The sequence below is a fragment of the Xiphias gladius genome, chromosome 1, assembly GCF_016859285.1.
Source record: "Xiphias gladius isolate SHS-SW01 ecotype Sanya breed wild chromosome 1, ASM1685928v1, whole genome shotgun sequence".
Lineage (NCBI taxonomy): Eukaryota > Metazoa > Chordata > Actinopteri > Istiophoriformes > Xiphiidae > Xiphias > Xiphias gladius.
The window spans coordinates 17944571-18074045 of NC_053400.1; the positions used below are offsets into that span (position 1 = coordinate 17944571).

Here is a 129475-nt window from a genome sequence, read left to right on the forward strand (position 1 = left end):
AAGTACCAGTACCTCAATATTTTACTTAAGTACAGTACTGGAATAAATGTACTTAGTTATTTTCCACTACTGCTGGTGGGAAGTTACACAAGAGAGAATGAAAACACAGAATAAAAATTCTGAGACCCTTAAGACATGATTAACCATTTTTGTTAGAACTCACAGGATTGAAATAGAGCATCTCTGCTCTACTATCAATGAGAGCTGGATTTAAGATTATTTTTAGTAAGTTGGTTATAAGATGTTTTTAGGGGAATTTTATTTTGAAGATGTGTAGAGTCATGTTTTTTTTTTTAAACAGGCCCCTTAGGGGACTAGGAAAGCTCTACGGAGTTTACAGTATTCAAATCAAATCCAACGACATACTGTATATATCACAATTGATATTAAAGCGACTGGAGTTTTAAAGGTCATGTGTGACTTTGAAAAAAAATTAAATGTGCTTTGCAAATGGTAAGAGAGACAGATGTCCCCACACTCTCTGTGGTACATTATTCCTAAAGGGCAGCCACTCTCCAGTCTCCTCCAACATTCAGCTCACTCTCAACAACAAACCAACTGTTTGACTCAGCCTGTGACAGTGTCCATTAAAGTGTGCTGTGAAGAAAACTGCAACACAGACGTTTCCTGCAGATTGATTGTAGTGTAGATCACTTACATCACACACACGGGGAGTGGAGTTAATACTGCAAACTGCGTTTTTTACCAATACCCAACAAAGACGGCAGTAGCAAAGCTCTCTGTTGGAGGGAACACCCCTTTAAGAACAGGGCTAATTCGCTCTTTGGGAATGTTAGACCTCCACACTCTTCATTTAGCTTAGCTGGGTTCAAGTGCTCTGTTGCCTTGGCATGCCCAGGTCTGAACCTCTAACTGTATCGAGTATTAGAAATTTTCCTCTATTTTCCGGTGTTGTGCACTTTCAGGCCTCAAGACCGCAGGGCGCACTAACATGACATGTCGGGATGGAGTGAAAGTAAAACAATATGCTTCTTTATCCTCCCAAAATAAGAAGCTGTAGGCTCCATATTATGGTGCAGGGAAAACCGCCAAAATTCAGACTACTGAGAAACCGGAGGAGCCCGTGTCCATCTCGAGGGTGGCAATTTATTAGCATATTGCAGTTAATATCTACTGTAGAGTAAAACACCTTGACTCGGTTGACAGCATAGCTTCATCCTGAAAAACTATCACCTTACCCAGTCTTAAAAAACAGACCTTTGACACAGCAGAGACTTTCTCTTTTCAGGATAGGCATTGCTCACACCCCAGTTAGAGTATCTCCCATCTATAACTGTGACCAGGCATTTATGCACACAAACACACACGTACATATACAATAACCGTTAGCGTTAGCGACTTTGTGTAGTAATTTCAAAACACCAATGTCAAAGAATCTTATGCAGACATATATAAAATACACAAGCTTGAATATTTAAATAAATGTTGACACAACTCCATGAGACACACGCACAAGTTGTAACATTAGTTTTCTTCAAATCACAAGAATCTTACATTAGTAAAAATTTAAAACTAGCCAGCTCCACTGCACATAGTGCTACTGTAATTTAAGGAAATCGAAAATTAGCTGCAATACTTTACTTTTATTTATTACCATGATTTATCATTTTTAATTTACAGAAATCACCAGACACAGGACACAGAGTCAGTTACAATTTAGACAAGACCATCTCAGCATTACATGGTATCTGCTGTCTACATGGATACACTGGCTTCACTGCACAATATATTAACTCCTAACTTATTAACAGAAATGCATTTAGTCTACCATTTACTTCATCTGTTTTCTTCCCCTGACACATTCATTTATTTACTGAGAGCCCCTGTGTTAATTATAGATACATAACACCTTTGTGCATTTAAAGACACAGTAAAGATTTTAACATCTTAACAAATTAGGATGTTGTGCTTAGATCAAAAAAGGACAAAAAAAAAAAAAACATCTTACGGACCCTGCTACCAAAAATTTGTTAATGTTTTTTGTCGGGAGGTTTTTTGTTTTGATTGTGAACACTGTAGTCATCACTATGATGCTGTAATTAGATGGAGAGAGAAGAAAAATGGGCGAATGAAGCCCAATTGCACCTGACAGGGAGAATAAATTTATTATGCCGTTGTTCTGCTCTTTTCTATTCTTCATTGCTTTTCATTATCTTTTTTATCCCATGTGAATGTGGTAAAAAGGATGCATTCTTTGTCTAGCTGTACATTATTTACATTGAAGTTCAAATTCTGCTGATCTGTTTAATCAATGAATAAATAAAAAATTGGTTAAAGTAGATAAACTATGACAACAATTTTAGTCAGCATGCAATTGAATGTGTTATTTTGTCATTATAGCTTATTTGCATAACATTTGTCTCTAAATAAAACACAATCAACTATGCAGTAGAACAATTCTGTTAAAACATTTAAAAACCATAGTGGACAGGATCAACACTAGTTCCCTTACAGTATCACAAATAGGATTTAAGTTATCTTGATCTGCTGCACTCATACACAAACAAAGTGTCAGGGGTCTCTCCTTTACCTGAGCTCATTGCCACTGAAGCAATTATCCCAAAGAGTTCGGCCCAGAGGTCAAAGATCTTCTGTCACCACTTCAATAAAGCGGAGTGATGGATGCATGTTATCTACATCATGATGCTCACTGCCTGCTGGTTATAACCTTGTTGCATAGAAAAAAGGTCATACACATACATGCACACAACCATGTCATATATACAGTACAGTGTTAGACACTCGCAGTCAAAGCAGTGACACATCCTTTTTCTTATTTGGTATGGATAAAAACACAGACAGTCATAACACTGCAAGTAATCTGCAAATTTAATACATTTTTAACACAAAAGGTATGCAGATTACAATCAGTGTGACACTGACGGAAACCACACACACACACACACACACACAAACACACACACAGAGAGAGAGAGAGAGAGAGAGAGAGAAATAACAGCCATCCATTTTCATTCAGGCCTTTTGCTGATGCTCTTATCAGGAACAATTAAACGTTTAAAAGGGATGTCTCCTCAAATTGCCATTTCATTAATTAGCACGGAAGGAAGTAATCAGTAGGCAGTAATCTTTCAATAACAAAGCGGCTACAGGGGACAGCATAATAATGAGGACTGGAAATTAGTTTTCAGAGGCAGAGAAAAATGAAAAGATAATCTAATGCATGGAATGATGGATGATTTTGACAATGCTAGCAGCGTCACACTTGAGATGGCAATGCCAGTCAGTTCATCGATCCACCACTTTGGTCTAGACCGAAACACCGAAACAAATATTACGTAGAATGCCATGAAGTCTGGGACATATTCATGTTTCCTGCAGGGTGAAGTGTAATAACTAGTTTATCCTCTAGTGCCATTATCAAGTCAAGATTTCAGTTTGTTTTCTGCCATTCTTTGATGTATGATCAAATGCCCGCAAAACTAGTGGCATTGCCATCAGTCTCAGCTGTTACAAACTTTTGCCAAAGGCTGCACAATAAGCAAATGTTCTCATGCTAACATGCTAAACAAACTAACGTTAGCATTTAGCTCAAAGAACCACCGTGCATGAGTGTAGCTTCGCAGAGCTGCTAGCATGGCTGGGGACTCTTCTTTTTGTTTTGTTCTTTTTTGGTATGAATTGACATGAAACATTGACTTTGTGAACTCATAACTGTGACAGGTGGGCCATTCTGCCATTTTTGGAGGCAGGAAAGTCTGAAGTGGGTTAAACAGACAGAGGACTGGAGTGCCAGGCTCTTGATAGCTGTATGCTAGTTGTGTTTCCCAGGATGGCTGAGACGCCTTTGCAAGCCTGTGGGCCAGTTTACAGTGCGTGTGATTTTCAGTGATTTCTCTTCCCATGCATTTAGTGGATTTAGTCAGTTGGCCAGCAGGTTGAGATATAATCCTATAGGCTAAACACAAGTAGAGTATCACAGTTTGAGGTTTTCCCTTAAGGACATTAATGCTGCATGAGATGAAAAAAACCTATTACATAACTGAAAAGTTGATAAGGAGTCGCTGCGTTTTCTAGATGGTCTATTTTTGAATGAAGTTCTGATTCACTCTGTGTGTGTTCAGACAGATAAGTACAGTATGCAAGCCTCCTATATTTCTGTGAAGTTAGCATGGCTAAGGCACAGATATACGACGCCCAGTGTCTGGACTTACTTTAAATCACTATTCACTCATACACTAACACACACGTGTGAGCAGGAAGTGTACCATAACTCCTTTAAGCTTGAAGTCAATAAACAATAAACAGCGATATTCAGCAGTCCTCAGCCATCACTCTGTGCTCAGTGAAAGCTGAAGATTAAATATCGCTCATATGACTCTGGCGAGGTGAAGGTCAGTGGAAAAATAAGACCAGAAAATGCAGAGAAAGGATAAATATCATGTGCTTAAAAGAAAAAACAAATCTCATTTTATAGATGTAGACATGTATTTCAAGGACAATGAATCCATCTCTGTATATTAAAAAGTATATAGTCTTTCTTAGTTCACTTAGACGTGGTATTGTCATTTCACAATGATCAATTGGACCATAATAGCCATGATAAGAGCTGTTTTTTATCTTATCTGTGTTGCCAATATGCAGTTCCAAACATATATGAATGGGTAACTATGTACATAAACAAATAAATAATTCCTTGGTGGTGCAATACTGCCCCCTGGCAGTGCTTTGCATGCACAAATGAAGACTCAAACAGCCAATATATAGTGTAGGTATATTATTTGTAAAGCAAACAAAATAATCCAATAAAATCCGTACATTCGAACATAAATATTTTTCTTTTCCTATACACACTTAACAATTAAATATATATGGCAGTTTTTATGTGATTTAATATAATTGTCAATTAAAAATCCATTCAAATTCCAATATTTATGCATCACAAAAATGAAAATATTACAGTCTCACATAGTAAATATATTTCATATCCAAGCCACAGGCGACTGAATAAAGGTCACATGTTCACGTAAAAACCACCTTCACAAATGCAACATTCAGTTGTGCAAAAGGAGATGAACGTCACAGTGAAGCAGCTGCTGCAGATAGAGGTGATAATGGTGGTCAAATTTAGAATTTGTGAAAAAGCTCCATGACAGCGATGGTTGTACTCTGTCCAAAGATGAAGGCTCCAACTACAATGGTTATGACCCCCCAGACTGTTAAAATCAACCTGCAATGAAGAAAAAAAAAATAAAATAAATCAGGGCATCAGGGACATTAAAAAAGAAAGATCAGTACAGAGGACTTGCAACCGCAATAACATAAATAACATCATCATTACTCATTCATAGATCATTCATCGTTCTTTCCTTAATCCAAAAATACTCTTGTTTCAGGACAATGGATCAAATCTACTCTGGAAATTAATGCCCAGGGTTGCCTTGAGCTTTTTCCTGATGGACAAGTCATTTGATCTCTGCAAAATATGTTACCCTTTCCAATTAGCTTTTCTCTGTTAGCTTGTTGGTTTAATTAAAAAAAAAAAAAAAAATTATTAACATAATAACACTATTTTATTGGTTCTTAACAGTTTCCTAATAATCTCCTAGGAATGTTCCTCGACAGAAAATATTTCCTTGAAAGGAAATCTTCATTTAAACCAAAGTTAATAGTCATTAATAGTCATTATATGAAACTCAGCTGCTGTGAACTGACTTAACTGACTGTCTAGGTTACACTGGCAGTTAATTTGATATTAACTAGTTAGAAGTGCGCCAGTTGTACAATGTCTCTATTTTCCTCATAATTATTAACAATTTACATTGTTCTTTTCAGAAAATGTCTTGGAAATGTTTAGGAAATAAAACAGAAATGACAGACCTGTAAAATTAATCGTTGCCAAAAAAAACCCACAATCCTAATTTCCTGCACACATGATCCTGTAGAGCACACACTTACCTGATTCTTGGAGTCACACTTTCTGTTTGCATTGTGAACACTAAGCAAAGACCTGCAATGAGCGAACACACACACAACAAATTTCAAACCAGTCAGATCATCAATCAAACTTTATTTGTTTAGCACCTTACATACAGGTTAGTCCAATTTAGTACTGAAACGATTCATTGATTCATTGATTAATCGAATAAAAAATAAAAAAAATAAAAATAAAAATTCCTCCACTTCTTAATGTTAATATTTTCTGTTTTTTCTTAGTCTTCTGTGACAAGAAACTAAACTTTGGACTGTCAGTTGGACAAAACAAGTAATTTGAGCCTGTGATAGAATTTTTTTTCTATTTGCTGACAGGCTGTAAAGCAAAGGATTCATCAATCCATTAAGGAAATAATTGGTAGATTAATTGATACTGAAAATACTAATTTATTGCAATCCTAATGCAATTCAAATGCCCTACTGATGAATGACAAGCTCATAGTAAGACAGTACCAATATAAACCATGTATAAATACATATCCATGTCAATACAAATGTAATTATGTCATTACAAACACAGATACACACACATATTAAAAAGTTAAGGTTGTTTTCATACCAGGAAAGATAAAGATGAAGAAGGCACTGATTCCTCCGATGACACTGATGACCTCTCCCATGTCGGGGACAAACATGGCAATGAGAAGAGTAATGGTGATCCAGATCACAGTGAGAACGACTCTGCAGCGACTCTCAAACGAGTGAGTGACGATTCCCCGGCGACGCCTTTGAACTCGTAACATCAGGTTTAGGATGACTGATCTGAGAGAAAACACGTTAAAAGACCAACATAAACTCACCGATTATATGCATAACACAACAGCTCTGGTGTCACTTACCTCCCCAGGAGAAGAATGATAGGATAGATGGTGATAATTGAAATTCCAAAAAGTAGTCTGGAAATTATCATGACCACATCATTTCCCGGATAAGACATCAGAATATCTGAGGCGACAGCTCGTCCAAACGTCATGAAGCCGTACACACCTGGAGACGGAGAGAGTGGCTATGAAAAGCAGCTCTCGGGTGAACCCATACTGAACTGAAGTTTACGTTTTTCAGAGGCCAACTCACCGGTTAGCGTGTAGATGAGCAAACAGAAGAACATGGAGACCACAGAGATGACCACCCAGTGGGAGAGCTTCTGGTTCTCCATGCTGCTATAGATAGCTATACAGGCTTCATGGCACTGCAAACACACACGGACACACTGATGAGAGTGTTTTGTTTTGGGGGGGACTTTCTACTTTTCATACCTAGCCAGAGTCAGACAAACTCATTGATGCCTTTCTTGTGAGTATGTTGAGCAGTGAGCTTAGACTACCAGGTCAAACCTCAACCAGTCATAATCTGACAGGAACACTGGGAAGCGAGCAGGGAGCAGTCAGACAAAAGCACTACATAAAAGTTAAAAACTATTTCCATGTGCTCCACATGCTTGTTTAGAAGTCTGATATTGCATTTTTCTTATTTGAGCAATATTAACTCCATATTAAAATCACTTCAACATCAGCCATGTTGTGTATTTAACGTCTTATATGATCCCACCTGGAAGCCAAAGCAGATGGTTGGCACGACACTGAACATCGACGCCCAGGAACTTATACTGAAAAACACAGAACACACACAGACGGTTACTGATGCACATAAAATGAGGCGTATGCATGCATCCTTCAAAAACCAGCGTGACTGACCCTTGGCTGTGCTCTGGAGTTATTACGACTGCATGGCTCTCCATCAGGTAATATTTGACAATCACTGCCACGCAAAGATATGTAGCAGCCAGAGTCCCCAACACACTGACAGGAGGAGGAAACAGTTAAGTCGCAGCAAAATTTACAGTCAGCTGGAAGTCATTCTGACTACAGGCAAGTGTTGTGTACCTTGTGTACTTCTGGATACCGATTTCTTTTGGGATGGACAGTGGTAGGATGATGACGAGGCACATGATGAAGAGGGCAAATCGTTGGTCAGTGTACCAGTGATACGGCATTTCTCCCTCACTCGACCCAGTCACTGACTCATATAAAGAAATACACACTGGAGAGACAAAAGCAGAGTCAGGTTGTTCCCTCCTCTGGACCGACCATCCCCACTGTCACTATTTCTGTCTCAGCCCTGTTTATTTTAGCCCCTGTCTCCTCACCTGCTCCCATTCTCAGTCACCTGAGCTTCCCTTTCACACACCTGTTCCCAGTTTTCTCATTATCCCAGCCAGTACTTAAACCACCCATTTCCACCAACTCTTTGTCAGATTGCCTGTCTATAGCCCAGCGACCTGTGTGTAGTAACCTGGTTTCTGTACTTGCCTGCGTGCTCGTCCATCCATCTGTCTTTAAGCCAGGGTTTTCTCCAGTTCACCCATTAATGTTCCTTCACTGAGCCTGCCTACGTGTGTGTCTGTGCTTGTGTCCTTCCTGCCTGTGCTGCTACCACCAGCTCCATAACAATCTCACTAAGTGCTCCATCTGCAGTGTGCTCTGTGCACAATTTCTGATCAAATGTTTTTGTTTTGTTTTGTTTTTTTGGGGGGGGGGTGAAAATCCAATCAAATGCTCTGTTTAAAACTAGAACAGACCAAAAAAACTAAAGGGATCTGAAGGGTTCCAATGGACAAAACGACATGGGACAGATGAAAAACGGTTGCATTGCTGCTCCCAGTCACATGTTTATCCTAATACTAGCTAGAATGAAAATTAAAGTGCGGATGCTTTGTGGTCTAACAGAGATTTATTTTTTGATATGGGAAATGGCTGCTAAACTGATCATAAACTCGATCAAGTACCTTGATATCATGAAAACACTCACTGTAGAAACCAGTGCCGAGTGCAAACAGAGCAGGGCTTTATGATGATTAACAGATGGTATTGTGATGGGAGCCTGGTACTCTATCATGTGTATCTCTAACAGGAACACTAAGGCCCAGTCAAGCACTGTATTTGTATTTTGGAATTTTTGTAAATGTTTATGTAGATGTTACGTGTTATGTTCTGCTAACATATTAGTTCATAAATCAGTTTATTTATATTAGTGAATTATTAGCAGATTTTGCTAAAAAAATTATGGTTGTATTTCGTATTATTATACAGCAACCCTGTCTCCTAGAAACTAAATTTATATGCAGCTAAACTGCATCAGCAAATACGTTTTGTAGAAAATGTCGCAAATTGGTTGATACTGAAAGTAGCAGTAAAATTTTTCACAGACAACTTATTAGTTTTCTACCAAAACATCCGATCTTTCAGTTCAATATCCATTTGTAGTGACTACAGCATAATCAAACTTATTTAATACAGAAAAGTTCAGAGTGACTTCACACTCCACATGTTTATTTACATTTAACCAAAACCACAATCTTTCCCTGACGTTAACCAAAGCACTTTTGGTGAACAAAAGCACTTTGGAATCACAGATACAGATACAGATACTAATACTTTTTAATATTGCATTATTAGACAGTTAATTGTATGAATTTGCAGACAAGATCACGATCACTGTGTGTATGCACACAACAGCAGCAGAGAAGCAAATAGTGCATGCACTAATAAGTGTTCATGTGCCCAAAATGGGATCTATCTGAAATGGATCCATCTTTTTGTTATCAATCCTACTGATATAAGTATCGATACTCAAGATTTAGTATCAGTAGTATTGATACTGTAGGTTTTGAGTCGCAATTTGATACGGAATGAAGAATAAACAGAATTCTGAGACGAAAAGCACATACCACACACTCACAGGAGGAGGAAAGAGTTTGATCACCACACCAATATTGAAACTTTTTGCAGAGACAGACGTATTTAATAGAAGTAGCATGTAAACTATAAGCATGAACAATATGGTCTGGTTCAAGCAATAACAGACGCTATGTCAATAAAATAACATCATTCATGGTTGTTCTGGTTCTTACATTTCTCCAGCTGGTCCTGCACCACCACCAGGAAGGCAACACATATCATGAAGAGGTTGAAGCAGAAACAGACCTCGCAGAGTTGACCCACGGCTTGTCCACACACCTCTCTCACGACATCCTGATAGGTTTTCTGTCTGCTGACAGACGACGCGTAGCCCAGGATGACCAAACCACTGATGAGGAATACCAGGGATACCTGCCGCGGTACCCAGGAGAGGGGCTCAACTTTAATCCTCATTCACAGACTGGGCTGATATTGGCACACAGATTATTAGACAATGGGGCCCCGGGCGCAGTAATGTAAAAGGCCCCCACCCCTTCGTCCTCCTTGCGGGAGTGGGGGCCTTTTTTGAGCGCCATTTTGGCAGGGAAAACACAAAAATTACAAATAAATATTTGCTCAGACTTGTTATTGGTCGATATCCGATAGAATAAGATTTGAATTGGGATCAAGAGCCAAAAAAAGTGATGGACACATTGAGCTCTCTGACTTTCCAAAAAAGAACCTTCACTTCAAACAGAGGCTCCTGTTTAGGGGCCCCAGGACCTCTTGGGCCCCTGGGCCCATTCTTGGAAAGCCCACGTGGTTATCCATCCATTAGACACACTCACACAAACACACACACACACACACACACAAACACACACAAACACACACACAAACACACACACACACACACACACACACACACACACACACACACACACACACACACACATTTTTTATGACAGTCAGTAGGTGTAGTCCAATGACAGTTCAGGTCCTCACTTAAAAGGGAAGCTTCATTAGAGCTCACCTGTGAAAAAAGATGAGCCCCTTTCACACCAAGGAGAGACAGAGGGGTGCTGAGTCTATAATGTGCATACACAAAACTAACCACAAAAAAAACCCTGAATAGCCACATATTTAAAATTACAATCAACAAAACTAACAACTGCACTTAAAATTTCCCAATTGTTCAATGAAAGTATTAGGAATGTATCCATGCAGGGCCTTGTAGCTGTACAACGTACTGACACTTGAGATATTCTTGCAGGTGTCCGATCCTGTACTCACCATCTCCACAGTGATGGCAGTGGACACTCCCCCCGCCTTCTGGAAAGCCCAGGGGAAGTTGAGCAGCCCGGCTCCCAGCGCCGACTTCAGCATGATGAACACGGCGCCGAACGAGCCGAGACGCGGAGGATCCGCGTGAGACGCAGACCGGGCCAGCAGGCTGATGCTCTCCCGGGCCAGTTCCTCCATGGTCCTGAACCAGCTCCAAAGACTCACAAGACCGGATCTAGAGGCTTTAACGGCTACTTCTGTAGGAAGATTTTGTGTGCAACTAACTTTTCCAAAGCAGTCCGGGTGTTTGGTTCATTCCGCTGCCTTTCGAGTAAACCTGGTGAGTGGTAAACCATGCCAATATATAGACCTCCACCCACGACTCACGTGGTCTGATAGAACTTTTTGACTATTAAACATTTCACTCTGAGGTGAAAAATTTGACACTAAAGTGAGTATGTGTGCTTGCGCCCGCTCCCCCTCCTCCCCTTTATGTCTGTCTCTCTGATATACAGCACAGAAGAAGTAGCACTGCTTAACCTCCGAGATAACATGTTATATATTATATCAGCTATTATAAGATAAAGAGTGCATTTTCCAGGAAAGGGCTCTCCACTGAAGAAATAAACCATCGGAGTGCATAACTAAGTAATAGTACGAAAAATGTACACATGCACCACATATGTCCAGAAACCTGGATTTACCTGCCAGGGGTCTCTATGCCGCTGGGCCCCCTGTTTCTCCAGTCTGAGGCCAGCTTCCCTCTGAAAATAAGCAAGTGAGTTTTATCTATTTCAGGCGGTTTGTCTGAGATTTTGGCCTGTAATTCACAGTATCTTTTGGTACGTTTGCATCTGGAGGCTGTGTGTGTGCAGCATGAGCGTTTGAAGTGACCAGTTTTATGACTGAAAATGTTGTTGGATGTTACATATCATCCTTAGATATAATACCACAGGAGAATAACTGCAGAGACAAAAGGTAAGGTAAGATTTATCTGGAATAACGTCAGGTGTAATAACAAACATGAAGCCTAAAATAAAATAATAATAGTAATACAATGAATGATAATAAAGTTGGTTAAGGTAATTGTATTTACAGCCTAAACTTAATAGGCATACATTTGGTTTACAATCTGAACAGCATAAAAAACACTCTGTCCTAAGATAAGGAAAAACTCCCTTTAATTGAACGCTAGTAGACTCAGTTGTCCTGCTCCTAAATCACAAGACAGATTGAATTACGTCATGGTTTACTTTTCATTGATTTATTATATATTTCATACTTATTTCATGAATTTACAGAATCTCACTTGAAGAGTTGGTGTGCAGTGCAGTTTATAGGATCATCACATTTCTTTATTTTCTGTTAAAATAAAGTCCTGGTCCTATGCACTGGATAGTAAAATCTACCACTCATGGAATTCATAATCCCAGTCATATTTTATGCTACACACCATCTGTTAAAGAGCAGAGAGCGCTACTGAAATTCCCATAAATGCTGCTCTTCATCTGACTCAATTGCAGAGAGGACGAGGTATCTTTGTTAAGAAAAAACAAAAACAAACCTGTGCTGTATCTTGAACCTTTCAACAGCTGGATGCAGAATGTGAGGGCTTTGGAGCACCTTAAAAAGATTCCCTGGTGATGTTGAAGATTTTCTCGAGTGAAATGCAGGACAAAGAGAGATTAGAGGGAGCCAAGGTGTTCCGGGGACAGTTGAAAGACTTAGTAGCTGATCCTCCAGGCATTTACTGTTTTCAGAAATATCTCAGGATTTCACTTTTTTTTTTTTTTAAGTGAAGAAAAAGGCCTTATCAATTCCTGATGAAGTTACTTCAGTCAAACTGCAGAGTAAGAACAAGATGATGATCATCATGTCATTACATTACAAAATTATGTTGATGTTATGGACCATTAAAAAAAGATGTAAAGAGAGCAAGACTGGGCAATTTTTAATGAAATGTACATACATTGGTTTTTTTCTTCTGGCCGACATAATACGTCATGTTTTTAAAAAAAAAAGATGATGTTTACGCTTGTACACAAGCACACTGCCTTCAGATTCCTACTCAAACTACATTAACACCTTTATGATTTTTTTTTCAGATTTCATACTTAAAAACCATTCCTGGCCAATAGAAACATGAAAGCTCTGACTGAGGCTCAGTCAGCAACAGATTTGAATCCCTCCCTCTGTGTCTGTGGTGACCTGCCATGTTTTGTGCCGACTGTCCATGTATTGAAAATCAGTCGTAACGGCCAAATCAAGGTTATAATCTGGATTTTAAACATGTAGTCTCTTAGCTAAAAAGCAGACAGCCAGAGACTTTTTGACATGCAGTCTTATTGATTTAAACTCAAAACAAGAGTAAGATGCCATGGTCTTTGCAAACTGCAAGTGGAATCAACTTTATAAGCCTAAAGCTGGGAAGTGTATGAAACGGCACTATTCAAATCAGCCGTTAAACCTGTGAGGTTTTAGTTACAGAGTCTGCATGGTGTTGACATGGTATTTAATCAGATTAACACATGAATATAAAGCAGCATGTCCACCTGAGGTTTCAGTGACGGCTGCAATAACTTCTTAAATTCAGCGTGCTGCAGTAATGAAGTTATCACCTCTGACCTTTAGCTGTCACACCCGCTCATATCGTGTTCAAGTCATGCTCCGTGACACGCCACACAACCAATCACCATCGTTCACTTTCCGCTCACAGTTTTTATCCTCCACACTCTGGGGGCACTGAAACGGTTTTGAAGGATTTTGAGGTGCAACCTGCTACACTGTGGATGAATAAAGTCAGATGAGATTAATCTACTCATGATTCTGCTGTTATGAAACAGTTTAAGAGTATTAAGATTACACACACACACACACACACACACACACACACACTCACACACACACAGACAGACACACACACACACACACACACACACACAAACACATGCACAAAACTGATACACACAATTTCAAGAAAAGCAATAGTTGTGATTTAAGGGAAAAAACTCTTTTTTTGTGTCAGCACAACTTTAATTTAAGTTTTTGTTGGTTCAAAAATCAGAGTGAAACAAAGAGGCATGAACCACTCCATAGTGCTGTGAAAAATATTAGAATAATGCAAATAAACCAAAAACAAAACCAGAAAAAAACCAGTAAATACATTGGTAAACCAGTGAGTAAAATGCAGGGTGCGAATGCATGACAGAACTCACTCAGTAAGAAAAGTTATACAACATTAAATAACATTACGGCAACTGTAATGTTACGAGGATGAAATTTGGGAAACGCTTGTCCTTCTTCACACCACTGACCTATGTACTTGGCATGTACTTGTTATACTTTATACTTTGAATACTTTTTAGTACTTTGTTATTATTTATTGTATTATTTTGTCCTATGTGTTTTATTGAGAAGTGCGCGCTCTGCTATGTATTCGTTTTAATTGCCCCACAGGGGATACATAAAGTTATTAAACTGGTTAAAGTGGAACTTTACTGTAACCAGCAGTTCATAGTAGAAAAAGCATCATACAGTATAACTGCTTAAAGAGGACGGGAAAACCACTGAAAGGAGTCACATGAGATGACACGGTTTCAAACAAGTGATAAAATTTATTTCTTTAACAAGCATGCACACACTGCAAAGAATCCTTCCACAGAAATCTGATTTTCTGACATTACACCAGTCGTACAGGGTGGTGAATTAAACTTTCTGCACAAAAACGTTGTTTTTCCCCCTGTGATAATGCTCTCCTCTGGGTCATACCTGATTAGATCACAAACAGATCTGAACACCTGGCATCAAAAAATTCCCCCAATTCTCTCTTGGCCTTAAAAATCGCCTGGTAATACTGATATTCTGCAGTAATAATACAAATTGAAGTGTGTACTATAAATATTAGCTTATTGGGAAGATTTTTCTTTCAGCTAAAATATCTCAGTAATAGGAGGGTCTTCGTCTTCTTCCCTCCCTGGATTAAACTGTTTGTTACTCCAGCCTAAAATGGTATGACCAAGCAATAGTACATGATGTGAATTTAATTTAACAGTTGAACTGGAAATGTGAAATCCCCATATCTAAGAAAGAGATGCATTAGAGCAGAAAGCAGAATGGATAATGTAAATATTTATGTCAGAATTAGAGCAACGTCTTTGTCCTCTCTGAGGGCAATGCATGTAAAATCATACCACCGAACCAAGTACTTCATTATGTTCCAGTTTCTGAAGTCCTGATTTAAGGATTGATATGTAATCATGATGAGTGTGTCTTGTGAAGAGAGTTTACCCTCGTGTCTTCGGATCGTGGGGGGTGAAGGACTCTCATGACCAGCTGTCATCACATGGACTGATCAGCTAACTAACCAACTAACTCCTGTGCAGAGCTAGTAGCGTGCTGCATATGGGGAAAAACAGTGTGCTGAGGGTGGGGCTGTGCTTGTATGTTTGCCCCTTCAGTGTTTCCTGGTTGGTCTGGTCGGAGGTGGGGGGGCTCTGGGGTGCAGGCACGGCGCTGGGTGCGAGGGTGGTGCGGCTGGCACACATGTCGTAGAGGTTTCCAGAAAACTTCGTCTTCCTGGACTCTTGTCTGAGAGACTCCCAGACAGCTGCTGCCTCTCCAGGACAGCCGGCCAGAGCTGAGTTTGCACAAACGTGGAACGCATTCCAGGACCTTCGAGGAGCCAGGACAGGAAGAGATGTCAGCGTTAAGCGTAAAATGCAATGACTGTAATGCGTCTAACACCAGGAAAGTGTGTGGAAATTGAAGTACAATAATACAGCAATGAAATTACATATGGTGAACTGCTGAGCAGAGGTTGAAGAGTAATTAACACTCTCCAAAAAATCTCCACATCCAGTGGTTTAACCCTTCATGTTGCTACAGTGATGTACTGTAGGACCCCGTGACAGCACTGTCAGGTGTGGTAACAGGTGCAGCAGAGCACACCTCTGACCAGGTCCAACAGAAACAGACTTGAGAGAGGGCAGTGAAACAATACAGTGTCAAATTACTCTTTAAGGTTAAAATCTTTAACTTTTTTGCCTGTGTATATCTGACAACACCTGTTGTTACTGCTGATAATGTTTTAAAAGTACAGGTTCTAGGAAACATGCTGCAGCTACTCTGGCAGAAATGCATCATGTTTTTTTTTCTGGTTTTTTTTGGTGGAGAAGATGTTTTCTCTGCAGAGAGCTGCCTGCTGTATCTCGAAATGAAGCTGATGAGACCGAAGAGTCTGGACCTAAAACCATAACATTGCAGGCCACAAAGCCAAACCCGACTGGACATCTCAAAGGAACTTGCGGGTGATAATTCTCTGTTGGGTCATCACAAGTTCACATCCAGTGTGAATATAACAAGTCTAAGAGTTTACAGCCATGCAGGAGCTCTGTGAGGTTAGGCTAAATACTAACATGTTCACAATGACAATGCTAACATGCTGATGTTTAGCAGGTATAACATTTTCACCATCCTTAGTTTAGTGTGTTAACATGCTAACATTTGCTAATTAAAGAAATCAGGAAGTACAGCTGAGGTTGATGGGAATGTGATTAGTTTTGCAGGTGTGTAGTCACGAGAGTTTCAACACAATCTATCCACTAAAAGCCAAAAATGTCCGACTCATGGTGGCACTACATGAAAAGTCAGAATGAAGTCAGAATGAGTAGGAGGACCAACCTCCGGGGACCATGAATGTCTGTACAAAATTTCATGGCACTCCATCTAGTAGCTGTTGAGATATTTCAGTCTGGACCAAAGTGGTGGACCGACAAACAGACCGACTGGGACTGGCACTGATATTGCCACACCACTAGCGATGCTAATACAGACATTAACATGAAACAAGAGCAGCTTTAAGGATTACAACTTTAACAATTTGAAACAAGTTGTATCAGGACAGACAAGGTGCAACTGGATGGTTACCACGCTGACAGGCAGTCAAACACACATACACACACACACACCTGCATATTGCATCGATGTCCTGTGTGCTCTGCTCTTTTTGTGTTTCCACCAAACTGTCCCCAAGTGTGAGTAAACACTGAGCAAAACTCTTGTAGATGGAACCACAGGAAACAGGAATTGCAGCTCCGAAACACACAGGGACCAAGCCTGGTGGGGCGGAAAGGAGAAGAGAAAAGTATATTTGAACTCTATATTAAGATAGTTTCATCAGAAATGGTAAAGAAGTGAATGTTTATATAGGGACATTGTAAACACAGTATGTGTGCATTTACAAACTGAAAAGAAAATCACTCCATTCTTGTAGATACTTTTATAGCGACATGATCCATCCAGTGCACAGATGGATCAAAAAAAATACAGAAATATGTTGTACTCCATTCATCTGGAGGGATTATATATCCTGCAAAGCCAAACTCAGTGTACGACCACAAAACCACGTGTGAGCTGTCTGGGTGCACTAATCAGCTCATACATTACACAGGACACTGGAATTGGTTCTGAGTTTTCACAAAAAAGTTCCTGAAAAGTTGTGACACAAATTTTGACTGGAATATTTAAAAACTGATTTGGAACAGAGGACTTCCGGTGAAAGTAAATTTGTACACAAGGGTATGTATGAGTGAGATTTCTTCCTGGGCATTGGACCCATGCAGATGCTTTGTTGTTGTCTTGGAAGACATCTCTGGACGAATCCAGATGTCGGCAGCCCTGGGTGTGCTGCTCCAGAGTCAAAAGTGCACTATATGGCCAAAGTATGTGGAAACTTGAACATTACACCCATATGTGATCGTTGAACACCTCAGTCCATGGACATTATTCTGCAGCTACAACAGCTTCCACTCTTCTGGTTTCAGGCCTCAGGCTTGCCTACTTTTATGCGTCTGTACTGTCTCATGACTGGTAATGTATTGTTCGTCCTACTGGCATTTTTTTCATTATGATATTTCTATCTGTAAAACATATGGTAATTCTGATTGTAAAAAAAACCTTGAAAGTGATAGATTGCCCAATTCACACCCAAATACATGATGCTGTACACCCAACTGCTTGCACACGTACACGCACACAAACACACAGAAAGAGAGAGAGAGAGAGAGAGAGAGAGAGAGACAATCAGAACATGAGGGGACAGTGAGCATTTCATTAAGGTAAGTGCATTTGTAAAACCTTTGTCTCCGCAGTTTCAGAATAAGCTGAATGAAATATCCTTGACCAGTCGTGTTAACTACCTTGGTCTTTTTCTGACAAACCAGCTGAAATTCCTCTTATCAACCAGGCTTTCTACCTGAAGTCAAATTGGAGAAAAGACATTTGCATGTACAGAAACAGACACGTGAAGAAAAAACTAGTAAAACCAGCAATGGTGTTCAAAATGAGACAGGCAAAGCTAACTCAGCACTACCAAACTTTTTCCTCTCTCCCACACACACTCAGACAACAACTGGAGAGTAAAAAGACATCCTCACCCAGGCAGAGAGCGATAGGCAGCAGCATAGTCACAGTGCCCGGGTGGGACTTCATAGTTTGGCTCAGCGAAAGTCCCTTGGAGCTGGGTCCTTCCTCTGATCCAGAGGCTCTGATGTGAAGCTCCAGCTGGCTGTGAATCCAAAGAGTGGAAATTTGCTGCTTTAAAATGTGATGTGTCCTGCCATCCGCTGGGAATTCATCAGATTGCAAAAGTACAGCTATGCACAGAGGCACAACCCGGCTGGATTAACAGTGAAAGGGAGCGATGCATTGCGGAGAGTAAGAGGATGTGTGTGTATATGTGTGTGTGTGTGTGTGCATGTGTGAGTATGTGGATACATGTGCACAGGGGAGGGGCACAAGGCGAGAGCCATGGAGAGCTTGGAGACAGCAGACCAATGACAACATCACAACACAGCACACTGGATTAGAGCGTTTTCATTTCCGGTCTTCAATATTTAGAGCATTTATTTGAAAACCAAATAAAATACATATAATATGATGGAGATTGCGCACTCAACACACTCAGACACCATCTCTGACTAGTTCACACACATCTGCATGCTGCAAACACTTGGTTTTACTACTGAACAAGGAGTTTTCCACAAATGATGCTAGAAGGAAACATCAGGGGTGTCAGGAGGATTCTTTTTCATGTGGACAGATGGATGACGTCCCAGTGAGGATAAGACAAGCCAGCCCACTTGGGAGTCCAACCTAGATGCAGGGCACCCTCTTGAGAATAGTAGCGACCCATGTGAGAATCATCTACAGCTACTGTATGTGGGTCATGAGGGGAGATTCACTGTGACTGTGATGTGTAAAAACAGTCTTAACTAGAGACTAGAGAGAGAGAGACAGAGAATTTAAAAAAATGCATGCATGGACTGTAAACCATCTCATTTATTCCCAACTTTCCTTACTTGAGAACCTGTCTTGCATCCCTGTTCTCTCCCTCTCAGCGTCCAAATCCCCTGCTACAACCCCCCCCTTCCCCAGATGGCTCACATTCCATGCATTAGTATAAGTCCTGGTTCACATCTGTATACTGACACAGGAGGAATGGTAACCCTATTGTTAATCTGCAGCTTAAAACAACCATTAACTGCAGAATAAGCTGTCTGTCTGAAGCTGCTGCCACGAATCAATACATCATGGGAGCTACTCTGGCAGCATTTCCAACCCTGAGTCTCCCTTAAAACATCTGTATTAGCTCAGCAGATGTGGGTTGGGTTTTTTTTGTTTGTTTGTTTTGTTTTGTTTTGTTTTGTTTGTGGATGTAAGACGTTTCCAAAATGTTGTGGAGGCTGTTACAGCAGCATAATAATCAATAATGTATGGCTTTAATGTTCAAGTGTCCACATACTTTTCACAAGGTACTGTATATCATCTTGCTATTGAAATGTCTTTTTCACTCTGAATCAGATTGTTTTTTCAACCCTCTGTTGTCAGGTGTGTGTCAGAGACTCCTCCTGCTCAGAACCTCGCCATACAGATGTGTCAAGTGCCACACTAATCGTTCTCCTCCCAGCAACATTCCTGCTGACCAGGGGTTGTCTTACCTGCTGGTTTTGTTGCGCTAGAAGCTCAAAGTAGGACCTGTCCTGACCCTTGAGTGCTCTAGTGAACCCCAGATTTTGTTTAACCCAGACGTATGACTTTCCCACTGTTGTCTGATAGTTCCACTCAGATTTTCCTACACCACAGTGCATTTTTTCTGCTCAAAAAAAGTGGTATAATCTGTGGAAACATTCTTATATAGACAGTTTATTCTAGATCTATTAATTCCAAATCTAGTTGTAGGGACATAGAGGGTATATCAAGGCCACACCAAAAAGCCATCTGTGGACTATGAAAATACCCCGTGTGTGTTTGGTAGGTGTCTGTAAATGCCCTCATCTACAACAAAGATGTTCAGCCTGAGTCACAGTGGCCCCAATGGATTTCTAATAGTAACAAATTTTAATGGCCAAAAAAAATGTTGCCTAATCACAAGCGGCTGTACAATAACTCTGCCTCAATAAAATACAAACACTGCAACTGGCAAAGATTTAGATTTAAATCAGCAAATACAGTATTTGATCAAATAATATGTAAGACCCAACCCCAAAGCAATCTGAAAGCTTAATTCGTTTTAGTGTAACATATATTAATCAGGACAGACACATCAGCTCTTTAAATGCGTCAGAACCTGATATTCTGCATGCCTCAAAAATACATCAAGCTGAGCCATATTTACAATTATAGCAATGCAGACATAAATGATTCACACAACAGCAAACTCTTTGGAAAGCTGATGCTTCCATTCAGAACCTACGAACTGTTATACGTGTAACGAGAAATTAAAATTTGTACAATTATTATGATCCTTACATCTCTGAGAAAAAAAAAAAATCAAGAACACAAAAAACAAGTTCTATGACGGACTGACAGTCTGATGATTTCCACAGCAGAAAATTATCTGAAGACTCACCGCTTTGGACAATAACAGCTGTACTCTCAGCTGTACGTCAAAGTCCATTCCTGCCCTAGAGTAATACACACCCACTAAGGGCTTTTGGTGGACAGCTTAACAGACGGATATCTTAAATTGCAAAAGGCACGTGAAGTTTGTCACATATTCTATTTCAAGAAAAATCTTTAGTGTTCCTTGTTTAATATTTTCAAAACATAAGGACCAAGATAAACCCAAAAGTGTAATTTTCAGTCAGAATATTTTGTTATCAAAATACAATGAATAACTACAAAATGCACTCAGTAGAGCTCATACCACCGCCAAGGCAAAATATTGAGGAAAATGTCAAAAAAAATGCCCTCTCTCAAAATGTTATGGAAAGTCATAAAAAAAAATTCCTGGAACTTCACCAAAATGTAACGGATTCTTCCCTGGCCCATTCCCCATCCCTCAACCAAGTTGGCTGCAAATTGGTTCAGTACTTTTTGCATAATCCTGCTAACAAATAAACAAACAAACAAACAAACAAACAGACAGACAGACGGACACTGGTGACAACAGTGTCCTCCTTGGTGGAAGTTAGGATGAGACAATCTGACATGAGAAGCTGTCGTTTGGCCAGAATGTAAAGACGGCCGTGGTAAATGGCAGCAACCACAGAAAAGGAAGACAGAGTTGTGCAAGTTTGATTGACAGCGCTGGATTACGGCATTATGCAACACTGTGGGGAGTAAAAAAAAAAAAAAAAAATCCTGATGAGATTAGGATCTGGATCCTCGCTCTCTCCACTGCTCTCTATCCATCCATTCATCCACTTCTCCCTCTTTCTCTGCTTCATGTAACAAATTATCACGATTGGTGTTTAAAATTACAGGTTTTAAGTTTGGTTTGAGGAACTGCATTACAGGTTTAGATTCACATTGTGACACTCAACATTTCAGTGCTTTAATATGAGCAACCATTCAACAAATAATGATCAAAGCTGCCAACACACTCACACACACACACACACACACACACACACACACACACACACACACACACACACAGATACAGTACATGTAGACAGGAGCTAAAGCTTCCGCTCTTCAAGTTTTTATCCCACCGCCATCTAGAGGGTGAAAATCATGGTGCAACATCGGACCGTGCACTCTGCCGATCACAACACACATTTTACCACTTGTTGTTTGTACTGTGACTTAAATACCTCATGCTGCACTGTATGGAGACAAACACTGAAACCAGGGAGCTGAAATGACTGGAAGTTCATCAGCAGAGGATGAATCCGGTTTTTTTTTGACACACAGTTAATTATCTTAAGTGATTGATGAATTAAAAACACCAAATCACTTGCTGGTTTCCCGAATATGACAATTTAATGCTTTAAAAACCACAGCGTATCGTGTGTTCATCAAGACAACCAACCTGAACACATAGTTTTTTCCTATGGAAAAATGGCTACTTTTTTCAATTATTTTTGTACATTATATGGCCTAAATGATTGATCAATTAATCTGACAGAGTAATCACTGCATAAATTCATAATTAAGCTAACCCTAAATAACAGTCCTCCCTGAAACCTAAACAGAGATCTCTGGGCTTCATTACTTTTGAGACATTTGTGTTGTTTCTCACCAAACTCCAAATACAACAATTTTTTTCAAAAATAATTCAAAAGAAACAGATAAAATGACGGGTTGTACACTTCATCTTTTCTAAGTTTTTATGGCGACATCTTGTTCAGAGTGCTCTCACTGTAGTAGAATATGATAGGTTATGCTTTAAGCACCAAACATCACTTAACAGGTGTATAAAACTGCAAATCAATATCATGTTATAATAGATTTGATGTTTGAGTTCATGTTTTGTGCCAATCAAAAGTCTTCATGACTGAGAATTTAATATGTTACAAATTTTATTACTTTTCCACAATTCAACACAGCTGAAAAAAATCCTCCTGGTACTTGACAATAGAGCTTACTGGAGCCACTGGAGATTCAAATTTTTACCTCATCTTTCCTAAAAAGAGCCCAAACAAAAGCCCTCACTGCAGCCCAGTGAGTTTTCACCCCAGTTGGATGAGCCCAACCTCCCTTAACTCAAAGGTAAAAACTATTTTTCAGAAAAAAAATACTACAGGATCTTCTGACCCACAGTCTGTTTCTGTTTTGTTACTGTGACACTGGACAGGTCAGGACAAATTTGTTGACTTGAGGAATTACTCAGCGTGAATCGGCGCTATTTCAAAATGAAATTTACTTCAAAATGACAGCAGAGCATAGCTGTGAGAGCAAGTTCAAAAATCTGAAATGTGTGTAACATCCTGTGCATGAAACATGAACAGGACGGAGAGATGCAGCCACTAACTTTCTTTGTGAGAGAAAAACAATCTGACCATAAACAGGCACATAAAATGAACGAATCACACAGAAACAAGCAGGCGCTGTTTCATAAACCCACCTCAGACATACATGTTCTAGTTGCATAAAGTATCTTGCGAAAAGGGTTTTCTATGTACTTCTCTTATGATTTCCTTAAGGAAAAGGAAAACAGTAAAATGTAACATAATGCATATCTTCAAGAAACATCCTTTAATGAGATTTCATCTTCTGAGTGCCCTGTCAAGTTATAAGGATTTTTTTCTTTAAGGAAGTCCCTTTTCTGTCGCACAAATGTCTTTAGCAACAAAAAAAAAAAGAGGAAAACAACTTAAAGTACCTGTGAAGGCAACTCAGATCAGGTCATGGTAGAGTTTTATGTCACAGATTAACACCATAAGTGTACCAATAATAGTGTTTTTGGTTACAAAAAATCCTATGGGTACTTCAGTGTGGTGTACTTTACATTAGCTCTGCAATCTACTGTGAGAGATTTCTTGCACCAACCTCCTAATTTCAGTTCAAAAATAAGGAAATAAAAACTTTGTCGGAGAAATCTTAAGGAGGAAAACTTTATATGCAACTAGGTAGCTTTCAGCATCTTCCCCTCAGTCCGGTTATAAATATGTAAGCCCGCCTAACTTGTCTGTGCAGACTACGAGTCCCGTCTGAATAAATGAAATATGTATTATTGACCTTGGATGGGCTGCAGACCAGTAGTGGACTGTGCATGTTTGCATGTTGATTAGCAACGAGGTTATTACTATCAGCTACATAAACTAGGCAGCCAACTTTTTCTTTTTTTTTCTTTTTTCTTTTTCTTTTTTAACATCAGGCCTACGAAAAATCAGCTCTACTCGTTTAAAATAAATTGTCATCGCTCGTAGTTTTATACAAAATAGGGCTGGATATGCTGTCTTCAAACCCCTCGGTGTCATCTCCGTTAGTCTAAGTCTCTGTAGCGGGTCGTCTCCGGTGATGTCCACCCATCAGATTTTCTTCCGGACGCTGAAAGCCACCGAGTTCCCGTACAGCAGCCGGTCCCGCTCCCGCACCTCCTCCTGCAGCTTGGCCTCGGCAACCCGCAGCTGGCGGATGGTTGCCTTCATCTCCTTCATCTTCACCTCCATCAGTGCGATGATGTCCCGCTGCTCGTTCAGTTTCCGCAGCAGCTCGGCCGACGTGGTACCGGTGGTCAGCGAGTACGAATGGTCCAGCGGGCTGCTGGTCACACTGACGTACTGCACGGGCAGCTGGTGCAAGGCGGACGTGGTTTCGACCGACGAGTCGTCGGCGGTGAGCTCGTCCGCACTGCCGACGGGCGCGGTGTAACAAGTCCCCTCTGACTGGGCGGGCAGCCGCGCCGTGCCCAGGTACTCTCCGTTTTGGCCTATCTGAACCACGGTGATGCTGTCGTCGCTCGCCTCCCCACCAGCATTGCCCTCGGCTCCTTCCGCCGTGCTGCCCAGGACGCTGGTGATGACAATCCCGGAGGTCGCTGCGGCGGCGGGGGCAGGAACCCCCGCAGACACTTTCCTGCCTCTGCCCCGCCGACTCCTGCGCTCATTCACGCCCCGCAGAGGGAAAAGGGACGGCACACGGATGCTGTAGGTTTTCCTCCCGCCGGCGAAATGCACGCTGCAGACCCGGTGCCCCGTGGTGGGCTGGAAGGTGCTGAAGCAACCGCTGACCCCAGCCCGGGAGATGTTCCTTAGCCACAGCTCCCTCAGCGCGGTGTCCTTAGGAAACGTGTAGAAGCGCAGGTCCCGGTCCCGGTGCGAGTTGTTGTAGCAGCCAGGTACACAGCAGGTGAACCCGGGCATGTTTGCCTCAGCGCCGAGGGTAAAGACACGGTCTCGGGGTGAAGCTTGTAATATTTTGTTGTTGTTTCTTTATTCTGTGCGTTGTTATCAAGCCCCGCGGCCTGCAAGCGGAACTACACGTCCCACAACGCTAACAACTTCCTGTTTATTTTTCACCAAAAACTGAGCCGATGCTCTCCGTACGACGACTGAATCCACCCGAACTTATCCGGACTCGGAGCACACACAGTGTGTACTTGTGCTGAATTTGCGGCTGGTATTTTATTTTCGTTGGTAAATGTGTGGTTTTGTTCTTCGCTGTGTTATCGGGCCAACCGTCTTCCACTGAGAACTAAAAGTACCATGAGTCCTTGCGCTTCCTGTCCAGGTCCGCCAGCGCTCTAGCGCCCCTGCTGGTCAGGGGGTGGAAACACACCTGAGCGCAGAGAGGTGCATTGTTTACAAATCATTCTGTTTAGTCATAGTCAGCGGTGGAGGAAGTATTCTGATCCTTTACTCAAGTAAAGCTACCAGTGCCACAACGTAATAACACCATGAAAAAATAATTTAAGGAAAGGCATATAAGTACAACCTGGAACATCTACTTAAAGTATTAAGAGTAAAAGTACTCCATGCAGTAAAATATCCCTTGTGACTGATACAGTGATATATATTTCATATCATTACATTGACAAACAATGACACACAAAGCATGTTTTGTACAACCAATAATCCAAACCTTAAAATTAATAAAAAAAATTTAAAAAAAACATTGAATGTTTTCATTCTGCTTGAAGATTACTCAAACCATTTCCAACATAGCTGCAAATTAATTTTCTGTCAATCAACTAATCGACTTTTCATGTATATGTGTATATATTTTTAATACAGTAGATTATTTCATAACAAAGCCTTTCATATGTTTTGTGTGCAAAAATCTTAATATGTAAAATAACTAGTAACTACAGCTGTCAAATAAATGTAGTGGAATAAAAACTACAATATATTCCTCTAAATTGTTGTGGAGTGGAAGTATAACGTAACATGAAAAGAAACTACTCAATTAAAGTACAAGTACCTTGAGTTTGTACTTAAGTACAGTACCTGAGTAAATGTTCTTAGTTACATTGCACTACTGGTTATAATACAAGCACACATAAAATAATGTCAGCATTTTGAAAAACAATACCTTCATACATAATGCAGACTATTTAAAAAAAAAAAAACATGCTTTTCAGTTATCTGTTTACATTCATGCAGATATTATTTTCCATGCATATTAGAACTGGATGGTCCAAGGCCCCGTGCAGGAGTTTTCAGTTACAACGGCTAATTAAAACTCTAGGATAAACTTTGTCATTTTTTTCCCAACATATGTACTGGTGGTGAAGCAAAGCAGTGTTATAGTGTTTGTTATATTTTTATTGTTTCACATCAAGCATCCATGGAAGGTGAAACTCCACGTGTCCATATTAAATGTGACAGAATTTCAGAGGTTTGAAAGGAAATATTAAGTGTTGTTTAATTTGAATACAGTCCAATTTTGAACCTGTTTCCTGCCACAGCTTTGCCAATCTTGCCATCTGAAACAGCACAGTGTACAGCCTTGTGGTAGTAACCTTTATCACCCACCTGATGGCCTTATAGCATTCTCTTGTGTACTTGCTTTTGTGGTCGCAACCACAGGGACATAACAGCTCCAGATCTCCCCGTGGAGGATGAAATGGTTTGGCTGTTGAATTTCATCCATGAAGTTGGATGGTTGCGGATTGCTCTGCATTCCTGTCATCTTTCCTATGATCCCCATTCAACCATTACTCAGACACTTTTGGATATTATCTATTGATCTACATGTCAGACCCTTCTCTGTAAACTAGCAGACACATCTGTAGCTTGAATTGCAAGATACAGCCAGACTGAAACTTCTTACCTTAAATTTGTAAAATTTTAAGTCAGGTAGACTACACAGGAAGAATTGTCTCTATATCTTGGTTGAAAACATGGACTGTTTTGGTAACAGAATAGGATAACACTATATTGATATTAATATAATATTAATGCTGTAATTATGTCATTATCTATGACTATACAGGTTCTCTGGGTCATTTGTGTGTCTATGTGTGCGTGTGTGTGTGTGTGTGTATGTGTGTTTGAGTCACTGTCATTGTAGATTTTGGTCATGTAACTTATATTTTCTCTTGTTTTGATGTTATACATTCTGGTCAAAAATAACAACATATAGAAGAAAGTTAACTTGCATAAATATGCTGAACCAAAAAAAGAAAAAAAAACTGTCTACATAAAGTTACTTTTCAAAGGAGGTCTATGCTTTGTAAAAGCCAGGCAAGTGTACTGAGTCATGGGAAAACACGTGCTCCACGATTGTCCCTGCTCCAGGAGCACCCCTATATTCCTGGATGGGTTTATGGGACCACCGGACTGAAAGGTACCCAAAATGACAACAAATGCTGTGTTGTTTTGTGTCACTTTATGATTGTTTTGCAGCTCTGTGGTCATTTTGCATATGTTCTTAGAAGTTGTTTTCAACCCTATGTGTTATGTGTTATGTTTTGTGTCTCTTTGAGACCATTTTGCGTCAATTTGTGGTCGTTTTGTGTCTCTATTTGATCATTTTTCGTCTGTAGTCATTTTGAGTTTCTTTGTGGTTCCTTGCCTACCTTTGTGGTCGTTTTGTGTATTTTAACTTTGTTCTATGACTTTCAACCAAAAAACATTAACAGTCACTGCTAGTGATTGAATCTGTTACCTGCAAAATAATACGTTTCGCATGATCAACCTTACGTATTTTTGGTGTTTAGAGGCCACATTTTCGAGACTAGCTCGTGTCGCCTATGTGTCCCGTACTGAATTCTCCGCTGGTGACCCATCTCCAGCGCCTTGTAGTATCTCCGGCTCCCCCCACAGTCCTGCCGTTGCTGCCGAAGTTACCATTAGCAACTGGGCAGCGCCCGGCTCAACACTCACCGCAGCTGCTGATGTCCTGGTCAATACAGTAGGTAGATAACCTTACATTTCACCACGGATTGTCATTTTAGCGCTTTTAAAGACGGTCGGACACATTAACTTCAGATATTAACTCTGTAAGGTACGTACGTTTGTCGCGAGTTTTTTAACTGGCTTTGCGGCTGTCTGGCCGGCTAGCTGAACGTGCTAGCTAACGTTATCAATAACCTGAGTTTCGAGCAGCTGAGAAGAGCTAGCTTAGTGTGTGGGAGCCTTAGCTATCCGGAGTACATAACCAACACAGGCCTTTGTTGGGTAAAGAGGGGCCACTTTCTCCCAGGTTTGTGTTACCGTAATAATTTACGCCAATGCCCAACTATTATTGATCTCAACAGCGACAATTTGGTGTGGCTGGGCTTTGTTATCAGACCAGCCGACAGCAGTACAGCACGGCAAGGTCACTTTTCAGTGATGTGTGTGTGTGTGAGAGAGAGACAGAGAGTGAGAGAGAGAGAGGTGTCAGTTGCTGCCAGCCTGGTAAATGTATGTTTGTTTGACTACGGTGTTTTAACCCTGGCTACATAGGTAATGCAGGTGCACAGGCACACACACGCCTCTATCAGTCTGTTGTACAGTCATGGCTACAGGGAGACAAGTGAGGCACAGAGTCAGCTCCTGCCAGCCACTACTCCAACATTAACATCAGCTCTTCTCACATAAATACATGTTTATAATATTGTAATTATTTGCCCGACCTCATTAGTGCTCAGCAAAGAAAGCGCAGCTTATATTAGCTTTCAGCTACAAGGACTTCTCAAAAAAACAAATAATACTGTGTAAAGCTGAAACGATTAATCGTTTCATCTTTTCAACGATATCGATTAATTGGCTGATTGTTTTTTTCAGTTGATAAATTAATGGTTTTGTCCATAAAATGCCAGAAAGTAGTGGAAAATACCAGTTCTAATTTCTCATAGACTAATGTGACATCTTCAAATGTCTTGTTTTTTTCAATTGACAATCCAAAACCCAAAGATATTCAGTTTGCTATCATGTATGACAAAGAAAAGGATCAAATCCTCACATTTGAGAAGCTAGAAACAGCAAATATGACATTTTGCTTTAAAAATGACTTAAAATGATTATTTGATTATCAAAATAGTTGCTGATTAGTTTTCTTACTACTGGCTAATCAATTAATGAGCTAATTGTTGCAGCTCTAATACTGTGGGCAGGTGCTCCCACCACACAAGCCAACTGTAGTCAAACGACAATTACATGGATGACTGAAATCCACACAGCAGTTACAGGTCAATAGAGTTAGATTAAAAAAAAAACATCAAAGGTAAGTGGATAGTTGGGAGGGCCTCAGGCGAGCTGAGCTGCACAGTATTTCATATTTAAGTTAGTGAACAAGTAGCACTGGGTCAAGAATGAACATTATGTAATGTAATTATATAAATTGTTGATAAAATCACTGTTACAAAAATGCCACTAAATTAGTGTTTAACCAGGTTAAGGTCATACACATAGAGAGATAAATTACACTTGCTACAGAGGTAAAGATGACGTTTACTTTTGTTGGGTGTGGAAAATCTGAGGAATGGCATGTTAACTATGTAGCAGGACACAGTGTAAGTGGCTGTCAGAGACTGCTGATAAGAAGAACTGGTCCAAACTTCCAGCAGACATGTTTGTCCTGTTTGTCGGTACAGTCACTAGGAGTTGGGAGACAAATCATTAATATAGATCTTGAGCCATGAGACAAGTTAGTGTCTGTAACTTGCTTGTTATGTCTTATCCTGGTCATAAGTCAAACATTACAATAAAGAGCGTAAAATGATTTTGTGAAGTAATTTCAGAAATATGCATTTTGAAAGCTGCACTATTGTAACCCAGATTATTGTTGCATTAATGCATTAAACTGCAATTTTGTCAATGTCACCCAGCTTTAATAGTCTGTTCATTTATTTTTACAGGTAAACTCTTCCAAATTTTCAGACATAAGTAAAGGCCTTGACAGACAAGCAGATCATAGGCTTTTGGGATGTCAGTTAGGCTGGCCATGGTTCACACGTAAGGTCACAGTGAGTGGCACTGCCATGTTGCCAGGAGTTGGGGTGTTTGGCACAGGGAGCACAGCCCGGGTGCTGGTCCCGTTGTTGAAAGCTGAAGGCTTTGAGGTTCATGCACTCTGGGGTCGAAGCGAGGAGGAAGCATGCTGCTTGGCAAAGGAGCTTGGCATCCCATTTCACACCAGCCGATCTGATGACGTCCTGCTGCACCAAGATGTCGATCTTGTTTGCATCTATATTCCACCCTCAATGACGAGGCAGATTGCTGTCAAAGCGCTGGGTAAGAGGTCATAAATAAAAATACACTGTTACTAAAATTTTTCTCTTTTCCAGGCTGCCCTGTCCAAAAACCTTGAGATTTTGAGTGTTTAAATGCACATTTAAACTTGAAATTTTTACCGAGCCAAAAATAATGTAGCCAGTCCATCACAAGCTATAAAACATTAAAACAAACAGCATTGCAAAAAAAAAAGAGAGAGAGAAAATATTATTAATGGATATTAAGTAATAAACAGCAGATTTTTTTCCTTTACAAAACAGAATGCAGAATTGGGTGTATGTGAATGATGACACTCAAATAAGTTTAGTTTTCTTCCTAAACATCAGGTCCAGGTCTTATATTCCAGTTTCCACTGGCATAAATTGTATGAGCATCTGTGAACCTGACCCAGCTGGGTGTGGTAGGTCATCTTTGTAACATCTGAATTTTTTGACTGTGACGACAGTACTCCCCAAAGGATGCATATACTGAAAATGACTGGATTCTTCTGTAACATATTTCTTAGGGTTTATTCTTTAGATGTGATTAATGGTGATCATAGCCATGACCATGGGGAATGTATTTATCTGGGGGGGAACCAAAGCAAAACTTACAGACAAAAACTCGGAATTTGCCACATCTCACATGTGTCAGCAACACACTGAAGCAAACATAATCAACATGCTGTCGTATCAGAGGAGAGTAGATCTATTAAGTTAACTTACTGTATCTGATGGAATTCCTGAGTGTTGACTTCAGCTTCCTGTTTTACTTGCAACTTCCTGAGTGTGTCCCCACCAAAGGACATATCCACGCCACTAATTCCAAAGGGTACTGAATGCTGCCGATCTCCATGTATAAAAAATACACACACAGTCTGCTATCGCATGTGGTTACAGGAGAATATTGACTTTTTGTTTATGAATAACAAACCTAGTGAACTTGATTGTAATGCCATCTAAGGCCATCAGCTCCATTGTGTGCCTGAGCACTGAGACAGTTCACACCACGCCTTCAAATCATATGTAATGTACTATAACTTAAAAAACGAAACAGTATACACCCAGTTGACATTTTAAAGGTACAAATAGCTAAAACAAATGCATTTCAATACAACAGCCGTGCAATACACTCTACCTTTTTTGTTGAAACTGTTTTAGGTAGGTGTTGAATCAGTGCTATGGTCAATTTCAAGGGTGCAAGTTTGTACTGAAAGCTGTTTCTAAAATTTAGTCTACTCTCAGTAATATAAACTGGTGTACCAACTGAGTATATGTCAAGCCGAAATTGTGTGTAAAACTTAATAACTAAAGGCAGATAAAGAATCATAGTGAAGACGATGTTCGCCACCTTTACCTGCAACATAAAAGAATAATTAAAAGAAGAAAAACAATTGTTTAACAAACAAAAATCAGGAAATGGTTTTATGTGGGAGTTTGAATCCCAAATTTAAAATTGCAGTAGTTTCATTGTCTTTACCTCAAATATCACTGAATTCAGTCGTATCTGAATAATAACCCCATATTTCTCTCTCTCTCTGCAGGTATAGGTAAGAATGTTGTGTGTGAGAAAGCTGCAACTGCTGTGGATTCATTCAAGATGGTGACTGCAGCCAGATACTACCCCCAGCTGCTCAGCATTATGGGTAATACCCTGCGCTTCCTGCCGGCTTTTGTTGCAATGCGCCAGCTGCTGGTGGAGGGATATGTTGGCGAAATGCAGGTGTGCGATGTCCGAGTCTACGGCCCAAGCCTCCTGGACCAGTCGTACGGCTGGACCTGTGAGGAGCTGATGGGAGGAGGTGGTCTACACACTGTCGGCTCTGCCATCATCGACCTTCTGAGTTACCTGACTGGTGCTCGAGCCCATCGTGTACATGGCTTACTGCGGACCTTTGTGCAACAAAACGGTTTGATCCGAGGCATCCGCCGCGTCACCAGCGACGACTTTTGTTTTTTCCAAATGTTGATGGGGGGAACTGGGTCTAGCTCTGGTGGTGTGTGTTGCACTGTGACCCTGAACTTCAACATGCCAGGGTCATTTGTGCACGAGGTCATGGTAGTTGGATCCACTGGACGGCTGGTTGCCAGAGGGACAGAACTGTATGGGCAACGCAATGGGAGTAAAGGTGAGGAGCTGTTGCTAGGCGACAGTGGATGGGTGGGACCAGAGGTGAAAGAGATGCCCTTGCCTCACCTGCGGGGGCTGAGCTCCATGGTAAAGGCACTGAGACAGTCTTTTCAGGCTCACGAGGAGCGTAGGTCATGGGCACGAGGACCAGTTGCCATGGCACCAACATTTGAGGATGGCCTGTATGTGCAGACGGTGGTCGAGGCGGTGAAACGGTCCAGCTGTAGTGGAGAATGGGAGTGTGTTGAGATCATGAGCCAGGAGCCAGATCCGAATCACAACCTGTGTGAGGCTCTGCAGAGAAATAAGAACTAAATATATTTATACACCCAGTGCAACTACTACATGTCTGACAAAACTGGGCTCTGAATGTTGCTCCTTTACTTCAGCTGCTTTGGCAGTTTTCATTACACATGACTACTCTGCATTTTCACATTCTTTCACATTTTGAACAGAATATTTTATTTTAGAGAATATAACTGTGTTGTGGATGTTTGTACCATCACAGTTGTTTGTACACTAAATTGTCATCCACAGCTCCATTATTCCGATTCTCCACAGAAAATATTATAAAAGCGCTATATTAAGTTTAAGTGTGCCAGTATCTGCCATGCCAAAAAGTAGACGCAGTCCCTATTCTCACTGAAGCTGAAAGTCATGGAGTCGTGACTGCAAAGTGTCACCTGTTATTAAGACACCACACCTACGTCAAATATTGGCTGAGAGCAAAACTGCTTAGGACTCAAATCAACAAGTGAATGTCTGACCACAGCCTCTTTTTCCACTTCGAGGAGTTTGCCTGGATACATTAATGTCAAAAGCAAAATGCATAAAGTCCAAATAAGTACCTTATCCTTGCAGTTGGACGACAAGAACACACGTGTTCCTCAAGTATGCCGGATTATTTTTTTAATATTTCCCTTTTTTTTCTCTGAGTTTTTAGGTTTACATTATCAGAGCAGCGGCTGAAGTGTTTGCAAGAGTTGGATGTTACCATACTCCATGAAATGGTGGACTAGGCATCGGCACTGTCAATCCCAAAACGTCCACAAGCATATACAGAATGTTTGGGTTCAGCACAGTTTGTCCAAGCTGTTAATTCGGACATTGTGAGGTTAAAATCTTACAGTAGGTTTACAGTCCAACTAAGATAACATTTGGATCTCTATTGTATATAACATTTATATATTTATGAATAATTTGGTTTTAATGTATTCCCAACACCAATAGCACCTTGATCTGAATGGAAGTGTTTACCTCAGACATAAATGTGATTATCAAAGCATGTTAAAGATTTGTATAACAAAATACTTTCACTTGTTGCAGTGTGATGATTCTGTCTGAATTTGAATGATTCTCCAGTGGAGATCAACCTCTGTACAATTCAGAATAAGAATAATGGAGCTGTGTATATTTTTTTTTCCTAAATGTGTGATGATAAGCATAAATTTAGATTGTTGAAAAGATTGCAAGAGGGGCTAGTAGGTTTTTTATGTTATGGCTTGCCGTGGCAAACAGAAGATACCAGGGATTGAGTAAAATAAGCTATATAGAGAACAGAATAATAAAAAGTCTGATTTGTAGCATTGACCCTCAAAATGCCCATATCTTAAAGTGGTACTTCATTATAAATTGATCTTTTGAGTATCACTCACACCCTATAAGCTAGAAAAGAGGCTATAAAAAATTTGTAGTTTCCTACTTGTTAAACTAGATTTCAGTAGTGACATGTTTTCATGGTATCAAAACCATCTAAACCCCTCAAACCACACCTGTCTCATCTCAGTATTTTCAGTCATAATTTCATCAAAATACCACTTCCAAATAAATACATTACTTCAAGAAGCTTCAAGGAGAGTGATAGTGCAACAAAGATTCCTTGTGTCCTAGTAATATTTTGGTTCGATGTTTACTGTTTGGAACAAACAGAACATATGTAAGGACAGGGTTCGGAATGACCCCACCACCACCAGAGGGTTTAATAGGATTGTTTGGTCCATGTTTTCCACTGTCAAAGCTTGTCATCAATGGTCAACTATTTAACCACTGAAACTGACTGTGAAAGAGGAAACTACCAACTTTCAACAGCTCCCTGTCAAGCTTACACAGAGGACAGATTATAGGTGGAGTAACACGTTAAATCTTTTTACATTAGCAGAAACAGGCTTGTCCTAGAAAGAGACCTTTTATTGATAAACTGTCAAAGTTTTAGATTCAAAGACTGAGTTTAAACTGTGTGTAAAAACTTCGTTTACATGTGTTAACCATTGAAGTAATTTTATATGTTTTTACATGATTTTGTTTCATGCAATCCATGCATTAAAAAGTTATTACAGATGTTTGAATCCAGAGGTCGGGGCCATCACCCTTACACCAGTCATCCTGAAACCTTGCTGATCCTTTCATTGAGTAGAACCACTGGATTTGATGTGCGTGAGAGTAGAAATGTGTGCCTCTGAAGCGTTCAGACAAAGAGGCAGAAGTGTTAAACAGTTTACGGTTGATGTAGTCACTCGCTGCATCTAAGTTCTGCTGAATATCCTAAAAAGAAAGATGGGGTGTACTGGTTTGATTTGATTGGTCTGCCCCCTTCTTAGAACCACGCAGGATTTGCAAATAAGGACACATACACGTTACACGCTTACCTCACGCTATCCCAACAGTGCTTTACAAAAACCTTAAATCAAGTTTACATTAAGTGTCTCTAACACATTTGCCTGCAGGATGCTCCATAACCCACCACTATTAAAATACATTCCAACCAATTTTTCACCGTCTCGTCAACACATGTTCTTGTTTTGTTTTTTTGCACTGATAACTGATAAAATGCCACCTATTTAAAATGCAGTGTAATGCTTGTACCAGACAGTTCACTGCAAAAATGAATTTAACATTTGTCTGTTTAAGGAAGACTTTTTGTATTTATTTATGTCTTGGTGTGGAAAAAGTTTCCCTGCATTCATTCTGTTCAGTGTTTGTGTTTTCAGCCTGTGAATTTCTGTTTAAAGCTGTAATATTTATCATCTTTAGCTTTAGTGTTGTTTTAATTGATAAATAAGGCTTTTTGAGCACAATGTGTTGCATTTAAGTCGGGAAACTGTACTGTTAATCTGCCTGACAGATATTTCCTTTAATAAATACAGTTGTCTTCATCTGGTGTCTTTGCTCAGTCCTTGGTTTATTAATTCTTTTTAAAAAAAAAGTTCCAGTGTCTTTTGATAAGATATACAGTTCTTTACTGAGATGACGATCCAACCAATAACTGTTCACAACATTTTTAAATTTTTAACATAATCCAGTATTTTGTAAATCAAATATTTTGGCCCAGGGCAGTTGTGTTCTAGACAGAGATAGTAGCATGCTAATCTTCACGTATAGTCAGACTGAAGAACCACTTTTAAGTATCATGCAGTATGTTGCATCCTGTCTCCTCCCTCGTCTCCGTATAATCACTTTATCTCAACGGAAGCATTATGCTGCATTCATGTGGGAGTTACTGAATGACCAAATGCTGTTTGCTGGAAAGTATTGTTATGGTTTGATTGACTAACATTAGCCTTGTCTGAGAACTTTCTACATTTGCAGAAGCAAATAAGGATGATACACTCAGTTGGTGTTTTTTTTTACGTACATCTAACTGAAAAATAATTGTTTTAGCGAGGTGTTGATTCAACTTTATGTCATGTTCAATTTTCCAGTATCGACTTTAGAATATAACCTTGTAAAATCTGTTATCTACCATCCTTAAAGAATAATATTAAAGGTGTCCATTTTTTATTTCCACAGGAGGTTACCAAAAGCACGACAAATTACACGCTTCCAAATTATAAATTTGAATCAACATCTCTCTAAAACAAGTTCTACAAAAACTGAACATTGAACCATCACGAAGAGAAGATTTATTGCAGAACTGTTGTATTAGACTACATTAGTTTTAGGTAGGTGTACCCAATAAACTGACAGCTGAGTGTATACTGTTTGGGTTTGAAATTATAACAGAAAAAAAGGAAAACACATACATGATCGAGGTTATAATTTTTAAGTTTCATATTCATAAATCTTTTCTGCTTTACATAAAAAAGGGGGCATCACTTAGACTTATGAAATCTTGCACCAATAAGAGGGCTGTAAAAACTTTAAATGAGTGTATTGTGTTTAATGTGTTTACTTAACTTTATTCTGTTGTTTTATTTCTTTATTTTTATTTTTTTTTCCTCTTCTATTTCCTTCATATACATTCATACACTCAATAAAGTGAAGAAATAAAATAAAATTTAAAAAAAATAAAAAGCAGAAAGGGTGAGAAAAGGGACGTCAGACAGCCCGGATATGACGTTTGCGGTAGCAAACATAGCTCGGCTAACTTAGCGCAGCAGCTAACACCGCTTATACTACTGTTACCATTAATTAAAAACTGATTCTGTAGAAAACTCAGAGCAGTGGAAAGTACACGGCCTCTTCATCTAACTTAGAGCTACCAAGCTGAGTATAAGCAGGACGTGATTTGGAACACATTGGCGAGCTAATGTTGTGTGTTGACAAACCGGAGCCAGCCAGAGAGATGACCCGTAAAAGAAGTGTGGTTTGGGGCTTTTTTAAAACCGTGGACTCAGAGTCGGTCCAGTGTCTGCTCTGCAGGGGCTACCAGTCCAGACAGGTTCAAGGCAGCACCACGGCCATGCTGAGACATCTGCGTGTCAAACACCCCAAAGAGGTCGCCAAGAAATGTAAAGGACGGGCGCCTCAAACTGTCTCCAGAAACGGCCATCAAGACGTGGACACGGACAGTGAACAGTTCTGCTCCGGTACGATTCACTAAATCATCAGTGGGTAGTTGACTGAAGCACTGAGTTCCTGGCATCCGCAGATGAAACCATTAGTTAATTAATCCAGTAGTCGATCGACAGAAAATTAATTGGCAACTATTTTGATGATGATTTTAGTCGTTTTTTTAAAGCAAAAAATGTCAAATATTTGCTGGTACCAGCTTCTCAAATGTGAGGCTTTGGTGCTTTTCTAGTCATACGTGATAGTAAACTGAATATCTTTGGGTTCTGGACCGTTGGTCAGACAAGGAAAGACATCTGAAGACGTCGCCTTGGGAAATTTTTCACTACTACTTATATTTTATAGACAAAACTAATAAACGATCAATTGAGAAAACAATCAGCAAATTAATTGATAATGAAAATAATCGTTAGTTGCAGCCCCAGAATTAGCTCAATGCAGAGCTGAAACAATTTATCTATCCACAGAAAATTGATCAACTATTTTGATAATCAATTTGAAGTTTAAGTAATTTTTCTAGCAAAATGCCAATTTGGTTCCAGCTTCTTAAATATGAGGGATTTCTGATTTTCTGTGTTTTTATATCATTGCAAAGTGAATAAATATGTGGTTTGGACACTGAAAGATATTTGAAGATGTCAACTTGGGACTTTGGAAATTGTGACTGGCGCTCCTCATTATGTTCAGACAATTTAAGGACCACGCCATTAATTGAGAAATGTATCGGCAGATTACTGAGTAATGGAAAATAATTGTTAGTTGCACAAAAACACAGCAGTTATTTACACCTGTGCTTTTATCTAAAAATGTCTTCCGTGGAAAAGCCCTGTTGACTTCAACTTTTAAACCCCCTTCAGTCAGTGTGACTGAAGAAAAGCAACCTGCTTTGTCTCTACACTCAACAGTCTCTCACCTACACCAAGAACAGATTAAAATGTGAATGAGATGTGCCATAATGTTTTTTTTTTTTTTTTCTACATTTAAGGCTTTATGTGTAGTGTAACAAGCTGTTATAGAATATTGCTTTACTGGCATTATTGCTCCAAAGTGGAGTTAAATTAATGATGATCAGAGTTTCATAAATTCGTAGGTATTATTTTAAATGTCTGTCCATTGAGGACAGCAGTCTAAACGCTTTAGGTCACAGTCAGCTTTTCAGCCTGATTGTCGTCTTTCTATCACATCTGAAATAATAAGAATCCAGTAAAACAGCAGGAAAATTAATCACCAACAATTTTGGTAACAGATTAACTGTTCCAGTCATTTACCAAGCAAAAATGGCAAGTATATTTGTTTTTCAAATTTAAGGCTTTGCTGCTTTTCTCTGTTTGACGGAATTATAATCTGGGTTTAGGACTGTTGGTCAGACAAGACAAACAACTTGAAAGTATCACATTGGAATTCAGGAACTTTGGTATTTTGAGTGTTTTCTGACATTTTACACACTTTAAAAAAAAAAAATCCACATATTAATCAATAATGAATTGTTACTTGCAGCTGTAATTATAACTTTATTTTCTTCTTATTTAGTGGAAGTGGCACTGGAGGACGGAGACTCTGACAACCATACTACCATGAATGAATCTGATATTAGTTGTGCTATTAATGGCATCCTAGAAGCTGCACAAGGAGGTTCAGCAGAACAAACACCGCTTGGAGAGGCGAGTGATGACCTCCCTGTAAGACGTAGCCGGCACAAACGGAGCTTAATTTGGAGGCACTACGAGCATTTGGACAGTTTGAATGCTGCTCGTTGTCGCATCTGCATGAAGAAGTTACAGTGCTTTGAAGGTGGCGGCACCAGCAACTTGCGTCGGCACATGTCAAAGAGACACCCGGAGGTGTTTTCTAGGCTCGTGGCCGGCGGGCTTAACCCACCTCCACCGAACTCATCACAGGGCTCAAATGCTAATGGTGACACATCGACCTCTCCAGAAACTGCTGGGGCAACAGAGCAGAGAAAGTTTTCAGGTAAGCTTTCGTAGCTCACTAGTGTTTTAGTTTGTAAATAATTCTTTTCAAAGTCATCTTCTCAAACAATGCTCTCTGATAATACTGTCATGGCAAATGCATGAATCTCACCTACTTGTAATCACATAATTAATTTATAATTGATATATAGACAGGTGAAAAATTAAAGGAAAAACCAACACAAAGTGTCTCAGTAAGGTGTTGGGCCACTGTGTGCTGCCAAACAGCTTCAATGCTCCTTGGCATTGATTCTACAAGTCTGTGGAACTCTGCTGGAGGGATGGAAACCATTCCTGCAAAAGATATTCCCTCATTTGGTGTTTTGATGATGATGGTGGTGGAGAGAGCTGTCTAACACGTTGGTCCAAAATCTCCCATAGGTGTTCAACTGGGTTGACATCTGGTGACTGCGAAGGCCATAGCATATGATTCATATCATTTTCATACTCATCAAACCATTCAGTGACCCCTTTTGCCCTATGGAGGGGGGCATTGTCATCCCGGAAGAGGCCACTCCCAGCAGGATATGAATGTTTCATCACAGGATAAAGGTGATCACTCAGAACAACTTTGTATTGATTTGCAGTGACCCCTTCCTATAAGGGGACAAGTGGACCCAAACGATGCCAGCAAAATGGCTCCCACAGCATAACAGAGCCACCAAATGTCCTCACTATAGGGGTCAAGCATTCAGGCCTGTACCGTTTACTTGGTGTATGCCACACATGAATTTGCCAATTTGTCAAGGATATGGTGAGGGATTACTCATCTGACCATATCGCTATTTTCCACATCTCCTTAGACCAGTGTCTATGGTTTTTGCACCACTGAACTCTTAAATCTGCATTCATTTTTGTAATGAGGGATTTATGGGCTGTACCACTACTATAATATCCCTCTCTATGTAATTGTCAGCGGAATGTTCTTGCCTACACAGACTGATCACGTCCTGCATTGACATTCAGTCACATTCACAGCCACAGTCTGCCGCTTTTCCTTTCATATCGCACTAATCCACGTGCATGAAGGTCATCAAATATGTGCTGTCAACCACGATTTCCGACCCTATTTACTGACTTCTTTCCCGTAGATCTAAATGCTGATGTCACTTCAGTCACTCATCCTATTGAAGCACTAGCCAGAATCCACTGGACCTGCCCAGCGTTTTTATACAGGACACAGAGCATGATTGGATGTTAATTACGAAATTGTACCATGCAGTGCTCCTATCTGGAAGCATTTGCATTCATTATGTTTCTCCAATCATTTATTAAGGTTTTTCCTTTAATTTGTCACCCATCTGTATATTATATTATAATTCACATCACTTTTAAAACACTGTGCTGATAAAAACACAACTTTCAATACAGCGAGATGACTGCCAGTTTTGACTGCCAATGTTAAAATTTGTTTGATTTGTTTGTTCCCAGGTCGTTATGAGACTAAACGTGGCCTTCTCCTTCTCTGTTCTTACAGGTGTGTTGAAAGGTTCAAGAGCGTCTGAAGGAGAAAAGCGTGTGTTGAGGAGAGAGCGGGAGCTGATTGAAGCTCTGAGGAGAGCGCAGAAGGAGGAGGCTCGGGCTCTGGAGCATCAGAGGGAGCTGCTTGAGAAGCTGCGTGCAGCAGATGCCCGAGAGGCAGCTGCAGAGAGGGAGAAAATTGAGTCACTGAGGAAAGTACAGCAGGAGGAAGCCAAAGAATTAAGTGGACAGAGAGAAGAGCTGCAGAAGGAAAAGGCAGAGCTACAGAAGAAATGGGAAGAGCTTCAGCAAGAAAGAGAAGAACTTCTCTTGTTTTCCAGAGGACAGTAACCCCCCTGATTCTGTTACAACATTACAACGGGACTCTGATGTCAGGTTTTCTATAAATGCCTTGAGACTATTTCAAACATGAGATGGTGTAAAAATGTAAACTCCTCTTTTAGTCAAATATATTTTGCAAACAGTCAGTGGACCGTTGATTTTGTTTCCGTTGCAGCGGATGTCCTGACATCACTCTGGCATATATAGAAATTTGACTGGCTATAAAAATGTACGTGTTCCTTCAAACTCTTGAAGTCTTCAGTACAGGATCAGACCAGTTGCACAAATCATTGTCATAACCTTGTCCAGTAAAAATACTTTTTTTCTTTTTTTGTTTTGTTTTTACTCTGCTTACTATGAAGACTTGAAACCATCAGTCATTCACGTCATACTTTCTTTTCCACCACAATACAGCATGTTATCACTAACGGGTGGTGTGATCCTCTTATGAAACATAAATGACCCTGAGACTTGAAGTGAGTCTCTTGTAAAATGTATGGAGTCTTTTGAAATAAAATGCCATTTTGAGAGTATCAAGTTTTCATTATTTTACCTGTTTTTTTTTTAAGCTGGATGTTTAGGAAGAACATAATGTTGGGAGGGATAATTTAAAGGTGTAAACCAATGTATAATTAGAGAAGCAGTTTTAATTTTTGTAAAAATCTTGTTTTATACTCCCACTGTTCATCAGTTGTACATGAACACTGTAGGTAATGAGGTTAAATGCTTGATGAACTCGGACATTTTGTACACGAGTGTATCCGAGACTTTACAATCAAACCAAAGAGCTACATTTTCTATGATTTACTTCTCTCACAGCCAAACTCTAAACGTATGAGCTCCCGCTTTGTCACTGCTTTATGGTACGAGTAACTGTCAGTCATCTCAGAAGATCCTGACTGGAAGAATTCCAGTCCAATTCTAGATATAGACTAATTTCATTTAAAATCTTACACAGACTGCATTACTCTAAAACTAAACTTAGTAAGATATTTGAATCGGTTTCTCCCATGTGCGATAGATGTGGTACTGCTGAGGGGTCACTATCCCTTATTCTGGCACTGTCCAGTACTAGGTCATTTCTGGTGTGACATACTAAATTGGTTTTCCAACAACATGGAACTAACATTCAGCCAGACTGTATTTTGGCAATATTTTTTCAAAGCAGGCATGGTTGCAGCTAAAAAATTAATATTACTAAGCTGGAAGTCTCTTACATCTAGTTTTAATACCCATATTATTTCAGTTTTTATTATGTTTAAATGGTTCACATTCCTAAATTATATTATGAACTAATAGCAAACCTGGGGTAAGGTCCTGATTTAGAACAAGATCACTTTTTGACCTTAGGGGCTACTGGCAAATTAAAGAAGCACCCCAACCAAGCTCATTTTTAAAGGTTCTATATGTAGGTTTTTGCTATTGCTACATAGCCAATGTTAGCATTAACAGCTGTTTACTTGCCATTTTAGAAGATACGTTGCAAGATCAACATCAAACTTCATCTCCAGTGGTGGAAAACAACACCAGTGTTAACTCTTGTTTTGCCTTTATTTCTATCACTTCTTTTCTTCTACAGAAGTTAGCATGCTAACCAGCTATAGCCGCAGCCCATCCCATCTCTTAATACCATTTCCATTAAGTAGTTAAGTCATGAGAGCACTGCTGCTGGTCAACGGCAAAAAGGATGCCAAAAGATTCCTGTTGTTTCACCGTTTGTTGTTATTATTATAGCTAAAAAGCACATTAGCTTACATTAACGTTACTTTCAGCATCTAGAAGCCACAGACGCTAACAAACTAGCAAGCTAGGAGGCGGGTAATGTAATACAGGAAATGCAAAGGCATAATGACAGAGGGAAAAGATGAGGCCCATGGGAATATCAACATTTTCCTGATATTATAAAATTTCTAAGAAAAAATATATACGACTAAAATTACAATATATTGCCTTAGCATCCAAAAAAATGAACTTCCCGGGCCTCTGCCATTTCTGCAAACATCAGAAAACACATCTCAACTTGTGAACTGAGAGCTTTCAGAAAAATCCAAGGTCAGGTTGTGAATACCACAAGAAGGGGGCATTCATATGGACGCTTCTCATGAAATGGTAAACAAGATCCCATCTGAAGGCAGCAACTGGAGCGTTCAGTATTTCCTCAGTCCAACATGAGAGGATGAAGAAGTGACGCATAAAGGAATGAAGTTTGATGCTGAAGTTGCAACGTTTCTTCTAGACTGGCAGGTAAACAGCTGTTAATGCTAACATTGCCAATGTAGTGATAGCAAAAACTTAGATATATCACCTTTAAAGAATATTTGTTAACTACATAAATCTTAAAATTGATAAATGGATTAATTTTTTCCCTTTTTTTTACTTACGCAAGAAAGATAAGCAGCTCTGTGCTCTTTACTTTGACAAGTATATATGTGCAATACACAATGCAAAGAGAGAGAGAGAGAGAGAGAGAGAGGAACCCGGGTGTCTGGGAGTCCACAGGTCAGTTTTGCTCCTGGGCCTGATAGTGACTTAATCTGGCTCTGACTGGTAGGATCTGAAAAGCCATACAACACCAGGAGTGAGCATGAAATTTGTTTCAGTTAGTTGTAATTTGGATGAACCGACCTATTCTTGGATTAAAAAATTGCCTCCTTTGTTTAAAGGATAGATCCATATTTTTTCAAGTCCGTCTTAAGACAATAGGACATTGAAACAAGTTCATCTTGCTTTGATTATTCTTCTTTTTCATACAGGCCATTAAGAGATCGCTTCCTAGTGTGATTTCAGTGGAAGTGATGGAAGACAAAATCCTCAGTCCTTGTTCTGTTCAAAAATGTATTCCAAAGTTTATTTTAAACTGTTATGGGGCTTTTAGTCTGAGGTAGTTGAAGCAAGAAGATATTTACCATATGTAGTATACTTTACTGTAAAATCTCCTTTTTCTGTATTGCACACAGTGTTTCTTTGTCAAGTTGCAGTGGAGGGCTAGTGTGTGTTGATGGGGGGGGGGTTGAAAAGACTGTAACTTTGGAAGATATCCTCTCTATTTGATTAACTCAGACTGTTTAAACCTCATATTAATCTCAGATTAATTTAATATTAAATTTGCACATTTTTGTATTGAGGACCGGGTCCCCCATCAGTGGAAGCATTTTAGGAAGTGAACTTTTTATGGCCAGTATGAAGAGGGGGAAAGATTACTGTATGAAAAACTGTTTCAATGTCAATATGGCCATCTGATTATTGTTTTAAGACAAACCTGAAGAATTGTGAACCTATCCTTTAAGTACAAAACCGTACAGCGCATGCTTGGACTTAAATGTCTTTGACCCAGACTCAAGTTTCTCAGGTAGCAATTGTGTGCTTCCACAGCTAGCCCCAAATGGTAATGTGTGGCCTTGTGTTATCGATGGTTAAGGAAAATGTTACAATCATGCTTGGAAATACGTTCACCCACATTTTAAGACGAGGAGGCAGCGTGTCTTCTCCGTAGGCCACATTCTTACACGGAAAAGCGCTGCCTTACAGGCTAAACCCAGGGACAATCGCTACATTGCTCACTCGGTTCTCCTGACTGGGTGTTTCGGTGGCGGAAGATGGCTGACAGCGGGTCCGTGGCAGCGAGAAGATGCGACTCTGGCTCGGTGTCCTCTGTGAGTATGGAGACCATCTCGGCCCTGACGGATCTGGAGGACCTGGAGAGAGTTTACCAGCAGCTCTGCGCGGAGGAGGTTCGTATAAAACGACCGTTAACGACGGTTTGTTTGACGTGTACAAACAGTCGCTGTCCTCCTCCACGTAAACACCGCCGACGCTGCTGGCTCAAAACAGAAACTGTTAGAAACGAACCAGCTTAAACAAATTATGCCTAAATGAACGTAAAACAACGAAACTTTCGACTAGTCTTTGCAGGTCAGGGTTATATACGGTTTACTGTTTTCTAGACAACGCGGAAGACCGGTGTGGCACTAAATTGTCTGGGTGCAAAACACTCCACAACACCTGTCAAGTACCATGAAGTACAGAACAGGTTCTGGGAAGCAGCTCATGTTTGGATATAAGTTTCTGGTTTTTTTTATCATTAAATGCTATTCTACTTTTATTAAGGAACCACATGACACCCTAAACACACACCCCACTCCCAAACAGTGGTGGGATGTGACTCAGTACATTTACTCAAGTACTGATTTACTTTGCTTGAGTATATCCACTTCATGCCACTTTATACTTCACTACATTTCAGAGGGAAATACTGTACTTTTTACTCCACTATATTTATCTGACAGCTTTAGTTATTAGTTGCTTGACATATTAAGATATTTGCATCAAAACACATGACGATCTTATAGAAAATGAGGCTTTGTTAAAGAAACTACTCAATTAGTCGATTGAGAGACGGTTAATTAGTAACTATTTTGAAAACAAATAAATAAATAACATGGTTCCAGCTTCTCAAATGTGAGGATTTGCTGCTTTTCCTTTTAATCATTTTAATTTATTTTTTAAAAATGTTGAGGTTTGGACTATTGTTTGAACAAAACAAGCTTTGTGGAAGTGTCACTAAAGGCTCTGGGTAATTGTGATGAACATTTCTCATTATTTTCTGGCTTTTTACAAACCAAAAAATGAACGATTTAATTGAGAGAATAATTATTAGTTTCAGTCTTATACAAAATAATTATAAATGAGCTCCACCTCAGCAAACTGCAGCAGTAAAATGCTGCTTACATATGAATGCATGAGTAATAGTAATCTAAAAATATAATATATGATAGTTTAACAGTCACAGGAGTTATTTATTATGCTAATTTATAAGATGGTACTCATCATATGTTTTGTTTTCCGTTCATTACAGAAGGAAGTGGAAGCAGAGCTGGACAGACTGGTGGGGCAGGAGGGAACCATTCACACAAAGATGCTGGCACTACAGAGGATGGGGTACAGTTTGTACAGATTAGAGTAGTTAAAAAAAAAAAAAAAAACTAAAAAAAAAAAACTGATGATCATAGACCATCACAGTTTATCATCTTTATAAAATAATCTGTGTTGTGTTGTGTAAAATCCGGTCTCTTTGCTCTCCAGGCCCAACCTACAGTTGATTGGAGGAGATGCCAGTCAGCTGTCAGGCATGATCACATTTACCTGTAGCCTGGCTGAAAACGTGAGCCGCAAAGTCCGACAGCTGGACTTGGCAAAGGTAAAAACACATACTTAGTATGTCTACTTACCTTTTTATGCCTCCGTGCTGGCGACGGTCATGGACAGAGGCATTATGTTTTGGGGTTGTCCATCCGTCCCATTCCCATGAATATCTCAGGAACACCTTCAGCGATTTTCTTCGTATTTGGCACAAACATCCACTCGGACTTTAAGGGTGAACTGATTAGATTTTAGTGGTTAAAGGTCAAAAGTCATGGTCACTGTGCCCCTAATAAAAGTATCAAGAATTCGTACTCTAATTATGACAAAATATACTTAATACTTTCATTGAATTCCTTCAAAGTCTTCACTGCATATATTATAGGAGTCTGGACAGATGTAAAGTGCAACTTGACTGGTTGGTGAAGGCATACAACCACGAGTAATTCTAGTTAATTTATAAAGGAGAGTTAACTTTGCTGTATGGACTGATACACTGTAAGTGATGATAACATACAATCAATTCTAATATTTAGTCTACCCTCATTGATTTACACCACTCTAAAAAAGTTTCAACAGAAACTGAACATTATAACATTCATGAAGGTAGGATTTATTGCAGCACTTCTGCATTAGGCTGCATTAGTTAAGTAGGTGTACCAAATATACTGACAGCTGAATGTATGCGTTAACGCGGCGTCAATTAATATTGACAAAATGTCAAAAACACCCATACAATCTGATACAGTCCAATGCGAATTCCCTATAACATGCATAAACTCTGTTGTTGCTGACACAGTCTCAGAGGTGTTTTTGAACAACTTTCATTGTAATGCAATCCCATACAACACCACAAACCACAACCCTATAAATTACCTTAGAGTGCAATGTATACCTCTCTGACACAGCATCAAAAATTAAACGTTCTACAAAGGTAGCACTTATTAAAGGAATGACATGTCTTATTTTATTTTCGTAGACTCGGCTATATAATGTCATCCAGCGTGCTGATGATATCCTCGATCTGAAGTTCTGCACGGACGGCGTGCAGACAGCTCTGCGTAACGAAGATTATGAACAGGCTGCTGCTCACATCCATCGATACCTTTCTCTGGACCAGTCAGTTATTGAGCTGAGCAGGCAGGGAGAAGAAAGTACGAGGCCCCTTCCTTTCTGTCAAAGTGCATTGCTCAGTATACATTCTTACATATACTCTTGCAGTGAAGAGGTACAGCAGTCTTGTGTGGTATTCTGTGTTTTTGTACGATTTTCACTTTGGATTTGTCAGATCCAAATACGGATGTAGTGGTTCATAGAAAAAAAAAATTGTGTGTGCCAAGAAAATAGGTCACATCAAAAGCAAAGACAATTTGGTTGTTTTTCAGACTCTCTTTTTGACTACTGCAACCCACCAATGATCTTATTACAATAAATGTTAGGTTGTTTATAGTTTTTTTTCACTGCACTCTAAGTAACCAAACATTTATTACAATAAATGTTAGGTTGTATATAGTTTTTTTCATTGAACTGTAAGTGTTCCTGTGAATATATTCCTTTGCTTGCACATGTTTTGCCATTACTAGACCAACACTGTAACACTGCCAATACTTCATGTCTGCTCAGGCAGCGCTGTGGATGCCAGTCTGGTCATGCTGCAGGAGGCAGAGCAGAAACTGAAGGTCATCGTTGCTGAGAAGCTCGATGAAGCTGTAGCAGCAGTCGACCTCGCGCAGGTGGAAAGATTTTTCAAGATTTTCCCTCTCCTGGGCCTCCACCAGCAGGGCCTTGCCCGCTTCGGTCAATATCTCTGCAGTCAGGTCAGTAGTAAACTCCATGAGACATGCTCAAGTGTTGGAAAGGTTTGTGTTGAGCGGTTTGCCAGTCGAATTCCTCTAATAGTAAAACTGGTGATTAAAGACTCTTTTTTTCTGCTGCTCTTCTCCTATGACCACTATGGAGGTTTTATGTTTTTGGTCCTGTTTGTTTGCTTGCCTGTCTAGTTTTTGATATAGTTTCCAGGATATATCAAAACTTAAGAAGATTAAATTCAGTTGAAAATTAGATGATGGGTAAATGAACAGGTGATGGTGCAGATTCATTACGTTTTTCACGGATTTCTCAACATTGTGGAATAGGGCTTTTTAAAACATTTTCACTAGTTTATCATGGATCACTTAGAGACTGAAAGAGATCTGTATTCCCTGGTTGTCTATGTGTATTTTGATGACGAATAGATGGAGATTCTGGATCCAGATGTAGTCTTAAAATATCTATACACTTCCTTTTGAAATAACAGATTTAGAGAATTGTGCAGCCTTGGTTCAGATACACACTTTTGAAGAGCTTCCTGTCATTTACTGTAGTAAAATGTGCACTCCTTACTGTTTGTTGCTTGTAAATTCAAACTTGTAATTTCACTTTATCCTGATGTTGCACTTGTTGTATTTTGAGTGTCAGCTAAATGCTTAAATTTGTAAAATCTTCCCTTCCTGGAAATACATGTGTCTATCTGCTCATTTGAGTCATGTTTTGGTTTTGTGAGATCACTTCATCAGTTATCTTTGTCTTTTAGTCTGATATAGTCGCAGATATGTGACAGTATGTTGTTTTGATTTTGATCATACAGTATTAGTAAATTTTGTATTTTTCTGTATTTTTCCACAATCACTAACACAGCTTGCCTCCAAAGCTGAGGAGAACTTGCTTTTAGCCACAGGAGGAGACCTGGGTGAGAAGAGAGCACTGCTGGTATTTGCAGACACTCTGACACTCCTGCTGGAAGGTGAGAACACAGGCCTGATATTCTATGTGTGTCTCTGTACTCTTGTTTTTTTGGTTTTTTTTGGATTGGTGTAGACTCCACTAATGTGCTACTCTGTATTTACAGGCATTGCTCGTGTCGTTGAGACTCATCAGCCTATAGTAGAGACGTATTATGGTCCAGGCCATCTGTACACACTCATCACTCATCTGCAGCAGGAATGTGACCGACAGGCCCAGAAAATAGTCGACAAGTTCATCCAGCAGAGAGCATACCACAACAAGGTTTGAATGACATCTGGGTCCTGTTCCTCAAATGTTGCTTCACTAATTCAGGCTAACCTGATTTTATCAGGCTAAAATGATACTGTTTATTCTCATCAAGCTAATTATGTTCTTTGAATGCAGTGTAAGATTGATTTGGATTAAGTTAACTTGAATAACACTGCTCTCTTATTTTGAAATAAAGCCAGAATGAGTAGAGTTGAAACCATGATCACTATTTGATTGCAGTTACATGAACTGGTGTGTTGGGAACCCTCCCAGCAAGCACTGTGGCAATCGATTCATAGACATTAATCTTATCATATGTGTGTTCCTTCGTTGTTACTGGTGTCATTTTGTTCTGCACTATGCTCCAAAATGTTCCCACTGTTTCCAGACTTTGATCAATGTTAAACTTTAGATATTACCAGTGAATGTGGTCTGACTACGAGTGATGTTGATGCATGAAGGGTGAGGTTCTCTCCAATGGGTATCCAAGAGACATAAGTGATAATCACAAGCCTGCTATAAAAATGATACCTTCCGAAAATCTCCCAAAAAGGATCTTTAATTGCGAAAAAAAAATGTAGTTAATCATTCAATAAGTTTTAGAGTTCAAATGACAAATTACCATTTTACCGTCGGATTAAATGCCAAATGTTCTGGCTCCATTTGTCTTTTAACAGTCAGAAATTTTTTGTTACGTTCATATGCTTTTGCATACAGTATCTAAAATTCTGGACCGGTTCTTTTTTTAGTGAACGACCTTATTTTGTTTTATATTCTATAATGTATTAGTATAGGTATTTAAATTGTAATGATTACATCAACAGATAATAATGAGTTCTCAGTAACCTGCACGTTCTCATCTAAAATCAGACCTGTATTTGCATTCTTTCATTATAAATCTAAGAAAGGGAGCCCTTTGTATCTGCAAATGGGTTCATGTTTGGGGTCGACCCAAAAAAGTCGTGGTCCTGATCCAGCTGACTTTGTAATAAGAGGCACTTTAGCAGGTGTGTGTTTAAGGACTTGTTGCTATCCAGCAAGAGGAATGTGTTGTCTGGTATGAAGAAGATCACAGGTTTCAAGGCTAATAGGGGGAATCAGGCTGAGGGAAACCTGAACAGAACCAAGAAATTGCGCATGTTCTCCAGCAACATAGAACCCACACCCTCCCTGCCACCACAGCTGCCTCCCTCCCACACCTCACTAGTGATTAATACCAGCAGTTTACACGGTTCCTACCCCCACCCCCCCATCTCAGACCCCAACATCTACCTACCTCAGCAATCCCTTTGTCACATGGACAAAGCAGGCAGCACTGTGAGAATCATGTTCTTTGACTTCTCTAGTGCCTTTAACACAATCCAGGCTGTCCTGCTGAGAGAGAAGCTCCATAATGTGCAGACAGACGCCTCCACAACCCTAACCCTAACCCTAACCCTAACCCAGATGACTGTGGTTGTGGGGTGTGTCAGCAATGGACAGGAAGCAGAGTAGGGAGACCAGGTGGACGGATTTGTGGATCGCTTGTGGCATGATTTGGGAAAAATCACCTGCTCTTGAATATGATGAAGACCAAGAATATGGTCGAGGACTTCAGGAGGACCAGGACAATGTTAAACCTAATTTCTATCCTTGGAGTAGAGGGGATGTTGTGGAGGGATACACTTACTTTGGAGTCCACCTCGACAACAGACTGGACTGGAAATGCAGCACAGAGGCGTCTACTTGAAGGGTGAGACAGACTCTACTTCAGACTCTACTACTTGAAGGGTGAGACAGACTCTACTTCTTGAGGAAGCTTAGGTCCGTTAATGCGTGCAGCAAGATATTGAAGATCTTTTACCAGTCTGCATTGCAAAATTCTTTGCTGCAGTCTGCTGGGGCAGCAGCATCAGAGCCAGGGACACCAACAAAGTGATCGGGAAGGCCAGCTCTGTGCTTGGGACTTCTCTGTAGCCCTTGGAGTTGGTTGCCTAGAGGAGGATGCTGCACAAACTGTTGAATATGATGGTTAACATTTTGTATCCCCTCCATGACCTGCTGGTCAAAAAGCAAAGCATTTTCAGTAGGAGACTTCTTCAGCTCCACTGTGACAAGGAATGCTACAGGACGTTCTTCCTGCCAGCTGCCATCACTGCTCACCTGGACTTTTTATTTATCACATTATGTATCATAATGTAATTTATTATGTATAGTATATTATTTTATCACCATTGTACAGTGTATATTCAGCGACAGTATAGCTTTGGGTCTATCTTCAGTCTCCATATTTTTCTATTATTTTACTTAGTTACTTAGTCGGTGTAGTTATTGTATAGAATTTAGCCTTTAATTGAATGTTGTGTGTTATTTACCTGCCTCATTGTTTTAGTGATTTATGTGAAGTTGCTGTCGCAACACTGCAATTTTTTTTACTGCAATAATTTTATTTAATAAAGTACTCCATCAATCAATCCCCGACTACAGTTCCAGATAAATTTTAAACCAGATTCGAAGAACCAAAAAATCCAGACTCATGTTAAATTATCAACAATCTCTGGATAACTCAGTTATCAACATGCAAAGAACGGGGCCCTGAGCTGCATGACATGATTGTCTTTACTGCGCACCTGTACCTACTGTGACCTGAATATGTCCTGCAGTTTCAGATCGTCCAGAGCAGCATGATGAAGAGCGTGCCAGGGGAGAGGATTGAGCCCAGGTATTTGTGTTTGTCTCAGCAACATACTGCGTTCCCCTCTACATATGTCTCTGTGGGGTTTTGGTTTATACCTCTTGTCTTACATCAACAGGGAACTGGACCCTGTACTGACAGAAGTTACCCTGATGAACGCACGGGCAGAGCTCTACCTGCGCTTTTTACGTCGTCGCATGATGGCCGACTTTGAAGTTGGAGACGCACAGAGTATCACACAGGGTAGTTTTATACGAACATTTGATGATGTATACAAAGATGCCTTTTTGAGATCTGGAGCTGAAAACATGCTGTATATCATTTTTTTTCTTATATCTTGAACAACCAGAGCATCAGCAGAATGTGGAGAAGCTGCTGAAACACTGCTTGCTGAGCAGGACGATGCAGGAGCTGATTGGCTATTATATTCCAATGGAAGAATACTACATGAGAGAGTCCGTCAACAAGGTAAATTACTCAGCCTTATATATTATTATTTGCATAGTTCAATATTTGTATAGTTGACAAAATAATCTCATAACTCCATCGATTTTACACATCAGTCTGTTTACAGGTGTTTGGGGGGAGGGTAATACCGCATATGTGGAAAAATGTATTTAAAATTTTTATTGGCTGCACAGGGTCCTGCAGAAAACTTGAAAAATTTACTGCTACTACCATAACACACTTTAATCTCCTACCTAGCTGTTGCTGGTTGAGTTGCATTGTGTGTAATGTAGGGGCTAGGTTTTGATAAGGAAGAAGAATATGTGGAATAGAAAATATAATATCTCTGGTTGTGCTGCACTGAATTCAATCTTTTTTCAGTCAGTGGAGTAATCGTTTAATGCAAATATATGGTTCTATGAAATAAGTGTACATGTTTTCCAAATTGATGAGAAGGTATACTTAATAAATACCAAGATAGACAATGAAACAACCATGTGACCCATTTAAAAACAGAATTTAACACATGTAGATAACATGAAACTTAATGTTATTATGTAAGAAATCCAAATGTTAAACATTTAGGACAGCCCAAATGATATCGTATTTCCCACATTAGATGTAATACTTACTTATCAGAACATATAAAATGATTTCTCCTCCCCAGGCTGTTACTATGGATACGTATGAAAAGGGTCAGCTGACCTCCAGCATGGTTGATGACTGTTTCTATATTGTGAAGAAGTGCATCAGCAGAGCTTTATCCAGCTCCAGCATTGATTGCTTGTGTGCCATGATCAACCACGCTAACTCTGTGCTAGAGTCTGACTTCAGGTACTCACCTCTCTCTCACCATGCCGTTGACATATGCAATACTTTTTTCTTTAATCTTTTTTTCGCGTCTCATGCATATATGTGCCCCCTCCTGCCCTGTCTGTCTCTCTTCACCTGTCAGGGAGGTGTTGTACAATAAGCTGCGGCAGGGCTTCCCGGCTACGACGCTACAGGACATCCAGCGTGGCGTCAGCAGTGCGGTCAGTCTGATGCAGAGCAGCTTACAACAGGGCAAATTCAACACACTGGGCATCGAGAGCGCTGAACATGCCAAGGCTGCGTTTCTGGTAAGATGCATGGATAGTTACACACATTCGCACATTTTTTTTTTTATGTATATTTTTTTAAAGTACGGTGTTTTTCCAAAAAAAAGTAATCACTCATATACTGTGTTTATACACTGAGCTTTCACTTTCTGAGTTTTACAGACAATTGATGTGTAAATATGAACTCTTCTTTAGGCCTAGCTTCAGCTCTCAGGTTTTTGCATAGGGCTTGTTAAAAGAGAGCAGCAGTAATTTAAGTGAGGAATAAAATGCATGAATGATCAAATGTAATTTGAGTAATGTATGAAGTGCTTTAATTTTTAAAATGGCTCTCAGCTGAAAGAAGCACTACTTCAAAAATCTTTTTTCCCGTTTGTCAGAAGGTAAATTGAAATCAAGACACACTCAGGTTTATAATTTATCTATATCTACTTTGACTGTAGAAGCCAAAATGCAAATTTTGTTTTTAAAGAAAGAGAAAATAATCTCAGATTTGCTATATTTGATCCAGGATTATATTATACACAAAGTACTAGTTCAGTTGATGCCGAAAAAGCCTCAAATAACTTCAGAGTCTGAGTTCAGAAAGCATTTTTTTTGAGATTATTGAGCTAGATTTCGTTAAAACACACAGGAGACTGTCAGAAATCCAGTGCAAGTCATTACAGTAGTGGTTTATGTATGGTTCTGTATTTTCAAGCTCATTTCCTGGAAAATTAGCTGGCATTTAGCTGTAAATTACTAGGATATTTCCAAGAAAGTCCTACACACTATGTTACTGATTATAAGGGAAATGGATAAAGTGTTGGCTTCTACAGTTATTTAGTACCCGCTCATTTTATTCAGGTTTTTAAATATCCGACCTGTTAAACAAAGCCATCATTAATACTGAGTGTGTGGTTTCTAGGGCAGCAGGCATAAATATTTAAGTGGTATAACTAAATCACCAGTGGAAATGGGACATGTGGAGATAGGACTAAGATTTGTGCGTTACAGCAAAGCATGGCAGGCAGGAGTCAGTTGCATCAGTCTCAGTGTCCCACCAATTCTCTGCTGCTATTTAAAAGTCTAAAATATTACCAGTGATAATAGCAGTCAGATAGATAATTATTAATTACTGAGATAAACTATGAGATTGAAGAGTTACATCAGTTCTCTCAAAGCTTCAGGCAGAAAGCAGCTTTTAAACAAATCAAACTGGCTGTAAGAATTCATTAACCCTCTTTTTTTCTTTCTATCTTAGGTGACTCTGAATAATGTCGAGGTGTGTAGTGAGAATATCACAACTTTAAAGATGAATTTAGAGGTAGGTTTCACAACTGTACCAGAGCTCTGCCTCTTTTCTGTTCATCATGTCATTTATAGTTTAGCTCATTACTCGGAAATTGACTTTTTCTTTTTCTTTTTTTTTTTCCCATGCAGAACGACTGCTCCAAGTTGTTCAGTCAGGGGGGCAGCTCTGGCGAACAAGCCAAGATTGAAAGCTGTTTGTCCGACCTTGTCAACACATCCACAAAGTTTAAGGATCTCTTACAGGTTGGATACACAAACACACACACATCCAGACATATATTGATCAGTTCCTGTCAGCTTAGAGTCAGGTATTGCTTATCTACAGTAGGTGTTACAGACTTTGTGCACAGTGCAGGGAATATTTTTATTTATTTCACATTTGTTTACTGGGAAAGTCACCGGATAGTAAGAAGCACAGTCCAGCTTTGTTGAAGTCTTTTAATAAATAAGCATCTAGAGACAATGTTTCTAGTAGTTTTCAGGGGGAGGAAAAAAAATTGAATTTTATTTATATTTACGTTATAAGTACGGTACTCAGAGACATGTATATGAGGTGTTTTTCAGGGTCAGGGTTAGGCGTTAGTTGTAAATGTGTGTAACTCAGGCCCACTCATGGTACAATGAGACTCTTCGGCCATCCACTGAGTGGTACAAATTTGATTTTCTGATGTTATTTTGTTTCACAGGAGGGTCTGACTGAGTTGAACACCACAGCCATAAAGCCTCAGGTTAAACCCTGGATTAGCAGCTTCCTGGCCATCTCACATAACATAGAGGAGGTAATGGTCTCAGATTCCTGCACACAAATAAACCAGAGGGCAGTAAAACATGTCGCTGTAACTGCTGGTCTTCCTCACAGGAGGAGTTTAATGATTATGAAGCTAACGATCCCTGGGTGCAGCAGCTCATCGTTAACTTGGAGCAACTCATGGCAGAGTTCAAGGTATCTGCAACATTCGAGCTACCACTTTGTATTTTGCTGAATATATGTACTCCTCCTTGCTCTTTTTTATCCTTTTCTTTGTTCTTCTGCCTCACCAGATGGCCCTCTCTCCTGTCATTTATGACACTCTGACCAGCCTGATGACCAGCTTGATATCTATTGAAATGGAGAAGACTGTCCTAAAATGCTCATTCAGCAGGGTGAGGAGCTGAGCTCAGCCACAAGGTGGCACCGAGCTCCCTATGCTGCACATCACGTTACATCACATCACATCACAGACCCGCATGATGAAAAGCCTCCAGCAATGATTTATTAATGAGTCCAGGAAGGCCTGCTGGAGAGGGTGGTTCCTTTTGGCTCGTTAGCATCTCCTATTTTGAGCAGTGTGTTTTTACAGAAAGCCTCTAAATAAATTCTTATACTTCGTCCAACATAAAGTCTGGAATAAAATATCGCTCTGTACATAACATATCCTTTTTTTTTGTTGATTTACACCATGTTGATCATTTTGTTGTAGCTTGGAGGGCTGCAGTTCGATAAAGAGCTTCGGTCTCTTGTGGCGTACCTCACGACTGTAACCACCTGGACCATCAGGGATAAGTTTGCTCGTCTAACACAAATGGCCACCATCCTCAACCTTGAGCGGGTAATTTAAATAATTTTACACAGAATAAACATCAGTATAAAAGCAAATTTTACGTGTTTTTATCTCAAGATTTATGTTGGTTTAAACTGGGGGAGGAATGTATCTGGGTACATTTACTCAATTACAGTTTTTAGATACGTTGAGTATTTCTGTTTTATGCTACTTTATATTTCTGCTCCACTACATTTCAATTGGAAATATTGTTCTTTTTACTCTACTACATCTATACGACAGATTTAGCTACTACTTACTTTACAGGATAAGCATATCTATACAAAACATGTCCTGAGCTGTTAAAATATGATGCATTGTTATAAAATAATAAACACAGAAGCATATCAAATTGTTAAAATGGCTCCAGCTCCACTCGCTACAACAGTAAAATGGGGCGTCCAGGTGGCTTTGGGGTCTGTGGACGCTGATGGTCAGCGTCCCCCGTTAAAATCAAGCCAGGAACCTTTGTTTCAAAAGTGCCACGGAAAATAAAAGAATTCCAAAAGTTAAAGCCTAATTACACAATAATGCATCAATAATAATAATACAGTAATATAATGTATAATAGTATTATGCTCACAGGGGCTATTTGTCTGTATTGTGAATACTTTTCCTCTGTTACTTTAAAGTACTTTTTCCTTTTCACTGTGTGGTATCCCTACTTTGACTAAAGAATCTGGTTTAGTCAGACTCACTTGTACATATTTGTACTGCAGGTAACTGAGATATTGGATTACTGGGGCCCTAACTCAGGCCCCCTGACGTGGCGGCTGACCCCAGCGGAGGTGCGTCAGGTTCTGGCGCTACGTATCGACTTCAGAAGTGAAGACATCAAGAGGCTGAGACTGTAACTCACGAGCCAGCGCACTGGTTATCAGTGAGTGCTGTGCGGTACCCACCTTCTGATGCATTTCACTAAAGAGCTCTGCACAATCCAGATTTAATCCATGTTCATGTAAATGGGTGTGGGCAGGGCACGGGCAAATGGCTGGGGATTTCTGTTTTTGCTGGAAACACAAATGCTCATTGCTTTTCCAGGAGATTTGAGTCGAGTTTTCAGACTCTGCTTTCTGCTCCATACCTGGCTGATGTCAGTCTGTATCAGAGCTACTGCTCAGCTTTTAGGGGCCAGGGTTTGTGTTTGCATGGCAGGAATGGCAAACTATTTGCTAGGAGTTAACTGTAAAATATGTGATTATTCTCTTAAATGTGTAATTAAAAGTGTAAGAGTGTAATTGTCTCAAAGTGGGAGTTGGAACCTCTTAACGTGTAACTGGCTCTGAGAAACGAGGACACAGTGGGACTGAGGAGCGGAGCTCTGCGGCTGTCAGTGAAACAGCAGTAATGAACATCATACCCATTAAACTGACAGAAGCAGGTCAGACAGCTGATCCAGCCTAGTCATTCAATATATGAATAGCTCCTTGTCTGTGATGATGGAACACTTTTAACCTAATAAATTGAAAGCCGCTGTGCAATGCTCCTGATCCCTGCCATCCAACACATTTCGCCAAGTGCTGCCCTATTGCCATGCGAGAACTGTTCCCAATCTTTTATACATTTTTCTGACACTAAATACAAAGCTGTGTTCACCAGGCAATGAAGCATTAAAAGTGGTCCATTCTCATAATATTCAGCCTAATTTCCTGGTCTAATGTTAATTCTCAGCACAGATTAAAGCAGGTCAGTGTGCGTTTAAACTTTTGCTGAGAGGACAGCACTGCCATCGTACAATTTGTTATCAACCCTCTTACCTTCTCCAGAGCAATCAGACTCAGACCATGAACACAGGGATAGTTAGGAAAAGTGTGGCTTTAATGTAAACACAACATTCGATTGGCTCAGCACAAACATTCCACATGAGAGCAACCAATAAACTACTGAATAGGATGGGGTGCAGCACAAAAACATTCACAGTAAAAAAAAAAAAAATCTGGTATAATCGTAATATATATATACAGTACGGTGCTTGTAAGGTGAAAATGGAGATAGGATATGGGGACTGATATGTGACAGGTAAGAGTATACAGGAATGGGAAGATGAATTTCTGGGTGCACAGGTGAAAATGGAGAGCTGTACTTTTTCTCTCTGAAAAGAGAAATGTGACAGACGGGGGATAATGGTTCCCTGTTTACTGATCAGGGGAGAAGAGGGTTAAAAAAACCCCAACTCCCCAGACAGAGGCTGCCTCAAATAATATTGTTCTCCTCGTGCAGTCTTCTATTTCTACACAGATTCACATCGAAGGGTAAAGCACGACACAGAGAGCAAGATGTCGTTGGAGGGCTGCTTTCTACCCTCTGAACCGTAGACAGGTATCGGTGTACCCCAGTTTTTCATGACAGGAAATAAATATGTGGCACGGGATTTCAGGAGGTAGGAGGAGGCATGTAGGGCATGAGGGTTAAATAAATAAATCATTCGATGATAGTAAAATGTTAGATCTTTTACTTAAGTAACAATAATTGATATTGTGAGCAATGATTTCTGATCCAATCCCCTGTCGTTCTGATCTGTTGCTCTCGGATGGTTGCCACCGATATGACCTTTTTCTCTCTCTTTTTTTTTTTTTTTTTTTTTTTTTTTTAAGATATCATTGGCTGATAGGTGTTTCCTCGGGCTACAGCAGGCCAATGGCAATGGGCGGCCACTCTGAATAGAAGAGTCCTCTCTTTCATTATCTTTTGAAGCAAAAGAGAACACAGAGAGTGGAACAGACCTGCAGGCTACTCAGTCATGTGTGGGACTGGAGGAGAGGGGAGCTTTGTCCCCTCTGAAAGTTAAAATAGCCTCCTCCTTTCCAACCATGACCCTCAGCCATGAGGATGGCACCTCCCCAACATCATAATCATCATCTCCACCTTCACACACACAGCAGCTCTTCAAACTGAGCACCAGAGGTTGTATTCAGTACGGATATAAATGCCTCGGGACTTGCGCATAAAAAAATGTCACATAAAGAATGGGACAATATTCCACGTTGTGCTTAAAAATGACATTGCACTCTCCTCATGATGTATTTCTGGGCTGAGTTGTGCAAAACGAGACTCAAGCTGAATAAACCGCTGGTGCTGCCGCTTCTGTTTCGTCCCAGTTGTTGACACACACATCAACAAAACATGAAACATTCAGCTCAAAAACACATTTTGATATGACAAAACGGGTTGTATACTGAAATCAAAAGGAGAGGAAGGGAAGAAATCATGGTAATAATCCAGTGTGGTGTCTGACGGCAGCTCTTTGGGTCCATTTGGACGTGTAGAATTACATAAGTATATGTTTAAGTATCATCAAAATTATCATTATTAACACCTCATACTCTCCATGACAACCTCTGTGCTTAGCCAGGCCTCAGTATAAGCCACACCCTCTAAGGTTGTTTGCAATAATGATGTCAGTGACGGCATCAAATACTACCTGGATGTTTCCTGTGTCTGTGGCACAGGTCAGGTGACAGTAGATCTCCTTATTGGGAGAGCGGTTCTTACTCTCAAACTGAACCTGAATATATGCAGTAGCATCGTCGTAAGTATTAGCACCTGGAGACAAGTGGAGGAAACAGAGAGAGAAGAGACCAGAGAGCATGAAGGACTAATGCTCATCACTTTGTTCAGGATGCAGCTCTGATTGCGAGTTGAATGTAAATAAAGGGACTCACCTGTGTATTCTGGAAAACAGATGGTCAGCGGTGACTTCTTGATCTTCTCAGCAAACAGATCCTTCTTATTGAGGAAGAGGATGATGGAGGTGTCGATGAAGAACTTGTTGTTACAGATGGAGTCAAAGAGCATGAGTGACTCATGCATGCGGTTCTGCAGGAAGAATAAATACAGCAATGAGGTGTGTTGAAGTGAGGAGACAACTCACGTATGCAGGGTTACAACAAAACACCAGGGTAACACTAAATCTATGAAAACAGCCAATTTACAGTTTGACTGACTGCTTAATGTAGAACTGACCCAGTACCATCAAGACGATGATGATGTTATAGATCTATCTGTCAAAGGTTGTATTTTACTTAATATCAGTGAGGGACAGAACAACTAAACAAAAATCACTAAATAAATCATTTCACAGTTTATTAGAAGTAGTAGTGGTAGTTTCATGGTCTGCCCTGAAAGAAGAATCCCACCTCTGTTGCTCTTCATGTGGTTTCTCAACATTTTTTTTTTTTTTTTCCCACAATGAAAGGGCATCTTTCTTCATTAATTTTTTCGTCTAAGGATAGAGGGTGTTGTACAGATTGCAAAGCCCTCGGAAAGAAATTGGGCTATGTAAGTAACAATTTGTTATGCATAAATAAAACTGACTCGTGTGTAGAGAGAAACACTGAATTCCTGCAGGTCTGTAGATAGTTTTTCTGAAAATTGTCAAATGAATAATGGCACAAAATGTAAAGTTTTGTCATCATCACTCTGTAAACATCAGTCTTTAGGTCCCCAGCCAGAATCGTACTGGTGTCGTTGCGGTCACAGGGCATGCATCTTGACCACTATGCCAACAGGGTGCCCCAGTATCAGCCTTTTAACATCAGTCAAACCCCCCCACCATGAGTTGTGCACGAGAGGCATTCGGACCATATCAACAGAGTCACACTTACAGTTGTTTCATCTTCATGGAGCACCTGGTCGTATCCGCTCAGGGCAACGCAGAAGATAATGGCCGTCACATCTTCAAAGCAGTGGATCCACTTCTTCCTCTCTGACCTCTGACCTCCCACGTCAAACAGCCTGGAAAAAGTGCAAAAAGTCCGTTGAGCCGCAGAGCTGTAATCCCTGAACCTAATCTGAGACAACATGCCAACAATAAAGGCCAAAATGTCATGAGCTACGATGCTGCAACCACCCAGCGCTCCTGCGCTACCTGAAATGGAGGTTTTTGAAGGTGAAGTGGGTTTCGACGATACCGGTGGTCTTCACTCGGGTTCTCAGGATGTCCTGCTCTGTGGGCTGGTAGTCTGCTGCCCCGATCCGGTCTAGACTGTCCAGGTAGCTGGTGACAACAAAGAGGAAGATCAACAAGACTGTGGATTAGAAGACTGGCCTTTTTTTTCTTTATAGAAATAGGGGTTCTTATGGTCCTTTTGCTCTACCCACTATTGAGCAGAGTCGTTAAGCTGGTATTCCCGGGCACGATTGAAGCACTCTTGAGTCCCAGCGTCGGCCCATACACGCTTCATAGCGGTGAGAAGCTCTGCAGAGTACGGCTCCGTGTCCTCCATACGACTGACCACATCACAAACCAGCTTAGCATCGGCCTGGACAAATACATTTCACAAGGTCAGGGGAAGAGGAACAAAATTATATCTGATTATTTATTATTTGTCATCTGTTGTAATGGTATTGTGGGGGTTTTTATAATATAAACCATTATTCGTGTTGCTTTTTTTTCTCTAAGAAGCAAATACAAAGTCAAATATTTCCAAGACTGATGAAAATGACAGTTGTAGTTTGACTAGCATCCAGTCCATGTGAGGGGCATCCATTAAACATCTTAACCCAAACAGATATTGTGACTTATATCAACGACACCAGAAAAGCAAGCTTCTGATCTTTCTTAAATTCTTCAGTCCAAAGCTGGAGGGTAAAGGTAAGACTAACTTTTCTGTCCTTGTCTCCAAACTCAATGCCCAGTGAGTCCATGGCTCGGAGGATGGCTGCCAAGCTCTGGATGGTGTTGCTGTAGACGACAGGCTTATACTGCTTCACGTCATCCCCAGAAAAGCCATCTTCATGGATAATCCTGCATGCGCACAAAGATATTAGCACAGAGGCACAAGCTTGGACTAAACAGAAAAAGTCACACATGTCCATATGTTCCTGCAGAGCCTAAACAATTGTCTTTTCAAAATAAAAGCTCCACATGTTTTGGCAGATTATTGAGCTTTCTGTGTAAGTGTGTGTGTGTGTGTGTGTGTGTGTGTGTGTGTGTGTGTGTGTGTGTGTGTGTGTGTGTGTGTGTGTGTGTGTGTGTGTGTGTGTGTGTGTGTGTGTGAGTGTGACGGGGTTCCAGCCATCTTCCAGGCATCAAACACAACCAGCCTGTATATCTTTTAGCGCTCTCTCCCTTCTTCCTAACATCTCTACCTAAACTGCAACTTTTAAGTGTGTCAGTGTGTGATGGGACAGAAATTGATCACATTCTGGGTCTGTGATCTGTAGTTGGAAAGTAAAGTGATATTTAAGTCATTTATAATTTATGATGGGCAATGGAGTGGAATCAGTCAGAGCACAAATAAATCACATCACACAGGAGTCTGCTGTTACATTTAGTACGACACAGTTAAACTCCCTACAATCTAGTCAACATCAATTCTCCACCAGTGCACCCTCATCCTGACCTTACGTCCGCTGAATCTGCAGAACATCAGTCATATCTTCCTGAATCTGACCTGTAATCCACATTTAAACTCTTTGCTTCCTTTGTGATCAGTGATTGATGCTTGATGGGGAAAATAAATAAGGGAAGATGGTTTTCACCTATATTCATCTCATCACTGGACGTAATGAAAAGATGTTTTTTTTAGTAGAGGTGGACCAACCGGGCCGAATCGAAGACCACCTCCACTAAAATCATAAAACGTTTCACGGAATAAAATATTAACCTTTAGGGAGAAGGAGTAGAGATGCAGCTTCACACGGCAAAGACCATTAAATAATTTAGGGCTGCAACTAATAAGTACTTTTGTTATCAATTAATCTGCCGATTAATCGCTTTGTCTATAAAATATCAGAAAATAGTGAAAAATGCCTGTTTTCATTTTCCACGGCTGAAGGTGACATCTTCAGATGTTTTGTCAGATCAACAGCCCAAAAACTCAAAGACATTAAGTTTACTTTCATATATGACAAAGAAAAGCATAAAATCCTCACATTTACGAGGCAGGAACCAGCAAATGTTTGGTGTTTTTGCAAAAAAAAAAAATTACTAAAATGACATTCGTTCATCAGCATAGTTGCCTATTGATTTTCTGTCACTCAACTAATCAGTTAATTGACCCATACTTTCAGCTCTAAAATAACTCTGACAAGATGTTTAGGTGTGAGATGCATCATGATCTTGGTGGTTTAACACCTCTGCAAAACATTTTCCCGGGGGAACACCAGAACGAGGAGGTATTTTCTCATGATTTGTGCTTTCAGTGTATGTAAAATGCAGGTTATCAGGGATTATAAGTGAATAAGCCTCACATGCCAAAGGCAAAGACAAGAAAAGTAGTTAAAAATGCTTTTCGAAGTTTCCCAGAGCACAAGGTGACATCTTCAAATGGCTAATTTTGTCCAACCAGCAGTCCAACACCTCAAAGATATTCAATTTAATATCACACTTGACAAAGAAAACCAGTGGATATTCCCGTTCAATAGCGTCAGATCCGGTGAATTTTTGCCATTTCTGCTTAACAAATGATTTAAACGATTAATAGATGATCCAAAATAGTTGCAGATTAATTTTTAATTGAATGGACTGATCATTTCTATATACATGTCCTATGTACAGTTTCTGCAGTTGCTGAAAACTGAACTGACCAACCACAGTTTCTGAAAAGTGTAAAATTAGACACCACCGACATTTCTGCAGCAGCAAATGAGGAGCATGGTTAGCACCACATCTCCCATCAATGAAGTTGCCTCTCGTTTAATTCATGTAATCCATACCCCAGATCTACCCCATTGTGTACATCTGCTCAGATGCGATACTCCCATATGATAGGTCACATTTTCTGACAATTTCTTTTTTTTTTTTTTAATTGTTGTAAAGTTGTTTCTTTTGGCTGTCCAGAATCTGCCTCTCTCTCCTTTTCCCACCCACAATGCAGTGAAACTCCATCTGGTATAGTTTCACTCTCATTTCACACATTGCACAGCCGGGCCTGGATCAAACAAAATCAAGAAACTCTGATAACTCTGAAAAAACTGATGATGATGAGGACTGGACAAATCCCAGCAGAGCATACTAAATTTACCCCGCAATACCTAAACTTTATGACCCACAGTGTGTAGTAAAACTCATCCGTCTGCTGCTTGTTTAGGCTAAAACAAATCGCGAAGAGTGTTTGTAAACATGATTTGGCCCAAGTGTCTTGACTTCAGGGCAGAGCAGTGACTTATGGACAACCAGAGACCACAGGAAGCGTAATGAGGTGAAGGGGAGAGGAGGAAGCGGGGCATGGAGGGAAGAGGAGGAGGCAGGGCGCAGTCGGTGCAGTGCAGGCCGGGATGTGCCGAGCAGGAGGGAGGCAGGGAGAGACGCGGCGCTGCCCACGGAGACTGGGAGAATTGTTTCCCAGGACACAACATACAATGGACCGTGCCTTTTTCCGGACTGAAACGTCTAGAAACTTAACTAAGAGGGTTTAGAGAAAGCAACAACAGTGATTTAAAACATCAAAGAGTGATTTAGCTTAGACAGGGGGAAGGTTTAGATGCGGTTTTAGAAGCAATATTTCTGCGTAAATCCGCTTTATAGGCAAAGTACTCCCGGCGATATCGGGCACTTAAAGCCATTAAGATTAAAAGCAGAGGTATTCACTAATGGAGCTGTAGTGACCTCACTGTAATTCACGCACACACACACACACACACAGAGAGAGGGAGAGCGAGAGAGAGCTAGAGAGAGGGAGAGAGAGGAACAACACCCACATCTCCACGGTCGCACACTCCCTGTAGTCAAGTAAAACCCTCGTTCGCTACATTTCAGCACCCAGGCAGTGAACAGCACCCCGGGACGCAGCGGTGAGGCCTCCGCAGCCTCACCGCCGGTCTGCAGGAGGTGCTCGAGTCACCGGTGCTCCTCCGGGGCTACGGCCTCTCGAAACATGGCGGCTCAACCTGCCTGAGCACAGAGAGGGGAGGCGCAATCTCGGGCCTTTTCCTCTGGCTGTTAGAATAAACCAAAAAAGGGACACTCACTTCATCTGTTTGACGATGGTGCTTTTGCCGGACTCTCCGCCGCCTGTGGAGAAACGGAGGGCAGAGTGAGAGCCGGCAGTGAAATCAGTACCACGGAGAGCACCTCCGCCCCATGCAGTCCCACCACAAGCACGCCGAGCCGCGCCTCGGCGCGGCAGCCCCCGCGGCCGGGGAGGCTCTTGCCTTACCGAGCAGAAGCAGTTTGACGTCCTTGGCGGCGACCAGCCCGTCCTCCTTCAGGTTCTTCTCGATGGCTTTGCTCCGGTCCAGAGCCGCGCGCTCCTCGGCGCTCAGTGTACATCCCATGTTTCCAGGCGAATGAACAATCCCGTCGTCGCTCCGGTCCGCCCTGTCCACCCTGTCCCTCACCGACTCTCAATCAGCGCGATGTCTCTCACTCGCTCCTCGGCGCGGTCTGCTACAGCATTAGGCCCGGATTGAGGGCAGAACGGAGCCGGTATCCAGAGACGCTCTTTTCTCCGTGACTCTGAGTGTGTGTCTCGCTCCGTCCCCTCTCTCAGAGGGGGTTTGGGGGTGGGGTCGTTGTGCTCGAGCCTGCGGGGTTGGGGTTGTTGTTAGGTGGGGAGGGTGGGGGGGTCTCTCTCCCTCTCTCTCCCTCTCTCTTGCTCTCTCTACAGGGCGTCACTGATGATGATGATGATGATGATGATGATGATGACAACGAGCGCGAGCGATTTCCACGTATGTGTTCACGAAGGCAGACAGGAGCGGCGCGAGCGCACGGGGAGGGGCCATCCGCGCGAGACTCACCTACCGCAGACAATCCGTCTGACGTCAGCGCGGCCGAGGTTTAATCACGGCAGTGAAAGATTGCTCACGTTAAGGAGACGTTAGACGGGCACCGCCGTCCCGCTGGACGCCGGTGCCGGTGCACACACTGACACTCGTCACTTCTCCGGCGACTTACGCTGACGTTCAGCCGTGTCAACAACCCGTGGGGGGAAAGTACCTGCCTGCATTTAATCGACGTTGAGGCTACGCCGCCGTGGACAAAATGCGGGGTTTGGATTGGCTGACTGCGACGGGAATTGTTGCTCCCGGGTCTATTCAACTAATTCATTTGTTACTTGGTCCATGTCTGAAAGCTCCACGGGCTGATTGTCTGTGTCAAACAAAACCTTTCATTTGTGGCTGAGTGGAGCTACTAACAAAAAAAAAGCTCTGGCAACATGTAACACCTGTAAGCTTTACGAGGTTTTTATGTAATCATTTGAGTTGTACACACATTGTGTTTTTACTGGCTCTATACTTGCAATACCTGTTTTAGTAAAGTTCATTTACTCTAGTACTTTACTTTATTACCATTTGGAGGTACTTGTACTTTACCTGAGTATTTACATTTTATTTTACTTCATACTTTTTACTCCACCACATTTATTTGACATCTCAGTTACGAGTCACTTTTCAGATTAAAATTTTATACCACAAAACATGATCGCCTTACTAAAGACAAGACATGGTGAAAGATCAAACCAATGGTTTCCAACCATTTTGCCTTGTGATCTTGTGTCTAGTTGGGGCCCCTTGTTGCATTTCTGATGTCTATGAGTTGTGGGCAGATCCACCACGGAGACCTTTCCCCTTTAAACTTCTCAGATGGTTCAATTTAAATAATTGTTTGAGGCACAGAGAAGTAAAATTATCCAGTATCTCACCAATGATAGCAAAGATGAGATAAAGCCCGTAACCTGAAAACAGATTTGTGCATCACAACGTTATTTTTTTCTTCTTTAATCATCTCGAGGCCCCACAGGTTTATCTGGTGACCCTTTGGAGGGGCCCAACCCCCAGACTGGGAACCACTGGACTAAACTACATAACTGTATATAAAGTAGTTTAAATCAGCTCCACCTTGAGCAGCCACAACAGAAGCTAATCAAATCTCAGTTTCTAGACTTTCATCATTCTTACTTTTGATACTTTAAAAGTAAATTAAACTTATATTACTTACTTACTTTTATTTAATTAGAATTTTAAATGCAGGACTGTTACTTGTAATTGAGTATTTTTACATGGTGGAACTGGTACTTTTACTTAAGTAAAGGTACGGGCACTACCACCACTGTCAACAACATAAATAGGCCTAAAACATTACTACATAAAAAATATAATTGGAAAATCAGAAGGACGAGCTTTACGCTAATGTAAAACAGTTGAAGTACCTAGATCCTTTACTTGAATAAAAGTAGAAATACCACACAGTAAAAGTACTTCATTACACGTAAAAATTCTGCATTCAAAATGTTACTTTATTAAAAGTACATAAGTATAATCAGTAAAATACATCAAAGACTTACTTTAAGTATCAAAAGTAAAAATACTCATTATACTGTTGGGTGTATTAAGATGTAGTAATACATTGTACTTTTTAGGCTCATCATTGGTGTTTTATATAATAACCTGATCTACAAAGTAAGTAATATAACAAATGTAGTGGAGTAAAAAGACAATATTTCCCTCTGAATTGTAGTAAACATATAAAGTAGCATAAAATTGAGTAAATGTACTTAGTAACATTCCACCACTGGTAAAAAAAAAAAAAACCCCATTACATATAAAAATCCTGCATTCAAAATCTAGGAAGCTGGTTGAGGTGGAGGTGATTTTACCTACTTTATATACTGCTGGACTGTAAAATCTGTACCAGTGCATCATATTCTTTAAAATGACTACGTTTTGTATGTTAAAACAGTTAAGACAGTTTATCTGCTGTGTTTGTCAGTTTTTAAAATTGGGGCCTAAATTTTGTTTCAAAGCTGCCTTTTATGCACAGATAGGTATGAACAGCCCCCCCCCCAAAAAAAAAAATTGCATCCTTAACACATTTTGTCTTAAATAATTTCAGAGTCAGCTTTAAAAACTCAACGTGTGCGGTATTTGCATGAATGTAGATTGTAAACACCTTTTTACGTCATCATTCCCCCCAAAAAACTGACAAAACCTCAGTTTCTTCAATGGTAGTTACAGCCCTGGTTACAGCTGACGTAAAGCGAGGTGTGTCTTTAACATAACTTATAAAACTGTGTGTGTCTACGCTGGGGTTTGTGGTCAAGCGATACCGCAGAAATAAGTGTCTGTGTGTGTTATAAAACGTTCTAATCCACACATCACATCTGGACGGATGGACGAGTGGAGTAAAAAGGGGGGTTGGGCTTTTTACAGTGGACCATGAATGAAACAAGCAGAGGCTCCATCCATCAGTGAATTTCTTCTTTGACAACCAGGCTGAATTAAAACCTTCCCATCCACACACACACACACACACACACACACACACACTCACACCTCTTCTCCAATCCCCACTTCTCCGCCCTGAAGCTCCCACAGCATGACACATGCAGGCACATACACACACACACTCAGCGACGACAACAGTAATCAGAAGTTTAATCATATGAGCCTGTGCACGTGCGTGTGAGTGACATGGAGTGATGGTAGGCAGGGAGGATTAACATTAAATTATACCTGAGGGAATTTTGACAAAATTATTTTTTCAGTTTTAATTACACTAATGCACCAAACACAAACATGAAGACTTTTTTTTTTTTTTTTTTACAACCATTTAATTTGTACGCACCCATTTTGCAGGAAGAAAAAAAACAAAACAAAAAAAAACGATAACCTTCAGTTGTTCACTCATTATTAACAAGACAACATAGGTTCCATCTGTGAATTGACTTAGCAGAAATAACACAGCCAGATGATAAAAACTGTTTAAACAGTGTGTCAAACTCAGGGCAGAATTTTTTTTTAACAGTGATGACAGATAATTTCATCTAAATGAAAAAAATTAATATTACTAATAATTGAAAAACAACTCAAGATATGAATCACTCAATTCTCACAGAGATGTTAGCATGTGTTCACACAACCTGCCTGAAACTTACATACACACACACACACACACACAACACACACACACATACACACATACACACACACACACAGGGGACCAATTTTGAACGTGAGGATGACAGTTGTCGATCAAGAACAAACATACTGTATATAAAAGCAGGCGGGACAAAGTCCACCACTCCTCATGTGGGGAGGATCTGTCCCCCTCAGTTTTCACAACTCATACGCGCAGAACAAAAGCACAGCTGTGTTACTCTCTTGGCTGTATGTCCAGAATGTTTTCAGCCAGGCTGGTGAGTTTGCAGTCCTCCAGTGCTTTGACCAGCCGGCTCAGCTTGGCCGCTCTCCCCTCCGCCTGGATGAAGCGGCTGAGCAGCTGATAGGCTTGCTCATACAGCCCTTCTCTCTCATACTCATAGGCCAGGTTGTCTATGGCCGGACCCTTCAGAGCCCGGCAGCTCTTCCCCAGGGCCCTCCCTACATGTTTCCACTGACGTCCCACTCCGTTTGAAAAGCTCTGGACATCTGCTGCTGTCAGCATTCGGTCCTCTGACGGGCCAAAGGATAAAGGATGAAGGAAAAAACATTAATATAAACTGTGCTTACATGTGTAAACAGTAAACATTTCCCTAAATAACTTACAGACTTGCTGTCTACCTTAACTCTCAGGGTCATCAATAGGATTTTATACAGTAGGCCTATGGTATATCAGTAGGAACATTAAAGCAGCATTAACTGAATTTTCAACCACTTGGGGACAGTGGAACAGGCTGTAAACACAACACTGACATACCGTCACCATATAAACTAGCTAATTTAAACATTCAGCAGATGCAGTTTTTGAGGAAAACGTGTTTCTCTACCACTATGTCACCAGCTAGTTTCTAACTAACCAACCAGCTAGTCTGTGTGTCTTGAAAATATTGATTAGTGCAGCTTCAAACTTGTACATTTGCATGATCAGGCTTTGTGCTGTTTTTAATAAAGACTCAGTGTCCAAAGTCTCTGCGTGCTTCGAAATTTCAGTGTATACCTCTGGTGGCATATTTTCCCGCTTTCCCTCTTCCCATCACAACCACCAGCATCAATTTACAAATCCCACGGGAAAAGTTAATGTGAGGTTGGGTATTTCATTTCAGTGTTTGTGCCGCTCTGTTTTGTTAGCTACATTAGACTGTTCAGAGTTTACATGTGGTCATCCAGCTAGTGACTGATATTAAGAGAGATTAGTGCAACCTGGAAATGCATTCTAATTGCATAAATGTGAACTTGTAATGCATAAACTAAATGAGTGCACTGACAGAAATTAATTAGTTTCATTTTTTTATTTAAATTTGGTTTACCCACCACGAAATTGGTTTTCATAATTCATATTCAACCTGAAACCAGGGCAGCCAGAGCTGTTGGAGGCCTTGGGGAAGGCACTCGGGGAACAGAAGTCCCTTACTGCCATAAACTGTAGCGTGTCTGGAGGAAGCTGAATCTAAATTTAAAACCGTAAATTAACTAAATAAGAAAATCAAATTCAATCAATTCACTTTCAAGACATTGTAGTGTCTCATCAGGTAATGTTGATTTAACAGTTCATTATGAGCTCAGCAAATCTAAAATCACTGCAATCCAAATACATTATCTGCAGGCACTAATCTCTTCCCATAGAGCGACCATCAGTTTATAAAAGGTTGGATTAGAAAGTCAGCTGACAAAAAGCACTGAATTCATATGCTGTCAGAAAATCTGACACAAAAAAATCCGTCAGCAAAGTGGAATGTTGTGAAAGGGAAATTTCACAAATAAAATAGTTGCTTTTTGACTGCAGGCACCAACCTGATACCTTTTGTCTGCATGACCATGCAGCAGTCCCACAACTGTGATAAAATAGATACATAAATAAATAAATGCAACCTGATGTTCACTGTTATGGATCACATATCACAAACAAGAATCTTGTCTCTGCAATTTCACTGCAACACATTGTTGAAATTAACTGAACCGAATGGCTGCCTGATAGGAGGTCAGTTTAAAAACTTGAGACATATAGATACTTAAACAGCTGTAAGGAAAATTTAAGTTGACAACATGGTTTTTTCATCATTTGCCACTGACTGGTCACAGGCTTTAGGTGTATCTATTAAATTGCATCAAGCGCCTCAAACTGAAGTAAAAATAAAAACCTCTTCATCTGATAGGAATGCCTTTTTAAATGCTATTTTTTTAAAAAGGTTATCTTCACTCACCAAACACTTTATTCTGAAACTTGAAGCAGTTGCTGGGGACAGGTGGCTCTTCCTGTGTGATGACGGTGGACTGTGGAGGAGGACCAAGGGCCTGACTCTGCAGCTGCTGCTCAAGATGATCAATCTCTTCATCGCGCAGGCGCTCCGGCTGACACAAAATGACAAAGATCACTCAAATAGAATAAAATTAATGACAACATTTTGGTGAACTCGCTCTCTGAGAGCAACGACAGTGACTTTTTTTTTTGTTTGAGTGTACAGGACCCCCAGGACTCAAGTTTTTGTATGGTTTTACTGCTCCTCCCTCCTCTGTTGTTCTCAACCTGAGCTTTATTCAACAGATCACACACTGACTCCTACTTACCTGTGAAGATTAAAGAAATAAATACTCACTCTGTGTCTGTTTTCTATACTACATACTAACTGAATACAGTATGCACCATTCAGTTAGTACACAAGAAAGTAATATATTTTATACCAACAGGAAATAATACAAGACATGCACTATTTTCCAAATATTTTTCAATAAGATCTTGCTTGAGCTATCTCAAAATCATTTGCAATTTACTTTAATTTGTTGCAGCTATGAGCTGTAATATATGGCCACTGTTTCTCACTCAAGTATTTCTATTGAAATTGTGCAACTTGAATGTGAGAAGGGAAAATATTCAGCCCGATGTCCATGTTTTATATAGAGTCGATGGCAGTGAGCAATGAGCTAACAAACACACTAGGAGCAGTGAGCGCACACACCTGGCAACTAGCGACCTTTCAGTCCCAAACCCACTTCTCCAACCTCTAGGCCATGGCTGCCCCCTTAAGATTGGCGGGGGGAGTGAATACACAACGCTTTCCCCTCCCTCAACATCCACTTGAAGTGCCTTTGAGCAAGGCACCTAACCCCACCAACTGCTTCCCGGGCACTGCAGCGCAGCTGCTCACTGCTCCGAGTGTTTTTCTGTATGTTTGTGTGTTCACAACGCACAGATGGGTTAAACGCAGATGCCAAATTTACTGTGTGGGTAAAACATACTTGGACAATAAAATGATTCTTGTTCTCCTTCTCTTCTTTTTTTCCTAAACTTGTGTTTTAAGACCTTAACTTAGCTACAACAAGAGACAGATACGCTTTATTTTATGGGTGCCGTATTTGTCAGCTAATTTTCCTGAAACTTTCCTCATAATTTTTCTAAAAATTATCAGGTATTTAGCTGTAAGTCACAAGAATATTTCCAAGAAAGGACTACACAATTTGGTAGTAATTAAAAAGGAAATTGATAAAGTGTTAGTTGCAGGATTAAGTTCTTAGATTAAGTCCCTGCTCATTATATTCAAGATTGTGTTCATGAAAAAAACTAGTAAATAATGTAGTAGGCAAGATAAAATAGTTCATAAACAGATGTAAATATCCATTAAAGTTTCTTAGAAAGACTAACAAAACTTCTTAATTCTGATTCTTCATAACTTTGAGCTGCCATACATTATAGATCCGCTTGGTAATCAGTAAATATTCATTTAACTGATGTTTATGCTGCCTATTAGATGAACTGCATGCTTACCTATAGTTTTCAGCTGCATTGGGAATTTCTTAATTTTGTGTTTCACACTGATGATGTTCAACAAATAAAACAAACTGCTATAATATTTGACCAATTCAGCAGTTATACAAACAAACATATTTCTACCACAGACTGATCCTGCGAAATAAAGTGAATCAGTGGCGCATTTTCTATCTAATTATGTATTTTGCTAGTCTTTCCAATTTCTCAATCAACCAATCAGAGGTTAATAGGTGGAATTAAAAATGACCCATCTTCATACATAGCTGACTACATTCATGAACAAGACTGGATCAAAACCTAGTATATGGCTGGACCGTGTATGGTCAAATTGCAAAATTGAGGACGTAATTGAAAACAGGTGTGGAATCGCTGTAAAACAACTACTTTAAGTGGAAAGTAGTTAAATTCTGCTTCAAAAGTCACTCAATGTCACTAGATGATGTAAAACACTCATTAGCATATTCATGATGTCATCACATCATATTTGCATTTTGCCTAGTGTCAGCCGTTTCAGCCTTTTATTTCTTTGCTTCTCTCCCACTATCTGTGCTCACATATACAGTATGTTAATACAGCCGAATTCCCAATAAAGCCGTTCTCATTTACAGGTTTTTTCTGTTTCTGTTGGCAGAAAACGGCACGAGTATGAAATAGTAGCCCCATTGAGGCTACATGTTAATCAGCAGTCAGCTCCAAGCCATTTCCAAACTGCTGCTCTTCACTTCTAAAATCCCGATTTTAAAACCATAACGTCGTCTGAGAAAAATCAACATACACGAGTTAAAGACAACGGCTTTGCTGTGATTTTGGCTGTATTTACCTGTAAATTGATCAATCAGAGAGAACATTAGAAGCTCATTCACATCTATGTCAGCTGCCGTGTGGTCAGTTGAAAGAGACGCATAGAGAGTTGTGGAGCGAAAGCCCAACTTCGCGCTCGCAGGGCAATACTGGTGACTCTTTTCTACCAAAAGAAGCTAAGGTTTGTCCAGAAAGTTACAAGATCTGTCGCTTTTTTTTTTTGGTTTGTTTGTTTTAAAAATGGGGGGGGTCTGAAAAGTCAGTAAATCTAGTGACAAAGGCGCTAAGTTGGCAACACTGCCTGTAAACACTCCCCCTAATGACGCAATAGAAACTGTTTGCATCAGTTGATTTTGAAAGAGCAACAGCCAATGGGGAAGCTCCAACACTCAGCCGGCTAACCAATGGTGTAACCTCTGCACTCAGTCAGTCAGGCAGTCACGGACATTCGCGTGCCCACGGCTGGCCTCACTGTTGCGTTCCAGCCAAAAATAGTGAGGGAAAAGTGGAGACGCAGTTGAACAAGTTGTTGTAACTCTTAATGTGCTGCCAATATTAATTATTTTTCTTTTCATGTTCTTTGGAAAAGTTTAATCTTGCAGTTGTGTCCTGTTATTTGTGAGCAATGGTTTTCTTCTTGGACGCTGTCCGTAGAGGTTGACTTTATGCAACGTCTTTCACTTTGTCTGATTGGTCACTGAAACACCAGTTCCCACAGATAATCTTTGTACCAGATCAGAAGCACTCACCCATCTGTTTTTTTTGAGGACAGCCCCTGTGCCTCCTATTATCGGTCAAATGGCTCCTCCTATACCTCCCAACCACTGCTACGACTGTGTTTCAGCTTATTTTCAGTAGCCTGTTGATGCCCTTGTACCCTCTCCCATCTTTATGAAGTCTCACAATCTGGTTTCTTACTTGTTCAGGCAGCTCCTCACCATGTGGAGCCTTCTTGCATTAGACACAACCCAGACCCAAACTGAGAAAGCTGTGGTTCACAGGTTATTATATAACCTTGGTCATGCAGTTAGCTTTAATTGGAAATCATGTGTGACCACTTTTATTGCATTTGCAATGATTAATTACAATTACGGTAAGATGATACAATTTTAAATAATTTAGCATTTCAGTGATATTGCACAAGGTCTACTCATTTTTGTTGTATACTGTATTTGTTAGACGAGTGTGAAAAAAAATAAGTTAACTGCTCCTAGAACTGCAGCTTCCATGTCAACTACAAATGACACTGGCAAGATGAATACAGTCACTTTCTACTGATATGAATATGAATACCATGTCAGGCTGAATAAAAGAAATGAAAGGAGCAAACAGAAACATGGAGCATACCTGTGAAAGGTGGATGTGCTGTAGACATAGTTCCAGCTTGTCTAGATAGAGATCTAGGATGTGTGTGCTGGCCTTGAGCTGGGTTTCCACTGTGAACTCTTGGGGCAGAGCAAGAAGCCGGCAGGCGTGCTGGGAGAGAGACTGACGCACCGCTCCAGAGCTGTAGCTCTCCAGGAACTGCTGACACGCTGCCACATCCACAAACTTCACCTCCACCCCCAGGAAGGGATCGGCATCATGGACCTTCAGTATCTCATAACCACCCAGACCTCCTGCAGAATCTGACCATGGAATATACTCATTAATGAAAGTGACATCCAAGTCGCTTTTAAGTAATTAGAAATGCTTCTTCTATCTTAATTAGCATGCTAGACGTGCCTAATAGATCTAGTATGGCAGTGCTCACCTATAAGTGTCAGCTTGATGATTTTGAAAACAATGAACTTTCCCTGTTGGTCTTTGTAGAGAGAAAGCAGGTTCACATCGGGACAGAGTGACTGTAGAAACATAACTGCACATCCCGTCCATGGCCCACGATCCACAGTCTTGTCCGCCATTCTCTGAACACAATTTGAGACACACGTGAGATGGTTTCATTGGTGAGCAGACAGGATCTTCTGTGTAACATGCAGACAAAGACAACACAAGTCTACGAAGACATTAAAAGTATAGAGTGATGAGTTAAAACCCAAGAAGCATCGGGGTGCTTCTTCATTATCACCTCTTTGTTGGTTCCTCTTCACAACATCATACATAACAACACCGACTGGGGCTAAAGATGCTGATTTATGTTGTGTGTCTGCAACGGTATCTGTTTTTACTCCATGAAGAATTGTGTAAACCTGAAGAAATAGAGTTTTTGATTTCAAACAGGTTAAAAGTAAAGACCTGGAGGGGTTTTACAAGTAAAGTTATCAAATAGCCTCCTGTAACTGGGAGTGGCGAAGGACAAGAGGTTACCATCTTCTCGATTGTCAGGAACCTGTTGGTTGTTCCATCCCATTAAATGTCCAGATTATCGTACATGTCCTCCAGGGATGTCAGGGTTCCAGGTTCCTTCTCCCCATTCAAAAGTCAGATAACTTTTTTCACCCCCACATCGATTTCTGTGGATTATCCTTCGCACTGTGTATATGAATCTGTGAAGTTGGCTTTTTTTTCTTTTTGCTCTCTCCTGTTTCAGATTGATTGTGTATCCAGTGAACTGTTGAGTGGACTGACAAAGTCATTTATTTTTCCTCTATCTGTATGACTGTTGATTTTATTATAAGTATTATAAGTTTTGTTCCTTTTCTAACAAAGATTTATGCAAAGTGCTATCATTACATAATACTACAACCATACCAGATTATAAGATAAAAAAAACGAAACCCCCGAAGATCAACACTGCCAAAAGATTAGGGATGTAGCATTTCAAATTCTTATTAGATTCAGTGTGTTATGTTAGCATCACAAATTAAATCATTTTCAGAACAAACAAAAAATAAGAGGTACTTTTTTATCATGCCATTCAGCAGAAGGTGATGTTTGAATGGTACAATATTTCAGTAGAGTTTTGAGGGACCCAGGTGATTGGCTTCAATGGGACATACAAGGGGAAACAACTGATAGATTATTCAATTAGTCGATCATCAGAAAAAATTATGATAATTGATTAATTTAAGTCATTTTTCAAGCAGAGTTAACAAACATTCACTGGTAAAGATTTGCTACTTCTCTGTTTTCTATCATTGTAAATTAAATGTCACTAGTTTTGTTCTGTTCGTGGAACATAAGTTATTTCAAACCATCACTTGTGTCTCTTTTAAATTAAAAGACAAAAGACAAATCCATCTATTAAACAATTATCAATAGATCAATTGCCCTGTAATATTTCTTGAAAAGAAAACCATAGCCATAGCATTGAGTTGTTGGTCAGATTCTGAACTTGAGATGTGCTGAACCAGTAAATATATCTTTCCTTTCATCTGAGGCAGAGGATACAATTTTCAATGACTTCTCACCAAAGTGATGAGGAAAATAAATCATATAACCTCCTCACCAAATCCATATGCCTGGACCAGTGACAGCCAAAAATATGTTTATTCCTGGAGTTAAAACCACGTCTGTCCTAGTGGTCCCTGGTTGTTGTGGCCTCACTCCACCTTATCCTTTTTTACCCCAACCTCCTTTTGAAACCCTCATTACATAAAAACATGTTTAATCTCAGTCCTCCCCTCCCCCAGTCCAGACCCTAACTCCTGTACTCTAGATGAACCACTGAAGCCCGATAGCTCTCTCTTGGTGTTGTCTCCATGCACAGGATGCACAGCGCTCTGCGTGGAAAGAGCATCCTCTGAGCTGGATTATATTCATGTCCTTATATTTCACTAATACACAGTATGCTTGGCTACTGGGTCTACAGGAATCTCCACAACTTAGCCAGTATGTAATTATATGCTATCCTATCTACCGGTACTCTGGAAGTATACTGTGAGATTAATTCACCAGCTGTATGCGGATTAAGTGATCATCAGGAGCTTAAAATATATCATTTAGCTTCTGCTGCCAAAAGGCAACCTCTAGTATTCCCTGGACAGCTCGTCTGACATTTAGGTGAAAAAAATAATCAATTCACAGGAGAACATGCTTCCACAAATTAGTACCTTAACCTCTTTGTGATAATGCAAGATGATCTTGTTCCCACCTGTTTTGTATTGTCTTTAGTACTTGATAGCTCCAGATGTGAACTAAATAGACCTGTTGATAACAGCTTGAAATAGAGTACACCCAAACGCCATCAAATATTATAAAAATGTATTGCTACCACTAACAATTATTTTCAGTGTCAATGTGTGATAAATCATTTAGTTTATAAAATGTCAGAAAGTTGTGACAGTTGTGAATCCAAGCTAAAATGTTCAAACTGCTCATTTTGGATATACAGTCCAGGAAAAGCAGAAAGTCCTCACACCTTAAAGCAAGGCCAGCAAATCATTGGCATTTTTCCTTGACAAATTACTAAAAAATTGTTAATCTATCATCAGAACTGTTGGTGATTAATTTTCTTTCGATTACCTAACCAGTTAATCAACTCACAGATAAATAGGCTTAGAATAGACTGCAAAGAGATTTTAAAAAATGTATACTTATATTACCCAATAATTTACTACTTTATCCATGTTGCCTAATTTATTGCTAAGTGAAATACACAGCTATCATGGAAAATGAAATTTAAAAAAGGTCACCGTGAAGTTGCACAATGTTTTTACAGTAAACCTCTGAAAATCCAAGCTGTGAAACAAAACAGGTCAAACTTGTTTTCTAAATGACACTTCTTTTCCATGTGTGTACTAAATACACGGGCCCTGCACACTAATACAAGTGTTTCCAGTTATACTGAGTGATCAGATCTCTGGTCATGCCGCGCTGAATTTATATGAATTATGTTTTACAAAGTGCCTGAAAACCAAACAAACATGGAAGCAACGTATCCACCATACTCCATTGTTACAGGTAATAAAACCCCACATTTAATGAATATACTGTCATATTGTCAGTGCACAGTATCTGTAACCCTCCCAACACCAACTCTGTAACCATGCAAAAGTGACTGAGTCATAAACACGGTAATCACGCTGAAACTGGACAAAGCTATTCTGGGAATTACAGGACATCACCAAGTTCCATGTCCTACTGTGATGGAGGTGTAAGTTTGTTTTACCCTGTTGTGACAGGAGATTGTGGGAGATGTCAGTTAAGCACAGTCTGTACAGTACTTGCCCGCAGTCCTGAGAGGTCTAATCAGGCAGAATAAAAATCAACATCTGAGTACGTGGACCATATATATATATATATATATATATATATATATATATATATATATATATATATATTAATAAGTGCTTATTAATGTACAGAATTAGTGAATACGTATAACTTTCCTATTAAGACTAATATTATTTTTTATACCACTACAATTTTGTCATTCATTATCTGTCTATACACCTGCCTACACTTAGGGTTTATAGTTATAGTTGTTGACAAATACATTAATAAGCACTTACAACTGCATTAAAGTGTGTTACAAACCATTTGTTAAATGTTTTATACTACTAATAAATGCTAAATAGGGGGACTTAAAGCAAAGTGAGAGCCCTTTGGAAAACTACTCACGTTTTGTAGAGCATCAGATTTGTATGTCTAGTGTCCTTTCCAAAACCGGTCCACTTATTGCTAAAATATATTTTGCAGTATTTCTGGAGACTTTTTAATAGTTACTCAGCTGAGGTGAAAAAAATATACAGCCAGACTGTGCAATAATTTCACATGATTTTAATGTCAAAGTGAGAAACGTTTTGGTGAAGACGTGTAGCTAAAATTTAAACGTCAGGCTTACCCAAAGAAGTGGCTGCTACACAACCCAGACTTGCACGTACAGCCAAGGCTGGGTTATGCAACCAGGCAAAGTGGGCAACTGCTCAGGGGTCGCAAACCTCCAGGATTACCCCATATCATTTGGGTCTACATTATCTGATTAATCACAAACTTGTTTGAAATTTGCACCACTGAAATAGAGCACCACGTCTCCATTTTGTACTAGGGCTCAGAGTGAAAATCTAGTTTTAAGACCTTAACTGTTTTACTCTATATTGTGGTCATTTAATGTAAACTTGTGTTTTATCAAATTGCTTCCATTTTTCTGTATGGTAAGCAATAAACACACAGAATACTTATGGAAAGATAGTATTATTCCTTTCACAGGAGTGCGGTAAGGCTGGACTCATTAGTTATTTTTATTATCAATACGTCTATTACTTTCTTTATTGATCAATTGATTGTTCAGTGTCTAAAATGTTCTAAAATGGTAATATTCAAATTGTCTATTTTGTCCGACCAAAATTCAAAAACCCAAATATGTTGACTTTATTATCATAGAAAACAAGAACGATCAGAAAATATTCACATTTAAGAAGATGGTACCAATGATTTTCTTGTGTCTTTGTTTGTTTGTTTTCGTTTGTTTGTTCTGCAATTTTTGCTGAAAAATGACCAAAAGGATAAATAAATGATCAGAAGCGCTGCCAAGTTGTTTTCTGTCAATCGACTGATCATTTCTCTCTGTCAACAGTACTGGTTGGTTTCTGGGTAAATGTTTGGTTTCTGGTGCACGGTTCGTGTATGTAAACCTCACGTACAGCAGACGCTACTGCCGTAAAACGTCGGCCAAACAGACGGCTGGAGTGTTCGTTGGACAGCTCTAAGACACACGAGCAGACGGACACGTTGCTGTTTAGATTCAGTGCGAAGAAAATCTTAGTTAAAGTCGGTACAAACTTACCTTACAACTTTGTTATATTGTTCGCTGACGCTTCCTCCTGAGAGATCACACCCACTGACACTCTGAAAACTTCCTGGCCTCCCATTGGCTGAGCATAAATGAAAACGTGCTCTGATTGGTGGAAATAATCAACATGCCGCCCGAGGAAAAAGACATGACAGGAAGGAAATGTCTTTTTTTTTTTTTTTTTTTTAACTGAAGACATTCAAATGTAGGGCAAAGCATTTCAATTACATATCTTTAAAAGGTTAGGATTCCTTAACACTGAAACACAATCATTAAAGGGGTAAAAATGATCAGTGAAGTGGCTGAAGACGACAGACTGCTTGGTCAAGTGAATAAAACTGTAATTTATTCAGTTGAACAGCTGCATTTCTGCACTTTCCTTTGGTGGACCTACAGGCCCCGAGTTTCTGCAGTTTCAGTCGCTCCTGTGGTTATATAAACTGTTTTTATTCACGTTAACAGCTCTGAAAAAAACCACTGCTGAAAACCATAAAATTACAAAGCCGGTCAGTACATGACCAACATTAACCTCCCGAGGGGCCCTGTGGAAAACATTTGCTGTTGGGGCCCTATTATTCCCTACTGTTAATGGCAGTTTGACATGGCTGAAAAATTAATTGGCAACCATTTTGATAATTGATCAATTCATTGATAATTATTACAAAATTTCACTGGTACCAGCTTCTCAGATGTGAATATTTGCTAGTTTTTCCAAGTTTTCTGTGATAGTAAAACTCAGCCTTTTGGGGCTTTTGATGTTGGTAAAAAATACAATATGTTCATTTGGGCTGCAGGGAATAATAATGGGCATCTTTCACAATTTTCTGACATTTTATACACTTTCCAAAGAAAATAATAGTCAGGTAGATTGATAATGAAAATAATTGTTGATTGCATCCTTGCAGTACTCCTATGATGGAATAATACTACCTTGCTCAAAGTTTTCTGTGTGTTAATTACTTGAAACACAGAAAATAATTAAAGCAATTTGATAAGACAAAACGTTACGAAACAAAACTATTTAGGTCCTGAAACTTAATTTTGACATCGGGCTCCGGTACAAGACTGAGGACCTGTCATAGTTGATATTATACTTCATTGATTCAAATTTTAACAAATTAGTAATTAACCAAATGATGTAGACCAAAAATAATACACAGTATACCTGGAGCTGGTAATCCAGAAGATATGGCCTTGACAGTCCAAGTAAGTGACAACAATGAATTACAAAAAGGAACCAATGTTACTTGGACATTTTATCCACTGGTGCTGTAATGAGTGGTCAATTAATCGATTAGTCGATTGACAGAAATGTTATCACCAACTAATATGATAGTTGAATTAATCGTTTAGGTCATTTATGAGGCAGAAATGACAAATATTTGCTAATTCCAGCTTGTCAGGTGTGAGGATTTTTTTTATTTTCCCTTTTCTCGCATTGTAAATTGAATATCTTTGAGTTCAGACTGTTGGTCAGGAAAAAAAAGAAATTTGAATATGTCACCTTAGGTTTAGGTCAACTGATTAACTTTTTTATGTTTATTTTTATATAACTGACATAGTATCTTTGGCAAATTTGAAGGAGTAACAAATAAATGAATAAAATTTCAATGGAAGGGGTTTTGTCAAATTCTGTTCATATGCTGTGGAAAGATATATGAAAAGATATATGATGGGAAAAGGCGTGTATATTTGTTAGAAAAATTAATAAAAAGACTCTTAAAAACATACTGCCCTGTGGCAAAATTTGGCTCCGATGAAACTTTGTCTACTTGCATTCGATTATTGCACTGATTTCACTACTGTGTCAAAAGGTACCAGGTCATTTATCGTGTAACAGTTATTTTCCAGCTCTTAACCAATGATCTTACAACTGAAGACGACTGGCTGGTTGTTTTTTCTTCCAGTGTACACAACAGATTTTTACACATTGTTACTTTAGTGAATCAACTTGTGTGCATGCTCTCATTAAAAACTGGACCAAGTAGAGGCTTTCAAAAAAAAAGATTCTTCACATCCATTGATTAGGATTATTTTTTAACAAACAGGCTTTTAGCACCGACCAGACAAAACTCTAATTCTTAATCTTTTAATGTAATTTAAGACAAGAATCACACTGTTTTGTTTCTTGTTGTTTCAGTAAAATGGATGGCCCCTGGTCTAATCTGTGAGAGAAGTCTGTTTCATCCCATCCACTCTCCCTTATCTTCTCACACGGTAATAACAACTGCAATAATAACAGCTGTGACCATTTAACCAAAATCTTATATTTGTAATTTGTATAAAATGAATGTGCACTAAAAGGGAGCTATCTAATCTGTCCGAAAACCTCAGATGACTTTTAGAAGAATGAGTGTGCGCAAATGGGTACGCCTGGGCAATATCTATTAAAACCTAACCGAATTCAACTTTTTTCCAAGTGTAACTGGTGCTTTAAAATGTACATATCACATAAAGAAGATGAAATAAAGATGTCAAGAAACCCACAAGATAGATATGTAAAGGATATTTATTCATAGTACACAAAGGAAAAGTCATAAAATGCTCTGCAGGTTGAACTGCCAGCAGAATCAGAGCAGCTTTTGTGGTTGACATGTTTGACAAATTTGAGGCTCTCTTTGTCTCTGTAGACGAGGGCAAGGGAGTTGTCCTCTGGATACACTGTCAGAAGCTGTGAAGAAAACGAAAACAGGGTGATGGTGATGATAAATGAAGTGTTGCTCACACTTGTGCAACTGCACTTCATTACTGTGATCAGCACTCACCTCCTCATCCTCTTCATTAGCAACATAACACGTGAAGCCCCCAAACTCTGACTGCCAGTCTATGAAACACAAAGTAACAGTCACAGCATTGATTGACAGTTTGATCTAAGTGTGTGTTTGTGTGTGTGTGTATACACTCACCTGCACAGCCAAAAGGTAAAACAAGATCCAGAGCGTACTCTGCCCGTGCTGCATCTCCATCATGCAACAGAGTGTAGCCGCCCTGAGACCATCGACGCAGTTCACCACAACATACAGGTGTGCTCAGCTCTAAAGAACACACACAGGTCACAACACACAAACACAGCTGTATAAACCTGTGGCTGAAGAGACCAGCTCACACTGACACACACCTTTCTCTCTGCTTGCATTTGCTGACGGCGATTCGGTCGAAGACCCAGTGGCTTCTCCATCCCCTTCTTGCTCCTTCTCCTCTTTCTCCTCATCTTTATTCTCATCGTCGTCATCAGCAGGACACAGGTAGTGCAATCGAAGGCCGGTGAAGTTGGAAAGGAGCAGGAAGAAAGCCTCTGAGCGAAGCAGCTCCCAGCATGTGCTCACACACTGAGGCAGGGTGTCCAGAGAAGCCACTTCATAGCATCTGAGTGCATGTAATCAGTCTTAAAAAATATGCTCTCTGACACAGAACCCATAAAAAGTAGATCCGTGTCAACAAGTCAAACGATCTGTGAAACATGACCCACCTCTTATTGGGCGGACCTCTCCTCATCCACTGAATCTGAGCGAGTCGCAGGGCTTCACCCACCTCCCTGAACTTCTCCTCCTGAAGACGAACACATAATCAGTCAACAAGAACACGTGGACACATGCGAGGCAGAGAAAAAGAGTGAGACGTTACACCTTGAGAAAGTCTTTGAGCTGAATTTCAGAGCTTTCTTCAAATTCCTCCTGAATCTGCTCTTGATAGGAGATGTCCAGGTACAATGGATTGACCCACTCCAGCAGCAGCGTTTCCTGTCATCAACACAACAAACACATAAAAAGGAATGTAGGCTGTAGGCCATTAAAGGAGTAGTCTGACATTTTGGGAAATACATTTTTTCGCTTTCTTTGCTCGAGTTTAGAAGGCAATATCAGCGCCATGCTCACATCTGTCTGTTAACTATGAAGTTAGAGGGCTAGGTCAGCCATCCGGCACATATCACTGTAAAGCTGCAAAGTGTTGTTTTTAACGCTTCAGTTTTTGGTTGGATTAAACAAACAAGACATAAAATGTTAATCAATGAGCTTCAGAGGCTCTGGTAGGAGGACTTCGTTACCTTTCGACTGAGCACGGCCAGCTGCTTCCTCCCGTTTCCAGTCTTTATGCTGAGCTAACCGACCGCTGGCTTCAGCTTCTTACTTAATGTACAGATTTGAGAGTGGTGTTGATCATTTGACTCTCACAAGAAAGCAACGAAATGTATTCCCCCAAAAGGTCGAACTATTTCTATGGAGATGGTAAAATGACAGTGTGCATATCTGACCAAACTCACATCTCTTGGTAAGTGTGGACTCCTGGGGACGGGGGGTTCCGTGTGGCGAGGAGGACGCTCCAGAGATGGTCCGTGAAACCAGCCGCTGAGAGACAGTCGACACTTATCCTGTGACAAAACTTCGGACACCTGGAAAACCACAACACGTGCTCTAGATTTCCAATCACAGTCTCTTCTTTGGTGTAACAGCACTTTACAGGGTTTCTACAGGCTTCAGAAAGTTAAATTTAAGACTTTTTAATACCACATAGAATGCAATTTAATACCTTTTTCATGGCCATACCAGCCGAAGTATCAAAGATATCAATAAAAAAGGTATGATAGGGGCTAAAATTATTCACAAAAAACAATGTAATACATTTTTTCACATTTTTCATTACTCCCTGGTAGTAAATCAATGCTTTTTTAGGACTTTTCAAGACCTGCAGATACCCTGAATTTGAAAAGCCAAAACACTTATTCTTACTTGGTGAAAGGACACTGGAGAAACTTCAAAGAGGACGAGTGTGTTCCAAGAGGGCACAAGCGACTTCACTATACTCTGTGGCTGGAAATTACCTGATGAGAGAGATGAAAAATATACAAAACTTCTGTTGTCTAAAATCACAGAAATGCACACACACACAAACAAACACCAAGTGGGATACTCACCATCTGTTGCGTAAAGATCGAGGGTTCCCCCGTCGCTGCTCTGCCATGGAGGCACAAGATACAGAATGAAAGCAACGCGCCTTCCCTCCAATTCGTCATCATGACACAAAAGAACATCTGGACGGACGACAGAATGGGATATGTTTAAGAAGGCAAAACTACAGAAGATCATTCATCAAAAGAAACGAAACATCAAAAGAGCCTGAAAATAAATCAGTCCTTCTTGCTGGAGTTTTAGCAACAGGCTCACCTGTGTATTCATATCTGGCACAAGAAATATCCACTGTGGGCTCCAGTTCAACCCCCAACACTTCACTGAGCCAGGAACGGAAACGCCCAAACAGTGCTGACCTGAAAACAGTGATACATAGAACCATATACTGCGTTTCACTGTGACATACTGTATTGTACTGTATTGTATAATGAAGACATTTTTCTAAGCCTCACCACACAGACAGATTGTTTGACTGCCTGAAAGCCTACCGTGACATTTTGTTGTGACATAAATAATAGATGATGACAACAGCAGGCAGTTATTGTGCATTTAATTATGATGTTTATTCTCCAGGGCTGTATTTCTTCAGTAGGTGTAGCGCCGTATAGTCGCAAATAAGTATTTAGAAGAAATTGCAGTCTCTCCACTGCAAACACAGCTCATCTTATTCATAATGAAAAAAACTGCATATTATTTCTAAATAAAGGAAAGGTTTGTACATTATTTCGCTACCTGGGCACTGTGTGAGTCTCCAAGGTGTTGTCTTGGAATCAGACTTGGCACCCTGCTAATATTTCTCCTTGATTTCTTTCTTGCACTTGGCTCTGACACTGGCAGGTTGTCTTGGCAGGTCTGGTAGCTCTCACTGCTCCGTAAATCTACAATAACAGCTTTTGACTTTAGTCATTTGTTTAAAATCTCCAGCGTTTAAGCTGTTGTAATGACTTGACAGTGAAGTAGCCTTGTGTTTTCTGTCAAGTTCAGCACCGTAACCAGACTGAAGAAGAAACAGGCTTTCCTCTCAAGAAGAGGATTTCACTGAATATGTTGTGCTCACAGGTGATTAGCTGCAGCCAAATCCATTTTCCATGTGGTTCACTGCACAGTCCCACCATTAATGCGAACTTTGAGAATCATCAGCACTAAATGAAGGACATATTCTAATTAGGTGGAAGATGTATACTCTGGCTCCACCTGGTGGAGCTGATACGTAAATCTCAAAATGTCTCCCTACACATTAGCATCTCTTGTCTTTTATTCCTGTGCAGTCGACATTAAAAATGCTCGTTTTATTTTTCATGCAATTTTAACCAAATGAAGAACTAATGAAAAACTAAAGATTTATTTCGCTCAGAATCCAGATATAAAATGAGCTCTTTCTCAATTATCTATTTGTTGAACATGAATACACTGTGCATGAAAATGACAACATGGTCTCTATAATTTTTGGAAACGAAAAGATTAAAAAAAACAAAAAAACAGCTAAAAGTATGTTTAGACTCATGTGTGGCACATTTAAGTTAAAAAATGTAGCCATTCTCTCAGGACCAGTTAAAAAAAAAAGAAAAAAAGAAAAGCGTAAAAATGGTTTAAAAAGAGGTCAATAATTTTCGTTAAGAGGTATATAGATTTAGTGGCCTCTTTATTAGGCACACCCGTTTGATCTAATACAATCCAATACAACTGTTCTGCCATAAAGGCTACTTTTATGATGCCACTAATGTTCAAGTCATAGAGGTGTTAATTCAATCATACGTTTAAGTACTGAGGTCATAGCTAGTGTTGTTGTTGTACTGGACTGCATTATATCCTGAGATGTTTTTTAATATTCTGCCTCCCTCATGTATGTAAATGAGACGGACAAAAAAAAATTAGAAACACCTCTCAGTACAATGCAGTCCAATACAACACCACCTCTAACTATGACCTCAATAATGAATATATAATTGAATTTATATTTTTCCAACAATGTCACCAAAAACTGAACATTATAAATGTCTTAAAAATAGAATTTATGGCAGAGCTGTTGTACTGAATTGCATCATATTGTACAGGTCCACCTAATAAATTATACAGTGTCTATCGAAATTAAATATCAAATTGTGCTTCAAAGTAAGTTGTCAAAGGCTCAACGGTGTCTCCATCCCAGCAAATTTCTCAGTAAGCCACAGCAGTGAGTGAGCATGCACAGTACCAGAGTCCTAGTACTGGGTCATTGCAATGAAATGCAGCCATTGTTACTCTTATTTAAAAAAAAAAAAAAAATGCTGTGAAAAAGGCCTATAACATAACCTGGCTCTAAAGGTAGGAAATACTGACTACAGTGTACTACCAGTAGAATAAATGTGCTTTAAATTACACTAGGTTTTTTTTCTTTGTTTTTTTTCTGGTTGGAATTATTCATCACGGAGAGCTGCAGACCAGGTGGTAGAGCTGTGGAGATTAATTGGCCGTTAATTATTGGGTTGGTGGTTCAGTCCCGGGTTCTCGAGACGATAGACACAAACTCGCTCCCAATGAGTGTGTAACAGTGATAAAAGAGTCTAGCAAATTAATGTAATGTGACCTGTCTGTCAGAAATGACAACCTAAAATATAAACGTTCATAAAAACGAGGCATCTCTTTTTGGATAAAGTTTTTGATAGATAATGTTCCAGCTAACTCTCTTCAAAAGCACTATTATTCTACTTATAGCTCATCCTGAGAGAGCAGCTCAAATTGTCAGAGCACCGGCCATTATCAACACTTCACCTTTCGTAACATCTATCCTCTGGTACTCAGTAATTCTGCAACCAGAAAAAAAAAAAAAAAAAAATCTCATACCAACTCACACTAGGTCTGTCATATACAGGGCACAAACAGGAGAATACAAGCTGTGTCTCACCTCAGTCCTGTGATGTGTGGCTCTGTTCTCTTCCTCAAGTCATCTGACTGGACGGGGACGACGACAAAGGGAAGGCAATGTCAGATTCCCAACACAAATCCACTGGGATAAATCAGTGAGAGGGTCAGTTTGATGGCTACCTGTTTAAATTTGTAGAGATCGTTTGACTTCTCGTGGAAGTTGAGCCCCAGCAGTTCTCTCTGCAGGTTTTCTACGAAGGTCTCACTGCTGAGGAAGTTCTTGATGATGCAGTGAGGGAAAGGGTGGCAGTCCACCTCCAGGTCCCCTGCATAAAAATAACAAAAGACAATGTGTCCGACTGAGCCCTCACACAAATAACTGTAGCCCGACCAAAAAATTAGCATTTAGCTAAAGATATATCAGCTGCGATGTATCAGCCAGTATTCATTTATCACTCAATAAGGATCCTTCAGTTTCAGTTTACTAAAGAACTGTGACGAAGATACATACTGGGCGAGAAGTTTTACAGCTGAAGAATAAAACCGTAAGTTATCTCTCCTGGAAAAACGATTTAACACTGCTTCTAAATGACCTCAAACATATCTGAAATTGCTTATCAGCCGACATGGGATAAAGTGAGAAGCTCTAACGGCTGTTGTCGCTCGGGCCAACCGAACACCAGTCTCGGAACAGCCACGTAAGTTAAACTGAGCTAGACTCATTAAAAAAAAACTATGTGAAATATATATATTCGTATATATTATGTGTCATTAAGCTGTTGTCTTGCTGGGATAAGGTTGTTGGAAGAACTAGAGAAAGATCCAGCCTGGTTTTTGTGTATGATTTAAGATTTATTCAAGAGTGGGAAGCCGTGACAAAGCAGCACGGGGGTTTTGTTTACTGTTTGGCTCACCCAGGCTGCAGCGGGTCCTCCGGCTCCACGCCTTTTTCACCGCACTCTTCACCCGCTCGTCCTCCACAACTGAACCAAGTTCTGCGGTTTCTTCACATCTCTTCTGCTTTTTCTTCTTGTCTGTTTTGCTGCACTCGTCCTGTCTTCGTTTAGAGGCCATCGTGGACACTAAACACACAGTTTATAAGGTATTTTGACAACATTCACACCTGTAACGTGCGTCGGTGTGAAACGGGCTGGGCGTCGCGGGTTTATGACGTTACGTATGGGAGACTATTTTATGCCCTGAGTACAGACTGTCAAGCAGCGCTGAGAAAACTGACAACAAAATAAAAAGTATTTTAGCTGAAATTTAAGTGTCTGTTAAAGCTGGAGTACGTATGAAGGATAAAAACTGTGATTTACTGGTAAATAGTTGGATTTGGTTGGGTAAACATGTAAACATTTAAAGGTTAAGCCCTAAACGAACCGATGGAAGAATGAACTAAATCTATTTGCAAGATCTCTTCAATGTCTGTAGGACAGAAAGGCCCTAAAACTGTTTTTGTCTTTTACTGAACTTCTCAATGCTGCTTGAATAGGACCCTCACTCTTGGTTAACATATTATGATTTTATGGTTGAGTGTGCGTTTTCTCTTTTTGGTCTGTTATACTGTTCAACATGAATGTATACTGAAATTGTACAACTGAAGTATGCCTTACAGTTTGTACTTGAATATTGTACCATAAAAATGTTAAATGTATGTCTTATTAATTGATTGGAGGAGTACATTTTATTATACTTTTGACTTTTTAAGCTTACATTTTACATCAACCATGGCAGAAAAACTATTAAAGGTATCATTTTTTCTTGAATGGGATGAATGCCATACTTTAATAATCTGTTTGCAACAATGGTTTTTTCAGCACAGATGTACAGACCATAAATCATCTGTTCTTGTATTGTAATATTTTGGTACACCCTGAACATCTGGTTAAATTAAAATTGACATTTTTTTTATTTTTTAAATCAGAAATTGTTACATTTAACAGCATTAACAGCAGTATTAACACACAGGTCACTGAAATACATTACTGTTCAAATTTAGATGTTTAGATTGTTATCCATCCCCCGATACCATCAGGGAGGCGTCTGATCAGTACCAAACTCATTCTGTGGCATGACAACGACTCTAAACATACAGCTGGAGTCATTAAGAACTATCCTCAGAGACGAGAAGAACAAGGAGTCCTGACACAGATGGTCTGGCCTCCAGAGCCCAGATCATTACATGAAGATTACTTGAAGAAACAGAAGACACTTAGACAGCCAGAATCTACAGAACAACTGTGGCAAGTTCTCCAAGATGCTTGGAACAACCTACCTGCCTGATACCTTGGAAAACTGTGCACAAATGTACCTATGAGAATTGGTGCTGCGTTAAAGGCAAAGGGTGGTCACACCAAATACTGATTTGATTTAGTTTTTTCTCTTGACTGCACTTTTTTATGAAGTTAACGGTCTGATAAAAAACAATTCATGGCTTCGTTTGTAAGAGTATCCTCACATCTGCACAGTACTGTAAATTACCACAACCCACAACTGTCACATGGTGAACTTGGCGTCTTCGGGTCCCCTGAGTGTCCTGGGCTCTGGGACAGATGCCAGCTCTGCCAGGTTGGCCTTGTTGAGATGATTTTCAATGAAACGTTTCACATTAGGATACTGACAAGTGAAGTAAAAACATTTACACTTGCATAGCAACAAAGCCAGTATGTGGTGGTCCTTTGTTCAGTTAAGGCCTGGTTAGTATGATTCGTTTTCATTTGATCTGACTTAACACTATACAGCATTATACAGTATAATAATATTGCCCAGTGTGCACTGGGATGATTCCGGCGCCTCCCAACCCTAAACATGATAAGCAGTTTACAGAAAAGACGGATGATATAATATCATAAGGGCTACATTCAGAAAGTGAGCAAACAGTCAATTTTATTAACCTACATATGAACACGACCCTCATGCTTCAGGGACCACAGAAAGGCCTCTGCTCCCGGTCGACGGGATTTTGCCGAATGCCTTTTCATTCCTCATTCAGCAATTTGAGCAACACACCCTTTCACAATCAGGTTTTCCTCAGCACATCGGCATGCACTGCAGTCTGATACAGTGCAATGCATTTTGAATTTTGTGTTGCAGTAAAAGAAAAGTGCCCACCCACACAATACTAAAAATATGAGTGAAATATACACACTGCCAGTATTGTTTTGTCATTTTCCTCAGTGTGAATGTGCTTAAAACTTAGAATTAGTACGTAGTAGGTGATTGCAGCACAGCACATATCCAACCTTAGCTTAGACAATAAGCAAGTGATTGATGAAGCTTATTTTCAGTGGGGTTCTCAGCTGCTGGTGAGGTAGACTTCAGGGCAAAGTAAGTCAGTTAACCACCGTACATGACCAGTTCTTCTGTCCACCACCTGAAGGTAAAGGCTGCACACACTTTAGACTTGAGAGAAAAGTCATATACTCATTTCCACCACTTTGGCTAATCTGTTAGCATATCAATGTTTCCCCCTTATGAGCTTCGGTAGTGATTCACACTGAAATATTTTGGTTTTCATATTCACTTGACTATACAGTGGACGTTTACTCAACAAGATCTCTGCCTGCGAGTAACTGCCTTCTTCTGTTGTGTGTGTTTTGTTTTTTTTTAACAGGAGTAATTTCTGTTGTGAGTGTAGAACAATTTAATATAATAGAGGTTTCATCTCAAACTTCAATCAAGTGATAGGTAAACTAAATGAAATGACCAAAATTAATCACTTCCCAAACAGGTATTATAAGTTTCAAAGTATTTTTACTTTGAAACTTAGTGAGTATCAGTCAGCCACTCTTCGAACTTTATAAAAACGTACTCAAAGGACTGCTTTATTTAAAAAAAAAAAGAAAAAACACAGCACTGTTACAGGTTAAAACAACAGGAAACTCAATGTTGTAGTTTGTTTAATCAAACACTGGTCTCCTCTGAGACGACATAAAATCAGATTCTATACACACCAGAATACGGACCTGCATACTACAGAAACTAGCAGTTTCTCAAGATTTAAAAAAAAAAAAAAGGAAAAAAAAAAAAGACACATGACATTTTAATTTTCTTCTAACAACTGTATAAACCCCAATGTGAACTGTCAATATACCTGACATGACAAGCTTTTCTTCTGTGACAGTTGAGCCAGAGCCAGAGAAGAGTCTTTTTCACCACTTTGTTTCTCATCTTCAAGCTTCACTCAGACAGGGCTGCACTCACAGAGACAGCCAGATGGACTCCTGTTCACTCAAGTTAGTTATAGATGAAGTTGAACCTACAAAAAGAAATTATGGCCATTTCTTAAAAAAAAACAAACAAACAAACAATTAAGAGACAACCATTTTCACAATAACAGCATGGCAATTTATGACTTTACCATTTTTTTTAAATTTCCTGCAGGATTCTAGTGATATTACTTTATTTCTTTGCAATAAACTTTTCCCCTTTTCAGAAAATTTAAAGTCAAAACACTAATAAAAAAATAAAAATAAAAAAAAGGGCTGCACACAGGAATGTGTGACTGGTGCATCGGAGGACAACTTGATTCAAAGTGACCAACTCCTGCACACTCTTATGTGCCGCTGGTTCATTTTATATAAATAAGATCTTTTCACTTTCATTTAAGTCCAATCTTTATCTGCAAATAGTGTGTGTGTATACGTCTCATTCTGCTTCCTGGCCTGTGTAAAAAGGCTGTGGTGCAGGTTCAGTCACTGACTTCTGTGTTCTTTAGCATGGTGGATATTTAACACAGCTCTTAAAGCCAGAGCAGTGGTCTTTGTGCCACCTTGCAGCCCACAACTGAAGCGTAGATGTACCAACGACCGAGTGCTTCAACTGCTTTAATTAACCACTGTGACAGTGAACAGAGAAAACTGAGTGTTTCAGTTCAATTTAGGCTATTTACACAATGACCAAACTCATGCAAAAGATACAAACATTACCTGCTCAATAGCTGTGGTAGACTGGAAATGATTGGTCCATATCCAGGAGCATTGTCATACAGTTCAAACAATGGTGCGGCCACCAGTTTATAGTTCTTGGGGACAGCAAACAGCGCTGTAGACACATGAATCACAGATTTCAAAACCAGAAGCAATGATTCGTGGGAACTTACCCATGTGTCCCCTCTCCTTTTAATTAGACTTGTGTCTACCATTTTCCCGTCTATTAAACTTAAGTAATTTCACAGTTTACATTTAGAAATACTGACCTTTTTCCTGCAGCTGAACCAGGAACAGCTTTTTATGCTCCTTAGGCTTGGTGATGTGGGCTGGAATATAGGGGTACTGCAAACAGACAACCTCAGATCAGTTCACATTAGTATGCACAAATATTAACTGCATCTATATGTTCATGACTAACTGACTACAGAGAATTCAGCCTGTCCTACCTTGTTGTAGTCAGTTACTGGTGTGGTACACTGACAAGGAATGAGTCATTGCAGACACAAACACACCTGTCTTTAACTTTACATTTACCTCACATTAGTAATATTGCTAGGTTAGCAATGAAAGAGAAAGTAAGTAAGTGTGATCAGGACCAAGTCTTAAAATCTTATATAGATTTATATAAATCTCTAAAATCATACAGAAAGAAAATTGACTATACAAGAGTTTTTGAACAGATTTCAAACCCCAGAGCACAGGCAAGGATAAAATATTCTAGCCAGAGGCTGCTAAAAAACATTTCATGACTTATCTGTTTATGCTACACTGCTTTCAAACAAAATATGTGAAACATCTATATCTACTAAAATTGTTCCATCTGTTAATAAGTCCTCAAAACTTCTTATTGTCCTAGTTGCGTGTGTGCGTACACACCTGTGGAGGCTCAAAGTTGGGGCGCCACCAGTTGCCAATACAGTCGTCAATCACCCAGTCCTGCTTCACCCCATCCTGCCGCCCGAGGATCTAACATTCAAACAAAAGTCAGTATAGTTGAACCCCACAATCATCACAGCAACAAGAAGTCTGAAGTGTGCTGTGATGAAGCTACCTCAGTCATCAGGCGTTTCAGACCCTCCACTTCATCTTCTCCGGGACTCAACTCTCCACCAGGCCTGCAGGAGAGAAGCAAACTGTCAGACGACTGTTCAGTAAAAACCACTTCTGGTGGTTCATACAGGAGCCTCTGAACATCGACTACTCACAGTTTAAAGAAAGTGGTCCCCAGCTGCAGAAGTAGCACATGAGGCAGCCTGTGTTCATGGACAATGAGGACACCCTCCACTGTCCTCCGCATTCCCATTTTATCAAACTCCTCCCGCATCCTCTGGAACCGGGCTGCCACCGAACTGTCCTTCTCATACAGAGGCTCCTTGGTGCCAAATGTGTAGTTGGTAAGAGGGTATCTGAAGCAAAAATACACACATGAAAAGTCATCGAACATGACATGAGATCATTACAGCGTGGTTCATACCTATATGGTATACAAAGTAAAGCTGTAATATGCAATACAATAATAACAAAATTTGAATCTAGGGCTGAAATGGACAATTAATTTCATTATTGATTATACCTTCTACTGCTTCTTTTTGGATGAACTGATGATTTTAAAATCTGTAATATGTCAGAAAATAGTAAAAAAAAAATTGCCCATTACAATTTCCAAGAGCCCAAAGTCCAAAAAGTAGTGTTTATTAATCTTAATTAATGATATAAAACAGCCAAAAGAAACAAATCCTCAAATCAAATTTGAGAGGCTGAAAAACGCTAATATTGATCGAGCATTTCTGCTTGATGAATAACTTAGAAAACTTGATTATCAAAATTGTTGCCGATTAATTTTCTGTTCAGTGGACTAATCTTCATAATCGACTAGTTGTTTCAGGTTTAAACATGAGTTTAGATATAAGTGAATATTTGCTAGTTTTCCAGTTTTCTGTGATAGTAAACTGAACATTTTGGGTTTTTTGCCTGTTGGTTACACACAAACAATCTGATTATGTTAATATGGGCTTCGGGGAATAATAATGGACAGTTTTCACTATTTTCATTCAAAAACAATTAGCTAATTAAGCTAATGCGTTTTTTCTATCCTCTACTTGTCGGTCGACGGTGGGGGTTAGCTACTCGACACATGTGGATACTTATACCAGCTTCTGGTGCAGTATTTGCTGCTGGCCCACATGAACTCACAAGTTGATGGTCCTCTCCAGGGTGAGCGGTTTTGCGGGCCCGCTGATGTACTTGTTCCCGAACTGAACGGCACCACCGCGCGGCCAGCCGGTGGACGAGCGACTGGGAGGCACCACCGACATCTCTAACGTGAGCACGACGAGCCTACACCCTCCTGCAAATGTGCGTCAGGTGGTGGTTGGTTTGTAACTCACTGGATTAGCAAAAGAGTAAAAGAAATTCTTAAAATTTCTGCGGACGGTCCACAACAATTTCTCTTCCGTCGTTTCCCTCGATCCTCCTCTTCCGGGTGAAGTGCGGTTGTTCGGGCGATGTCCCTGCCAGCGACACCTGCTGGTCCGGATGATGAACAACCAAGCAGATCTCAGAACAAGATGCCGGGGAGAGATCACGGCACAGAAATGAATAACAATAAAAATAAATAAAAATATAAGACTAAATTTGAGTAAAGACATTTAAAAATACACTAATTTAAAGTTTTTACAGCCCTCTTATTACTGCAATTATGTATCATTGATAAACTTAGAAACTTCTTGCCCCAGTATTTTAGTACAGTAATGCCAAAATAAATGAGGCGCAGTTTCAGGATGTGCAGTGCAGGCACAGTATCGCTCTTAAATCTGTTTTGTTCTAAAAAAAAAAAAAAAAAAGTGTTTTAAAAGTTTAAAGGACCATTTTATTTTCATTTCCTGGTGTTGAGGTTTTTATTGTTATTAGTGGTACTACTGCCATGGACTACCATAAAGAAAACAATTCTTACTGGTGTCATGAAATAGAAATATCTCCTGACAGACACTTATAGTAATATTGTTTAAAGATGTTAGAAAATAGATTTTACAAGTAGTGTCAAAAGGGGTGAGCAATAACAATAAATGTTAAAGTTTTCCCTTTTAATAGTTTGCATCAAGATGTCTGCATAATTTGTCATAAATCTACTGCAGGTGGATTTACTATAAGTAACAGGCTTGTGTATTAAACATGACCTTGTAATAATAATTATAATCAATAATTTTTGTCTTAAACACAAACAGGTGGCAGATTATTGGACATGCTGTGCAGATAAAAACCTTTTGGAAAGCAATGGTATTTTCAGCCCATAAATGGAGCAAGTCACTGTGTACTGAGCGTGGAAGGCCATCAATTACATTTCAAGTCTCGTAGTGCAATGCAAAGCATATATTTGTGTATATGAGTTCAAGCCGAAATGCTTAGTTGATTAACAGAAAATTAATCTGCAAATATTTTGTTAATGAATAACAATAATTTTAGTCATGGTGAACTGACTTCAAATGTGAAGATTCAATGCTTTTTTCTGTTTTATATCACAGTAAACCACAAGGGCAGCAGAGATCAGGGTGGAGCATCTTTGGGTATTTCCATACAAAACGAGATCTGAAGATGTCACCTTGGACTGTGGGAAATTATAACAGGCCTTTTTTTTACTGTCTTCTGACATTTTATTAACAAAACTATTTGATGAGTTGGGAAAATGATTGGCAGCTTAATTGATAAGGGAAAAAACAGTTAGTTGCAGCCATTTTTTTATATAGAAACATAAACTGCTGTAACTTTGTTAACAATTGCTACCTAGTGGGAAAAATGATATCACCTCTCGTTTGTACCCAAAAAAACAGATTATATCGATCTATTTTATAATTAAAGGAAATAAACTTCTCAAAGAAAAAACTATTGAGAATATAGAGGGCTGTATCTTCACTGGGCCTTTTTGTCCCCCATTGAACAATGCTGAAGACTGGCATACATTTGAATCTAATTGCTGACCCCTGCTCTGCAGTATAGTCCCCACTGTTTAGTTTTATTGAGTAGTAAACGGTAAATTATTTTTATTTAGCTATGATAAAGCTATGTCAATATATATGATATACAGCTATGTGCTATAAACCAGGCTTATTACATATTTTTATCAACCTCACCAGAGACTGCATCCTTGCCAAAAACACTCTGTCTCGAATAAAGTTGTAATGCCCTCTTTTGCCTGGCATAAAGAGCATAAGGGGACATTTTATAATAAACCTTCATTATGTCACACTATGCTGAGCTGCAGAGAGCTGCCTGGTCAGATATCCTTGACTATCAAAGGAACACCTCTAAATAAGGAACAAGGCTTGATTTTAGTGTACATTTAAAGTTAAAGGAGGACATACTAATGTGAATTTTATGTCTGTATTGCATTCAGCCTAATTTTCTCTACAAAATAACTCACACAGTTGCAGTGGTTTTCTGTTTTAAGCTTGAACTGTTTTCCGCTCCTTTCTTCCTGTAGACCTTTCATTAGATTACCAGGTTGTCTGCTTATCAGCATCAAGAGGCCTGAATATGTAATGTGTTAATTAATCAGCATTTAGTCATGACCAGCCATACCTAAACATATTTGCGAAATCAAGAGGTAGTGCGTTGTTATGAATTCCACGCTATTTTTCAATAGACATTTTCCTCAAGAACTTAAGTCAAGTTTAAGAAATATTTTGTGAATGAGGCCCAAAATACTCTTTCACTCCCCCAGCTTGTGACAGGAGGAAGTTTCTGAGTTTGTTGGTACGCGCAACTAAATACTTTCCAACTGCAAATGAGATAGTAAAGAGCAAAGGTTTGGGTAAAAATGTCACTCTTTTTAATAGGTGAAAATGTTTAATTTTCTTGACTTACTTATATTTCAAGGATCAGTTAAGCGGAACTCTGCTGTGCACATAGGATCTAACCTCTGTATGCTGTTGGAGCACTGTATCTGAAGGTATAGCAACATGGGAAATGCTTTTAAAAAATAAAAAATGCTAACAATCCCATACTATAATCCTTGTAGAAATTAATGGGAGAATTGTTATTTTACATTTGTGGTTGCCACACTTTCCTAATTGTTTTTGGAAAGTGGTTTCTAATTATTTTCAAACTTTGGTTTGCACATTTTTAACTCAGATACCTTCAAACATTAATTCCAGCGTGAAACCCGACCTTAGAAAAAGTGGTTTCACAAATAAATATTAACTAATGGTCACCTTACAGGCTTTTTCCAGAGCTTTCAACAGCATCTCACAGTCTTCTTCGGTGGATGGAGTTTGCTCATTTGTCATCAGGCTTTTCAAATCTGGCACCATCTTGAACAGAGACAACAATATAAGTCCACCTGTGATAACAACTGAGTTATCTCAATGACAACTGAAGAGGACCATGAGCTCCAGAAAAGGCTAGTAAGTGAACTTTGAGTTTAGATTTCTTAGTTAAAAAACATTAATTTGCCAGAAATCACATATTCACACATAAAAAAGCAGAAGGAATGACTCAGTTCAATTCAATATTCCATTTAATAGTCATATGTATGTCTCTTACCCATCTATTGTAAACATGGTGTAATTTACCACAGTAGTTGTCTTATAGTACATAATCATACGTGCAATGCAAAAAAGTCAAACATAAGTTAAAAAAGGACAAAGACACTGCTGGATTTGTTGATTACATCACACCAAGGGGATCTCAGTTCTTTGGTCCAGTGGCCCACCCTTTGTGGTGTGCTGCTGTAATGTGGTGGTCCCTGTAGGAAGTGCCATGGATCCCACCCCCCCTTTACCCTTTACTGTGGCCTCTCCTTTCCCTGTCACAGTAATTGGTCCCATATTTAGCAATTTCTTTATATTTCAATTACTTCTGGCTCAGTGACTTAGTTTCTTCTTGTTTTTGACCCTCTACCACTCCCTCATCGCCGCACCGCTCACCCTCTTTCCCTGATGGAGATTCAGTCATCGTGTCTTTCTCAGCTTTCACACTTTCTTCCTGCACTTCTTTTCTTGTTTCTTCACTACTGACCAGCATTGGTTTTTCATTCTCGCTCCTCTTCCTACCATTGACAACCTCTTCGTTCTCATCCATCTCAGTTTGCTTGCTCTTTTGAACCATCTCAAGCTCCTCATCTGCTGTTGGGAGGGGAAAAAAATCATAAAACACGCCATTCTACATACATCTACATAGATGTTCAAGCAGAGAAAAACGTGCATATATGCATACGTCACATGCTCACAGACCTTGAAACTTACCTGTGCCCTTTTCTGCAGGCTCTGCACTGGATCGTTCTTCAGGAGAGGTCTTTAAATCAGTATCCTGGCCTGGACTATCTTTAGAGGGTGCTGGACTGGTCGAATGATGAGAAGTAGCACATGATTTATCAGTGGCAGGGAGGCCAGGGATAGTTGGGGTTGTGAGGGTAGAGCTGACGTTGTCAGTGTAAGGTGTGTTTGAGTCAATCGAGAGAGTGGAGCTAAGTACAGCTGTGGTTGCTGAACTGGTGGTGGAAGTGGTATCTGCACGCTTTAAACTGGTGCTGGTGGAAGTGGTGCCTGTAGGGGTTGTTTCACTGGAAGAAGTGGAGGGAACAGAGATATCAGCAGGGCTAGGTATGGCTGGGTGAGTAATGGCGGAAGTAGAGCCAGAGTCTATGCAGTCGGTGAGTGTTGGGCTTCTAGTGGTGGCAGTGGGGGAGGAGGTGGGGCTGGTGGGAGGAAGGGCAGCAGAGATCAGGGTGGAGGAAGTAGTTACGGAGGCTTCAGGTGAAACTGTAGCTATAATGGTGTCACTTGAGTTAGATGGTGGAGATGTAGTTTCGGTGACTGATGAAACTAAAATTACGCAGCTAGTGGAGTTGACTGAGGTGGATTCATCACTAGCTTCAGTAACTGAATTGGTGATGGTGGACAAGCCTGGTGGCATTTTTGATATACTGGTGGAGGGTGAAGAAATTGTGGTGATGACAGAAGTAGCTGCATCACTACCACCAGCAGGAGCAGCATCAACTAAGAGATTACCATTTGGCTCTGGTAGAGTCAATTTATTTGACATATTTGTTAATGTGGAAACTGAGCTTTCATTGCTGGGAGCAGAATCAGTTTCCAAGGTGGTAATGGAAGGCGCAGTTATTGTTGTTGACTTGGAAGTGACAGAGAGGCTCAGAGAAATGGACTCAGAGGAAGTGGAAGTTACTGAGACAGTGGTGGGGGGCTCTGTGGGTGTAGTGGTGCTTGTAAGGGTTGTCGGGAGGGTAGAGGTGGGTAGTTCGGTGGTAGTTGCACTAGCCTCAGGGGGAGAGGCTTTGCTGTCAAGCTCTGTAACATTTGTGGGTGCTGTAGCTGCTGCAGTAAGGTTAACAGAGTCAGTGCATATATCTGGGTCAGGGGGAATTACAGTACTTGAAGGGGAAATTGTAAAACTGGTTGAGTCGGGGATTGAGTTGGAGATTGTCTGTACAGAAGGAGTGGTGGTGGGAGTGAGGGCAGGAGCAGCAGGAGGAGATGGAGCTGCAGCAGTTGGACTGAGTTTAGTGGGTGTGTTTATCTCCCCTTCCTGTATTTGAGCTAGCTCGTTCTCAGGTGTGTTGCGGCCAGAGGTTGTGGGGGGTGGACCTGGCTTGATAACTGGCTTCGGAAGCAAAGCGGGTTTCCCAGCTGACTCGTGTGCTGACACACTTGGACGAATTTGATGCCTTGTATCTAAGAGAAAAAAATGAATGTTCAAATGATTTACCTTATCATATACTTTACATTTAAGAGAGTGAATGAGTGTTTTGAGTTTGTGTATGCATTTTACCTGATGACGCAGACATTGTTCGGGGTTTTGAGAAAGTAGGAGGTGGCTCAGGTTTACTGTCAATGATAGTACCTGAGACACACAGATCATTTACATTGTATTTTACTAGCATAATTAAGTCCCTATTATGTCCCTATAATAGATGAAGAACAGTCAAATACTAACATTCCTGCGTGTCTTATCAGCACAGTGTCTGAAATATTAAATCTTTTTAAAAGAGAACTGATCCATGTCAAAAAGTCTCTCCTTTTGATACAAATCCCTAAACTCAAAAAGATTAATTTCACTTCATTAACACTAAGCTGGGGCAGAGAAGAGTTTAATTATATTAAACATCAATTAGATAAAGGGACATACCTTCAGATTCCGCTTTTTTCATCTCTCCTTCCTGATTCTACAAGAATAAAAGAGGTGTTTTAAAACTTTGGAGGACTCCTACAGTATACATATCTAAATTCAGAGACACACAATCACACACCTGTGTCTCTCCTGGCTGGGGTTTGGAAACTCCAATACGTTGAAGCATGAGATGGAGTTTCTGTTCAAAGCTATGCTGGCCTTCGAATTGTTTCTGAAATAACAGTAGAATAATTAATGCTTTTCAAAACTTATCTACTGATCTAAATGTATATACGGTATAACTTAAAGGCTACTAAGACTCACCTTTGCAGTGTTTCTGGCATTAGTAGTCCCTGCTGCTGCTGATCCAGACAGCAAAATGAGAGACTGGGACTTCCCCTCTCTGAGAGCTCGGCGGGGAGGCACCGCTTCACCTCTCAGTGGCGGAGCACCAGACACAGGCGTCTCCTGAACAGTTGACTCTCCGGTAACAGCACTGGGATGTTCTTTTGCTTTCTCCTTTTCATTTTCCTTTTCGTGTTCCTTCACTCTGTCCTTATCTTTTTCTTTCTCAGCTCTGGCGACCTCCCTGAGCGGGCGAATGAGATCAGCGATGGAGGCCTTTTTGGGACGCCCCTCGTGGCTTGTCTCTGATTTCAAGCCTCGTCTCTTTTTGAGTGTGAAGAAATCACCAAGCTTCCTCCTGAGTGTTTTCGTCGGGGGTGGACAAGGGACGGAGCTGGCAGGAGCCACTTCGTGCACTGTGATAGATTCTTCATCTTGCTTTTTCCTATATAAAGGGTCGTATATATTAAATCTTGGCATATTCAATTGTACAGTATAAGTTTGATAAAGCAGTATTGTTAGTATCTAAATTAGCTAAATATCAAGGGACCATAAAGAGAATCTAATTTGGCCGCTGTGATACTCACAGTTTATCAGTAGGAAGTACTCTCTTAGTAAAGAACTCTTCAACTCCTTCATCCACTCGTCCCATGAGCTCAAGGACTTCATTTTCACTCTCAATTATTGTTTCCTGATTACCAAACACATACGCAGAAAACACAGACGTTTTACATCAAAGATCAAACAAACTGGTGTTGAGGAGCAACCTGCATTATATGTAACTTTACATTACATAACCCTCACCTCTGAAAAACCCACACACTCTGGCACTAGTGTTTGTTCTGTTTCTATAGGTGTATTTTGGTTTGAATCTCTCATCCTGTCATGCTACAAACCAGCCTCCTGGGAGTCAGTTGCTCAGTAACGTACAATGGGGGGGCGTCACTGGAATTTTGCATGCGGAATCAAAGCAAGATAACTCATTTGCCAATGTAGGTAATGTGATATCAAAATTGCAGCTATACAGTGTTGCATCATCCTGATCATATTATCATCTGTGCCCACAAGTAGCAATAAAAGCCGGGAGGTTGATTGTAGAACACAAATTTAGCAGAAGTCACCGTTACATGATATCCTGTCAGGGGAATTGCTTGAATTTTGTCTCCCTGGTCATTTGTCTCCAAGGGAGTGACTATATGTCTACAGCTTAATAGCTCTGTGATAACACGATCAGCTCAGTGGAAAATGGAGATGATCACATACACACACACACACACACACAACATTTTGATACAAGCCTATGAAAAAATAAAACGGCAGTAGCTTTTTTCAGTGAGAGCAAGAAAAGACATTCAGACAAAACTACCTCCCGCTCTCCTACATAGTCATCATGCACTGTTACACAGAAAATACTAAGTGTGGGTTCTTCAGACAGCCGGTGACCGGTACAATAGGACTGCCTTATTCAAGCAGGGACCAGGCATCTTTTACAGCACACCCCTCCATCCTTCCCTTCCCCCTGCCTCTCCCCTCTGTACCCTATTACATCTCTCCTCTCTCCCTCCCTTCTACCACCTTTCCTCTCATACTCCATTTTTGCAAAAACCTCTCGGAACCTTCTTCACAGTACCTGTGGTCTGCTGGGACGATAGTTCAGTTTTTGTCGGTGAGGTCTCGGTCTGCTCTGGGTGTAGTGCCTGAGCGCTGGTCCGCCCAATGGCAGCTCCATTGGGGAGACACGGCACGCTGTTGCCGTGGTGCTCTGTTGCCGTGGCTCTGTTGCTGAGGCACCGTTGCTAAGAGCACGAGCACCAGCAGTATGTAATGCCTCCACTGAGGTGGGAGGGGCCAGGCCAGGCTAGACTGACAGATCTGACAACAGAGCCTCGCCTTTCTCTGCCCCCTCCCCTCTGAGAGGAAAACCATGAGAAAAAGATGGTGATACATAAGAAGAGGGAGAGAAGCAAAAGTGACCACAATGACATTTGTTTCATCGATGCATCCTCGTACACCCAAGTACATATATATGAATACTGCATGCTGCAGTGGAAATAGCTGAAATGAACAAAATGTTCTATTGGTTATGCAACAAATTAATAATTTATTTTATATGCAGAAAATATGCTCTCAAATAGTTTAAGTGACAGGCTGATCTGGTAGATTCTTTTATCGCTAAAAAAGTTTACACATACACAAAAGACTATTCTCTCAGTAAATTTCAAAGCGAAATGTCTCAGCAATACTAGAGGAAACTGTCTTAAATACTCTTGAGAGGATTGTTAGAGACCTTGATGATGAGGTGTAACACTTGCTCAAAAACCATAAAAATAAGACACAGGCACACACCCACAAGCAACAGCTTCTATGTATCTTAATTTTACTACTAATTCCCCCAAGGGTATGTGTAGCAGGTTTCATGAGAGTTGTTTTGCCTGGTATGAATATTTAATATTCACACCAGGCAACACCAGTTCCTGGTTTGGAACACTTTGATATAAATGTATCATATACATTTGTTTTATTGGCAGATTAGAAAATGCTTTACATCATTCAACATCGATTTGTGACTGTAATAGTCTGATTAACTGGCCAATCCAGTACAAGTTCACTATGGGGATCATGTTCCTTTTCTCTCTGTTTCTGAAAGTATTTAGCTTCGAACACGACCTTCATTGTGATGTCAACCACACACCTGTGAAGTTTCGTGACTGAATCTTACACAAACACACACGATCACACAAACACACAAACACACACACACACACACACACACACACACAAGGTGAAAATAATACCAGCCACAACAGTGTGGCGTGTAAAAAATGTTGTATTAGATACCATTAGTTTTAGGTAGGTGTATCTAATTAACTTAGAACTTAGTGTAAATGTAGTGGAGTAATAAGTACAATATTTCACTGTGAGATGTAGTGGAGTACAAGTATAAAGTGGTACAAGTACCTCAATACTGTACTTGAGTACAGTACTTGACTATATTTGGTTATTTTTCATCAGTGTGTGTGTGTGTGTGTGTGTGTGTGTGTGTGTGTGTGTGTGTGTGTGTGTGTGAATGCATGTCTTTCTATAGATATGTGGACAAATTTTCATTTGAAACCATCATTATCAGGAGATTTTGGCTGGTGCTCACAACTTCAGTTTGAGGATTAAGGCTTGGTTTTAAAGTTCAGGTAAGATTAGGTTTGGGTTAGGCATTTATTTGTGATGTTTAGGTTAGGGGAATGGGCTAGGGAATTCAGTATGTCAAAAAGTGTCCTCACAGAAGCTGTAATTCAAGCATTCGTGTGTGCGTGTGTGCGTATGGTGTGTGATGTGAGGCCCGCCCTGCACCTACAACTTTCATACTGCCCTCACGTGGTTGATTTCCTGAATTGCTTTACTTCACAAAATGTAACTTGTGACTTCAATTAAAAGTGACTCTGGGATGTAAGTTTTGTAGGAGTCACGCTCAGGTAAAAGCGAACTGTTCTCGTCAGAAAACGAATCAATGATCTGTCAGGTGCATTGATCATCTTCGTCATGTTTCCACGCCCCCTGCTGAATTCAAATCTGGCGCCCATCATCCACGGCCCCAGCTCCACTTCACTCCCCTGGGCGCTGGGTTCGCGCAGCCGCCTTAGTGTTCACGGGCCGCCATTTTGTGTTAGGCCCACTCTTGTAAAGCGGGAGAAAATTATTAGCCCGGCGCACAGCACCTACGGCAGACAACAGCGGGACTGAAGAGACCAACCGCAGGCGCTGAGCTTCCAAACGAATATAACGGGGTGAAGAAGCTGTCGGGAGTAAGTAAAGCCGCTACTATGGCTCAGAACACGGAAACGTTTTTGTAGGAGCCGTCGCCGGCCTCTAGGTGTCACGGTCGGGCTTACCGGCCAGGCAACTGGCGGGGGGTGTTTGTCTCCCTCTATCGTTATCCAAAATGCACTAAATCCGTCCATAAACCGTAAGTCTCTGTCTCAGTTGAGCGTTTTGGTGGTTTGCGGCTGATATTTTGCAGTATTTGCACAGTGATGGTTGGATTTATCAGTATATCTGATTTAAGTTTGTTCAGGCCTGACGTCCATCTTATCGTACCCTTTGTTTCCTGTTTTCTGACACAGTCGCGCCTCCCGAGTTAACCAACTAACATGAGTTTAAGTAGTTTGTATCGATTTAACAACATACACTTTTTGAACGGATGTACCATGAACTGATCACAACGACATGGGACAAAGTAAACGTTGTTAAAATAGGCGAAAAGGTGACTTGCTGAAGCGTTGATTGATTGATTGATCGATCGACTGATTTCTATTATTGGCAAACAGATGAACCCATCAATGTCTAATCAACTCAGATCAGCACATGAGAGGACACGTTTCCACTTTTCAAAAGTTTACCCCGCACCACAATTCTTCTTTTTATTACGTTAATACTTTCACTCAACTACATCTGAGGGAAATGTACTTTTTGCTGCATTACATTTATCTGACAGCTGCAGATACTTTTCACATTATTAATACAGGAAATTGGAGCTACAACAATTAGTTGGTTTACAGAGAATGAATTTGCATCTATTTTCATAACCGATTGTCATTTTTCAAGCAAAATTGCCAAGCCAAGTGTTTGTTTCCCAAATGTGAGGATTTGCTGCTTTCCTCTGTTTTGTATCAGTGAATATCTTTGGGTTTTAGACAGCTGATTCGAAAAACGAGGCATGTTTCGACAATGGTAAATTATAAAGGGCTTTTCAGTCATTTGTAACATTACATAGACAAAACAATTAATCGAGAAAATAATCTGCAGATTAAACAACATAAAGCGATCCTTAGTTGCAACAGGCTAACAAAATCTAAACAATAAACAAATTATAATGGATTAAGATACTTAGCAGTTTGTAAAGTAGTAAAAATTAGCTCCACTCTTTCTAGGTGCAAAATAAAAGCAATTTACACATGAATGCATCAATAATTAAATAAATTCAAACCGAATAATATAATACTTATCAAACTCATACTCCACTGTAGCCTGGCTTTGTCAGATGTGCAATGTTTAGACTAAAACACAGCCTAGAAGTCAGTGGTGGAATAAGTATTGTGATCCTTTTTATTTAAATAAAAGTATCTTTACTACAGTGTGTAGATACTCCATTGCACGTAAAAGTCCTGCATTCATAATCTTACTTAGGTAAATGTTCAGTAAAAGCATTCCTTCTATGGAAAAATGACCCGTGTGAGTGATATGCTATTATGTATTACATTATTGTATCGTTATATTCATTAAATTATACACATTATGGTGTATAATGATAGAGCTAGTTTGAATCATATTTAAATTTAAGTTTTGTTTTTTTTCTGTTTTTTGTTTTATTTTTTATTTTTTTAAAGATACAAGATTTACTCTATATGGTTTCAGTACATACCTATTTTTTTCTGCCACGTTAGTCTTTGTTTCTACGAAAGCAAATTAAACAAACTAAAAAGGGCTCCTTACTTAAGTCACAAGAACAATACGGTGCAATAAAAAATTCAATATTTCCCTCTGACATGTAGTGAAGTAAATGTATATATTGCCATTAAATGGAAATACTCAAGAAGTACCTCAAAATTGTACTTCAGCACAGTATTGGAGTAAATATGCTTAGTTTCCACCACGGGTCAGGGTACACCACATTGTGCTTGTCAGATTGTCCTTCTTGGTTTTTCTGTGGGGCATGCTATTGCCTAATGTTTGCCGTGGTAGGGAGACAATGTTTATGTTGCAATTTTTTTAATAACCACCGCTAATACTATTACAACCACGCCAACAGATGTGAAAGGAAATGCAGTTTAAACTGAAGCTCACACCATTTGAAAAACTGAACTACAAAATGTCCTGTTCTGAATAATCCACTGAAAGTATACTGTTTTCACTATCTCTAAAGTTTTGTAACATTAAAAAAAAATCTTCCCAACTGTTCAGTTAGGTCTATGGATAATCTTGGATACTTTATCTGGAAATTAACTTTAATCTTAACATGTTAGCATTTAATAAAAGTTCATTGTAGAAACACACTTTCAGTCATGTAATTTTGTTTTTAAAACCACGTGAATAATTTCCCACATAAGCCGTGTTCACTTTTTGATAAATTTTGTCTTCTTTATCAAGAGTGTTGTTTGGCCCGTTGCCATGGAGGGCGAGGTTGTTTCCATGGAGACCGCACAGAATGCTGCCCTGGCTGCAGATGGAAAGGTCCTGCCAGAGGGTGGAGAGGCCTTGATACAAGGGGCAGCCATAGCTCCACAGGGGGAAGTGGCTGGTAACATGGAGATGATGGTGATGGATGCTCTCGATCCCACTCTGCTGCAAATGAAGACGGAGGTGTTGGAGGGGGGCAGCACAGTGACTGTTACTGGTGGAGACGAGGGTCAGATCATCACGCTCCAGGTTGGTAAAGAACACGTTAAGCTACATTATCATGTTTTTGTCATTTGCTCAAGTTGAAAGGGTGTATTGTTCTTCGTAGGTGGTGAATATGGAGGAGCAGGCAGGTGCGGCATTGGGCCTTGGTCAGCTTCAGCTGGTTCAGGTACCAGTCACAACAACAACTGTAGAGGGGCTTCAGGCCACCTATGTTGATTCATCAACTGCTAACAAGGACACAGAGCCGGTTATCTGTCACACTCTTCCCTTGCCCGAGGGCTTCCAGGTGAGAAACGACCCTGGGCATTCTGTGTAATGAGATCAGTCCTTTTTAGTTATGTCCTCAACTCGGTATACTCAGTGAACTCCCCTTGTTGAAAAGAGGATGGGCCTCATTAAGAGCAACTTGTGATGTTTTCTTTTAGGTGGTAAAAGTGGGTGCCAATGGTGAAGTGGAGACTGTAGAGCAGGAGGAGCTCCAGGCAGCCCACGAGGAGCTTCAGGGGACGAGAGGGGAAGAGGGGGAGAACGAAGAAGAGGCAGCAGAAGTAGAAGCCCCTGTGGCTCAAGAAGAAGACCCAGAATGGTCAAAGGACCCAGACTATCAACCCATCACCACTGTCCGTAAAGGAAAGAAGGGAAAGAAGAGCCGTCTGCGCTATGCAGAGGGTGATCGTGACATGGATGTTTCTGTGTACGACTTTGAGGAAGAGCAGCAGGAAGGGCTGCTGTCAGAGGTGAATGCTGAGAAGGTTGTGGGCAACATGAAGCCACCAAAGCCCACCAAGATCAAGAAAAAAGGTTAGACTATCACTTTTTTTTTTTTTTGGGATGCACTATATATTTAACCCTTAGATATCTAAACATGATTGTGGAGGAGAGTAGTTGTGATGTTCCTGTTTACAGTCCTGAAAAGGTGTAGCTTTGTGGAGCTTGAAATTTTCCTATTTTGTCCCCTTTTTGTGTGTAGGTGTAAAGAAGACTTTCCAGTGTGAGCTGTGTAGCTATACCTGTCCAAGGCGCTCCAACCTGGACCGACACATGAAGAGCCACACAGACGAGAGACCACATAAATGTCACTTGTGTGGACGGGCCTTCAGAACAGTCACACTGCTGAGAAACCACCTCAATACACACACAGGTGATTCAGAAATTTCTATTTAGATACCAATATGCTGATAATGGAAACGATTTTGGTATAGTTTGTAATAATTCAATAGAATTGGTAAGTTAAGAAATCAAACCTACCTCTCTGAGCTTGCAGGCTAGACAATGTACATACTATTTCTTTATAATGGCACCACAGTGTCCGTCCATATAAGGCAAAAAAAGAGTGGGCATTTGTTTTCTTTTCATCAAAGTGTGCTCTTGCTTTATATAAGTTGTATACTACACAGGCATGTAAAGTATAATTCTAATTTTCTTACATTTTTTTAGGCACTCGGCCACATAAATGCACTGATTGTGACATGGCATTTGTGACCAGTGGTGAGTTGGTGCGTCATCGTCGCTACAAGCACACACATGAGAAACCTTTCAAGTGCTCCATGTGTGACTATTCCAGTGTGGAGGCAAGTAATCTGTACCTACCTGATATCTAATTCTTCTCCCTATTTCCTGTGAGAGCCCATTTCATGTTGTTGTTGTTTTTTAATATTTATGTTCCTCTGCCCAGGTGAGCAAATTGAAAAGGCACATCCGCTCTCATACCGGGGAGCGACCCTTCCAGTGTAGTCTGTGCAGCTATGCCAGCAGAGACACTTACAAGCTGAAGAGACACATGAGGACACATTCAGGTAAGATACTCAAAGTAGTGGAAACACACTTTACCTCCTGATTGAGAAGAGTATCACACTCACTATATTTCCTCTTCTCCTTTGCAGGTGAGAAGCCGTACGAGTGCTACATCTGTCATGCTCGTTTCACACAGAGCGGCACCATGAAGATGCACATTCTGCAGAAACACACAGAAAACGTGGCTAAGTTCCACTGCCCACACTGTGACACTGTCATCGCACGCAAGAGTGACCTTGGTAAGTCATGTGTCACCATTTTTACTTCAAAATGTATGTCATTAAAGTCAGCAGATACATAGAAGAAGTAAAGGATGTGCTGGAAAGGCTGGTTCTTATGTGGGTCTTTTTGAGCTCTACATCATGAAATACTTCCATTGTTAGGGAATCATGTTTCTTTGGTTTTCTGAAACTTGTTAGTCCGATCATCAGTGTGTCCTATGTAAATTGAATAATAGTAGAGTAAGGAATCAGTAGAATCTGTATGTACTGAATTGTAACGCTTCAAAACAGTTTTTTTTTAATTTGTCTTGGCTGTTTTCTATCCTAGGCGTTCATTTGCGGAAGCAGCACTCATTTATTGAGACGGGAAAGAAATGTCGTTACTGTGATGCCGTATTTCATGAGCGCTATGCTCTCATCCAACACCAGAAGACCCACAAGAATGAGAAACGTTTCAAGTGTGACCAGTGTGACTACTGCTGCCGACAGGTTTGTGTTACATGGAGTATGTTATACATATACAGTGTTTTATCATTTTATTTCACTACTGAATAACTGCTTATCTGAACTACTATGCTACAGGAACGCCACATGATAATGCACAAGCGTACACACACAGGGGAGAAGCCATTTGCCTGCAGCCAGTGTGAGAAAACTTTCCGGCAGAAGCAGCTCCTGGACATGCACTTCAGGCGCTACCATGATCCCAACTTCACCCGCCCTGTCTTCGTCTGCAATAAGTGTAGCAAGACATTCACCCGCAAGGTAGGACTGAGCTCTTAGATTTTAGCAACCGCAACAGTAGTTTTTACTGTATGTCGCTGAATTGTGACACTTGTTTGTGTGCTCCACAGAACACCATGCTGCGTCATGCTGAGAACTGCACAGGTGAGGGTGTTGGAGAAGAAAATGGATCTCCCACACCCAAAAAGGGCCGCCGTGGCAGGAAGAGGAAGATGCAGGCCAGGACAGATGATGATGACACAGGTATTGTATACGTAAGCTTTTGATAAGTGCCTTTTTTTTTCAAAAACTAATTGTAAATCTTGTATATTTTGTGTAGTAGGGGTTTTGGACTGCCACGGTGTGTAACGACCAACCCCGTCTGCTTGGGATTTGGGATTTTAGGTGGCTAAAAATTGTTCAAAGGAGACCATTTCTTAATTATGCTAGGTGTTAGAAGTTCACATAACTTACAATTTCATTTTCAGTTCGAAGTCTGCTTTAAATATTCAGCAGGATCATTTTTTTGGCCTATGGGAATCATCACAGTCCTGATTGTATAAAAATTTGGAAAATAAGCATTGGAGGATCAGACACATTTATCGCTACAAGTTAGCTCATAAAACTCCACCTGGAGGCAATTTAGCAAATTTTAACAGGCAGGTACTTTACCATGAACAATGTAACAGAATATGATTCTTAAATCAAAAATGATACTGAGATTCGAAGCCGAAAGTTGTTTTCATCCAGGCCTGGAATACTGTATGCTGCCATCTGTTGAAACATTTTCTGTAATAATGTCCTAGAGGCCTGTTTAACTGATTTTTCAGCAACATAATATGTAAAACTATTGTTTCCATGAACACTTCCTATCTATGTTACTTAAACATTTTTTTCTAGTTGTATTAATATTGATTAAAAATGTCTGAATCAATGCCATGTCAACATTTCAATTCATATCCGTTTATCATACTTCCTCTTTCATATGTAGAGGATGAAATGGACGAGGCAGAGGAGGAAGAGGAGCTGCATACTGAGATTGAGGTGGAACAGGCTCCACCAGTTGTCCCTATCCCAGCCCCTGTGGAGCCACCAGTCAAGAGGAAACGTGGGCGGCCTCCAAAGAACAAACCATACAGTAAGTGTCAGAGTTATAATGATGATTTTGAACATCTTTTGGTAGTTTTTTCAGTGCCATACAAAGTAGACTTGATGCCTGCTAATGGACTGATAGTTTAGTCTGATCACTACTACATAGCTAAACTGTCAAATCACAAGTGTCTGCCTTTAAACCATTATGACAGTCTGGAAAAGGATATTTGTATCTTATAGTACCAGAGTCTGACCTGACATACTCTTAACAGCAGCTGCTATCATCCATGTTGAGGACGAGGCCACTGGAGAGGTGGATGACATCATTGTGAAGAAGGAAATTGGAGCCGAACAAGATGACCAGGAGGATGGCAACGACGAGGCTGCAGAGGAGGTGGTTGTCGGTGGAGTGAAGTCAACCATTCAGATGCAGGAGTTGTCCCAGGAAGAGGGGACAGCACAGGACGTGCAGCTGTCTGGGGCCCCACCTAACGGAGATCTGACCCCTGAGATGATCCTCAGCATGATGGATCGGTGATGGATGTGAACCTGAAAACACATTCAGACCCTTGACCACATCTTTATTTTAATTCTTGGCATTTAGGATTACAAACACTTGCATCCTGCACAAAAGCAAACATCACTGTAATTTAAGATTTGATTTTTTTTTTTTTAAATCATGTATTGATAAAGACTTGGATCAGTGAAAAAGAATTTTAATAAGGATTTACCTACCAAAAATGAATTTAAGTACATTTGAGTTTGAAGTGGCTGTAATTGAAAGCAGTTTCTTTTTTCACTGTTGCCTTTCGTGCTTCGTAGCTCTGGTATGTGGCAGAAAACTGCTAAACTAAATATGTTTTAACATGATAGAACAGCTAAATCTAGACCGTTCATGGAATTTTACCAAACTTTTTTTCAACTCTTTTCTTCTTCAGCCCTTTGTTTTTATTTTTTATAAAACTGTTGGTGAGTTATACACCTGTTTGTCATTGGGAGAAAGTTGTAAGTAGATAGTGGTGCATCCATAACGTGGACCTTGCTTTACTTTCTTCTAAGTAATTCCGATAAACTGCTCTGTAGTAAAAGTGGAGATGCAAATGGACTTTTGGGGGGGCAGCATAATGGGGAAAAAAACAAGTAAATTTAAGCCCAAGTGGAAAGTCACTCTGAAACTTAAGGGTCATAAGGGATAACCTTCAGGAAGATACTGCCATCAATCACAGCCACTTCAAGATAAGGAAATGAAATATTTTGAATATTTTTATTTTTTGGTTTCTTTTTCTTTGGTTAGTAAATCCTTTTTTTTTTTTTTTTAAGCATATTTTAGTTTTTAAAAGCTTAATAGACTGCTTATTTTATGCTCCTTTCTTCCTACCGTAACAACCCTAGATGATGAATATGTACTAGACATTGTCTCTGATAAGTGAAAGGAAAGAATGTTATTTTGCTCCTTTGTGTAGCCATTCCACTTTGGGTTGATGTTTTCTTTTTGTACCATTGGCAATGCAATGTTACGTAGCAGCTTGAATGAAATTTTATTAACTGTGTGGCAGACGAGAACAGACGTATGACTGTACAACCAATAAAAAAAAATTAGACATTGAGACTGACTTTTTTTATTTATTTTTTTTTAGGTTTATACAGCTGTAATAATTTCAATTATGGATATTTAAAATCAGTTTGGGTTGGCTGAGCAGTTAACACAAGTTAGAGGTAAAGTTAATGCAAAAAAGATGGCTTGAATCATTGTTTCTCCAAATTTCTGTGCTAACACAGAAATGTAAGTATATTTTGCTTGCAACTGTATTTTATTAAATGGAGCACTTGATTGTAAGATCCTCACTCATTTGTATGTGTAAAGAATATAACTTTGTAACATAAATGAACTGACAAGACATTGCACTGGATGTACTCACTATTTACACTGGTATTCTTCAAATATGTGATTTATTCTCAATCAGCTTTAACTGGGATTTGACTAAAATCCTAAATTAAAATTTTCATCAGACAGTTGAAAGTCAGGGTATAGCATTGATAGTCACAGTATGCATCTCTTCTACATGACCATGGGCTGTGATGGATTTTATCCACAATAAAGTGAATCAAAATTTTCTCAGGGCTTACATTTCTACAGAGACACGTGCGCAGTACAAATAAGACCCAATGCTTCCACTGATACATCCTCATCTACGTTTGGTTTTGCACTTACAAAAGATTGTATTATTTAACCTAGTACTGGTAAATGTTACACCAAATATAATGGGTTTCTTTCATTTAATGGGATCATCACTCAGTCTAAGCTTTCTTATGGGAAATTCTCAAGTGAAGCATTGATAAACAGGTGCTAATACAAGATATAAAAACACTGACTAACTTCTCTGCATGTGACATGTCACATGAATTTGCATCATGTGAGATGAGCATGTTGAGGCTAATTAAAACTTCCTTCACTGGCATTCCATTATTTTCTCCCTTAGGTTTTCTATTCTCTCTAGCGCTGTTATTTGTGTCAACAAAAATCAGTAAATTGCTGCAATGTCCTTCCATGTGGAGGGCGAAGTTAGGATATCTGCCTCAAATCATACTGAATTTAAAGAAATCTTCATCATAAAGTTATTTGTTTTTAAAATCCTGATTCCCATTAGCATTAACTTACATGCAGGAGACAGCGGCTTCACCCTTGCATGAAGCCCACAGTTATTGGTTTCGGATTATGCTGTTCACATGGTGTCAGTATTGAAAGTGGTTCGGAGAATCTCTGTATTATATGGTTACACACTCTGCTGACTACAATATCTAAAACATGTAGCCAGGGGTGGAGGAAGTACTCAGATCCTATACTTTAGAAAAACTAATGTTACAAGTAAAAGTCCTGCAATGAAAACATTACTTAAGTAAAAGCAAGCATAATCAGAAAAAATTACTTAAAGTATTAAAAGTACTCAGTGGAGAAGAATGACCTCCTTGACTAATACACTTTTACATATCATAAGATTATTATTACCATTTTGTATAGGACAGCGATGTTGTTTTCATCACGGATTAATCTGTGGATTATTTTCTCGATTAATGATTGTTTTGTAAAAAGTCAGAAAATAGAGAGAAATGTCATCACAGTTGCCCGGAGCCGAAAGTGGCACCTTCATAATGTTTGTATTGTCCTACAAATAGTCCAAACCTTAAAATTGTTAAAAACAAATTAAAATCATTAAAAAGAGGAAAAACAGCCATTTTATGACATTTGAGAAGCTGGAACAGTGAAATATTTGGTATTTTTTCCATGAAAATTACTTGATTTTCAAAATAGCTATCAATTCTCTGTCAATCATCGTCTAATAATTTCAGCTCTAATTTTATGTCCTGTAGATTAATATATAACAAAGCATCATATTTGATCAGCTCGTCACGTTTTATGTATAGTCTTAATCTGTAAAGCTGTTTAATAAATGTACAATAAAAAGTACAATGTTATCCTCTGAAATGTCGTCGAGTTAAAAGTATAAAGTAGCACAAAATGGAATACTCAAGTAAAGTATAGGTACCTCAAATTGGTACTGATGTATAGTACTTGGGTAAATATACTTTAGTTACGTTCCATCACTGCATGTAGCTAAATTTTATCTAACAAATGTATGATGACATGAGATGAGGAAACGATATTTAACTTATTTGCAGTGTTCTCCTTAATAGTTTCAGGGCTTCTTTCATCTTAAAATCTTTCCCAACCTGCGTTATTCGTCTGTGAAGTAGTTGGCTCCATCTGTTTTGTTTATCCTGACGACACAGAAACGTTGAGTCTCCGTGGTTCCTGAGGTTTGGGAACCTCCTGGTCATGCAGTAGTTTTACAAGTCCCACGCTCCTGATTCAGCAGTTAAAGGGGAAAATTAAAGGAAACTTAGCTTACAATACTGAGCAACCGATTCCCCCGTTTTTGCATCTGTTGCTGTTGTGAAATAGCGTTAGACACGATAGTTATAAAGCCTTAACGTTGTTTGAACCACACTAGGAAATTTTTGAAAACTTTATAATATTTACGAAAGCAAGAAAGGGATATTCCACTGATTTTTTTTTTTTTTTTTCACAACCAGACCACATTGGACGAGGTCTAGATCAAAAACCACTATACTTAAGACTTTTCAAATCTGGACTAGAATATCCGAGACAAACGAAATACACTACAAAACACATTTTCAGATTTTTCAAAACTTTATTCTATTTATTAAAACGCAAAAAAACAACCCAAAAAACGGAGAATCGGTCACCCAGAATTGTTAGTTAAGCTTCCCTTAACTGCCGAATCGGAAGCTAACTTAAGTGTCGTCTTTAACGTTAGCTAAAGCCAGTTATTATAGCAGCTAGCTGAAACGTTGTTTGACCAAGAAATGGACCGGTACAACTGGACTCAAAACGTTTTAACGCCCGGTAACGACAAACATTAATAGAGGCAGGACAGTTTTACACTTGCACCGAACTGGTGTCGGTATTGATATTTGACTTCTGTCTTTTGAATGTTCCGTTACATTCACTCCAAATTTCTGTTGTATAAATTCTATAAAGTCTGCAGTTTAGTTTCAAACTGTAAACGGGCAGCTACAAAACTAGCGTTAATATGGAAGATTAATAGCAGCACTTTTTTTTGCCAGCTACCACGTCCTGTTTTGTAGGAAATCGGGAGGGAAAAGCGCCACATGCTTTCCTTCATCGCCGCCCCCTCCCCGGCTCGGTGAAACTTGGACAATCGGCCCTCGGAGCTGTCGCACCTGACAGATTTGACGGCTAAAACTGAACCCACACGTTTTACAGGGCCATTCTCGGGTGACTGCTATTGTTCTGGGAGAGGTCGGTACTTTCTCTCCCTCCTCTCCATCGGAAACATTGTGCCTGTTTTTTTCCGTTGGATTCACCGTGGCGTCGCCAGCGCAGCACAGGCAGCAAGGGTCGGACAAAACAGTGACAGGCTGAGGGACATCCTTGTTGCCACAGCAACTAGCCGAAACACGATTTCCGGTTGGAGGAACGGCATTTCAAAATAAAAGTGGCGCTTTAACTCAAAGTTAGATTTTGGGACCAGTGTACATGAGAGTGTAATGGTCTAAACTGTGTTTTCACCAGTGGTGGAAGAAGTAATCAGATATTTTACTCAAGTAAAATACGAATAACACTCTGTTAAAATACTCCATTACAAGTAAAAGCCCTGTATTGAAAACGGTTGCTTACGTAAAATTAAGTAAGTATAATCATCAAAATATACTTAAAATATTAAACAAAAGTACTCAATGCAGTCAAATGGCCTCTGTGACTATTATACATGATATCAACAGATTGCTAGTACTTATGCGTTATTGTGTAATTAACATTCTACTGCTGAAGTTGGTTGAGTTGAATCAATTACTTGCAGTCCTATATAAAAAAAATGAGCTGCCATTTAATCAACTGATTGTTTGGTTTACAAAAATTTCAAAAAATAGTGACAAATGCCATCATAATTACCTAGAGCACAAAATGAAAGCTTCACAATGCTTCTTTTATCCAACCAATTGTTGAAACCTCATAATTATTAAAAAGAAATGCAGCTAATCATCACATTTGAAAAGCTGCAACCATGAAATGTTTGGAATTTTTCCTGAAAAATTAATTAAAGGATTATCATAATAGTTGCCGATTTACTTTCTGTCAACTGACTAATCTTTTGAGCTCTAATTTTATATACTATTAAGTAGTTTAATCTATTAAAAGGCATCATATTTTATAAACTCTTCATATTGTTTTGTATGTAAAATCTTAACTAATAACAGCATTCAGATAAATGTAGTGGAGTAAAAAGTACAATATATCCCTCTGAAATGTAGTGGAGTAGAAGTATTAAATGTCATGAAATGGAAATACTCAAGTAAAGTACAAATACCTAAAATTTGTACTTAAGTGCAGCACCTGTGTAAATGTACTTAGTTGCATTCCTCCACTAGTTTTCACATGCAGGATCTGCATCCTTGCTGGCTTCAGACATCTGAGGTAGCTTAGTCTAAGGGTTCTTATGCACAACAAGTGTAGTGGGTCTGTCCCAGCGAGACCCATCTGGATCATGCAATGTTTGCATGAGTCTTTATATTTGGTAGCCAATGCAAATATCACAGAAAAGTTCATCAGTGTTGTTATACATAACATGGTTTGTTGCTACATTTGTTAAATCAGAAATGTAGCTGTGATTTCTAAAAATGAACGAGACTTTAAGTCAGCAACCTGTCAACATACTATCTTTTAACTAAGTTCTATTTTATGTATTTTATTATTTATTTTATTGTCTTAGCTTCCTTCCCTTTACTACTTCAGGTATATATTTATCTCTGTATTGATGTCATGTCCTTATTGGAATTTTGTTATTGTTTTAGCCTTGCTACCTTTTCTTTTTTTGTATTTTGTGAATTTCTTTGTTGACTTTTTCTTTTAGAAAATGCTACACAAATAAAGCGATTATTATTATTTCATCCATGTTTGCATGCTTGTGCTTCTAAACCAGCTGCAAATTGAGCTTCGGGGGACACACACTCTTATACTGAAAAACTGTCGGCCGGAGGTTGTTTTTGGTAACTGCTGCTGCTTTGATTGTGGACACAAAAAACTGCGAAATCAAGGAGAAGGACAGCGCCCAGAATAACTGTAAACCTCTGCAAACTGTGTGGAGCATCGAGTTGGAAATGGGACTACGGTCATACTCTCCGGGTTGTCGGACGTTGAAGCAGAGGTAGGAGGCCGCTGCTTTTATCGCCAAGGTCACACAAGGAATCCTGTTAAAATTTTCTCTACATGGGCATGATGAGTCCGTCCGATGTGAAGTTGCTTTCCTGTGATGTTGTCGAAATTGTGTCCAGCAGCTGGCTCTGATTGACCCTATCTCCGTTTTCCCAGCGGTTTTTGGTGTTTGCTGTGAGTTGGTGGACCGATACTTTAAGGGAAGAGGGCGTTTCGGGGTCCTGGTCTGGACGAGAGTGGACTTTTTTTGTGGCCTGTGATGAGCTTCGGGGGCTGGGGTGGGATATGTGCGGAATACAAAATCTGGCTCGACGCGGTTTCACAAGTTCGCTGGTTGAGCTCCGTCTTTATCCGAGGTAAAGAGCACGGCTGTGATGTGTGAGTGTGTTTATCCGACTCAATGGCCTGCTGCCGCCGGGTTAGGCTAATCCAGTAATCTGGAACAGAGGTGGTTGCATTTTATTGTAACACCATTTCCCCTCATCCTCCTCCTCCTCTTCCTCCTCAAACACACACTGAGACCCACAAAGTCTGGATGGACACTTGTCTAATAGGATGTGAGCTACATAGTTGTTTATATCTACACCAGTGCTCTCTGAATCCAAATGTCCAGTTACATACATACATATAAATAAATAAATAAATAAATAAAAATCTGTGCTGAAATGATTATTCGATTAGTGGATGAGCTGATAAACAGGAAATTAATAATTTTCTGTTAGGATTATGATTCATCTTTTGTCACTTATAAAGTAAAAAAAGAAGAGGAAAAATGCTACTTATAGCTTCGCATACATGACTTTCTTTTCCCCATTTTGCATTATAATACACCGAACACAGGTTCTTAGCAACTGTTCAGAATAAATAAATTTTAACTGGTCACGTCCATCTAATTTGTCATCATACGGTTGTAGTGCTGAAACTTTCAGAAAATTATTCAATTAGTCCATCAGCTGAAAACTATTGTGATAACGTATCAATAGTTTAGGTCTTTAATCAAGGAAATATACCAGGGATTGACTCATTCCAGCTTCTTCAATTTGAGGATTTGATGCTTTTATATGATTCATACCGTTTTAGGTTGAAGATCTTTCTCTGTTTTGTTTGTCTGTTGAGATGGACATTTCTTACTTCTTTGTGACAATGTATCGACTAAACAGTCAGTTGGTTAATTAAAAATTCAGCTTGTGATGAAATAATAGCTGTTTGCAGCCCTATTCAATTTACATAGTCGTTGATTCATTTATCAGAAGTAACCAATGAGTAATAATGATTCTGAGATTGTTGTAGGCCCAAACTACTGCCTGAGCAAGGCCATATGTGCTTGTGCATGCAGTGAGTGCATGAAAGGCTTTTTTTTAAACAAAACTCCAGTCTTGTGAGGTGATTGGAAACAGTGTCCTCTTTGTTCACTCTGCTCTGTGGAGAGGATTAATCCAGCTAATGATCTCTAATGTAAGGAAAGGGATAAAAGTACATCTGACAGAAAGAAAACCGGGCGACTGGCACTCATTTTTGTCAATATTACTCAAGCCTGCAGAGCCAGTGCGTGGGCTGCATGTATAGCTATTTATGGAGGGGTGGGAGTGTGTAAGATTTGCATCTCTCTCTTTGTATGTGTGAGCTATCATGATGACTTTGCACTTGCATAGCTGTGCCCCCCTCAGGGTGCAGGTCTGAGTCCTGTACGTGTTCTTTGGGCATGTTTGGCAGAAGGTGGTGGTGTGTTGGGGTGTTTTATCTGTAAAGGCTCTCTGGTATGGATCCTTTTTCTTTGCCATGTTCTAAAACTGACCGATTCCAGTTAATCCCCCCCAGTGTGAAGCTAAGATTAGCGGTTTAACTGGACCACTGGCCCGGTGCAACCCCAAGCCCACGTCCTCACTGTGCGGCAGGAGAACTTAGAAAGACAGCAGGGTGCGTGCAGCTTATTCTCGTATCAGCAGTGTTGTTTCTAGTAATAAGGCCTTGATCATATAAAACCATAATCTGTGTGTTTTCCGTCACAGCAACTCCAACAGGTGGAACACTTGATCCCATCAGTGATAATAAGACACTAATTTCTCTCCTGTTTGTGAGTTTTGTGTAAGACAATGCAGAGCAGATGCCACCAGTGGCTCTGCCCTATGCTGGCTCATTCACATATCCCATGTGTTAATATGGGTTTGGCTCCTGCTTGACAGATTTAGTTTGGTGTAAGTCTGTAATCTCTTTTGTTACTACATTAGCTCAGGCACGACCCTCTCTTCCTACGGTTTCCCTTGACTGTGGCGTCACACTAATCTGCACATTTAATAGCTGAGTTTAGAGTAGAAAAAGGGGTCAGTTTTTACACTCTCTCACTCACACAGTGGAGGGATGGTTTTATATTCTTGGGCCAAACTTCTGTGTAGAATTTCCTGTGTAGAGTCAGCCATGAGACTTCCTGTACTCTGGTGTTGGATGTGGAGGGGGGTGGAGAAGTAGGGAAGGAAGGGGAAGAGAAGCACAGATTGTACTGCCTACTGTTGTCAGTGGTGGCCACTGTCGTCGCTGCATGCATGTTGCTCACCGTCTCAAGACTTTCAACAAAACAACGTGGCCAGACCGAGGAAGTACAGGGGTGGTTTCTACCCCTCCCCAATTTTCTCTCCAGTGACCTTTGTGATTATCAGACTCCTTGATAATCATAGAGTAGGAGAAAAATTCCTTTCAGGTATAGTGAAGTATGAGATCCAGCAAGACATTTTTGTCTCTAATGTCTCCTTTTCGTATAATTACAGGACATGTCTTTTGGTTTGTTAAAGCCACTGTGCTACACTCAGCTCTCCAAGTATGCTACAGTATTGCCAATATCTCTCCGCTCAGCAGGTGAGCAGCACTCTGTCTGCCTCACTCTCTGTCCTGCCAGTTTCCTTGATGCCCGTTTTGAATGTACTTTAATTGAAATAATCAGGAGGCCTTATCAGAACTGATCCCATGCTCTATCTTTCCCCCTGCCTCACCCTCCCTCAGCACTGTTTGATCCAAGAGAAACGTGCCTTGTAAGGAAGCAGGATGTTCACAGGATCCACCAAACTGCCGCCCACTAAAACCCCCCAGCCTGAGCGGCTGGATGAAGTCTACGCTGCCTTACGCAGAGGCCTACAGTAAGTAAACACATCTCAGGAAGTGTTTGTATTGATTCCAGCGGCCGGCTGCCAGGTGGAATATCAATGAAAATGCAGGATACAACTGCTTTTGAGTCTTGAAATGAAGAAGTAACAGTGATGGGTTTTTTGTTGTCAGGTCGTACTTGCAGGTCCACCAGCTGGAGTTGGACAGTCTGGGTCAGCAGATCAGAGAAAACAAGAGGAACGGTCGATTGGTGAGAGCCCCAGTTGTCAAACCAGTCACACCAGTATTGACTATGATTCAGTACCAAACCGGCTGCTGTCGTCTCAGTCAGGGTGTTATTTTGATGCGTTGTGATGCTAAATGTCATGATTCTTTTTGTTTTGTTTATTTTGCAGGGGTCTTTGTATGAGCAGGATAAGGTGAGTTTCATTCACACCTGTTGTATACAGACGTGAGTGCAGGACATTGAAACTGTTCGCAGGTAGAAGAGAGAATAAGATAGTTTGTATGAGCTTGTCAAGTTTAATAATTGTTTTTTTTGTCTTGTAGCAAGTGAAAGCCATAGAGAGGTTTATGCGTCGCTTGGAATTCCACCTCAGCAAGGTGTGTATGAAATGATTAAATCAATAGATACATAGTTTTACTATTTAAATATATTACTTTTCAATATTTTTATATGTTTGCAATGAATGAATTGACTCTGTGTAATGGGAAAGTATTCACTCACAGTGATGAACCCACAGAGAGTTATCACCTGCCTCTGCTGTAGCCCCTCAGCTCTGCGGAGCTTTAGCGTCTTTTGGCTGATTGTTTTGGTTTTCCAGACCGCAACTTTATTGTTTGGGTTCACTCTGACTGCTCTCATCACTGTGGTTTCCAGACGCAGCTGGCAGCTGTTTATAGAGAATAAGCTCTAAATAAAACCCACTGTACTCTACCTACTCGGCACCAAACAGTGGACAGACACAGTTAGTGACTAACTGGTGAACATAGTGGAGTATTAAACCGCTAAAGAGCCTAATAATCCCCTCAGGACTTAGTGGAGACCAAAACAGAGCTAAAACGGAAGTGAATATTGGACTTAAATTAATTTGACACAAACATGACTCCAAATGAATGGTAATGTTGCTTCGTGTCTGTTAGATGTGAAAGGAGGCAACAAGTTTGCCATAACAACTTTTATAATGTGTTTTTACGTCAGTGTTGTGTTCCCAGCTTGTTCCGCTGCTTTAAACAGAACACACTGACACAAAGTCACATTATCAGTGACAAAAAAAAAAACCAAAACAAGGAATCCTGTTGTAATTATTATATAAAAATATAATGTTTGAAATCAGTTGTTTTCCCTGAAATAACAAAGGCACTAAATAAAAGTAAATTCATAAAAATAACTTTTTTTTTTAACATTACATAAATGTGTTGAAACCTGTGTAATATTTGCTTTTCCAGGTTGAGGAGCTGTATGATGCTTATTGCATACAGCGGCGACTGCGTGATGGAGCGAGTAAGATGGTGGCGGCCTTTAACTCTGCCACAGGAAGCAAGGAGGCCAGAGAGAGCCTGAGCGAAGCCAACAAGGGCTACAGGGAATGTACAGAGGCAAGTGACGGACCTGAGGTCGATGAGTCTTTACGCTGGCTGTGGTTCTCCATGCTATACTTTGTTTTAGTATTTCGCTTAAGATAGATATCGGGCCATGTATATTCTAATATAATTTGGTGTTAGAGTTATCCACTATTTAAGAATCTGTAAATTAAGATTATAATTTCCTAGAGTCTAAGGTGACATCTTTAAATTGCTTGTTTTGTCTTACCAACAGATATTCAGTGTAGCATCTTTTGGACAAATAAAGAGCAAGTCATCACATCAGAGAAGCTAAAATCAATGAATTTCTTGAAATTTAGCTTGAAAAACTGCTCAAATGATTAATGAATTTCCAAATAGTTGCAGATCTAAAAAAAAAATCAATTAATCGACAATAGTTTCAGGTCTAAATGTAATAGCAAACGATGCACTATGTAAACTCTTCCCTCTTTCTGTCTCCGTAGCATATGTGCTCACTTGAGAGTGAATTAGAAAGCCAGATGGGAGAATTTCATGTCAAGATGAAGGGTGAGTCACTTTCTACACTCGTGACTTCCTATCCCAACTATTAGTCCAGTTCTCATTTTTCTGTTGCTCTCTGTTGTTTCAGGCCTTGCTGGCTTTGCACGGCTGTGTGTTGGCGACCAGTATGAGGTAAGACAAATTCAAGCACGTAGACACAGATTTTGTCTTTGAGTCTCTGTGCCCGTTGCATCACATCAGCTGTTTTTGGCCCCCATTAGGTCCTAATGCGTTATGGGAGGCAACGCTGGAGGCTACGAGGTCGCATGGAAGTCAGCAACAAGCAGATATGGGACAGCGAAGAGTATATTTTCCTGCCTCTCGTCACAGAGCTGCTGTCAATTAAGGTAATGAAATTGTTTTTTAAAGGATAAGGCCTGCATTATTCTACATTTTTTCATGCTGTTAGCAAATCTCATGAAAAGACAAAAACCAACAATGTCTGACTTTCCCAACCTGTCTGTGGCCCCATGCCTATTGGTTCCTCCTCAAGCCATAAATCTTTAAAAACAGGTCACAGATACCTAGTTTTTTCTTTTTGTTTGTTTTTTTTGTCTGTTTTTTTCTTTTTCAAGGGCTAAATTATTTCCTAAAACAGCTGGGCACTGTAGTTTTGACCAAATGGTACTCTAACAGGAGTAAATATATGCATTTGTTGGTTAATATTTTCAGTTGCGGATTAGATACCAAATACACATTTGGTGTTTTAGTGAGTATTCACGGCTCTGGGATGGTGTATATGAAATTAACTCAAAGTAAACTACAATGTTTGCGTTCACTGTAAAAGCAAACATGTCACACGGTGCAATTACGTGGCTCAGTGATCTGTTTTTAATCATTTTTAGACAATGGTCTATGGCACAGAGGAATAATCTATATCAGGTTTTGACTAAACAGGAATTGTTTGATAGCTGGATCAGTTCATTTTTGGTATTGATCTTTTCACGGGATTTGTTGACAATAATAAAAATATAATCTATCACCAATGTTATCCTTTAACTTACTACATGCACACTGGCAGAAATGTTCCACATTGTGACTGTGGTCAGAGGCTTTAGCTAATTGTCGTCTTTTTTGAATTCCCACGGTTTCTCATTTTCCTTTTTTCTCTGGAATTTCTCTGTTTTGGTTGTCAAGGTGACGGAGCTGAAGAGCCTGGCCAATCACGTGGTGGTGGGCAGTGTGTCCTGCGAGATGCTCGACCTGTTCTGCCCACTCCCCCAGACGCTCGCTGTGGACATCAACGACCTTGGGACGGTGAAGCTAAACTTGGAGGTCACCTGGAGGTACTTTAACCTGCAGCACACACCTCTCATGGCCTCAGCATATTTTATTTTTGTTCATTTTACAATTTTAACATGTTTATTCAAGTGTTTTTTGACGTGTTTATTTTTTTTTTTCTTTTACTCTCTCTCTTTCAGTCCGTTTGATAAGGATGACCAGACATCATCCACCAGTACAGTTTCTAAACGGCTGCTGTCCAATCAGAGCCCTCCTGACACGCCCTCTATGCGGGAGCAGGTGTTTTATGTGAGTCGCATTAAAAGAGATATTCAACCTCAGTGTTTTCCACTTACAGCAACTCCATCACACCTGCTGTTACACCGGTGTGGCCAGTTTCACAAAACAGACTTTGACTGTGGTTTAGATCTAACTAACAGTCAGACTTCAGATATACATCTGAACTCATTCGTTGCACAAAGCTAGTCATTGACTATCTGAAGTAGGACTAATTTGATATATATTCTGGGTAAATTTAAACTTTTTTTTCAAGCTAAAAAACATGGCTGATCGTGCAAACCACATCAGTTTGCTCAGCTCCATTCTCTCTAGCAAAAAATTTGTAATTAAAAAAAAAACTGAGCACAGTGCAGATCTGTGGCAGAGCTAAGACGCATTAAAATAAGTGTTTATTTTTGTTCAGCTGTCTAACTTGCATTAGACTGCTCTAAGAGACAACTTAAGTCTGGCCTAACACTACACACAAGTTTAAAATAGCTTTGTGAAACCAGCCCTAGGGTTTCTAACAGCCTTTTAAATCAGTCAAACACTGTAAAGTCTTTATTTGTAGTACATATACTGTATATGTATAACCACACTGTATATTTGCCATTTATCTTACTGATGGCTATTATTACTGTCATTTCATTGGCTTGTTCTATTTCAGCTGCTCCACAACTGCTTTGTCTGTAGCAGTAGCACCGATGTGTGTGAGGATTTTCACAGAGGCCTGTGTGTTAGATCATGTGATTGTAGGAGTGGCTGGCCTGATGTGAGGAGAATGAATGATAGCAGTCGTGGGTTGTGTGACAGCAGCAGTATGTATGAGCGAAGCTGTGGTCCTTGTAGCTGTTTAATAGTGGTTGAGTAGCGCTCCAATATGTCCCTCCTCTTCCTCACCTCGCTGAAGAGCGTGCCTCGTGGCAAGCCCAGACAGAACTGCTCACTGGCGGAGGCGTTCCACGATGTCGTGGCCGACAGGACGGCATCTTTACGTTGTGAACTCAGCCGCACAGCCCCACGATTCACCTCCATACAGTCGGTGTGTTGGGATGTAGATGTAGATGTAGTTTAGTTTATAGTTCTCAAACTAAAAAAAAAAAATAATCAGAAATTAAATTCCAATAATAATTCATAAACCAAAATTAATAATTACACAATTAATTAATAAATTGTTCCAGTTAATTTCCAAATCCAGCATCCACATAGAAAAAGCCTGATCACGTTTAACTGAATCTAGATTGAAGGAACACTATCACGGACATTTTGTCAGCTGCAGTATCAGTATATTGCTGTGATTGTTTTTTTTTTTTTTTAAATTGTATATTCTAAAGCAACAAACTTTAGACATTTATTTCCTCGGCAGAAACACTGTATATACTATATGGTAATTTGTAACATTTGTAACACTAAAGAAGTGATCACTCCCTTTGTCAGTCATTAGTGATTTTTTTTTTTCAATTAGTTGATTGCTGTTTATTGTATATAACAATGAAGAAAACAACAAAAGTTGATAAATTTACATTTAGTGTAAAATATTGAAAATATATTTAAAAATATTAAGATATTAAAAATGATTACTAATCACAAGTTACCAGAGCCCAAAATAATATATTACCACTGCCCACATATTGTAGTGTGCACAGAGGCTAAAAACTAATATATTCAGTTCATAATACGATGCAGCAAAGGTAGCAACTGAATGTGCAAAGCTCCAATCAGCAAATGTTTGCTGTGTTTAGTTGCCTTGGTGCCAGTTAAGGCTTTGCCACTACTTTGATGTTAGACTTCGTCAGTGTTTCTTGACTTTAGCCAGGACTGACGTCTTAGCTTGATGAGCCTCACCGGTTTTTCTTTTCTACCTGCCAAAAATCTGTCCACTGCACTTTACATTTCATTTTGTTGTTTAATTAAGTCTTACTGACCTGAAAATTTGTGGCCCAGCTAGCATGAAATTACTCTTACTTGTTATTAGTCCCACGTGAAACAAATTTTATTTAACTTAAGTTCCACTCCGTATCATTGTTTCAGCCTTGGTTGTCCCCTACTCAGGGCCTCTATAACCCAAAGTTTGAGGACCACTGGATTAATGAATTTGTCTGTTGTATTTATCATATGTATATTGCGTTTTCGGAATGTAATTTGATAACCAACGTGTACAGAAAGCCTGTAATCATGGCCTGCTATGTGTACATAAACGGTGATAATTAGTCTACTTTATTTTCTCTCTCTCTCTCTTTCTCATCTGTCGCCTCTCTGTGTTTCCTTTCTAGTCTCTGCTGAAGCGACAGGGAGAAATGGATAACGGGACAGTCTGGTCCAACTCCTCTGAATCCTCTGATGACTCTTCCAGTCCGGCGCTGGCTCATCACGCTCAGCGGCTGACGGCCCCCAACATGCTGCAAACCACTCTCACCAGTCAGCTGTCGTTCACTCCGAACAAGTCCAGCGCTTCGACGCCGTCGCTCTCCTCCAACCAAGAGGAGGACGAGACAGAAGCCGGGGAGGTCTTCTCTCAGACAGATGCAGTGCCTAACGGCCATCTGCAGACTTCCTGCTCTCACAGCCACGTGGGCGAGAGCAGCCCAGACTGTACTGTGGCTGACCGGTCAGCTGAGCTCTCTGAAAGCTCAGCAGACCTGAGCTGCTCATGCCCAGACGTCTCGTCTGCACCTCCTGTGTCGTTGGCGGAGAGAGCAGTTGTGTCTGAAAGTGGCATCCCACAAGTGTGTGTTTCAGCAGAGGAGGTAGAGGATGATACATGCGAGGACTCGTCCGTACAAGCGGAAGCAGAAACAGAGGACAGCACCACTGAAGCAGCAGGTGGACAGCAGGTAGAAGCATCGGAGACACACAGTCAGCCACACCAGTCCACCCAGGAGCTAAAACAACCAGAGGACGCTCCAACGGTGAGCTCAAGAATCAGTCTATCTGGTGTTTTTGTAAAGTCTCATGTGCAGATAGTTATATTTCTAACACCCGCATTTGATTTTCCATAGGTTCCTTTTCCTACTTCCTCCAGTTTCACTCACGAAGTCGAGACAGCCCTTGAAAGTTTTGACTTTCTCAATTGCTCTGACCTTGATGAAGATGAGGAGGAGGAGGAGGAAGATGAGCAACAAGAGGAAGACGAAGGAGAGAAGGAAGAGGAGGATGTGCAACATGAAGAGGACCAAAACAAAGTGGAGGAAGAAAAAACAGAGGAAGGAGAAAATGATGAAGAGAATTTCTACTCTGGAGGAAGGTCAGTGTCGTGTCTTGTCACAAACTTTACACAAATATTTGTTAATGTGTTGCTCTAATATCTATCAGAGGTCTAATAGTTATTGCTTCCTCCCTGAGCCTTTGTACTAAATATATCATATAAACAAACTCCATTATCCATCCTCATTTCACATGACTAATAAGCTTAATAAAACTACTTTCCAATTCCCTTGTTAATGTAAATATGCCACATTCAAGAAATGTGGGCAGACTGGTAAGGACAGTAAAACCTCCAGTTATCCCAACTTGGGAGTGTTCACTCATATTACCAAAATGGTTACATCCACTGCTAACCATCCAGTCAGGTTAGTTAATTAGCCTAAATTAGCCAGTGTCAAAGCGGCTATAATCAACATTTTTAGAATAACAATGCCTCATATGACTGTGAAAATAATGTGACCATGTGAAAGGGGTCACTAGTAGTTATGAACCTACAGAGAATTATCACAACAATATACAGCTCCGCTCAGCGTTACGGAGCTTTGCGATTTGAACTTCATTGTTTGGCTGTCGAGGCCCCAACTTTACAGTTTCGGTTCACTCTCGTTGCTCTCATATAGTTTTTCGACCGCAGCAGGCAGAAAAAGCTCTACAGACACAGTTTGCAACTAGTTGGTGAACATAGTGAATAATTTAATAGCTAAAGAGTCAAATAGTTCCATCAGGGGTTGGTGAAGACCAAAAACAGAGCCAAATAGAGTGAAAATTGGACTTACATTCATCAGGTGTCCAGAGACAAGACTCCAAATGAATGATGTTGTTTTGTACCTGCTGGATGGAAGCAACTGCTTCGCTACAAAGGTTGCAGTGTGAAAGATTAAAGTAAAAGATGAGGATACGAAAGTACTTGTTGTGGCTGATGTGAAAGTTTTTTCTGACACAGCTGTGTAATCCAGCCTTCATTTGTATCTATCTCTCCCATCTCATGTCATCAAGATGCTTTATGGTTTCCTAAAACCATAAAGCAATGGTCACAGGTCACTGACCTTCCATGTTGGTCCCATGGAAGTTTCACTGAACACGCCCGCCAGGCACAGGCCCAGGGGCTGGAGGTGCCAGGG

At 40.0% G+C, this 129475-nt stretch overlaps 13 protein-coding genes across 25 annotated transcripts in view; 5 read left to right on the forward strand and 8 right to left on the reverse strand.

Moving 5' to 3' along the window:
- Positions 1-4741: 4741 nt before the first annotated feature.
- slc38a8b (solute carrier family 38 member 8b) lies at positions 4742-11132 on the reverse strand. The gene is made up of 10 exons (XM_040131393.1): positions 10944-11132; positions 9884-10082; positions 7857-8013; positions 7668-7772; positions 7522-7579; positions 7048-7162; positions 6813-6960; positions 6533-6735; positions 5938-5989; positions 4742-5209 (listed from the first exon to the last, which is right to left on the reverse strand). Exons 1-10 carry the CDS (start codon positions 11130-11132, stop codon positions 5107-5109), a joined length of 1329 nt encoding a protein of 442 aa, XP_039987327.1. The 3' UTR covers positions 4742-5106.
- A 4169-nt stretch (positions 11133-15301) lies between these two features.
- On the reverse strand, positions 15302-18437 carry nrn1lb (neuritin 1-like b). Its single transcript, XM_040137515.1, has 3 exons — positions 18368-18437; positions 16901-17048; positions 15302-15605 (listed from the first exon to the last, which is right to left on the reverse strand). Exons 1-3 carry the CDS (start codon positions 18420-18422, stop codon positions 15302-15304), a joined length of 507 nt encoding a protein of 168 aa, XP_039993449.1. The 5' UTR covers positions 18423-18437.
- Positions 18438-21731: 3294 nt separating this feature from the next.
- Positions 21732-25451, reverse strand: thap11 (THAP domain containing 11). The gene has a single exon (XM_040139045.1). The coding sequence runs from the start codon at positions 25022-25024 to the stop codon at positions 24191-24193; it is 834 nt and encodes a 277-aa protein (XP_039994979.1). The 5' UTR covers positions 25025-25451; the 3' UTR covers positions 21732-24190.
- Positions 25452-27883: 2432 nt separating this feature from the next.
- gfod2 (glucose-fructose oxidoreductase domain containing 2) lies at positions 27884-35583 on the forward strand. Of its 4 annotated transcripts, none has more exons than XM_040131581.1 (3): positions 27884-28109; positions 29947-30322; positions 31845-35583. In XM_040131581.1, exons 2-3 carry the CDS (start codon positions 30070-30072, stop codon positions 32744-32746), a joined length of 1155 nt encoding a protein of 384 aa, XP_039987515.1. In that variant the 5' UTR covers positions 27884-28109; positions 29947-30069; the 3' UTR covers positions 32747-35583. The 4 variants fall into 4 exon arrangements, with proteins under 4 accessions (XP_039987515.1, XP_039987530.1, XP_039987524.1 ...); XM_040131596.1 differs by having other exon boundaries at positions 27884-28020; XM_040131590.1 differs by having other exon boundaries at positions 27884-28016.
- Positions 35584-36764: 1181 nt separating this feature from the next.
- Positions 36765-41504, forward strand: LOC120799927 (zinc finger BED domain-containing protein 4). 2 transcript variants are annotated; one of them, XM_040145510.1, is made up of 3 exons: positions 36765-37236; positions 38750-39190; positions 40667-41504. In XM_040145510.1, the coding sequence occupies exons 1-3, from the start codon at positions 36957-36959 to the stop codon at positions 40999-41001; spliced, it is 1056 nt and encodes a 351-aa protein (XP_040001444.1). In that variant the 5' UTR covers positions 36765-36956; the 3' UTR covers positions 41002-41504. The 2 variants fall into 2 exon arrangements, with proteins under 2 accessions (XP_040001444.1, XP_040001537.1); XM_040145603.1 differs by having other exon boundaries at positions 38837-39190.
- Positions 41505-44314: 2810 nt separating this feature from the next.
- Positions 44315-62085, forward strand: cog4 (component of oligomeric golgi complex 4). 3 transcript variants are annotated; one of them, XM_040119709.1, is made up of 20 exons: positions 44315-44723; positions 45848-45930; positions 46075-46189; positions 47111-47285; positions 47755-47948; positions 48808-48913; positions 49019-49176; positions 51807-51865; positions 51957-52081; positions 52188-52306; positions 52953-53119; positions 53241-53406; positions 54629-54691; positions 54808-54921; positions 55365-55457; positions 55538-55621; positions 55720-55821; positions 56139-56267; positions 56978-57138; positions 61896-62085. In XM_040119709.1, exons 1-19 carry the CDS (start codon positions 44589-44591, stop codon positions 57110-57112), a joined length of 2322 nt encoding a protein of 773 aa, XP_039975643.1. In that variant the 5' UTR covers positions 44315-44588; the 3' UTR covers positions 57113-57138; positions 61896-62085. The 3 variants fall into 3 exon arrangements, with proteins under 3 accessions (XP_039975643.1, XP_039975730.1, XP_039975555.1); XM_040119796.1 differs by lacking the exon at positions 61896-62085 and adding an exon at positions 58853-59349; XM_040119621.1 differs by lacking the exon at positions 61896-62085 and having other exon boundaries at positions 44316-44723; positions 56978-58675.
- Positions 59538-65477, reverse strand: gnao1b (guanine nucleotide binding protein (G protein), alpha activating activity polypeptide O, b). Its single transcript, XM_040127060.1, has 8 exons — positions 65360-65477; positions 65172-65214; positions 61863-62004; positions 61359-61519; positions 61126-61254; positions 60863-60992; positions 59921-60074; positions 59538-59801 (listed from the first exon to the last, which is right to left on the reverse strand). Exons 1-8 carry the CDS (start codon positions 65475-65477, stop codon positions 59614-59616), a joined length of 1065 nt encoding a protein of 354 aa, XP_039982994.1. The 3' UTR covers positions 59538-59613.
- Positions 65478-68753: 3276 nt separating this feature from the next.
- tradd (tnfrsf1a-associated via death domain) lies at positions 68754-80413 on the reverse strand. The gene is made up of 5 exons (XM_040145245.1): positions 80315-80413; positions 75401-75552; positions 74995-75275; positions 71285-71432; positions 68754-69596 (listed from the first exon to the last, which is right to left on the reverse strand). Exons 2-5 carry the CDS (start codon positions 75549-75551, stop codon positions 69298-69300), a joined length of 879 nt encoding a protein of 292 aa, XP_040001179.1. The 5' UTR covers position 75552; positions 80315-80413; the 3' UTR covers positions 68754-69297.
- Positions 80414-82810: 2397 nt separating this feature from the next.
- ogfod1 (2-oxoglutarate and iron-dependent oxygenase domain containing 1) lies at positions 82811-89255 on the reverse strand. The gene is made up of 13 exons (XM_040129142.1): positions 88986-89255; positions 88252-88397; positions 88112-88158; positions 85483-85583; positions 85233-85349; positions 85048-85139; positions 84582-84710; positions 83947-84060; positions 83790-83869; positions 83439-83686; positions 83227-83355; positions 83086-83144; positions 82811-82991 (listed from the first exon to the last, which is right to left on the reverse strand). Exons 1-13 carry the CDS (start codon positions 89143-89145, stop codon positions 82830-82832), a joined length of 1584 nt encoding a protein of 527 aa, XP_039985076.1. The 5' UTR covers positions 89146-89255; the 3' UTR covers positions 82811-82829.
- Positions 89256-91892: 2637 nt separating this feature from the next.
- On the reverse strand, positions 91893-95537 carry nudt21 (nudix hydrolase 21). Of its 2 annotated transcripts, none has more exons than XM_040130582.1 (7): positions 95199-95537; positions 94211-94411; positions 94057-94120; positions 93882-93971; positions 93272-93347; positions 93003-93117; positions 91893-92357 (listed from the first exon to the last, which is right to left on the reverse strand). In XM_040130582.1, exons 1-7 carry the CDS (start codon positions 95318-95320, stop codon positions 92333-92335), a joined length of 693 nt encoding a protein of 230 aa, XP_039986516.1. In that variant the 5' UTR covers positions 95321-95537; the 3' UTR covers positions 91893-92332. The 2 variants fall into 2 exon arrangements, with proteins under 2 accessions (XP_039986516.1, XP_039986604.1); XM_040130670.1 differs by having other exon boundaries at positions 92228-92332; positions 95199-95533.
- Positions 95538-98226: 2689 nt separating this feature from the next.
- Positions 98227-109595, reverse strand: LOC120790932 (mucin-17-like). 4 transcript variants are annotated; one of them, XM_040128969.1, is made up of 9 exons: positions 103102-103450; positions 102059-102162; positions 101451-101916; positions 101266-101358; positions 101145-101181; positions 100788-100859; positions 99245-100690; positions 99053-99124; positions 98227-98311 (listed from the first exon to the last, which is right to left on the reverse strand). In XM_040128969.1, the coding sequence occupies exons 1-9, from the start codon at positions 103198-103200 to the stop codon at positions 98277-98279; spliced, it is 2424 nt and encodes an 807-aa protein (XP_039984903.1). In that variant the 5' UTR covers positions 103201-103450; the 3' UTR covers positions 98227-98276. The 4 variants fall into 4 exon arrangements, with proteins under 4 accessions (XP_039984903.1, XP_039984884.1, XP_039984893.1 ...); XM_040128950.1 differs by lacking the exon at positions 98227-98311 and adding an exon at positions 109455-109595 and having other exon boundaries at positions 98540-99124; positions 103102-103381; XM_040128959.1 differs by lacking the exon at positions 98227-98311 and having other exon boundaries at positions 98540-99121.
- LOC120790953 (transcriptional repressor CTCF-like) lies at positions 105046-113301 on the forward strand. Of its 3 annotated transcripts, none has more exons than XM_040128981.1 (13): positions 105046-105268; positions 107610-107888; positions 107968-108150; positions 108290-108665; positions 108835-109005; positions 109302-109435; positions 109540-109660; positions 109748-109897; positions 110208-110368; positions 110462-110644; positions 110734-110866; positions 111594-111740; positions 111967-113301. In XM_040128981.1, exons 2-13 carry the CDS (start codon positions 107631-107633, stop codon positions 112230-112232), a joined length of 2283 nt encoding a protein of 760 aa, XP_039984915.1. In that variant the 5' UTR covers positions 105046-105268; positions 107610-107630; the 3' UTR covers positions 112233-113301. The 3 variants fall into 3 exon arrangements, with proteins under 3 accessions (XP_039984915.1, XP_039984936.1, XP_039984925.1); XM_040129002.1 differs by having other exon boundaries at positions 111970-113301; XM_040128991.1 differs by lacking the exon at positions 105046-105268 and adding an exon at positions 105315-105429.
- Positions 113302-115998: 2697 nt separating this feature from the next.
- The window catches only part of LOC120789920 (rho family-interacting cell polarization regulator 1-like), a 16683-nt gene continuing 3206 nt past the window's right edge, over positions 115999-129475 (forward strand). The window contains exons 1-16 of the mRNA XM_040127127.1: positions 115999-116120; positions 118216-118440; positions 118605-118804; positions 121211-121298; positions 121443-121576; positions 121716-121794; positions 121940-121963; positions 122094-122147; positions 122994-123143; positions 123593-123656; positions 123739-123782; positions 123872-123997; positions 124788-124936; positions 125072-125180; positions 127424-128059; positions 128150-128394. Coding sequence (XP_039983061.1) covers positions 121485-121576; positions 121716-121794; positions 121940-121963; positions 122094-122147; positions 122994-123143; positions 123593-123656; positions 123739-123782; positions 123872-123997; positions 124788-124936; positions 125072-125180; positions 127424-128059; positions 128150-128394 — 1772 coding nt within the window. The 5' untranslated portion in view covers positions 115999-116120; positions 118216-118440; positions 118605-118804; positions 121211-121298; positions 121443-121484. The remainder of the gene's footprint in view (positions 116121-118215; positions 118441-118604; positions 118805-121210; positions 121299-121442; positions 121577-121715; positions 121795-121939; positions 121964-122093; positions 122148-122993; positions 123144-123592; positions 123657-123738; positions 123783-123871; positions 123998-124787; positions 124937-125071; positions 125181-127423; positions 128060-128149; positions 128395-129475) is intronic.

Bases quoted from the DNA above. Each gene is read 5' to 3' on its own strand.
- slc38a8b (XM_040131393.1), bottom strand. From the start codon at position 11,132: ATGGAGGAACTGGCCCGGGAGAGCATCAGCCTGCTGGCCCGGTCTGCG. The intron at 7,163-7,521 runs GTGGGATCATAT...GTGTGTTTGCAG, and splicing joins CCATCTGCTTTGGCTTCCAG to TGCCATGAAGCCTGTATAGC. The intron at 5,210-5,937 runs GTAAGTGTGTGC...TCTTCATTGCAG, and splicing joins AGTGTGACTCCAAGAATCAG to GTTGATTTTAACAGTCTGGG.
- nrn1lb (XM_040137515.1), bottom strand. From the start codon at position 18,422: ATGAAGTCCCACCCGGGCACTGTGACTATGCTGCTGCCTATCGCTCTC. The intron at 17,049-18,367 runs GTGAGGATGTCT...CCGCCCCACCAG, and splicing joins GCCTATCGCTCTCTGCCTGG to GCTTGGTCCCTGTGTGTTTC. The intron at 15,606-16,900 runs GTGTGTGTGTGT...GGCTCCTCGAAG, and splicing joins GACATCGATGCAATATGCAG to GTCCTGGAATGCGTTCCACG.
- thap11 (XM_040139045.1), bottom strand. From the start codon at position 25,024: ATGCCCGGGTTCACCTGCTGTGTACCTGGCTGCTACAACAACTCGCAC.
- gfod2 (XM_040131581.1), top strand. From the start codon at position 30,070: ATGTTGCCAGGAGTTGGGGTGTTTGGCACAGGGAGCACAGCCCGGGTG. The intron at 30,323-31,844 runs GTAAGAGGTCAT...CTCTCTCTGCAG, and splicing joins GATTGCTGTCAAAGCGCTGG to GTATAGGTAAGAATGTTGTG.
- LOC120799927 (XM_040145510.1), top strand. From the start codon at position 36,957: ATGTTGTGTGTTGACAAACCGGAGCCAGCCAGAGAGATGACCCGTAAA. The intron at 37,237-38,749 runs GTACGATTCACT...CTTCTTATTTAG, and splicing joins CAGTGAACAGTTCTGCTCCG to TGGAAGTGGCACTGGAGGAC. The intron at 39,191-40,666 runs GTAAGCTTTCGT...CTGTTCTTACAG, and splicing joins AGAGCAGAGAAAGTTTTCAG to GTGTGTTGAAAGGTTCAAGA.
- cog4 (XM_040119709.1), top strand. From the start codon at position 44,589: ATGGCTGACAGCGGGTCCGTGGCAGCGAGAAGATGCGACTCTGGCTCG. The intron at 45,931-46,074 runs GTACAGTTTGTA...TTTGCTCTCCAG, and splicing joins CTGGCACTACAGAGGATGGG to GCCCAACCTACAGTTGATTG. The intron at 47,949-48,807 runs GTCAGTAGTAAA...TCACTAACACAG, and splicing joins GTCAATATCTCTGCAGTCAG to CTTGCCTCCAAAGCTGAGGA.
- gnao1b (XM_040127060.1), bottom strand. From the start codon at position 65,477: ATGGGATGTACACTGAGCGCCGAGGAGCGCGCGGCTCTGGACCGGAGC. The intron at 62,005-65,171 runs GTGAGTGTCCCT...GTGCGCATGCAG, and splicing joins ACCATCGTCAAACAGATGAA to GATTATCCATGAAGATGGCT. The intron at 59,802-59,920 runs GTGAGTCCCTTT...ACTTGTCTCCAG, and splicing joins CTGTTTTCCAGAATACACAG to GTGCTAATACTTACGACGAT.
- tradd (XM_040145245.1), bottom strand. From the start codon at position 75,551: ATGGCGGACAAGACTGTGGATCGTGGGCCATGGACGGGATGTGCAGTT. The intron at 71,433-74,994 runs GTATGCTCCATG...ATTTTGTGTCAG, and splicing joins AGCACATCCACCTTTCACAG to CCGGAGCGCCTGCGCGATGA. The intron at 69,597-71,284 runs GTGAGTGAAGAT...TTGGCCCGTCAG, and splicing joins GTTTCAGAATAAAGTGTTTG to AGGACCGAATGCTGACAGCA.
- ogfod1 (XM_040129142.1), bottom strand. From the start codon at position 89,145: ATGGCCTCTAAACGAAGACAGGACGAGTGCAGCAAAACAGACAAGAAG. The intron at 88,398-88,985 runs GTGAGCCAAACA...ATTTTTATGCAG, and splicing joins GAGGACCCGCTGCAGCCTGG to GGGACCTGGAGGTGGACTGC. The intron at 84,061-84,581 runs GTGAGTTTGGTC...TGTTGATGACAG, and splicing joins GTCCACACTTACCAAGAGAT to GAAACGCTGCTGCTGGAGTG.
- nudt21 (XM_040130582.1), bottom strand. From the start codon at position 95,320: ATGTCGGTGGTGCCTCCCAGTCGCTCGTCCACCGGCTGGCCGCGCGGT. The intron at 93,972-94,056 runs GTAGCTTCATCA...TTTGAATGTTAG, and splicing joins TGAAACGCCTGATGACTGAG to ATCCTCGGGCGGCAGGATGG. The intron at 92,358-93,002 runs GTAATGTTTGTA...TTTTTTTTTAAG, and splicing joins CTACCACAGCTATTGAGCAG to AAATGGCCATAATTTCTTTT.
- LOC120790932 (XM_040128950.1), bottom strand. From the start codon at position 103,200: ATGGAGCTGCCATTGGGCGGACCAGCGCTCAGGCACTACACCCAGAGC. The intron at 101,182-101,265 runs GTGTGTGATTGT...TTATTCTTGTAG, and splicing joins CCCAGCCAGGAGAGACACAG to AATCAGGAAGGAGAGATGAA. The intron at 100,860-101,144 runs GTATGTCCCTTT...TGTGTGTCTCAG, and splicing joins GAAAAAAGCGGAATCTGAAG to GTACTATCATTGACAGTAAA.
- LOC120790953 (XM_040128981.1), top strand. From the start codon at position 107,631: ATGGAGGGCGAGGTTGTTTCCATGGAGACCGCACAGAATGCTGCCCTG. The intron at 108,666-108,834 runs GTTAGACTATCA...TTTTGTGTGTAG, and splicing joins CACCAAGATCAAGAAAAAAG to GTGTAAAGAAGACTTTCCAG. The intron at 110,369-110,461 runs GTTTGTGTTACA...ACTATGCTACAG, and splicing joins GTGACTACTGCTGCCGACAG to GAACGCCACATGATAATGCA.